Genomic DNA, 112,341 nt, shown 5'->3' with positions numbered 1-112,341 from the left:
GAATTCTGTGTCCTTCTGAAAAATATCTACTATCTACTAAAATATCACATGTTTTCGCATTGATGTACTTCATACAAGGACTACGTTTCCATTGTAAAGTTTTTGTTCTTGAAGCCTTCACAATCAAAATTTTGAGAATGGTATATCTTATTAGGTCATTTAAGAGATTACTTATTCATCAGAATGGCCCTAGCAGACATGAAGCATGATTATTGTTAGGCGAATAAGGTCGGCGAAGCAGCACTTTCCGTTTTGGAATTCTCATGTTGGTTTTATTACGCATTTATACTCTACTTATTAACATTCAGACATACCCTTCGATCAATTAAAGCATAAAACATAAAACTCAAACGAAAGGAAAAGTATGTTTGAGATTGCAGCTATTCCCTAGACGTACTTAACATATTATACAAGATATCTATCAAACGATCTAACATATTTTATTTTATCAGCAAAATTTTAGTGCAATTCATGGTATTGTTTAATCTCATCAGAAACTATGTTTAACAGGTCAATTGAAAAGTCCCCGGCCTCCCATAATAAAACAAATTTTTTTGGCAAAATTAGTTTTTTTTTATTCAACATAATTCCCTTGATAACACATTGATAATAACATTTTTGTAGTACGATTTGCCCTTTGCTTCAAAATACGCCTCAGTTTCGGCGATCACCTTTTCATTCATTCATTCGAACATTTCTTCCCAGCAAGCAATCTTGAACAGAAGAACAGGGAATAGTCCCTGGGGGACAGATGTGAAGAATACGGTGGATGACGAAGCAATTCTGATGAAAGCCCAATTCATGGATTTTTGCCACCGATTTCACTGACTTGTGAGACGGTGCATTGTCTTGGTGAAGCAGCACTCTTTTTCTTCAAATGCGGCTGTTTTTTGGCTGATTTCGTCCTTCAAACGGTCCAATAACGCTAAGTAATAGTCGCTGTTGATGATCTTTCCTTTTTAAGCTAGTCAATCAAAATTATTCCATGCGCATCCCAAAATAGGCGCCATAACCTTGCCAGCCGACTGATGCCTTTTCCCATGCTTTGGAGCGGGTTCATTGTGTGCAGTCCACTCGGACGACTGCCAATTGGACTTCGGAGTGAAATGATGGAGTCATGTTTCATCCATTTTCACATATCGACGCAAAACCTCGGATTTATTACGTTTGATCATCTTCAAACACTGCTGAATCATCAACTCGTCGTTGTTTTTGATCAAAAGTGAGCTCGCGCGGCACGTTTAGTTGATATCTTTAGAGTGTCTGCTATTTCATTCAATTTCAATTTACGGTCATTCAAAATCATTTTGTGTTTTGACATTTTGAATTTGTCATTTGACCAAGTGAGTATAATAATTATATTAAACTAAATAATAAACGAGCGAATTTATGCATGAAAACTGTATTTCTCATTGAGAAAATATATTTGCTTACACAGTTTAGAACTATTCATTAAATTAGTCAATTAAAGTCATTTAAATCGAAAGTTGTGCCAAACACTAAAGATATTGAACGGCAATAATTAATCTACGACATCATTCAAAAATTGGATGGAACCTTAGAATTCATACGATGAGCGTTTCGATCGATGGGGAGAGTTTCTCGCGTAATTTTATAATCATAACCAACCACATAGTTTAGTTACTCTGACAACTGTGATTTTCCGATGAAGGGCTAATAATCAACCAATTGCGAACCACAAAAAGTCACTAAAGTGTACTAAGACCACTGGAGTCGGTAGACCGGTGGAGATCGGTGGAGAAGCGTTGTTTCAACGGCTTCACGTACTGCAAATATCATCAAAGTACCAAGCTCTAATAAGTCTCTAATTATCAGGAAGGTGTTTATAAACATCATGCAAATGATACATCAAAGAACTTAAGGAAAAAAGCAGAGAAGAACATGTGGATTTTATACCTAGTTGAGGTTGAGTAGATAATATTTGCGAGCTATGCCATTTGATGAAGGACCGTGTTGGATTTGAAAAGCATGCGATTGTCGTTTTTATTCACTTTTACCCTGCTTTCAGCTGTATACACTGCACCACACTTTGCGTAGCTTTGTAAGCTGAAAAAATTCCCCTAAAAGTTATTAAACTTCTTCAGGTGTCTTATGATGGTGCCATTAACTATGTTCTAGTGCAAAATGATTTACCAAACCTACTTGAAGTTCGACGTAGTATTTGTCAAGGAGATTTCTTTTCTCCGCTGCTTTTCATCATAGTAGTGGATGAAATTATACAAATTTTCTTTAAAAAACAGACATGGAGCTCCTTAACAAATCTGATGTACACTAATGATAACTATATTCGCCGATATGGATATTGAGGCTTCTAGTATTCTTCGTGATATTGTTGAGATTATTGTAAATTTTGTAAATGTATTGTTATCAGTATATGTAGATGAATTTTTCTTGATGAATATGTAGATGTATCAGAACTGTATATTTAACTGACAATTTATTTATTTTAGATTTTTAGTGAATTTAATTTTAGTGAACTGATTTAACAAAGCATATTTTATATCTTTGTAGATAATGTCTTGTGCTTCAGTGATATTGAGATATACTCTTTTTCAAAACGTATAACGGTACGGTAAGTATAAGGGTATATTTCAAATACCTGAATCAATATTTTCAAAAATATTTTTGATATTATAGAGTTATATATTTTTTAAAATTTATAATTATTACTTCTATTATATTTATATTAATTACTAGATTACCAATAATATTAATACAATGATTAATAAACTGGCCTCATATTGTAGTAATTCATTTGTAATGATAAGTACATTTTTATTTGCGTTGAATGAGCAGAAAATTGTTATAGTTAACTCAAAAATAACATGTACTTATTTATAAATTTTAATGCAATTAAACTTTATATAATACTAATAACAAAAATTTGCTTATATTAATCCATAAAGTAAAATAATATGTCTTTGGCCAACTTAATTACTTATAGTTATACAAATCCCTCATGAAGAAATGAAGATAAACGACGGTCGAATAAAATTAAATCAGGAGCATAATACCCTATTCTTATTCTTTGTTCTAAAAAGTTATCAGTCACAAAAAACTACAGAATAACAATAATACAGGCTGATATAATATTGAGACTTTGTAAAACAGGTTCTAGTCGCTATGATCCATCATTACACATCTAAATCAAAATGGTCTTCAGTTAGTGGGCTTCAAGTGATTAGATCCATTAAAACTGTAGCGACCTTGTCGAATTTTACATAGTGGAATAACGGTCTACAAAATACCCAGAAATATAATTCCAGATGTTGAGCACGGGCGGGGTGCCAGCAGCGCCAACTAGAACCCGATAACGAATAGCTGGCAACCCCGAGACGTTTATCTGAGATGTTATTGAAGGGTACTGTCATTCATTCAGTGACCGACCAGTTCAGACGTGCCACCATTGACTGTCCAAGCCTCGTCACCAGGTAACACCGCTGCCATCCGTTTTATCTATTTTGTATTTTCCCCATTTTTATATTACTTCAATAAATAACGGTCACATTATGTAAACACCTATGTTTCATTTCGTTTTACCTCCGTTCACCGAGCCATATCAATTTACCCTAAAGGGGTTACCCCGACGTGATCTTTCGCAAAAATTGGGTTTGGACTCGTGAATGAAGGGTATGCGTAACATGGGTGTATTTTACGTGACCGTTATCTTTTTTTTATATACAAAATTTTCAATATTTTTAATTCGATTCTTTTTCCATATTACTTCTGTTCCTTCAACAGTACATTCATTCAAACATTTGTTCCTCATTAAATTTTATTTTAGTGAAAAGTTTACAATGAAGAATGAATGAATGAACCTTAAATTTCATTTTATTATTTCCATTTCATTTTTAAATTTTTTTTTTCCAAATTTTATTTCTTTCACAATCTTTTGAACTCTTAAAGATTTTGACATCACTATTTAATCATCGGCGTCTCGACTAAACATTTCTTTCGGCGCTATGTTGAAATTATAATGTCTTCCTTCGCTCGCCGTCTCCGTCATATTGGCAGACATTTTGATTTGAAAGGCTTTGGGCAACTTCGGTCAGATACCGTCGTTATTTGTTTTTTCTCAATTACCGTAACGTATGTGACTACGGATTAGTCACAGAGCAGCTCCAGAAGCTAGGTACCGGTTGCAGTCACCGTAGACTCGTCATGTGTTCGCGGAAGTACCAGAATTGCCAACGTCTCGTCGTCAAAGAAAATAAGCTACCACGTCGTGGAACAATCGATCCTCCCACAGCGTCGATTACGGGAGCCCTATTCGAAAAATAGCTTGTTTTCAACGTTGTTGATGGACCACATTCAAGTGCGAAAGCGACGATGAAGCAACGGTATCTGCAGAATCGAAAGATATCAACAGCCGTACCAGATCGCAACCATACCAACCACAACCGTTTTGATTTATCATAGGTTTCAAAGCCCTTTTCATGCAGCACGTTTTGTTTGGCATATCATCGTTTTTTTCATACATTTTTGTATTTTTATTTGTTTTAAATGATTGTATTTAAAATTCTGACAGGGAAGTATTGTAGCGACCTTGAAGCGTATCGAATTTTACATAATGGAATAACGGTCTACAAAATACCCAGAAATATAATCCCAGTTGTTGAACACGGGCCAGCAGCGCCAACTAGAACACGATAACGAATAGCTGGCAACTTCGAGACGTTTATCTGGGATGTTATTGAAGGGTATTTCCAATCAGTCAGTAATCGACCATCGTTCAGTTTAGACGTGCCACCATCGACTGCCCAACCTTCGTCACCAGGTAAGACCGCTGCCATCCGTTTTATCTATTTTGTATTTTCCACATTTTTATATTACTTCAATAAATAACGGTCATATAATGTAAACACCACTGTTTCATTTCGTTTTACCTCCATTCACCGAGCCATATCAATTTACCCTAAAAAACTAATTGTTCTACAAAAAAGTCTCACATAGTTGAGAACTAAAAAGAGCTGTAAAATGGAGGAGCATAAGTGTTCATAAAGCCCAGTTCCTAAAAAATGTTGTTCTTAGACTGGAGACGTATGGGGATGCAAAAGATATAAAATTTATAAGATATACATCTTTTTGCTTAGATTGATGTAGTTAGGCATATTAGAGATTTATTCACTCATTTTGAAGAGATGGAGACATTTTACAAATAAATTTATTTAGCCAAAAAAAAGGATTAATAATTCATACAAATAATTCTATAACATTTTTACATTTTAATATCAACACTTATTAAATTAATATGGAATGTGTAATACATCGAATGATGTTAATAACAAATATATGGAATTGATATTATTAAGTCATTTACTCACATGAGAATGACGCACAATGTACTTATCTATTATAACTTGAAACGTTGGAGTCTCTTGTTGACACTGCCAGTAACAAATCTATAACACTTGTACCTTAACTGATTTATTGAAGTTGAGTTTAGAGACCATTAAGACTAAGTTTAAACCAATCATAGTTCATAGGCGTGTGTATAGCATATAAATAAATAATCATACGAATAAGACAATTGTATTTAATTTCCGAGATGGCGTGACTAAATGCTTAAACCTTCGTAGTGTGAGCGAATCTTATAGTATGGCCTCTAGATCTTTGACTATTTAAAAGATTCAGGAACACCAAGTACACTTGAGAATAATTCTTAGTATTTGATAATAGAATTTTGAATTATTTACAAATTAGTTTATGGGGGACTAAATTTTGTTATAATTTATTGATATACTGTGTTATTGCATTTTTTTATATTTAACATATCTCAGTAACAGCAGTCTAGCGTATATAGTGTGAAAAAATCATACGTAATTGTTTTGTAATATAATTTTATCTTCGTGAAGTTTACATAATTTGGTATAGTATTAATTAATACAATTATCTAGAAGCAGAGCTGGCAAATTTAATTAAAATATTAATTTAGTATATAAATCCATGGGGTTTAGTTCTGGGATATGGTAAACATTTCGCGCCATTCTAATATTTTGTCTTTAGCATAATGAAAGAATATTTTTTAACACAGTTCATGCTAACATAAGTATGGATACATACTTAAAATAAGTTTAGAATCTTGTGAGTTAATAAGAAATCATTATAATCCTGTTAAAACATGGCAAACATGATAATGGAAAATATCTTAGCGAGTATGAATAATTCTTCATTAAAAATAATTTAAATGGGCTGGTGGTGATTTTAAAAACCCAAACTGTTTCAACACCAAGCATTATTACAAAAAGAATTTTAAATATCTTAAGTGATGTTTATGATTTTAAAATGGATGTAATTGTTGATGCTACGGGTGCTACATTAGTTAACTACAAAAAAATCTTATTATTGTAACTTGTAGACCAGCTGTAATAATGGAATGTTTTTAAGTAAGTTAAGGAAAATTATATTGAAAGGCAAAGTCATTTTGACAACTAGTATCCTTACTAAGTTATTTTTACCAAGTATCCAACCTTAGTATTTTTGTTAGTCATATGAATCCAACCAATTTCTTCAATATTTCCAGGACGTGTTTTCATATGAAATAATACTTTAGCCCTCTACTATCAACTGAAATACTATTGGTAGATTTTTTATCATTGTAAAAGCCTTAGACTTTGTTCACAAAAAAAAAACAATAACAATAATAAAATCATATCTTTTACGTCTGCATATTATTCATTGATAGGTATGATCCACAAGAGACAAACTTGTCCAGTCAGGAATATCGTTTTATAGAGATAATTTACTTTGTTTGTTTAATTTAGGAGCCTCTTCTAAATGCTATTTAATTATGTGTCCGTGTATGGTAATTTTATATGCAATAGGCAATTTGGTAATGTGATGGTAAATAGTCAGTTTTATTATAATTAAAAGTATTACTATAGGCACATGGTAATTTATCCATTTTAATTAATAATCTTGTATTTTTTTATAATTTAATCTTTTATGTTTTGTGTCGTCTCCTTTATGTAATTAATTCATTATAATACAGTTCGGTCCTTTTTGCAAAATGAAGTTGAGCATTATATTTTCAAGAACCAAACTTTGTGTTTGATTGTATAGTTAGTTTTATTTTTCTCGTATCTATAATAGCACATAACTGCTTTTATATTATTTTCATAAAGCTTCCAATTAAACAATTCAACACGTTAAAAATGTATGGAATGTAGAGTATTTCAATTAGTCTCAGCAGTTATTTTTTTATTCATACAAATTATATCATTTTTTTAATAGGTGTCGAAAGAAATAGATAATGACAAAAATATACAAAATCATCCCTAGTACCGATTGCAACACTCAATCAATATAAATGACATTCACCTAAAGGTACATGCATTGCATAATTGCTTTGTTGATCTAACTAAATCTTCTCATTTCATATTTTTTTGTAATATAACTTATTATTTATCTTTACTATATATATCGCAGCTGCATCTGTACATCATATATTATCGCCTCTTGATTTTAGATTTTATCCTAGCTCTATTTATGGAGTCATAACTTGAAGCTAAGGGTCCAGGTTGATTCATTATAGTGTAACATTTCATGTGTAGATCGTTTTATTCTCCAATACCTTCATCGATTGCAGTAAATTATTAGACTACTCCTTGAGTAGGATAATTTATCCCACTCTTTCTATTGCTTTAGGGCTCGTGCTCGTGTAAATATAGTGTCAGCAATATTGATATAAATATGTCATTCAAATAACCATTTAAGGCTTAATTTAATTTAGTATTTAACATCAATCATTAATTGAAATATAATATGTAATATACATTTTTATTATATTGACTGGACTACAGATTAAAAACACCTAGTGGGTAAATTTTTTACTAGAATTTGTTTCGAATGCAGTGGTCGTGACGCAAATTCTCTTGACAACTTATTACGTATGAATACCTGCTTATTATGCGAATAATACTAATACTTACGTATAATGTCACGTGGTATTTACCTGATACATTATCTTTCACTTATTGTATTACTAACCACTTCAGTACCGCATCACGTATACCTTAATTAAAATGACGGAAAAATTATGTGTTAATACCTATTAACTCAAAACTGTCTGAATAAATTTACTTAGAAATGACAAATATGCAACACAATAAAGAAGAGATATGTTTTGTCAATGCCACTTTACAATACGAATAATAATTGGACATTATAGAAAGACATACAAAGTTACAAAAACGTGTCATATAAGCTTATTTCTCTTCAACTTATGGGTTCCGTCATAGTAGTGGCTTTCTGGAAGACTTGCAAAACAGCGCACTATCTCTAAATTTAATAAAATTTATTTTTTGATTAACACAATAAAATATTAGAACTGAGGTGTGAATCAGAGGTGTGCAAATCTGATAGATAATCTGGATTATCTTATTATATTATTTAGTTTTTCCTGCTCCTGCCGGTTCTTTTTTCCTGTCCAGTTAATCCTAACATTTTCTAGTTTCTTTCTGTTAATCGCATATTGTTGGTGTTCCATAATTAGTGAATGCAGCACAATATGTGCAATTGATTTAACATTAATTGTATCCAAATTCACTTATAGTCTATCTATAAAATAACATTGAAGTCATGCCATCGAATATGTTGTCTATCTCGATTGCTAAATTTAGTTTTTTTATTAGACAATATTTTGCATATCGTTGTATTTTAGTTAAAAAGAGACACAATGCTGCCTAATGCGTGTTAACATGTATTTATGTAAATTTGCCTACTTCTCAAATACCTGCAAAATTCTTGAAAAATATTAGTCACATGAAACATATTACGATTATTAATAGATATACTGAGATTACTTTTAATAACTACCTTTATTTAATACACCAATCTAAACAGTTGACTATATAAACGAACTAATGAATTAATCTATACAACATAACTCGAAAGTCCCTAGAAACTAGTAACATTTTATTATTGTACTTAACAAAGATTCCTTCTTTTAACTAAAGAAGAAATATTTACTTTAACACTTTCCCTTGTTAAGTACAATAATCAAACAACGAAAAATAATGCAATCCTACAGCAGCCCTAATTCACCACAGAACACAAGCAAACGAGTCCTCTGAAGTGGTTTGGTCATGCTGTTTGCCACCTGCTTCTCTGTCGAGATATGTGGAATTCCGTTGTTATTTGTGTAGGCCTGACTGACTGTAGGCCTGATCTAGTCGAGTCCCAAGTATTAGATACATTAATGCTCCGACTGCATCTCTGTTTGGAAACCTCTGCTTTATATTATCTTCTTTTCCTGATTGTAAAGAATATAATCATTCAAAGACTGAGACTTTTTTAAAGTTAACCGATCTCTTCGCCTGGCATCTAGTCTCTCTTCTTGAAGCTCTGAAACAATTTTATTAAAGTCTTCCTTTGAACTGTTTCTCTGACAGTCTTGTGACTCATCAGTAACTGTTTCCACTTCTTCAAATGGTATTTTAATATGTTCATTACAACATCCAGGTTTCTCTTAAATTATACATCTCTAGACAAAATAACGATTTCATCCTTTTCAATCTAAATTCTAAACCTTTTTCTGACTAGGGCTATTCTATGGGGTTTAACATGTTGAACAAATGATAATTACATGTTAAATGCTTGTTGTTTCGCGACTTCTTTCCATTCCAAAATTCGTAAATACTAACATCATCTACAGATGATTTTCCCGTTCTGTTTCTGAATATATACTGCGGTGTTAACTAACTCAGCCCATAGTCGTGCTGCGTGCCATTTTTTTTATCTATATAAATGATTATCTATATAAAATTGTTATCTTCATTCAGCGAATCTATTTTTAGACACTTTCCGTCTAGGTTTCATTAGGATTTTTATTTCGAATCTGTACTAATGTGAACAGTATACTATACAAGAGTTGATAATGTTTGTAGCTGCAAGTTTATTGTCAGTTTAATGTTATTAAGTGATAAATCGGACAGATACTTCTTTACCAGATTTAGTGCTGCAATAAGTTGATATTGTTTTGTACTATAATGGTATTTTAGTAAAATTATATAGTAATAGGTAATTTCACTTAGGTGATTCAAGTCAACAAGCAATTTATTTCATATTTAGTGTCTGCAGCACGCTTTCTAAATACAATATATTATTAATACAGAGTATAATAGCGTACCTCATATGAATATATACAATATATATAGACAATATTATCCTTGTCATTTTATTTTATTTAAAAATAGATAGAATGCTCTTAGAGTAGTTCGAACATGTAACGGAATGAGCCTGCAAAAGTTGTCCGTTTGCCAAACTTCTGAAAATTCTTCAAAATATTATAATTACAGGTTATAAACCGGCAAACGTTGTTTTAACGCTTTGTTTTAATAAATTTGATATCGCCTCAATCGGTTTTTATTGAAAATATTTTTTGCACCTTGCAGCTGCTTTTTATATTAGTACGGACACAGTCACCAAAATATCTCAAAAAATAAAAAACAATATAACCTTAAATTCGCCAAAAAGAAATCGTGTTTATGCGAAACAGGTGACGAATCAACATCAGTCTTGATGTTTCAGATTCAATATTGTTAGTCTGAAAAGTATCCACAAAGATCCAAAATATATTTGAGAGATGTAGAACATCCGTTCATACATTGTTGAATAATCTAGGATTTAAGTGGTATAAAGATAACCCACAAAGGGGTTTAATGGAACTTCCGGAGATTGCTTTTAAAATAATACAATCAAGGAAGAATTATATCAATTGATATATTTAAAAGAGCAATGAATATTTCAGAATGGTACATTGGGTTGCTCATGGCAAGATGATAATAAATATAGTATAAAGACAACAAAGGTTCATGGGAAAAGGTAAACGTTGGAATAACTATCGATTATGTTTTATTAATCATAACATTTATTCATTGCAGACATATAGTTTTTCATGCTGGAAACAGGAATGGTTTTATTCCTGGTGCAGAATTAGTGTTTCTCTAAGTCCAAGGGTGACTACCATGAAGAAATAAACCAAAACTTGTCTTTGCAGTAGTTTGAAAATTAGCTCTTAAAGAACTTGGAGGAACTATCAGTTATTGTTATGTACAATGCACAATACAAATATAGTACACTGGTGGAGAAAATCGAAACAAGTTTATCAACAAAGGCTGCTATTAAGGAACGACTTAAAGTGCATAAAATAAATTTCGAAGGAATCATGGAGAATTAACTATTTCAAATTATTACTCGGTAAATATAAATGAAATATTTAATTGCATTTTATGTAATTTACTATTTTAGAATTAAGCCTGTGAAAAGATACATAGTAGATCAGATTACTGAATGTTATGGCCACAGAGTATTATGTCTCCCTTCCTATCACTGCATTTTTAATCCAAATGAGTTGATATGGGGCATTGCAAATAATTATTACAATAAATATTCAGGTCGACGAGGATATTCAAACCAGAACTGCCTGGATTTATGGGAAGAAGCTTTGTCGAAAATAACACCTTCGGTTTGTATGAGCTCGATCAGACACATTGAAGAAGAAATTGCCAAATGGTAGAATCTTGAGCAAGTTTTTAATACATTGGAGATAAACAGCTTGGTTATTAACTCGGCTAGTATTTCTGAAAGTGAATGTAATTGAATAAAACTTTATGAGTGTTGGTTTATGATTAAATGCTGACAATTACAAAGACAGGGTGATGAAAGAGAAAACCACTAAAAGTCAGTATACAATTAATATACTTTAATTTTAGGGAATTGTAATATAGAGTGTGAAAGCTTTATGAGCAAACGCATTAAGGAGAATGGAGTGATTAAATGTAGTTTTACCAAGAAAGATGTATACAGGTAGTAACAGGACAAATTAAAGAGAAATATAGTAATATCATAATGACTTTACAAGGATACATTGCATCGAAAGAAACAAGAACTAAGCGTAAAACATAAATCTTCTCTCTAATGAAAATAAAATACATTACTCAGATATACAAATGTTATTTAAGTGGATTAGGCCTTTGGGGGATACCACTACATACAAAAACGCGTTTAGAACCCTATCGATACTAGTGTGAAAAAAACTCAATATATATATATATATTATATATATATATATATATATATATATATATATATATATATATATATATATATATATATATATATATAATAAAACAACTCTAACCTATAAATTATTATGGCCGTAAAATTAATTGTAGTTTTAAGTTCTTTGATAATAAATGCATTTGATGTACTATAATGTCAAAATAAATTATATTTAATAGAATATTTGTTCAATTATTTTATTTATATTAAAATGTTGTTATATGTCAGAGCCTAAATGTACTAAAACTCAGAGTAGCTGCGGCAACATTTCGACGTTTCCCGTGTCACTGCTATTTTGAATTGACTATATGTTGCTTACTGCTGTTACTATAGCACTTAGCTGATAATCAGTCAATTTCATATTATTTTCGAAACTATTAATATTCTGGTGTTCATGAAACATAGGAGCTTATTGTTGAGATTTTACGGTTATTAATAGATATACTGAGATTACTTTTAATAACTACCTTTATTTAATACACCAATCTAAACAGTTGAAGACTATATAAACGAACTAATGAATTAATCTATACAATATAACTCGAACATCCCTAGAAACTAGTAACATTTTATTATTGTACTTAACAAATATTCCTTCTTTTAACTAAGGAAGAAATATTTACTTTAACACACTGCCTTGTTAAGTACAATAATCAAACAACGAAAAATAATGCAATCCTACAGCAACCCTAATTCACCACACAACACAAGCAAACGAGTCCTCTGAACTGGTTTGGTCATGATGTTTGCCACCTGCTGCTCTATCGAGACATGTGGAATTCCGTTGTTATTTGTGTAGGCCTGACTGACTGTAGGCCTGATCTAGTCGAGTCCCAAGTACTAGATACATTAATGCTCCGACTGCATCTTTGTTTGGAAACCTCTGCTTTATATTATCTTCTTTTCCTAATTGTCAAGAATATAATCATTCGAAGACTGAGAATTTTTTGAAGTTAACCGATCTCTTCGCCTGGCATCTAGTTTCTCTTCTTGAAGCTCTGAAACAACTTCATTAAAGTTTTCCTTTTTTAAACTGTTTCTCTGAAAGTCTTGTGACTGTTTCCTCTTCTGCTATCACTTCTTCAAATGGTAGTTTTATATGTTCATTACAACATCCAGGTTTCTCTTAAATTATACATCTCTAGACAAAATAACGCTTTGATCCTTTTCAATCCAAATTCTAAACCTTTTTCTAACTAGGGCTATTCTCTGGGGTTTAACATGTTGAACCAATGATATTTAGATGTTAAATGCCATTCGTTGTTACATTTATACATTTTTAAGCAAAAATTACAAGACCTCTATACAAGATCTGCTAAAAACTTGTGCTTGTGCAATTACTCTCAACGAACCAAAATGATTGTATTAATCGATAAAGTAGACTTTCCTCGAGTACGTACAATGCTTAGATGATGAAGAAGATAATATTAAAGGGAACAATTCCAGTTACGCTAGTAGGTCGACATATGTAAACATGATTGTCACTTAAATTTAAACCCCGTCTGTATAAGAAAACCATTTTAAAATATATCTATATATAAGATGAGTTTCAAGATTGTCATTTGTCACTAATTTTATATACTATTTGTATGGTATTATGCCGAAAACAACACAGTTTGCAGTTTTGTTTAGTAATACTAATTTCTCATATATTAATATTAAGTAATATTGGAGGTTCTCGCCCAATTCTATGAAGGAAAAATGATGATTTAACCACAGTGAAAATACTTTTATATATTTATTTGCGAGCATTAATAATACTATCAATTATTAATAAATAATAAAGCTATATAATTTTTTATATTATATATTTTTATTAAATTTTTGTTTAAAATTTATAAATGATTAAATAATACACTTATTAAAACAATATACTTCAGATAATGATGTTTAAATTCGAGAATAATTACATTGTTCATCTATCGTACCGTATGAAAATAAATATTTGATTAAAAATATATCGTTAATAAATTTAATACATGAATCCAATAGTTGTAGGTAACATTTCATATCGACTAGATTAATGTAATCTTCAGTATTTTATTTACTTGACTACTTGGCAAATTGGTGTTGTTCCCATCGAAGTTATTCTTGAGCTTCTTTGACGATTTACAGCGAATTTGCATGTTCTACGTTAAAATCCTCATTGCTAAATAGTTTTGTATTGTTATAGTTTGTTGCTATTCAGATGATCAAAATGAAATAAGTATAAAACTACTTATTTCAGCTTTGTCAGTTTGTGCTATCTTATCTTAATATTTCATAAAATGTTATCACAGGAATGCGGTAGTTTGATTGTGCTTGAATGGCTTCTCCTCTCTAGGGAATTTTATTCCGCTTATCTGAAAATAGGAAATAACATTATTACATCAAAGTTAATTAAATTAATTATATTAACTAATATTATTATATTAACGTATGGACGTTATTATTAATACAAACCTTTATTCAAAATAAATCTCAATACAAATTAAAGTAACAATTTGGGAGAGAGTAGAATTTAGCAAATAGCTAATATAGATTTTGAGATTTTGAAGTATCGCTGGTATAACCCATATTACGGAATAAATAGGTAACGAAAGTACTGATAACACCTATAGATCTTTTGAGAACAGAAAAGCACCCCAATAAGAAAAGTAAAGCTAAACAAACACTTAGTACAATTAAAACAAAAGGGTGGCATAGACGGTTAAGAAATTAATTTGTCAAACTGTTAAAGCTTCCCCTTTTTTATTTCTTATTGTTAGAAGGGAATATTTCCATTTTATTTTGGAATTTATTAAAGTAAATGCAGTTGAAAACGGACCAATACATAGATTGCAGTAGTAGATTTTTAATCATAATTTTATAATATAGATATTTTTTATGTTTTAATTATCAATATTAAACGATATCGAGCAAATGGAAGAGAGAAAAATTGTGACACATTTGAGGACGTTTTTGCAAAACAATAATCAATTGCTCCAGTAGTTTAACACCAATAGAACATAACACCAGTTTCCAATAGATTGCAAAACAGGTTTGTAGAAAAAGTAGTAAAATCTTTCAAACGTTTTTTGATTTAAGACCATTTCACAAAAAATTGTTATTATTATTGTATTCATATTATAGTATTGGTTTTATTGTCGAAATAACTTATTTCATCCAAACAAAAAGCTAATGTTTGAGAAAGACCACGTCTATTGGGTCTACTAGTACCAATATAAAACAGCTATCCTTTACAAATAACTATTTGGAATTTCCAAATATGCTCTTGTGGGTGCAAATTAAATTGTGAAAATTAGATGAAAGATGCCCACCAACTACTAATGGTAAAAATATCTGCAACGCATTTTTGCAATTTACTAATACTATACTGCTTGCAATATTGCCCATCAAAACTGAAATCCGCCTCTTTTAACCAATCCAATCATTCCCGTATGGCTTTGAGACTAGGACACTCACAGTCTTACAGAGATCGTATTAGAAATGAAGTAATTTGGTTAGGATGCGACAATCATTGCATAATTGAGGAACATATTCAGAGACTCAGATTACAATTGATTGGATATTTCTATCGAACGAAATCCTCACAGACTTCCGCACAAAATCGATTTTTTGACTAAACACTCTCTTTATTTTAAAGAGGCGTTGACCACGATTATAGAACGCCATCTAATAAATAAAATATTAACATTTTTGTCGCCAGAACAGTTGGGACTGACCGCCAACTATGACCAACAACGTATTGGTTTGACAGGGAGACACCCCCACCAAGCGCCAGCTGTGGATTGGGTTGATACAATATTACTAAGTTGTATTGTATTTTGTGTTTAGTAATAAATGCCATTCATTGAAGCTATATATGATTACCCTATAGTTAGGTAGTGATATTATTTGTACGATAATGGTAATTGATATGGCTATTGCCATAATATATCAAGTTGACAGGTTGGTGGCGCGGTGGTAAAGGCGATAGGACGGTCGTCCTACTGTTGCGATAGCCGCGTGTTCGAATACCGCTGGGCCATGGTCGTAAATTTATTTTTGTGATTGTTTAAAATAATATTGAGAGATTGAGTAAAAAGTCCGACAAGGAAAATTATCCCAGTCACGCCAGTAACCAGGCTGGGTAAGACCGTATGTCAGGTTCTCTAAAATCACTAATTAAATATTAAACAAAGTTGATGTTATAAGATATACTTTGGATGTGAAATACGACCTTGTTTTATTTTTGTGTAAATATATTTACCTTGTTCATCTGAATCGTCGTTCCATGATTGTACTTCTCCAGATCCAAAGATAACAAATACAACATCAGTTATCACATATATGATTGACGCAAGGAAAAATATTATTTTCCATTGATCCGGATCTTTCTACAAATTAAAATGTATTTAATAAACATCGAGATCTCGTATTATCTAACAGAGTTACCTCGTCTGTAACCAAGAATTGGACTATCAGTGGAGCAACTATTCCAAATATATTCGATAATCCGTTGGTGATGCCCATCAAAGTTCCGGCGTGATTTGGGGAGATGTCCACATGGTTAACATTGTATCCACAATAAACTCCCGAGTTAAAGCCCACAGCTATTACCAGCAAGCATACGGCCCTCTTGTATTCATCAGCACCAGTAAAACCGAGGAAAACCAACGCTATTGCTGGTATTATTAAGCCTGCAAATATAAAATCAAATATTACAGATTTCTAGGCATATACCGTTATTCAAAAAATTAATATTAAAAATAATTTTCAGTCCAAACTTTTATACTAGTTGTGCTATCAAATTAGTAAGTATAGTAAAATAATGTTATTCCTGGTATCAAAATGTATAGTTTGTAGCATTTTTCTGTGTTCTTGATAACACATGGGCTGAAAAATCCCGGGTCTAACACATAGGTGGATGTTTAATTGCATTACCGCTTTTTCCGTTAGTATAGTAAAAAAAAAGAAAAAGTTTCATGATATTCTGCTCATTTGTTTGCGAGTTATTGTGCTAAGATGACACTACTTTTGTTAATTTTTCAAATTGAATTCATTGAATTTCCAAAACAACGCATCGAAAATAATTTCGTGTTTTAATTTTACACTGCTTCTTGTTGGAAAAAAGTACCCTTTTAAGCGAAGCAATAGCTTGTATAGTGTTATAAAGACCCCGCTCCATTAGAAATAACAAGAAAACGTTGGTTTGCTCACTTCAAACGTGGTCGTAGAGACACCAATGATGAAGAACGCAGTGGAAGTCCAAATGAGATGGTGACACCAGATAACATGAAAATGTGATGTTGCGTGAGTTATCTAACGTAAGAAAGATATGTATATGTATGTCGGTTTTATATTGAATGAGAATTTGACTATGGGAAAACTTCGTTCAAAGCGGGTACTGCGTTTGCTTACTGTTGACCAAAAACAAGAACATGTTGATGATTTCGGGCAGTGTTTGGCCTTGTTTAAACGTAACAAACCGGAATTGTTTTTTTTTGGCCTGGAACCGGGCAGGGGAATCCTGTTACGGATACCTGGTCGGGAAGACCCGCAAGAATAAGCGAGTTGGACTGGTTATGTGGAGGCTGCCTCTGGGCTACCCACTAAACCCCACCCTATCAGCTGATCCAATGACCCTAACTGATACTCCGGAATTGTTGTGTCAATATGTGACAATGGATGAAACATGGATCCAAAACAATCATCATCTGAGTGGACAGCAACGGGTGACAGGCCTATTTTGAGGCAAAAGGTAAATCGTTCTACTATAGTAGTATTGAAATATTAGACCTGCGCGTTTTCGTTGTTACAGCCGGTACTTTTCAGTCTATGAGTTAAATAATACGTAACATAAAATTTTTTTCAACCTTAAATGAAATATTATTTATAGAATTAATAGTATATCAAATTATTTTAATTGAACTTCAATATTCCAACAATTCAGCAGCTTTACAGCATTCCATGAGGTAATTCATAATAAAGTTGTACAATAAAATAGTCTGAGAATGAAGAATTTTATTAGATTCGTTTTTGCTGACCATTTAAAGGAGAATAACTAGCAGAAATGCGACAGATTCATTTTTCCGTTTTAGTAATGTTTGTTCACATGTAGTTAGAATATATATCTACATGTAATAGCTTTATTAAGATTTTCCATATTGATCAGATACTACTGTCCTATTATATTTCATTTAGAATCCAGTGGGATATTTTCAAAAATCTTCAAATTTAATTCATTCATAAAATGAAAATAAATAATTGCATGTTCACCTAAAAAGAATCTAGCTCAAGGCAGTACATCTTAATCAACAAGTAATCCAATATGGAAATACAACCAAATATCTTAGCACTTGATGTCGAACTCAGGTGAAAGCTACAAGAAAAAATGCGAAGAACAAAAATGTACTGGTTATTGGGTAGATATTCGGCACTATCAGTATATAACAAGTTTTTACTACACCAACAAGTGTTCAAACACAACAAGTATTCACTAGCAATTTGTTGCTAGGAATGAATGTAATATAATTCATTCTAAGAAAATAAAAAGCGTTTTTTTAGTTTGTATTCATCTCAAATATTAATACGTACTTACCTATAGAATTAAATAATTTTCTTGCGTTACCCAAGGATAAAATTTGTTTGTTGATTAGAGCATCTGACGCAAAGCTCATGAAGAAACTAAGAATCCATAAAACGAAATATGGAAGAGCAGATAATGCGCTATTCTAAAAATAAAATGAACATGTATTTTCTCTCCTCGTCAGATGTATGTCAGGTCATAGCCTACCGATTTAATTTCAAAGTTCATAACTTTATCCATGTATGTTGGAATTTCGGTCATCAAAGTCCAGAAGCCCCAATTCTGCCCGCAGTGTGTGATAATAATTGCCCATAATGGTACAGAAGTCCAAATAGCCTTCCACGGTGTTTTGGGTTTCTGAAATGTTGAATGTTCATCTTATAATTAATGGTTATTACAAGAAGTATGAGTAGCACCTCTTGGCTTTCGCTGTGTCCTAAACTAGCTTCAATATAAAACTTTTCAGCATCGCTAATGCTTGGATGTACAGATGGTCGATTATAACTGAATATTGCGCTTAATATTGACCAAGCAATCGAAGCTGCGCCATACATGTAGAATACAGTTGGCCACCCAAAATCACTAGCCGAAATGACACCGGTCAAAAGCATTCCGACAACAGTACCGAAAGGTCCAGCTAAAAAAATAGACATAAAACTTTTTATTTAACATTAACGATCAATAATTCAGCTCCAAAATTACACTATTAACAAATAATATTTATATGTTTAGATGCAAAATATATAACAAAACTTATAAGAGATTATTCTCTATCAGAAATTTCATATCAAAACTCTTATTTTTTTCAAGTTAATAATTATAAGCAATTTAAAGCATTTAATACATTGAATATAAGAAAATATAAAGTAAATAATATAATATATATAAATAGTTGATTTAAAAGCTGCCATTATCCAGTTAAATATTTAGTTTGGTTTTAGTTAGTTTTTACAGTTTTCGATCTAAAATTAAGTATTAATTCAGTTGTAATGATCATTCCTTTTGACAATTCACGTCCAAAGTCATGTCTTATTATACGAAAATTTATACGAGTTTATTTAATTATTTTGTTTAGACACAAAATTAGAAATCAAGTTAAAAATCATATCAAGTTAATATAATAAAATTAGTGTTCAATCATACTCAGTTATAGTCGTTACTTGTTCTGAGTTCTTTTAGTTTAGTTTTTATGATAAATAATCTAGATACAAGGCACAACACTTATATTACGTTCGTACCTGCATATACTAATGTTCCTAATCGAGATCGTTCTTCAGGCGGTACCCATAAACTTAGAGCGCAATGAACAGATGGGAAAATAAAACCTTGGCTAAACCCTTGTACTGCTCTGCTAAACATTACACCCTTAGAACCCAATCCAGCTGCCATTGCAGGAAGAGCAATGCACATAGTACCACAGATAGACATGGAACCAACCAAAAACCATTTTGGCCCTGAAACCCAATTCATTTTAGTAAAGAAACTTATTATTTTGCGTAAAATACATACCATATTGACCAGCAATCCATCCGGCAAATATTTGCGGTAAAATGTAGCCCCAAAAGAAAGCGGACAGTACCACACTCTTATCGTTCCATTCAGGATAGGTCTGAAATTAATTTAGGAGTTAGTATATTAAGTGTGTGCAATTCTTCATGGAATATTACAGGAATATTCGGATTACTACTGGAGGCAGGTGATGTCATAGCAACGATAGCGACAGAAAGCGTTACTCTGATTCCGTATGCTAGGAAGACCAAAATAAACAAGATGAGAACTTGTCCATGGCGCTTGCCGAAGGATGGTGCTGTAAAAAACAATTTGTCAAAACTGGTTCAGAACTTAGAGATAATTCTATTAGGTCTTTTATAGACCTTTCTAAAAAAGTATTTTCCTATTTAGTTTAAGTAATAGTTGACCACAAAACGTCTTATATAATTTAAAAATATAAAATATCAGGACTAATTTCTAATGCCAAATATGTGAAGGATTTATATTATATGCTCAACTTATGGTATATTTTGCACGCTTATTATTTTTAAGTGTAAGTATAGGTAAACAAATACCAATACAATGTTTCAAGTGATAATTTTTATAGTCTTAATAAAGTACAACAATAATTAAAAAAGACCTCCTGCCCAACTGACAATGTTTAGTTAGAGAAATATTTTTTTGAAACTAGTGATGATGAAAATTGCTTTGTAAATAGCCGAAAAAATTAATGAAGGAAAGAAATTTGACTCGATTCTTCATTGAGATGATTACCGAATGAACACTTTCATTTCTACAATAAACTCTTTAACGATTAAATTTAAATATATCATTAAAATATATAGCAAATAATGAGTTTTTCATAATAAAACCTTAAATTTTAAAACTATAATAAATATGAACAATTTACAGTTAATGTGATTACAAAGCATGAGTCAAAATTACAATTTAATTTACTCAAAATTTATTAGAATTAATTCCGTAGGTTATTAATTTGGACTTCAATGAAAGTAGATATAACAAATACAAATATCATATCTACTTAAACAATTTCCTTGACATTTATCAATATATTTCCGAAATAAATCATTGATATCTTTTATATGCTGCAATTATTCTTGTCAAAGAATGCTAGTTATATATTTTTAAAGATTATATTTTCTTGTCGATATAAATTAAAACGCTAAAACACTGTAACTTACATTGTACTGTTTCAAGAGGCTGATACCGATAATGTTTACGCCATACCATGGTTACCTTATGTGGTTGAATCACAATAATAATGTTTCATTATTTTTATTTATGGTAGAAAGATATGACTATGTTAGAAACGCACAAAAATATATGCCAACGTAGCAGGCGCTTCATGATAGCTGTACGCGATTAGGCTGAGTACACACCGGTGACTACAACGAGCAGGTTCATTTTTCAGACTGAAGCCAGCGCAGAGTGAAAGTTAATGGGTTTGCGTTAGCTTTGAATGATAATGTAAAACTCTTGTTCTTTTTCGGGTGGTTTGTTATATAACACAAAATACACTAAAAGCCAATTTTATATAGATAAGAAAATAATTTTATGATGTTTATTAGGATCCTGAAAAATTAATCCGACTTTCTCGAATCATATTCTGTTTTTTAATTATATATTTATTTATTTTTAATTAGGTTAATATTGATCTTTTGGGAAGAAAAAGGAATTTTGAATTTCAAGTCTCTGGAGACGGGTAAAAGAATGGGTTAAAATAATTATTGTAATTTTTTGGATTAATTGAATGCAAACATTCGTGAATAAAGAGCAGCTTTCAAGTGATCGTTCACCCAACTTAAAATATAATGTTTAATTTATGTAGATGAATTAGTTATGTTCGACTTGAAGTAATAACTTGAAGCAATAATTGTTTTTATAGGAAAAGGCTTTCATTAAACTAAGGGGTAAGTGTTGCCGTAGAACTGTAACATCGATTATAATCATAAATACGATAATAATTGGAATAACAGTATTGATGTTGTGGGAAACTGTGTTGAAAAATCTGCTACATATAAAAAATATAGATTTTCTCATATATATATATATATATATATATATATATATATATATATATATATATATATATACTGTTTAATCCACCTGATGCTTATGATATATGACAAATGAAAATTATATCTGACTAAAATTAAGTAAATTCTAAAAAAAATTATATGGATACATGTGCATGATTTGTGTAAAATACATATTAAAAGTTATATTGCTTATAACCACACTGCTACTATTTTTTTAATTACCTACTATACTTTATATATATTATAAATAAATAGTTTTATTCTCATATTAAATATATTAGCAAAAAATGTTATCGCCTTATTTTGATGGAACTGGGAATGACCTATTTCCGTTATATCGTAAATACCGAGTATTTTCTTATCAGTTAATTAATACCATCTATCAATTCGAATGTGTAGAGGAGTAAAATGATAACAACAACCTGTTAGGTTTATCGAGTTAATAAGATTATTACGTTTATCGAATCTGTATTTTTACCTGGCACCTTCGCCAAATGTATAAGAACTTAAAAAAAATATAATTTTACCATAAATAGCTATACTATTTTGTTTAGTAGATAAAGCATAATAACTGCTTTATATAATTTCTAACAGATAATCTTTTTTTGTTTTTAAAAGTAATTTGTGATATTCTGTTCTTTATTTTTGTATATAAATGTATTTGGTGTTCCATTTGAAATTGGGTTACAACTTCTTTATATTTGATAGTAGATCTTAACGTTGTCACGCTCAGAAAAATAATATATGGATCAAATTGATCTCAAATATGGCATCGATATCGGCAATTTCAACATCCGAACATTCTCAATTACATACTGAGATTCATCAAATTTTCATAACTATGTATAAGGAATTAGCAAATAAATGAAGACATAACTATACCAAATAATAAGCGCAGTCGGATCTAGGTTATCAATATGTAGTATTCTACAATTTAATTATGAAAATTTTGACATTTGTCAAATTTAATTATGACGTGTTAAAGCTAGAACGTGATCGACAATGAAAGAATCCTCTAATACACAATGTGCGCTTTGGTTTTCAGTTTTTATTTTTCCTCCAAATAATTTTAATAAATAATTTATTAATATAAATATATTAATAACAAATAATTTTACTGGTATTGTTATGTTTCGAAGTTATATAAAAAATTGTTTACCTATTAAAATATAGCTACTTTGTGTTTCTGACGTGATTTATTGTTACATATTATATAATTTTTTTCTGTCATAGAATTTGAACAGGAACGTTGTATCGAGTTTATGTCTCAATGTAATAGGAAATTATAACAAGGTCGGTGATTTGATCTAGGGTTTAGCACTTTTGTTATTGTTTGCGTAAAGCATACCTCCTCATATTATTATCAGATATTTTCGGATATTATTTATGACTTGACTAAATACAAAAGCTTAGAAACTGTTTGGTTTTTATGGTTTGGAATTTATTCACTTTGTGGAAATAAAATATTTTGATCCTTTAAGTTGCTAGATGAGTTTATCGCTAAATAATGGAATTGATTAGATTTTAATTTATATTTTTCTATTATATCTCACTCATATTATATTAAACTTATAAAAATTAATAATTAATAACTAACTTGATTATAGTTAAAATTATGATCCTTTATAATTTATATAGTAATTAAAAATATATATTTTCAATATTTATTTTCTGTACTCATTGCTCAATCTATATACTACTATCAGCATAATCAGTTTTAATTTAGTAATTATTTTAAACACTATATTGGATCATAGAATAGTAAACATTTTTAGTAACTAACAATATAATACTGACAGTAGTCTAATGAACTAGTTAAATGAGAAAGGAGGAAACTACAAAACCGATTTTTTATAAATTAGCCATTAAAATTTGGTTTATCTAACTCTAACGGTGATATCACTTGCACTAATACATTTTTAAACTAAAGTAATTAAAAAATTAATTAGTCTGGTATATATTATTAATAATAACATATCTCACCCTTTGTAGCAACAGGGGAATTCTCTATATCACAACCACTAGCTCTTCTATATAAGCCGATATAACTTCCACCCAAGCTTCTATAAACTACTTCCGTGCGATTGTTAGGACTTTTATAACCGTTTCTTGGCATGTTGAGCATATAACTAAAATAGCTTGACTGAAACCTAACTGATTCATTCGAGATTGACTTACTGAAGTTGTTTACTTGGACCAACTTGATACCAATAACTCGAAGCCGTAAACAAACACATTAAAAATATTTGCCGTTGCTATAAATGTTATCTTTTTATCAGAGAATTAGTTTAATCCCTAAGAGTAATTAATACTGGAATTATGTGATGCCGCAACCATATGAGATTTTTTTCCAGATATGGACTGACTTGATAATGATGACTAGCAATATAACTAATCGTCGTTCAATAAGTTAACGGATCATCAACCATTTGTCAATAGTGGAACTAAGAAACCAAAGTTCTTTTAACATCTTACTCTCCATTGATTAATAATTTAACTTGACGTGTTACTGCAATTTTAATAATATTTCGGTAAAGAGGTTTTAAAGTGGTAAATGTGTTAGTTGAATATTCTACTGCCAAAGCAAATGTTTATAAGCAGGCTGGATCATTCAAAAGTGATTGTATCCCGATTATTTTGGTCAATCTAGGTCATTCATAAATGTATGTATATGGTCAGACGATGATATCGATGATATAAGGGCGAAAATAAAAACTAATCGGCTATAACTAATCGCAAATGGATCTTGTGATCAAATAATGGGTTCATCAAAAAATGAACTATGAGTATTTGACTAGTTCTGTGATGAATATTTTGGAAATATTTACTTCTTTAAGTTAGGGTTATTTATATGAAGTAAATATTACTCTAAGAATATTGATTTATGTTTGCTTAAAGAGTTTTTTTTTTGAAAACTGAGGATTTCGGATTTTGGTTCTGGTTCTAAGTGAAAGGAGATTTTTCTTAACAGGAGATATTTCTATTTCTATATTCTTAACACAAGAACAATTGTTAATTCTTGGTAGTAGTTCTTTTGTGCTATATTTCCTTTTTCAAAACTGCTTTGTCAATTACAATGAAAGGCACAAATGTTATATTTTAACCACTATTATTATACTATCGATTCTTTAATTTATTACTAAATAAATTTGTAGATAATAAAAAGTGTTGGACATAATAATAATTGTTGAATACACTAGTTACCGAGATAATTAAATGTACTCGACGGTCCAGACTATTCAAGAATCACCAAAAACTGCAGCCATAAAGGTACCGCATAAGTTATATGCTTTTGGTAGAGTTTCGATTGACCGATATATTCTGGTTACTCTACAAAACATATTGAGCAGTATTTTAAATAAAGTTTTGGGTCTCATAAAATTATATGAAAATTTACTTGCAATACTACAAAAACACATTTAAATGCAGTTTTAGGAAATAATTGAGATATTTTATAAAACATATAGTGCATTCAATAAAATAATGAACTCATGTCATATAAATTTCAGGCATCAGAACGTCGCAATCTTGTCGCATCAACTTTGTGTTTTAGTTTATTTTGGATTTAATATATAATAAATTTCTAATCTAGATAAAATAATGAAACAAAAATTAGGTTATAAAATAGAATTTATTTTAACACTATATATATATATATATATATATATATATATATATATATATATATATATATATATATATATATATATATATTATGGTAATATATATGTTATTTCATTCGTACTCGAAGTAACTGTTTCTATAACTGAGATGCAATCTGTTTCTGACTCTGACATTTTCATTCATTCATTCAAATTCATTTTTTTCTATGACTTTTTTAACACCATTCTATTTTTTTTAACTAAAATAAAATGAGAAGAAAAATTTTGTCTGATTTTAGAACAAATTAAAATTATTCGTTATCGAAACAACGTGAGTTCAGTGTTATTTTGAAAAGATTATACACTTTGAATTTGGAAAGTAGTTGTAATTGTTACTTAAATCCGTGTTAATCAAACGAGATTCTAGATTTGAATTTGGCTTTTTGACTCTTCATAAAGGTGATATAAACACTATTGATACAATAATTTATTGCAAAATTCTTACCAGTTATTTGTTCAAAACAGAGTAGAATACATCTGCATGTACAGTCTGTGATGTGCTATAAAATCTATAAATATCTCGATATTGTTAGTTGTTACTACTTTTTAATAGTTTTATTAAAAGTTCTATGGATTGCAACCAATGAAAATACACAAGTATATTTCTCATTTCCTGAAAAAGGCGGATAGAATTTCAAGAATACTAGAGATTGATTCAAATATTGTAATTTTTACATTTCACTTTGAACGAAACAGCCTTCAACACTCTTCTTGTGAAACAGTCTTGTAGTCATTTCAATTGAACTAACATAAAAGGATGCTGTCTTAAATAAAAACGCATTGGCAATATATTCACAACACTTGATAGCCATCCATGCATAATTGTATCAGTTGTTCAGTTATTAGTTTCTGTCGTAGCGTTCGTGTTGTTTTATCGGGTGCACTAACGTGGTATTGCTAAATAATCGTCTGTCCATGGTATGGTAGATTTAGATTGATTTTGTGTGATTCAAATGAAATAGTAACAATTCTAGGATGACTAAGTTAACTATAATAATAACAATTTATTAACATCGGTCCATGAAACAAACTAATAGAAACAACAACTTATGATTAATAATTGATCTGAAATTGGCCCACAAAATATAATATTACGATACCGACGATATTAATTGTGTAATCCTTATTTATAAATGAATTAATATGAATAAATGTTTATTGATGTAAAAAATTACCTGAAGCCTTCGCTTCACTTATATTCTTTAGTTTTTCGCCAACGATGTTGTATTGACCCTTTCCATCACTCATCATTAAAGAGCAAATGTATATCTAGTCACTTATTACTAAATTTTACTTAAACTACAACATCGTTGCCGAACATTTGTTGTTATAAATACTTTTTTACATAGGATATTGTACGTCATGGTATTAAAGCGTCATAAATTTCATTGAAACATCAGGTGTATGTTGCTTGAATATGAATAATCTTCTATAAATTTACTTTTGGATTTTAAGTAAGATTTTTTGCAAGCTTTAAAAAAAATGAACAATTTTTACGTGATGTAGCCTATGTAAACGTAGTCAATAAAGCGTTTGATTGTGGTGAACCAAAAATAGTTGTCTAGAAAAGTCTAGAAGTCTTTCTTAATATTTACACCCAGTCTTGTTTACTTCCATCAATATTCTTCCAAAGACTTGATCGAATTATTAATTTATTCTCGCATAATTCCTCGTTGGATATATAATATAATCAGCGACAGTTTTTCTTTAAGTAAATATTTTAATGGTTTTTCAATAAGGACTAGTCAATTTTGCCTGCATATGGTGGCCATGTTGTTTTGGTGACGAACATATTTAGTTGCAGATGGCAGTGAATCCTTAAAAGTTATAGTTTGCTGCAGATTTTGGACTAGAGGTTTAATTTTTCACTAACATTGATAATATATTTCTTGTGGCTCAAATTAAACTGCTGGACAATATGCACAGTACAATGCTTCTATTGTAATGGAAAAGTTGCAAATCTATGTTAAATATTCCATAATGGTATATATATGTTATGTAATAAGGACCAAACTATTTGTTTTTTTTCACTACCTGAATGGTGAACGAGTGAAACGGGTTGGTCTGTTTTTACCCTCAGTGTCACTTTCTATCGCCGTTCAACAAGTCGCATCTTCTTTCCGTTAAATAAAATAATATTTTTAAGTAAAGTAATAGTTTTTGGTATCTATATCCTTTCACATATTATAACTGGCGTAGTCTCGCTCTCTTATGAATTAATTCAGTTAAACGGAATCGAATTAAACATCAAGAAAAGAAGACAGTATGATGTGGAATTGGCAATCGTTCCGATGTTACTCGAAACGTTTCTTGCTGTAGTTAGGTGGACTTCGGGTAAAAGAATCGGAGCTAAAGCGGTAAGGCCACAGAAGTTGAATTGAAGATGCTCAACGGCCACCAACAAAAAACTGTTCCAAGTAAAAAACATTCAAGGTTTGAAAACACCCCTAGTCCGTGGATACCGGGTACATGCATCCTAGTTCAAATTGCAAGGCCACCATAGGTGGATTGAAATTACTCTGAATTAATATAGTTACTGAATTTGGAAGAGAACTTTTCAGTTCAGTGTGAACGGCCACCAAATCAGGATTGCAGTATCTCAGTTTCTTAGCGTTAGATTATTGGAATCTGGAGTCACCAATCTTAATGGTGAACAAGTAACATGGGGTGGTTTATTTTTATCCTCAGTGTCGCTTGGTATTGCCGTTTAACAAGTCGCCTCTTCTTTGTGTTAAATAAAATACTATTTTAAAATAATTAATAGTTTTAATAGTTTTTGTTTTCTAAGCCCTTTCACATAATATAACTTATACAGGGATATTTAAAAAATAAAAAGTTTCATTAATATCTTACACACAGGTTGTTCCATTTCATTTTAACTGACTAAAACTACTGAGGATATACAATATTTTTCTGTTGAATAAATATAAGTTTAATGGGGACTATAAAATGAATGATACATCATTATATATTCGAAAACAAAATAATCTCGTCTTCATTAATTAAATTAAGATTTAGATAAATATTAATATATTACTACTGTGTAGCTTCTCTAATTGTATATAAAATTTACCATGTGCCTTTATATATATATATATATATATATATATATATATATATATATATATATATATATATATATATATATATATATGTTATGTTGCGCGATTAGTACCGCCTTAGTTATTCGGTGTATACAAAGTTGACCCAAGCCTGGTTTTAACCTGGCCTAGTTGTACTTTCCTACATGGACCCTAGCCATAAATTATTATAATAAGGAAACAACAAGCAAAAGTTGCCATACACTAATATAGTCTATTGGGAATTGAACAGGAGCTTGTCGTTCAGGATGTACGGCCACCAAAAGCGAATTGTGGTAACTCAGTAAAGTAACTACGGGAGGCACCAAAGTTTAGGAGACCATTCCATACACTCTATACCATGGAAATGTGTGTAAAAACAGAGTTATACAGAGGGTTATCAAAGATAAACTGGCGGGCAAATAAATAACTTTAAACTAACATCATTTTTAAATATTTCCTTTATCGATTTTTTTAGGAGTTAGGTGTTATATCAATCGACTAATATTTCTGGTTGTTCAAAAAAAAAATTAAAACAAGTGTTTATGATACAATGAAAAGTGTGATGAAAGAGGTGTCTGGATATTTTGGTATTAAGAACCATTGATTATCGTAACAGTACTCGGTTGGTTTGATTGCTGGATTGGCGAATTTAATGTGGTTAAGAATATATTATTTTACTGATTATTGTTCCGTTCCTTTTATAACAGTTTCAATATTGTTGTCATGTGAGGGGGCACCAAGGAGGAATATGTTGCTCATACAAAGACCGTTCCGCCACCAGTAATTCGGACATTATAAAAATTCAGCCTCCCATGGTATTTAATAATGCCTTAGTAATACTTTAGTATATTATGTAACGAATTACAAAAATATTATAATTGGCAAATTTTCTGGGACACCACTATCTTTTTTAAATTTTTTACAATAAAAAAATTTGATCGGCTTATTTAACTTTATCGTTTAGTTAAGCATAATGTGATTTAAAGAACAATAGTTAATATGTGAATGAGGCATGCAATGAAAGTGTGTACATTTGATGCGCACGTGGATAACTGTATAACACATAACGAATTTTTGTTTAAAATGGATTATTAAATAACTTAATTATAAACAAATACCGCGTGAGACGTAATGGGAATACTTGACAAACTTCGGATGTGATTTTCATTTATTAGCATTTAAATAAATATTGAATAATAATCGTCTGGCGTTCTATTATCTTTGAGGAAGTTTGTTTGCTATCTTAAGCTTGCGACAATGTTTTGACCATCTTTGTTTCTTTAACTGTACTTAGGAAATAGCTTCGATAAGATTCAATCATTATTTTTCCGTAATTCTTATTTAACTGCTATTTGTATTAGTATTGTGTGCAATGGAATTTTTCAAAGACATGGTAAATATATGTTTTCAATGTGACATATATGCAGCAACATTAACTAAATTAATTTTCATTATATAAAGACAAATATATTAAATATTTATATTAATTACTAGTTTAGTTTTTTCCTAGTATATTTTGTTTCTTATATTCCTATATTTATTTCGGATTTGGCTTCACCAATGCTCAACTTTAAATTGTAAGCTGCTATTGAAAATAAAATCCACCATTAAAAAAAAACGAAAATTTAGGTAAAGTGTTTTTATTTTTAAGCACCTTTTACATTATTAAACTTATTTTGCTAATCCATATGATTTGGGCATTAATGAATAAAGAAATTATTGACAACTAACGGATCTTCTGCTATTGTAAGTCTCAACAGTATCTAGTAAGGTCAAGTACTGAGGATCAGTAATACAGTAGAAGAAAGCAACATATTACCGCTAAGTAATAAGTCAAATAGGTAAATCTGAAGGAAATATTATTACTTTTATTAGATGTTGTATGTGGAAATGAGGAAATGTTACAACCAAGATTAAAAACGTTCTCTTTAGAAAGTTTATCTTGTTAATCCTCTGTCTTCCTCTGTAAGCTTGAGATAAATGGTAATCTGTAAAGTTCCGAAATCGTCTTAGAAATAATGTTACTGGTTTAATTATATATTACAGTGGTTTGGCCGTGTCTGTCGAATAAAGGTAAAACAAATCCTCGTAGACTTTTTGTTGCGAAATCGTTTTGTATGGAAGACGTAGGGAACAGCTCCGAAAAAGACATGGATCAAGATCATATAAAGAGATCTGAAAAATAGAAGAGTCAGATTATCCGAGGCCAGAATAACTCTGGCCCAGGCCTAGCCTGCAGGCTGCCGGAAGGTCTGCGACATCAACAGCAGCGCTACCTATGGATTGATAATGATGGTGATTGTTGCTCTGCTATTGAACCTTGTATTTCTAAAATATTCATCCGAACACTAATTTTATAATAAACATCACCAAACAAGTGACATGTAAACTCACAAGAGCCTTGATGAATTGCTCTTTTACCATACAGAGTATTTTAGAGTATTTGTTAATACAAAATAAACTTGCTATTTTACGTGGCGGTAAAGTTAGGCGCCTCATTGAGTGTTAAGCCTTTTATTGTAAGAATTATCATTAAGAATATATCTTCTATATGGTGACTTAATTTGACATGACGGATTTAGGTTAATTAACGATAATGCTCGTGCAGATAATGCAAAAATATTGATCGAGTATTTATAGAAAGTCAAGATTGCGTCGATGAACTGTTGAGCTTTCTCTGTACAAACCTTACAGTATAAAACCCAACAGTGACAGAATGTCCAACCCGTAACCTAATATTAACGTTATAAAATGGCACTCAAGTATTTTGTAATGAGTGCAAATTATAATGAAATCGTAATAAAAATACACTTAATACTAATATATCTTCCTTTTATGCCAAAAATAGTATTAAATTATTAGTTCTGCTTTTTTTCTCATTAAGCGTTACAATATAAATTCACTACGTTCGGATCCACCAACCATATGCATATTTAGTTTTATTTAATGGAAATAAATACTACTGTACACTTTTATAAATTCAGAATAAAAGAAAGTATTGACAATTTTAAAATAAAAACAAATATAAATAATGTGCAGTATCTTGTCCTGCACTCTTTCATAACATTACATAATTATTAATTGATATTAAATTTATTTCGTACATATTTGGGTTTAAACAAACCTGTTTTAATTACCAACTAATTAGCATAACTATTTAAAATGGAACATTCTGTTATTAATTGTTCGATACGAGTATAAATGTAAATTGATTGCCTGTCAATAGCGCTAACTGTACATGTCATATTATTTAGTAATATTTAAAAGTGAATATTTTATACCTTTCTATACTTTAATATATTTCAATATATGGATTTTACCCAACCTGTTTCGAAACATTTTGTTTTATTTTCCATCATCAAAAGGACATTTGTGTGATAGGAAACACAACAAATGAAACATCGGATAAATTTAATTATAAAGTCAATTACACTATTCAACCATTAGAAACGTAACGCTTCTGACTAAGCCATTATCCCTAAATAGACATTTAATTTATTCTTTTTAAAACCATAGCAAGTTAATTTCAAGAATATTAATAATTTCTAGAATGACATTAATCAATAACAGAAACCATTTTTGTGTATAAATTTATACATCGGAAAAATATTTTATATTGTGTTCAAAATAACTTAACATTCGATTCTTCAATTCACAAATAATCTGATTTCGAAAGACATGGGTTAAGACAAGTGACCTGGTGCTAAATTTGGCTTGTAAGGCGTATGTAAGAATAATATTCTGAAGTTGAATTCCATAATTTTGCTCACTGAATCTAGTAGAAGACGATGTTTTTCTTTTTGGTGAATTTTTTCTCATTTAAAGATTTATTTTAAAATGTAACAAAGACGTAAGATATACAAAAGGAAGGAAAATTAATGAATCTACTATGTTTCTGAAAATGATATTTTGAAACGTTATAACATCGCGTTTTAATTGTTGTCGGTAAAAATCAAGAGTCTTCGGTAACTTATTGTGACTGACGATAGAAAGGGGATGTACTGCGATAATATCAAGCGTAAAAAGTCACGAGTTAGCCCAGGAGAGACATCCACGTTGACAGTAAAACAGAATATTCTTGGTTATAATGTTTTGCTGAGCATATGAAACAGTGCAAGCGAAACTGATTTAAACCATCACAGCAGATGTCTACCGACGTAATTTGAAAAAATCACAGACCTGCAAGAGCGAATAATAGAGTGACAAGCTAACAGGTTTGACCAGATGTGGTAAGTGTTTCTAAGGATATACTATTGCCGTTCAAATGAGTAGTTACTACTATACCCAGCGTATTCAGCATAAGATTCATACAACACGGCTTGCCTGGCACACAACTGAAAAAGTGCAGAAAATGATATGAAGCCACATCAACATGAATGATGGGAAAATTATTGACAACATAGGATCAGATGTGTAATGAATTTCATCGAATCATACAAACAATTTTTTTTTCTGAATAACTAATTTTGATGCTACGATATTCATTTCATTGAATTCTCAAAATACTTATTGATCCCGTACTAGCAGCACAAGTGCCTATAATGAGTTTACGTATATAATAACATTAATTAGCTTTGTTATAATGTTATCAGTTAGTGTAGTTATAGATGATAACGTACATTCTCAAGAAATGGAAGCTTTCAGTGTCCTTAACTTTATTTGAAAAGATTGGTGGGGTAATTATACTACAAATATTTGAATACGCACCCTAAGTTTGTTTTTGAAAGGGGACAGTAATTACATAATAACAGTAAGAACTGGTGATATATATTAGATAGTAAACGTTAGACAGATACGGCAGTTGTTTCTTGTTATTTAGCATCATAACTTTTAGTTAAATAAAATTTAATTACAGATAATTAGTAAGGAGAATATTACTATTAAAATATTTGTACCCATATTAATTGTAAACATCGTTAATTCATGATTAACTATTACTTATTAAAGATATTTCACAGTTTTTATTAAATTGTTTTAATTAATTTTACAATCTTTAATAATATTATATAATAATATGTTGTTATTATTTTTGTTATAAAAAATTGTATTCAAATATACGCAGAAGATAAATAAAATAGAGAATGCGTTGTTTTTAAATGTAAATTCAGGTTCGCATTTGTGTAACTGGTCCTTCTTAAGAAACGTGTGTATTTTTAAAATCATAACATTTAATGTATCACTATGCTTCACCAATATAAAGTCCATATAAATATATAATTATTATGTAAACATAAAATTACTACATCCAGATAAAACAAAATATGTTCTGAGACCAAAGTCTTGAAATATTATGAATATTTTTTGACCTGATTTTGTTTCTATATACAGAGAAATCGTTATAAAACTGTTGATATAATTGTCAACCGATACAATATTTACATTATCAATTATATTATCAGTTCTTTGCACATCTTCACTACTTATTATAATAATATTTTGGATATTTATTATGTATGTTACATTATGTCTATCATAGTACAATAAGAGAAAGAATAGTTACAATTTTGTTCAGATATTAATTAAATTGTATAATATTTTATGCAGTTTTTTGAAATATTAATTATTTACTAATTGATTTTTAAAGGTAATTATTTTATTTCATAATATATTTTATGAGTATAGTTTATTTGTTTTTCTTGGCTTTTGATTCCTGTTACAATATTTTTATTAACGTAGTATTGAATTTCAACAGTATAGTAACAAAACTTAAGAAGTCAAATTTTTACATTATAGCAGCGTGTTTACGTTTTTGTCACTTTATTGAGTAAACATGTTAAAGTATTAGCAAATAGAAGAAGTTTTAATGCATATAATATATATGCAACCAATTTAATAAAACAACTATTGAATTGTTTTGAACAATACATTTTGGATTTCAATTATTATTTTTGGAAGTAAAAAGAAAATGCTTAATATTAATGAAAAGATTTATGACTACTACAGATTATTGTATTATAGGAGACGTTACCGATTATTCTTGAAAAGATTCTTAGAAAAGTCTAAATTGAAAATTATATCCAATACATTATTTACCGTTCATCAGATATTGATCTTTCCATTGATTTTGTATAAAAATAGCGATAATTTATACAACGTCTTAGTATAAAATTTAAAGGTATTAGGCATAATCAAGCCTTCTTTTTACATTTCTTATTTATTATTAGTTTAAGTTGACATATATTTAATTACCTTATATTTTAATAACCACCTTTAATAGAAGGATTTAAAAAACATTTTTTAAGACTCAGCACTTACCTTTTTGTATATTTTTTTCAGTATCATTGAATCCACTCTTCTTTTCTGCTTCAGCAATGTCAAACGATTCCTTTGTCATTGTTATTACTGTTTAACAGAATACACCAAACCGTAAAACCGAAAAAAAAATGAAGAGCGAAATTTTTCTCGATGATTTAAACTTCCCGTTCGGTAGCGATATTTTTTCAATCTAATCGACAAGCGCGATGGGACAGTTTGAATGCCGCGAACGTTGTCGTTCAAATGGTTGGTACTAAAACCGAACCAGAAAAATGATTATACTTTTCTCAATGACATTCGAAGAAATTTTAACACTGGACAGACCTCGTTCCAATCTTATATACTGTTTGCCGGGTTCAAATCGAAAATGTTGTTGTTTACGTTTGAAAATTATCGGTCATTAGTTAAGAGTATGAATTAAGAGTTGATAAAGTTTATGATGGTCCAAGAGGTTGGAACCTCTCTGATACTGAAGGTCCGGTTTTTTTTCTTTACATGGCTTTTTTTTTATATAAATATGTCTATTGATAAAAATGTTTATGAAAGCGTTTCGTTTATATTTTAGGAACTGTTTGATAATTGTCCGTTTCGAAGAAGGAATTTATATTTCATAGGAAATATAATATTGGGTACAAACAAGTGAAAATATTATTGCAAAACAAACACTATTTACAGTCAGATAAAATTAGATAAAATATATTGAGTGAAATGTCTTTTTATTAACTTGAATAATTTCAGCCTTTATTATTCATTCATATATCTATAATTTCATGTTGGTTAACATTGCTTGATGAAAGAAAATTTTTGAGACTGATTTGACTGTCAAATGGAAGAAAGCTGTCTAGTAAACAGGTTTTCCTAGTTGATTTTTGAATATTTCATATAATAAATTAATTTAAATGTTTATATAATAAAAGCGACTATCGAAAAAATATATAAAACGCTAACCTATTAACATGTTTAGCTTAGTGGCTGGAGCTTTGTAAAATTTTTGAGAAATTGTAGACCTTATTATGATAGCTAACTACACTAAATGAACCTAAACAGGCAGTGTCTATCACAAGGAAGTGTTTTAGGACCAATTATTTACCTACTCTAAACATGTGATGTATCACAAATTGAAAATAGCACATCGGCTACATTAGCTGATCATATTTCGATTCTTGCTGTAGGAGGCAATAACGAAGAAGCCACACAAAAATTACAACAGGTAAGTGACAATATAAATAATTGGGCCCAAACCTGTAAAATAAAAATTAACGAAAGTATATCTATGCATTTACAGTTCACGCATAATCAGACCGCAGAAGCATCAATAATAATAAATAATACTTGCTAATAATTATTCTTTCATATAGCAACAACGCGGAATTAATCTTGATAAACATTTCACTGGGAACAACATTTAAAAAAGGAAAGGAAAGAATTGAGTTAAAATATAGGAAAATGTATTGGTGAATTGGAAGAAAAGCACAATTATCAGTAAATAATAAATTGTTATTATGCAAGCAAGTATTGATACCTTTATGAACATACGGAATTCAATTATGGGGATGTTCCGCGAAAATAAAGTCCTGAGGTGCACCCAGATACTATAGGACTGATTACTGACTGTCACCCAGGAAATCAAGAAAATCGCAAAAGAAAAAACATGAGAAGATACTCAGTTCTCATGTCAAAAGCCGGTCGTTATATAAAATGATAATTACCCTGAGCAGCGAACTGTCACTTAACTTTTGGAAAAATGAGCAACTCATGAATACTTTTAAAATATTTATTTTTGCGGTATACAATTCAGGAGCCACGACTGATATTGGAAAAGTTGGTCGAAGAATGATATTAGAGTTTGATCAAATTTTACAAGCAATGGAGAATAATTTTAATAGTTTGGTATTTAAGTATTGTGTAAACTATAAGATCTAATATATAAGAAGTAAATCATACTACCACGTATTAAATAAGACCAATAACAAAAACAATAAGTTATTTATAAATATAGTATAAATGTTATAGGTTAATACATCTCATTAAACATTTTTTAACAAAATTAAATCAATAGAATAAAAAAGATCAATTAATGAGTTTGATAAAATTTTACAAGCAATGGAGAATAATTTTAATAGTTTGGTATTTAAGTATTGTGTAAACTATAAGATCTAATATATAAGAAGTAAATCATACTACCACGTATTAAATAAGACCATTAACAAAAACAATAAATTATTTATAAATATAGTATAAATGTTATAGGTTAATACATCTCATTAAACATTTTTTAACAAAATTAAATCAATAGAATAAAAAAGGTCAATTAATGAGTTTGATAAAACTTTATAAGCAATGGAGAATAATTTTAATAGTTTGGTATTTAAGTATTGTGTAAACTATAAGATCTAATCTATAAGAAGTAAATCATACTACCACGTATTAAATTATTGCATCAAATCAGATAAAACTAGTTTAAAATAATATATTCCAAATAATGTTTATAGCATCTTTATATTTTAAAATTTTAAAATCTTCATTAGAAGGAATTGATTGGAATGTAGTCTGCAAAAACATTTTCATGACAATAATACATTCCAACTAATATTATATAATATTTCTTAACTAATTCACAGAATTTGTAGAATTTGTAGAATTATACAGTTTTTTCATACCCATTTAATAGAGACCTGTATATTCGTTCTTTTCTATCCATCTTTTGAATTAATGTATTACTCATACAGAATAGTAGATGCCAAATGTTAATATTAAAAATACACAATGATTTTGGGACAAGTAGACATAACTAATTAAAATTGTTTTATTTCACTCTATGGTTAGGAAGCACCAAAATTAATCACTAATTGATTATGTAGTTGGTCTCGGCTGGCTCTATTTACTGATTGTCTAATTTGCCTTAAAGCTGATTGTATATTGAGTAAGGATCATGCAGATAGATTTTTTATTATATCTAAAATTTGGTTAGTTGCTTTTGAAAGTAATTGGTATGGTTATGGTACGGGCTCCGAATTTTTTTTTTTAATTTTTCTATTGCACTACTTTCCAACAAAGCAACATTATCATCACTGTTATAAAATTAAAAGTAAAATCCAAGGTAATTTTTTATAGAAAAAAATCGTTATTAGCAGCTTTTGTGTATTACAATTTCGATATAGTATTTAGTTCATGCCGAATTTAACTTCCTGATTCCCAAGGACGTTGATTGAAATATATGTAACAATTTTATATATTGCTTTGTTGGTGATTCCTGACTAACATACGCAATAGAATATAAACGCAACATTGAATGTTTTAACATCGATAGTAAAATGTATAATTATATTCAATTGTAGTATTCGAATGCTCGATGGACTTAGAAACATTCAGCATTTTAAATTGATTTATTTTTACAATGTTACTAAAATAATAATGCACCGGTAAAGTTGCATCCCTTTTTATGGATGAAAAACTCTATCCACTATCCTAAAATACAGGTACAGTGGGTCTAATTGTGACCGTCGATACTAGGTAGATCAGGGTAAGAAATGAAATTCATTTGTAAGAGCTAAAAAGAGAACATAAGTCGATAGAAAAAATCGTTGTGTCCATTACCTATGTTTAAGATGGATATATAAAGCGGAATTAAACAAATATTTTGACAAATAATACATAAACACGCAAAAGTATAACAAGCATTATTTTAATTCTTGTAGTTTCATTTAAGAAATGGACCACAATAAACTTCATCTTGGAAAAAAAAATTGTCGGCGTCGAAGTTATAATGTTGCTTTGTCCAGTAAATGGCCATTTCTGTTAAAAGTTTCTGTTCAATTTGTTCAACATTTAGCTTACACTATTTTACAGCCACCATGCAGGATAGTATTTTTGCGTAAATCTATTGTTTTACCATCACTTTTTTCCTTAATCTGATATTACATAATCGTAACTCGATTTTCGTAAAATATAAACTTTTCGATATCTAACACAACTATCCACTCAATATTTTATTGTTGTCGTCCCATAATAAAAAGGCACGTGGTGTTCATAGATTAAACAATGTTGGGTTGAGCTTTAAATATCGCATTTTGAAAATTGTGAGGTTGCCAGGACTCAACGTGTCACTAAGATGGTAGTCGATCTATAAGTGAAGTAATTGTAAATTTAGAAGTAGTCGTAGTTATTAATAATTAATAATACATCTACAATTTTGTTTTAGCAATTTTACTTTAATTTGAATAGAGTTATATATCAAATCATTGCAAGTAAATTTCTTTCTAACAGGTCAAAGTAAAAGTCCGGTCTGACACATAGATGGGGCTATTAGAATTAAATCCATATGTTTTTTAGTTAACCCCAACCCTTAAAAGATGCGTGTATAAATTTGACATCAGTCGGATAATTAGTTTGTGAATTATAGCATTTTGAGTAAAATTGTTATTGTGAAAAAAAAAATGGATAAAAAGCAATTTCGCGTGTTGATAAAATACTGCTTTTTGAAGGGAAAATCAAGGATTGTTATGCTAACTTTAGACGTGGTGAAATGAGCACCGAAGACGATGAACGCTGTGGACGCCCAAAAGAGGTTTTTACCGACGAATATTTTTAAAAAATCCACAAAATGATTTTGAATAGCCGTAAATTGAAATTGAATGAAATAGCAGACACTCTAAAGATATCTACTGAACGTGTACATCATGTCATTCATGAATATTTGGGTATCAGAAAGCTCTGTGCAAAGTGGATGCTGCTCGAGTACACTTTTGACCAAAAACAATGACAAGTTGATGATTCGATGCAGTGTTTGAAGATAATCAAGCGTAATAAACCCGAGTTTTTGCGTCGACATGTGACAATGGATGAAACATGGCTTCATCATTTCACTCCGAAGGCCAATCGACAGTCATCCGAGGGGACTGCACACGATGAACCCGCTCCAAAGCGTGGGAAAACGCAATAGTCAGTTGGCAAGGTTATGGCATCTGTATTTTGGGATACGCATGGAATAATTCTCATTGACTACCTTTAACAAGAAGGGACCATCAACAGCGACTACTACATAGCATTATTGGACCGTTTGAAGGACGAAATCGCCGAAAAATGGCCGCATTTGATGAAAAGTGCTGCTTCACCAAGACAATGCACCGTGTCACAAGTCAGTGAAAACCGTATTCTCCAGATCCGGCCGCCAGGGACTATTTTCTGTTATCAGATCTCAAAAGGTCTGATGGCTGATGGATCCTATGATGATGGGCCTATTTTGAAGTAAAGGAAAAATCGTATTACAAAAATGTCACCGAAAAGTTGGAGGGTCGCTATAATCAGTGTATCACCATTGAAGGGAATTATGTTGAATACAAAAACAAATTTTGCCAAAAATTGTGTTTTACTATGGTAGGCCGAGGACTTTTCAATTGACCTCTTAAGTAACAAAACTAACTGAATATAGGAGATCGGTTACATTATGAATTCTATTATACAACAAGTTATTGGAAATAAAGGTCCTGTTTTTCAAACCTTAACATTAAATAAACTAAGAGATCGAAATTGGATTTAATATACATTTATTGGTTTTAACATTAACGCCCACATACATCAAAAATAATATAGGGCCAAAGAACCTCTGATGCTATTCTTGAAGGAAAACTGTTAGTTTTATGGTGCCTTAATTAACCATTTAGCCGATCAAAAGTCATGGCCATTAGTCTCGGCCATTATGCTTATTTTATTGTGTATTACTTATTATCATTTATGGAGATCCTGAAAGTGTTTGATATTCAAATCAGAAAACAGAATTATTAAATGCTAATACAATTTTGACGAGTGCATTATGCATATTATGCATACGTAGCGTACATAAATAATATAAAAATTTACTATATAAAACAAAAACTATTAATTTCTTTAAAAAACTATTTTATTTAATGGAAAGAAGAGGCAACTTGATCGACGACACAAAGCGACACTGATAGTAAAAATCATCTCGATGTCTAATTTTAAATATCTCACTCATAATACCATTCAACAAAACAGATGAGATCACAGTCTGGTCCGTAGTCAGTAAAGTACTGGTCCAATAATGTAATATGTATACACCCATTTTTTTTTTTGATAAATTTTAAAGTCTCCTTTTTATCAACGAGTGTTTATGTGGACTAGACCCACTATTTAAGGTTGACATTGTAGCAACTTAGATGCTATCCCAGAAGACATCCGGTCTTACCCTGCCTGGTTACTGTCTTGAATGGGATGGTTATTCCATGTCGGATTTTCTACTGTTGCCGATAAAGATATTTACAATTACAATCACCAACGTAAATTACGTCCATGCCCCAGAAGGATTCGATCCCGCAACTGTCGCAGTACAGTACAATAACAGTAGGAGAACCGTCCTATCGCCTCAACCACTGCACCAGCAACCCGGCATATCTAGTAACTAAATAATTCTAAATGGAAAATGGAAAAGTATTACATGAGGTAAACGTGTGAAAAGTGCCAGAGCTATCAAAAATTTAACAATTGTTTATACTGATACTTTACGAATAATTAAAATGCATGCATAGGTGTTATTTTTATTATTTATTGCATATTAATATAAAATTAATGCTTATTGTCACTATTTAATTTATACAGAATTGTGAGAAAATATTATGGTTTATATAAAATATGACCAACATATTTTAATATGATTAAGATTAGCTTTGGGAACTATCGACTGTTTAGTAATTGACTACTTTTTGCTATAGACTGTTTCAGTGGCTATTTTCGTTCCGACTGATTTTATTACTTTTTACTAGTGACTGTTTCAGTCGACTGCTTTCAGATGCTAGTTTTCGGTCCGACTGATTTTATTACAATTTACTATCGACTGTTTCCGTCGTACTTTTAGTTACTATTTTTGGTTCTACTAGTTTCATTCGACTGGTTTTTAACATTCTGGCTGTAAAAAAATTTGCAAGCTTACATAGATTTCTATGTAATAAATATGAGTTTATGTTCTTTTTGTAGTTCTCTTGTAAATAACAATATATTGTACATTAATATAGCAGCATTTTAAAACGCTATTCTTAAAGATTATTTATGTTTTAGGGTAAGTGATGTGGCTCGGTGAATGGAGGTAAAACGAAATGAAACAGTGGTGTTTACATTATGTGACCGTTATTTATTGGCTATATAAAAAAAATGTAAAAAAATACAAATGATAAAACGGATGGCAGCGGAGTTACCTGTAGACGAGGCTTGGGCAGTCGATGGTGGTACGTCTAAACCAAACGATGGTTGAGCACTGAATGAATCGCAATACCCTTCAATAACATCCCAGATAAACGTCTCGGGGTTGCCGCCAGCTAATCGTTATCGGGTTCTAGTTGGCACTGCTGGCACCCCGCCGGTGTTCAACATCTAGGATTATATTTCTGGGTATTTTGTAGACCGTTATTCCACGATGTAAAATTCGACATGCCTCAAGGTCGCTACAATGTAATAGGGCAAAAAGATTAAAATTGTGAATAATGAATAATAAAATACTTTTTGCTGTTTTTTGGCATTAATAGGTAATTTAATTTTTATCGACTTTTTCGTTTATATCTAACTCTCTCGATTTTTGTACAAGTCTTCTAATTGTGAAAACTTCCTTCCTAAAATCTTGAAAACTAAATTTATATTCGAAATATTTCAGAATGCCATTTCTTTGATTCGAAACAATTTGAAGAAGTTTTTAGCAGGTGTTAAATTTCGTAAAAAAGTATTAACGATAAACGGGGGATAAACTATATTCAATATTTATACTAAATATTTCTAACAAATACATTTCCTTATAGGAAAATTCTTTAGCATTCAACAATTTATTTTCTTGGCTATTAAAAAATACATGAAAATAACGATGGTCGCAACACTTTTTGGTTAAGATTTATTTCATCAGCAGGTAAGACAGATCATTTCTTTATAATCTATTTTTATTATTTTATAACTTTTCATTAGAATGATGCATTAAGCGAAACATTCTACGGTTCGAGAATATTTTGAAAGAAAATTCTCAACCTGCTCTCTGTAATTCAATAAAACCTAATCAATATTTTTAAATCCTCGATTTAAAAAGCAAGATTTGGTATTACAAATAATGCTGAGGCGATAAGACAAATTATTACACTTCAAAACACAATTACTAACGAAGAATGTAGTACATCTGAAGATATTTTGATAAAAAATTAGCTAGAATGTAGGAAATAATTAAACCACGTACTACAACAACTGAAAGTCTGGACAATTATTAACGATCGAAGAAATCGCCTCATGGGAGAAAAGCTGAACATGATTATATTTTAATTTATATTGAATTTGAATTGAATCTTTTATTTTATTTAAAGAGACTGTTAGTTTTTGTGCGATCATTTTTAGGTTTTGATTGGTATTTGTGTTTATTATATATCTTTAGAATTCAGGTTTTAAGTTTTATAGTATTATCTATATTTGTTATAGTACGTTATTTAATAATAGCAATTAACATATTATTAAAATACGATAAAATATATTGGTGTCGTTATTCCATTCCTTTTTTTCAAGTCAACAGAACATTCAAATATAAAAATAATTATATTTCATTTAAAATTAAATTATTCATTGCAACGTAGTAGTATTCAGCAATTGACACGACAGCAACGACAAAATGTGTACATCTCCGTCTCATTTACAGTACGGTTGGAAAAAATAAGCACATTTAAAATAAACTAATCTAAGCAATTATCTTTGTCCTTTCCTCTCACAACTTATACAGGAAGGAATTCCTACATCTTCGACTTCGACTACTTTCAGTCGATAGTTCCCAATGCTAATTAAGATGTATGCTGTCTCCAATTAAAATCAGTTCCACGCCATTTGAATAAACGCAAACTGCGTTTAAAGAATAGCAATTATATAAATTATATCCATACAATCTTATTTGACATTATACATTATGAATACAGCTCCGCTTCTTGTCAAGTTCTTTAACTCGCATTATTCCATAACTATCATATTCATATCAAAAATTCGTTCCATCTGGCTATTGTTATAGAATTTAAATGATTTGTATTCAAATATAATTACTAACAAACTGGCGAAATAAATTTGAAAACAAATAAACCACTTGGCTATTATTTGCAATCTTACTTTTTTGCGGTTCTATTATCTATCCAGGTGAATATAACTATGTTTGCTATTAAATATCAGTAAATTATGGTGAGTCATTTTCAACATTTTGCTTAAATGATATATTTCCCAACCAAGATTGTTATTTATATTATCTTAATAAATTAATTAATAAATTAGTTAATTCAAAGTAGTATGATAGAACAATTTTAAACCTATTATTTCTTTTTCAAATTACACACTACATTATTTTCAGGAATTTTATTTAATAATTAATATATTTTTAATAATAAAACTAATAACAAAATAATAACTTTTATCAAATGTATGTTTTGCTTCTCGATTCGTATGCCCGTCAAAGAAATATATTTGATCAATTACTATATGGTGATGAATTTAAGAATCAGTTTGATCTGGTTTATCTCCTTTCTATTGCGACATTGACATGATATTGTGGTTGTTCACCTTTTCCATTCAAGTATAAAATTGACGATTACTTTCTAAATATATTCACCTGCTTTTTCGTGTTATATATTCGATCTATTCAAAACATCAATTGAACATTTGACCTTGTATGTGGGGCTGTTTTATACATCTCGGTTAACCTTTTGCTATTAGGCGCGTTCTTGGTCTCATATTAAAACTAGTTTTGATATAACAGGTTAATTGAAAAGTTCGCCGCCTGACGCATATATGGCGCTACTAGAATTAAATCCATATGCTTTTTAGCCCTAAGCCTCAAAATATGCCTGTATAAATTTGACAGCTGTCGAATCATTAGTTTGTGAATTATAGCATTTTGAGTGAAGCAACTTATTATTGTGAAAAAAATGGATAAAAAGGAATTCCGCGTGTTGATAAAATATTGCTTTTTGAAGGAACAAAAACTTGCTTCAGGAAAATCAACCATCAAGGATTGGTATGCTAAGTTTAGACCTGTTGAAATGAGCAGCGAAGACAGTGAACGCAGTGGACGCCCAAAAGAGGTTGTTATCGACGAAAACATTTAAAAAATCCACAACATGATTTTAAACGACCGTAAATTGAAATTGAATGAAATAGAAGACACTCTAATGATATCAACTGAATGTGTACATCATATCATTCATTAATATTTGGGTATGAGAAAGCTCTGTGCAAAGTGCGAGCTCACTTTTGACCAAAAACAATGACGAGTTGATGATTCGCAGCAGTGTTTGAAGATGATCAAGCAAAATAAACCCGAGTTTTTACGTCGATATGTGACAATGGATGAAACATGGCTCCATCATTTCACTACGAAGTCCAATCGACAGTCATCCTAGTGGACTGCACACGATGAACCCGCTTTAAAGCGTGGGAAAACGCAACAGTCGGCTGGCAAGGTTATGGCGTCTGTATTTTGGGATGCGCATGGACTAATTTTCATTGACTACCTTGAAAAAGGAAGGACCATCAACAGCGAATATTACATAGCGCTATTGGACCGTTTGAAGCACGAAATCGTGGAAAAACAGCCGCATTTGAAGAAATGCTGCTTCCTGCACTCCTGCAAGACAATGCACCATGTCACAAGTCACTGAAAACGATGGCAAAAATCTATGAATTGGCCTTCGAATTGCTTCCTCAATGGGGTTTTGAGGAGGTCATAAGTACAATTTGGTAGATTTCGGGTAAAATATGTGTCACAAAAACTTTAGGTAGAAGTATGCAGTTGAGAGTGTAGGCCACTGACCGATCCAACGCGGATTGCAGTAACTCTTGGAATTGGGAATCCTCAAAGTTTAGAAAACCATTCTAACCAGGAAAATTTGGGTAAAAACTCTGCAATTCATAACAGCACCAAATAAACTGACAGCTGTCGGACAAAGGTACGCCAGTACTCATAAATAATTTTACTACAGCCGAAAGTGCCCTAGCCCAACCACATACATCCATTTAATCGCTTGTTCAGGACGGTATGTCGAAAAAAAACGGTGTATTTATTTCAGCCGTGAGATATGATGAGTGACGTATATTAATCGGCTTTATTTTCTGTATAGTGGCTTCCTTCACGCTAAAATGAAATATGAAAATTATTATATATATTTGAAGTAAATTAATAATGTTTGGTTTAAACCTTTGGAGTAATCTATAAAACAAAATGCAGTTAACGTCTTTTTGTACGTATTGAATCATATTGCATTAATGCTTTGGAATAATTGTTATACTATGTTATACCGTGATGAATTGAAATAGATATAGCTTGTTAACTGTACATTTAAAAAAACCTGCTATATGTTTTTGTGCATACATATAAGTTTCTATTATATATTACAGCGATAAAAGATTATTTTGTGGTAATTTTATTTATGTAATAGTACAAAATGCAATTCAACTATATGCACTAAAGTGTGATTACGCATCAGTAATGCCATTTGTTAGAACTAATTTATGGTAAAATTCCGTATATAACAACATAATTGTATATAAACATAATAAAGTGATGATTATATGTCAATAATATAAAAAGTTAATAAAATAAAATGGGAAATAATAAATAGAATTTCGGAGTTGGAGCAAACATTATTGATACTAGTTTTAATATTATATCAAAAACTCAGTGAAAGTCACTAATATAGTACATTTTGATTTGTTACGGTTGTATAATACTGTGATCAAGACATATACAGTCCAGAGATTTTTTATGAATTTCTACAACAGGCAATGTTCTCAACAAGGAATATTATGAGTAATTTTCTGGATACCTTACTTGACTTGGATTCTGTTATTTGTTTCATGTCTGTACGCTTGAAGTCTTTTAAATGCGGAAAATTTTGCATGTTTCTCTCCGCGACCAAATTAGAAATGAACTCGTTGAAGAAATGCTGCTTCCTGCACTCCTGCAAGACAATGCACCGTGTCACAAGTCACTGAAAACGATGGCAAAAATCTATTTAATATGCGACTATCAGTGCAAAGTTGAGGAACACATTCAGAGATGCAGGTACAACTACTCAAATACTTCTATGGCTAAATCGATGGCTCCGAAAAAAACATATATTTAAATTGTAAAAAGCGATTTAAAAATTAGGAAAGTAATATAGTACGAAGATGGAACACTAGTGGCCTATTTAGACTGGTAATAATATGATGATGATAATTTTTTGAAGATTCTTTTATAAAAAGTAGAACAACTTAATTTGCCTAAATAGCTGAAGATATAGATAAAACCTAAAAAGCTGATAATGTGTGGTGTTATGCCTGAGTTATATTCAAGGAAGATTCATTTAAAGGGGTAAAATATTTCATAAATAAAGGGTATAAATAAATTTGAAAACAGTGTTTTTCAAAAATATTACTGTTTTATAACACTATTTTACACATCTATAATATATTTATCCTCTACCTAAATTTAATTTAATTATTAAATAAATTAAAATTAATTTTTGATATTAAGTTAGAACAAATATGGATAAATTTTTGCGACATATAAGTGTCATATATAGTTTGTAGTCTTCTAATTATTATTACCATTTCTATTTACCAGTGGTATAAAATGGTAACGTATGGTCTAGAGCGTCATCTTATACGGCATGTCATAATTTCAGTTGGCAATTAACTCCGAATGGATAAGTCAATAATCTAAGAGTAACCTTTAAATCCAATTGGTAGTAAAAATTCATGAAAAGAGACTTAGTATTCACAATAAAATATCATGATCTATCGAGGTAAGGTACCCTCTCATACAGTAAAAAAAGTAAAAAGCAGTGAACTAAAGCAAAGCAATTGCTTCAACAAATTATTTCATCAAAAAGGATGAAAATAAAATATCTCTTGACAATCTTCTTTCCAATATTTCAATATCTCCAGGAATTGGACTTTCATTAAGATTGTGCAAAAGAAAAAGTTGAGTGAAACTGACCAAAACAAAACAATCATCTTGTAATTATTTATTATTTTATTAGGAAGGCACTAGCTTATTATTTATTAAAATGTTATAAATGATGGAAAAAAGAAGATATTGATTATAATGATTATAATATGTGTAAGTCTAATTAATAAACATTTGTATTGTAAAATGTTAACCACACCGTCATATTACTAATTCTCAAATTTATAAATTAATAATTCATTATGTTTTTCTTCACTTTATAATGGCAATTTTATTTTCAATAATTAATAAATATTTTGATACCCATTTGGTGTTGTCAACATGGTATAATTTTGTACTTAATTCTTAACAAGCGACCGAACCACTAAATAAATAAAATCATAAAAAAGTTATGTAATTATTTTAAGTTCAGATTATTGGTAAATTTGCCGGAACAATTCTATGAGAATATTAAACTTAAAAAATAATTCATTGACCGTTTTGAAGAGTACACGTTTTAAATTACTTTATATATTTTTTTACCATGTGGTCAGACTAATAATTTGTAAATTTATTGCGTTCAAATTAGAATATGATGACTTTTAAAATTTCAAACAAACTGCGAATTGAATTACATGAATTACTCGAAAAATTAATGAATATTTTTTTAAAAATATTAATAATATGTAATATATTTAGTTTATTATTATTTTTTTATATATATATTTTAAAGTCTCCTTTTACCAACTATGAGTTTATCTGGACTAGGCCTAAAGTTTAACGTGGGCTCCGAACCACGGTCCTCATCATTAAGCCTACCGACTGGCGAGTGACCAACTTTAGAAATCATCCCAGAAGACATCCGGTCTTACCCAGCCTGGTTACTGGCGTAAAACTGGGATCATTTTCCTTGTTGGATTTTACACTCTTGCCTAGAACATTCACAAATTTTTTAAACAATCACAAACATAAATTTACGACCATGCCTCAGCAGGATTCGAACCCGCAGCTATCACAACAGTAAGAGGACCGTCCCATCGCCTTTACTATTGCGCCACCAAGCCGGCTATTATTTTATTATTATTTCAAGCACCCATCAAGATATGGACATATTGAAACACATTCCTTAAATTACAGCTATTTATTAACAACCAAATACTGTATCTAAAAATTTCTTCTGTCCTAGAATTAACTATTGGTGCTAAAACCTCAGATACTGGGTATTCCCCTTAAAAGTTAGAATGCTGACTTTTTTCTTTTTGAAGGTTGAACGATGCTTTGACCAAACATTACTGGCAAAATAGATTATGCAATATCATCATACCAGATTTCTACGTTCAATTATTTATAGTCATTTTTAACATTACGATTTTGTTTACCTGGTTTCAATCGTGGTGGGTACAACAATTCTATGTACATTTTACTATATTCAATGCATGTAACATTATATTAGCCATTAGAGCATAGCTAATTTAAACACTTTATTTAAATGTAATACCTATATGGGAATCCTTTAGAGCAAATATTCGAATCAAATTTGAAATTGTTTGTTTAATTATAGATACTAGTGATAGTCTTAGCATCGAAATTAGACCACAATTTATTAGTTAATCATGTTTCTCTCAAATATAAGTATATATAATTTACTTTTATGTTATAAACATAAATACGGAATATTAAAGGAAGTTATACATATTTGTATATTTATTAAAACAAACAAATTAACAAACAAAATTAGACACTTTATTTTTTACAATATTGATATTATATTAAAGTAATGTATTTATAATCATTAAATTAACTATTGATTTCTCAAAACTTATGTCTATTAACAAAATTACTAAAAAAGTGATAGACGATTCGAAGGAAAAATTGACATATATCTACCATGTTTTATTGAATTAATTATTAAAAAGTGCTTATTAGCGGTTTAAAATATTTACCAAATTACTGTTAGTACTCCATGCTTATATTTGTCCCATGTGTCCTATCTAAGCAAATTATGTACTAAATTTCATTTTATGTACATATTTTCATTACTGTATTAATATAATTTTTCTTGTTTATACATATTTGTCACCTAAAATATATACTAAACAAAAACAAATTGAATTAAAAACCAGGCTAATTTGATGAAAGGATTATTTCTTTACCTATATTTTTAATGAATATTGCATCGTTCTTTATTGTTTTATTCCACTATTCAATCTTTAAAACAGAAGCTGTCATATTTTTTCCTGTCACTAAATTGATTTATTTCAGGTTATAATTTTATGTACTTTTTTTATTTTATTAACTTTCATTTGTCTTCTATGGCGTTGGTTGTTGTATTGTTGTATTGTTGTACTTTGCCTTGTGTCACATATGGCTACTAAAAACTCACCAATAAATGAGGAAATAGAATTATACAATATATTTTATAATTAATAGTATAAATGTACAGAATAATGTATTTATTATTTACAATATTTGGTTACTACTTTGATACAAAATGCATTTACTAATGAAACTTAGAATAAAATTTGCAGAAAAAATTTAATAAATTTTACAATTACCTTTAATAGAATGATATACTATGCCGCTGGAACCTTATCAGTTACTATAAGTTTTTAAGCAAGTTTAATTTTTAGCTGTTCTGAAATTGACTCTGTGATAAAATTTTTGCTAAGCCAATTAATATGTAAAATATTTAGGTTTTTCCCTTTAATACTAATCTGGTTGATTTACTGATTTTTACTGATTTCCGTTGTGTTTTTTACTGTATACATTGGCGCTCACTTTGAGCAGTTTTGGAAGCTGAACATGTTCTCTTAAAAGTGATTAAACTGCTTCAGGCATCATATAATGGTTTCATCAGTAGCATGACGGTGCGAAATGATGTCAAATTGTCAAAATGTCAAATTAATTTTAGATCTGAGCCAATGTTTGTCAAGAAAATTTCATATGATAATTCTGAGCTACACGGCTTAAGTTTTAATGAACAAAAGACCAGCCAAAAAATATATATGACAACTGGTTTAAGTATTTGGGATCAGTAATACGGGAGAAGAAAGTGTCATCAAGCTGCAAGTGCTTTTGCTTCTCGAAGATAGAGCGTGTGGAGGAGGGTAAATAGTACAATCAGCATTAAAATCTGGCTCTTTCGAATATTTTCATTGTCAAAGACATGACATGACATGATTCTGCATGACTCCGAGACCTGAACACTATTATAGTCTAATATCTGTAAACTTTTATGTTCTACATTTTTATTTTCTAAAGTGTTTTGGAAATAAATTCAATCAGATTGTCTTAGAATATATTATATTGCCAATATAGTTGGCTTATAATTAAAAACTTAAGCCTAAGTATATTTTTGACAAATATCATATTCTATTTCTCAAAAAATCTATTTTAAATTTCTCAAAATTAAAAGTCGCATTTGATATAATGTTGATTGTACTGTTTTATTTATAAAGAAAACATTGTATTTTAGAAATATTTTTTCAGGAAACGATGCCTTAATTATAAAACAAAACTATTTGTGCTGCATTTGAAGGTTTTGGGAATATCAAACTAATTTTGAATACGGGGAAACATATTCCTGGAAATTTTAAGAAGTTTATTTCTAACTTTTTTTTATTTCAACATAATTAATTACCAAAGGATTTCTTATGACTAATGGCTGTTATTATTTATTTATTTTTTTTTTTTGATAGAGATATTAATGTTTTAGTTTGGGTTTTTTGGTTCCAGTTTCCATTTGGCTTTTTTAGTATCTATCGAGTTTGCAGACAGTCCATTAGCTATAGCAGTGAAATTCGGTTACAACATATATAACATAATTAACATTTGTAGTTTTTCTGCCTTAAATATTTCATTTTTCATAACTAATAACAATTTCGCAATCGCAAAGCATTTCCTAGGATTTCGATTCTGACGTAAATTAATTTTTTCTTTCACCAAATGTTTTATGTTATACCGACACATTACCGATAAGATATATAATATTTTTGTTTCCTGTTATCTATATTCTAATTTTAGACAAAATCTGTCTAAATATAATTATTAATGTTGGTGCAATTATCATCATTATTTTCACATCGGAAATATTTAGTGATTTATCGAAATGGGACACATATTTTCTTTTGAAAATCACTTAGTAGATAATAGGTAAATGGAAATATAAATAGGTAGATATACACATAACACTATAGGCGACGTATGAATGAAAGTAATGTTTAATAATTTGACAGATTGATATTAGCTTCTTTCTTTTATTTATTATATTCTTCCTATGATTGTCAATTGTCAATTACTTTACACTTTGTTAACTTCAACATTATGTGAATAATTTTTCACAATATGACCGTGTTTGCTTTGTTTTTTGTGTCACTAATATTGAGTTTATGGGTTTGAGTTTCATATAAAATTAATGTGGTGAATATGTACTGAATGATGCTCTGGTTTTGACTTTTAAAAAATGATATTATCGGATAAAAACACAAGTCTTTCAATGCGTTACAATATGGAAATTGAGGCATTACTGAAAAGTGAAGTGAAGATCATTTGGAGTTGCTCAAGTAACGATTAAAATTTATGGCAAGCAAAGCTTTATTAACGGATACAAAAATATGTCAAAAGATGATGTTCTTTTTTGCAACCAGTAAAGTCGAAAAAAAATTAATCAACGATTTTTCACATCGGACTCTGGCTGGACATGAAAAATTAATATTCTAAAATTCAAAAAATATATATTATGACTAGTCAAAAGAGAGGTAGTGGATTAAAATAGTGTTGAATGGAATAGTCATAGGCTACGATTGAATGATACTTGTGAGCCGTGTATTATAATATAAACAGATAGAATTCGAGAAACAAAGTGCAAACATTTTTTCCTACATGGCAACGTTCATATTCTTAAAGCAAAAGTCGAAGTAAACTATAGGATCTGCTCAAGTGGGTATTCCACCACTTCCGTCATATTTGCTGGACTCTGCATCTTTTGATTACTCCTTGATATACCGACCGAATTTCATTGATTTTCTTCAGAAAACAATAAATTTTTGATCACAAAAGACACTTTTTTATGTAAAAATTATTAAGTTTTACATAAAAAAGGTGCAATAAATATTTAAAAATCCTTGAAATTTTGTATTACATCCTTGAAATATTACCAAACGTTATTAATTGACTAACGTTTTTTATATAGGAAAATTTTTGACCTTAGTTGTGATTTTTGTGCTAGCGAAACTAATAAACCGTTGATATGTTTTCAAATAATACAAGGAAGGTGAAGTAATTTTAAGAAAATTTTGTGGCAACTGACTTCATAAATATGGGAAATTGCAATTAAAAATTTGAGTACCTTGCTATATTTAGTACGAAAGTAGAATCTTCGGAGTTAAATTTGTTTGTTTGTTGGGGTATCCACATATAACTGGAGATGGGCGAGGCTGCTAGGTCAAAAATCCTGTGGTAATTACTGAATAATTGATATAACTTATGAACAATGAAGACAATAAAATTAGTTATATTTTCAACGAACTTTGGGAAGGAAATTGAAAATATATTGCCAATATAGTTGGCTTATAACTAAAAAATTAAGCCTAAGTATATTTTTGACAAATATCATTTTCAACATAAAACAAAATTAAAAGTCCCATTTGATATAATGTTGATTGTACTGTTTTATTTATAAAGAAAACATTGTATTTTAGAAATATTTTTTCAGGAAACGATGCCTTAATTATAAAACAAAACTATTTTTTGTGTGCTGTATTTGGAGGTGTTGGGAATATCAAACTAATTTTGAATATGGGGAAACATATTCTTGGAAATTTTAAGAAGTTTATTTCTAACTTTTCTTTTATTTCAACAGAATTAATTACTAAAGGATTTCTTATGACTGATGGCTGTTATTATTAGTTTTTTTTTTGGTAGAGATATTAATGAGTTAGTTTGGGTTTTTTGGTTCCAGTTTCCATTTGGGTTTTTTAGTTCTTGTGCAAAGAATTAAGTTTATTGCTTTGTTGTCTGTTGCTCATATATTAAATTCAACACAATCAAAAACATACAATCTTTATCAAAAAATTAATTAAAAAGTTCATTTTACTGTGTTACCTATACAACATTTTTCACTTACTCTATGGCAATTTAATTAAAAGCTCTGAAACGGTTTATACCATGTTAGAATTATAATGATTAAAAATAAAATATATTATAAAAGTGTCATAAAGCTCTGTCTTTAAATGCAATGCACAATTTTAGTGGCTTCACTTTATCATAATGTCACAAAAACTCGCCTTAGTTCAGTCAGACAAACGAACTAAAATTATATCAAAAACTTTTTAATTTTATTTATATATATTTTTATTTTATTTATTATTTGAAGAAATTTATTTCATTTTCTTACTGTTAATAGCTACATGTAAGTTTTATTTAAATAATTTTTTTTGTTTGTGTCGTGATATATAGGCATATAAGCATATGCGTTTAAGAAGAATATATAAGAAATATACAAATACTATTTGTTACAGCCGGCTTTGTTGGCGCCGTGGTAAAGGCAATAGGACGGTTCTCCTAATGTTGCGTTAGTCGCGGGTTCGAATCCTACTAGGACATGGTCCCAAAATCTGATAATGAGAATGATCTCAATCACGCCAGTAACCAGGTTGGGTAAGACCGGATATCTTCTGGGATTCATCTTTAAGTTGGTCACTCACCTCAGTCTGTCAGTAAGCTTAATGCTGAGGGCCGTAGTTGGGCCCCAAACTACGTTAAGGAGTAGGTCCTCTTTGGGTAAACCCTAGTTGGTAAAAGGGAAACTCTCAGATATAACAAAAACATATTGTTTATTACTAAAAGAAGAATAACTGAAAGCTAAATTTCTTGAACTACATGTGAATATAATCAATTAATTTGGTAAAATTTAATAGGTAAGACCTAAACATGTAATTAGTTGTAGTGGACAATATTTTGTCTGAATCTGCAGTGCTGGTTAACAATGGATTAAAATTTCTGCTTAGAAAATGATGACGGTTTGGTACATTGCCTCATTGATAATCCAAATATCATCTAGAATGTTCGGAATTATCTTAAAACTGTGAAAATGATAAATTCACATTATTTGAATATATTACAAATGTTTGAGCTAGTTATATACAAAAGGCCTATTTATAAAAAAAATAAACCAATAACTATCAAATATTGTTGTTACAAAGTTGGTTATACTTGGAAACCGAAACATCACTCTGTAGATGATTATATTGGAGCTCTAGTATTGAACGCCTTGAAGTTCCGCCTTCACTTCAGAAAAAGTCAGATATTGAATAAGATTATTTAACCCCGATTAGTTGAATATATGTAATTTCTATTTTTTTCTACAAAATTATTTACTTTTTACTTTTTACAAAATAATTTACTAACGCATACAGTTGTGGCGCGGTAGGGTCTGGTGAAGTATATAAATATGGAATACTATTTCAATATTTTTTTTTATTGGCAATACTGTTTTTGTAGGCGGATGCCAGCAAAACCAAGACAGCGAAATAACGTCAATAGATATAGTTTTTTTAGAGATGGTATTTTTGTGATTAGTGGCAAATTGCGTTTCTACTAAGTTTTTTTCAGTCAAAGTGTAAAAAAATAGTTGAACGCACATCTTCGCGGCAGTTAGATGTGACAATGTGAAAATAGTTTAAGATATTTTTACTGTTGGGCGGTGTAAAATTTCAGATTTAGATTTATCTTATTTCTACTGCTGAAACTGATTATCATCGAATGAAAAAGAACTATATCAGAAGGAGAAATGCAGTAGAAGCGCGTATCGATTGTCTTCTGAATTCTCCATTCTGGGATACTATCCTGCTGTTGTACTGAAGTTTCGGATAATTGTTATCAATAATTATCAAAAACTAAATATGAAAATTTATTTTAAATAATAATTATCGATTAATTATTGTGTTTATTATTGATCGCAAAAGGATAAAGGACAATGCACATCAATACATATTGAAATTACAAATAATATATTAATATTTCTTGTTAGCAAATGTTTTGCCTGTTGTCTATCAGCCATATCCATAGGAGAAAATACATATTAATATGTATTAATACAAACAACTGTAAAATAGTCTAACCAAATTATTGAATTAGATGGTTTTGATATATCTCTATATAAAATAATAGTTTTCTATTAAGTGTTATTATTATTTTGTGCATACAAACGCTAAATATGGAAAGGTCAAAATTACATTTTCGACATTTATCATTTTTCTTTGGCTTTCTCTCGTTTGATTTGAGGAAATGTATTACAAAAGCTTATAAAACACTTTTAAAAACTTATGGTGAGACTGACCAGTCACATTACGATTGTCACTTTTGGTTCCGACGATTGAAAGGCGGTAATTTTGATGTTAATAACAGAAAACGACCCCGAAAATCAAAAGAGTTACTTCAAAATCAGTTCAGTTACTAAACGCAAAATCATCCTCTCTTATAACAATACTCGGCTATATATTGGGAAAGTTACGAATGATTCACTGTTAAAGTTCTGTGCCCAGCGTATCTATTATCAAATAGATGTAAAATGGATTGCCTGGCACAAGACTGAGGAAGTGAAAAAATGGATCTGAAGCCAAAGCAACATGAATGATGGGAAATATTGTTGACAATATTTATATAATATTATTGACAAATTGATGTGTAATAGAGTTCATCGAAGCATGAACAGAAATTCCTTGCTCCAATAAAAATTAGATAGAGTCGCTTTAAGTCAGAACAATAGGAATGGTTGTAGAAAATAAAGGGAAATATTTCAATTTAATTAATTAGTATATATTGAACCAATTTTTCTCAAACAAGTATTTTGCAGTGGAAAACTTAATCGGATTACATAGAAGCACGCAGTAAACTTAATAATTGACTCCCAATTCTTTGATATCTTAAAAATTTATTAAACAGTAGGTAAACTACTAAATAAATAAATAAATTTCGTGTTTTGTACACTTTGCATTAAGCAATTTCATTTAAGTTTACTGAGAAGAATATCAATTTTCATGTTCATTGTTACGAATATAACCTTAACATTATAATGATTATTCTAGTCGTCTATTGGCGGTTTCTTATATAGATCGTTGTTAATAACCTTAAAGAAAGCGACACGACCTCCCCGAAGTAATCGTGTTCAAGTACAAGAATGCGTTTATGTCAATTCGTTTAAACTAATACTGCGAATAAATGTTTTAATGTTTACCCAACGTAATTTATATTGGAAGTAACCATTGAATAGTCCTGATAAGAATACTAAGTAGCATTAATATCTTTACATATGGCTATAATGTGAATTTGGCTTATTTGACGCTTATTAACTAAATATGTTTGTGTACATTAGGTGTACAAATAATTCTTTAAGTTCAACAAACTAGCGCCATCACTTACCGAATATTCCCTATACTGAAATATCATGTCGTAAGAACAGCCATTTATTAACAATATAACCATTAAGTATTAATGATTTTATGTCAGCATTATTTATGAAAATCTATATGGCAAACTAAATGCCAAACATAAAAACTAGGTTGTGTCAGACTACCAATTTGTTTGTGATAAAGCTTCCAATTTGTGAAAAGCTCACAAAAGGCATTTTTACAATGCATGCGAGCTACGAAACGTGAAGGGTTTAACACCGGTTTACTTGAAAACTATATTATTTCTACGGAAAGAAAAGGCGAATGTACAAACAACACTGCCGATTCTACTATAATACAACTGAAACCCTAAATTCTAAAGACTTCAATAATTAACTGGTAAACACGCCACTTGTAAACAACCAGCACCTTATCATTGAGTGAGATATATAACGCCATTCTACTAAAGGAAATATGAACAGCACGTGATCACCCCGTCTGGACAGGTTTAAAGTTGTCCGTTTTTTTCTCCATAGTAGTTCGCCAGTTTGGCTTTTATGATCTTGTCAATTGCTCAAATTTTCGCATCTTTAATCGCAATCAATAGTCAACGATTGAGCAACTGATCTAATACTGTCCACCTTTGGTAGCTTTATTGGAATTAATACTGGACTGCAAGATTCTGTCCAAAACTCGAGAAGACTAGGGTAGCTCACAATAACTTCAGATCGGCTTTAGTGGGCTAATGTCCTCAACTGCCATGATTATTAAACGATGTGTATGAAATGAAAAGCAATTCTTCGAATATTTCTATCTAAAGGGGATATACGACATATGACATATGACAAGGCTTTAGGCCAACAAGGTGGTAGGAAAAGTGACGGCCTACCTTTTTAATAATGCTTGTTTTAAACATATGGGGTTTTAAGTTGTCTAATTAAGTACTCAAGCGTCAAAGCTTTTTAAATCAGGTTTTCTAATTCTCTTAGCACTAATTAAAATATGGTAAATTCAACATAAGCAAATAAACAATGAACATAACATATAAATGATTACTCGTTGCTGCCATAAAAGAATGGTAAGACTTAGGTAGAATTGTAGGAACCATCGTGGTGTTGTCGATTATGAATTATTTTTGTCAGAATAAAATATTATCAATGAATATTATTTATGTAGTGAATGGTTTTGACATTTCTCTACATAAAACAGTTTTCCATTTAGCATTATTGAGTTTTTTAGTGTATACAAATGGCAATCGTGGAAAGCTCAAAGTGTTGTTCATTATGAATTATTTTTGTCAGAATAAAATATTATCAATGAATATTATTTATGTAGTGAATGGTTTTGACATTTCTCTACATAAAAACAGTTTTCCATTTAGCATTATTGAGGTTTTTAGTGTATACAAATGGCAATCGTGGAAAGCTCAAAATTGCGTTTTTAATATTCATTAAACTTTAAATAAGTATTTATATATATATTAAATATATATATATATATATATATATATATATATATATATATATATATATATATATTTATATATATATTTATATATATATATATATATATATATATATATATATACATATATATATATATATATATATATATATATATATATATATATAATTATTCATTTATAATATATTTACAATAATTATTCACTTTTAAAACGATTAATTTCGGGATCCTTTAGACCAACAGCCAACTCAACAACTTTCAAATAGCTTAACAGTTCATGAATCAACTGTTCCTAGACCTTTAAATGATATAGAAAAGATCCAAAAGGAGGTGAAAAGGCTACCACAAGATTTTACTAAAAATGTCGAACCTTTTCAATATCAACATTTTGTTACTTGGCAAGTAAAAAAGAAATACATTCTGTGGCGTATTGTGACAGAAATATGTGATGTTTTAGCAGCTTCTCAAACTGAATGAAACTATTACTGTACATGTTTACTGATGTCAATTGAACAATGTGACAAGTATGTGTATTTATTCTGAATATACCTGTCAACAAATAATATTATTTCGGTATTATATAAATGTATCGTTTCAAACGCTGGGAATCCATAGAGTAATAGAGATGCAACTCAATAGGGACTCTGGCGTAAAGTTTTGCTTTGCGCAACATCCAGAGGGCGCCATAATGGGCCATTCAAGTAAGTCGATTGGTCAATTTAAATCTCCATTATGCACCTGTAAGAAAAGTATTTTATTGTGAAGATATTTGATTGACACCCTTGACGCCATGTTTAATTGACCAATGAAATTTAAATAAATAACTTTTTTTTCTTAAATAAATTTGTTAAATAAAATTCAAATATAAATATAATATTTAAAAATAAATAAATATAAATATAATCTGTAAAAATAAATAAACAGAAATATGATCTATAACAATAAATATAAATATATAATGTAAATTTATCTACAAAATATAATTATTATATAAAAATAAATATATCTACAAAATATAAATATTATATACATATATACAAAACCGTAAGCAAAAAAATTAGTGCATTGAAAATCAAAATTATCCCTTCCGTCTTTTTCCTTTTTCATATTTGTTTAGTGCCATCAATTTAATAGGATCTATCAGATTTCTGTCTTTTTATTTTCTTATACTGAGAGCAAACGTTGAGTCTTTCCCTCTTAATATTCTGTTCACCCGTTTTACTCAAAAGTATATAGCACACCTTATTAGTACTTTTAATATTTTATCCCAAAGATCATTATGGAATGTACAATTGAAGGGTTTTAAATTTACTTTTTCTTTTAAACATTTGTCGAAAATTTTCTTATATTATCGACGTGGCAAAATCGCTGAATAAAATTAAGACATAGGTCAAAGACCTACTGACAGTATAATAAAACAATTTTGTTGGAGTCTGGGGCACGAAATATTGTTTTGCCTCTATAGAATCAGTCTCAACTTGTGGGTCTACTGATTCATTCATAATTGTATGTCACACTTATTTTTTTTTTCAAAAGTTCTACTAAATAACCTGTGATGTAAACTACGGCACAACGTAAAACTTTGTTTGCTCTTATAGGAACATCTGGACTGAAGTTATAGAGTCAAGTAATTAACGGTAAGATTAAGCAGAAAGGGAGATACTGAATGTATGAATACAAACTTTACCATTACCTTATGGTGTTTGTTCAAATATCGATGATACTTGCTTCGAACACCCTGGTTGTTGGCCTAGAACGATGGAAATAGGCACTACAAATAAAGTTAGACAGTTTAGAATTAAATGGTAACAATTACGAAAAGAAATGTGAGTGACCTCTTCAATTTACCTTCTATATCATTTTCATTTTGATCAACTTCCAATTTGTACATATTCTGAGCTCGTGGTATTATTTTCGCCATCACTAAGTTGGTCATTCGTACTTAAGGGAAAGTTTAAATGTATCACAAAAATGTTTGACATGGTAACGATCATAAATCTGTTTCATGTTTAACCCAACCAGTTTAGGATTTTTAATGTTTTCTACTCATTTCTTAAAGATCCCCGGGTACTTTTTTAATGGAAAACGATGATGCGTTTCCTCACTATCTGTACATCCGGACACACAGCAAATCCTAGAAGGAGAATGTATTTCAACTGCCCACTTGTATATACTAATAAAATAAAATAAAAATTATTTTATATAATAATTATTTAATAATATATACGTTATACAAATATAACCACACTGTTCTCTATATAGGGCATATTGAAAATGGCGTATAAAATAAACAAATCGTAGAATGAAATGAACCAATCAGATCCCGTCGCGGATCTTAGCATAGCTATTAAAACAAGTAATATATTAAAGGTAGCGACCTCTACATTTTGGACGTCGCGAAACATTTCGCCAAAATTTCCTATGAAGTTAAATCTCTATTTCTCTATGTGGGAATCACAGGTTGATAAATCTTTTCTTTTCATTATACGCCTTCTCAAACCGCACAGGTTTTATGCGACTATTTTAGTTATGGCTTGAAAATGTTGTTTCAAGTTGACTGAAAAACTTCTAACAAACCATTTCAGAAATCGAACTCGAAAGTTGTTTTGACACCAGGAAAGTATTGACAAAAACATTTGCACTTAAGACGGATTGGTGTAAAGGTAACGAAGTAAAAATAACAATAAATAAACTCGTTTACTTTAAATGTAATCATTAAATACTAAATAAAGCTGTAGTTCCGAATCCTTATTATCTGTACAACATTTTCTCAGATTCTTATTGTTCCGAAACAATAAACAACATCTGAGCTATTTGTAGCGATATTCTTCATCGGTAGACCATAAAACAACTTAATTGATTTAATTACCGAGAGAACACTGTGTATCCAATTAGCGCCCGTCAATTTTATTAGAATAAAATATGGTTCGTTGATGTGAATACTCCTAATTAATTGCCCTCCACGATAAAGTATTATCCATTCATATCATTCGCACATATTCTTATGTAATACATATTTATTTTTGTCAAATTTATTTGTAATTGTCTACATCATTATATAATTTACGATATAAAAGTAATTAACACTGACACTCTGCTGTTTTGTTGATAAATATTCTAATCAAATTCCCGACATTATTATGAACATTTAATTATTCAAAATAAATAAAAGTTCTCTGTATCGTTTGAAATTATATAACATCTACATTCGTATAAATACTGGTTCTAAAATACATACAATCTAAAAACACAAATGAATATATCGGAATTCGTGAAAGAATCATGAATAATAAATTATCTGATTTAAAGCTGCTGTAGAAACGAGGAGTACTATAGTAGTATAGCATTAGTTTAACTTATATTTTAAATATTTTGACACAATTAAAATGAAATATAAAATATAAACACTAAGTAGTGTGAAATATTGGGTTTGATTTATTAAAAATTACAATAGAATACGAGAACTATTCTAATTTTGAATTAAGCAAACCCAATATTTAAAACTACTTAGTCTATTTCAAATACATGACTTCATTTCGTATAGAATGATACCAGCAAAGAAATAGAAGTAGGGTAACTAATTTGTAATCTTTTTGATTCCAACTATTAAATTACTGTGGTAAATTTAATATTACTAGATAATGCTAGTTCAATATTATTAATTTATTAAATTGTTCTTGGATATTTACCTTGGACTTAAAGTTAAATAAAAATAACTATACATGAAATAAGTATATTAGAATGATTATTACTATATTTAGAACTAATATACTGATTTTACTACTTTTTATCAGTGACTGTTTCAGTCGCTATTTTCGGTCCGACTGATTTTGTTACTATTTACTATTCACTGTTTCAGTCGTACTTTTAGTTACTATTTTTGGTTTTACTAGTTTCATTCGACTGATTTTTAACGTTCTGGCTCGATCGTCCTAGCCGCGACCTTGACAAAAATGTACCCAATTTATGCTTACATAGATTTATATGTAATATATATAGTTTTATGATTTTTTTGGTAGTTTGCTTATAAATAACAATATGTTGTTTATTATTATAGCATTTTGGTATGATATTTTTCAAGATTATTAATGTAATGGGATAAAAAGATTAAAATTGGAAATGATAAGTAGTAAAATATTTTGATAGTAGTTAAATAAAAATAACTATACATGAAATAGGTATATTAGAATGATTATTACTACATTTACAACTAACATATATACAGTGAAATAACCGAAATATTTCTTCTGCCTTTTAGGATCGGATAACTAAATGAGAATCGTTTCTAAACTTCTTGGTGGCTGTTATATCATGCTCGTTGGTAGTTATACAGAAAGCACAATAAGCAATTATGTGGTGACTTTACCCAAAAATGTACACTTAGTTGTACAGTAACACGTGATTATGTAATGATCATCAGTCTACCAGAGAGCCCCAAAGATACCGTAGGCATTATAGAAACAGTATTCAAGAAAATCTATATATTAGTCGATTTTTTAGCCCTAATCCCCGTTAAACGAAACAAGCTCAAATCAAGCAACCTGGAACAGTCGTCAGATCGATAAATAACTTAATAAAAATATAATTATGAATTATTAGCCCTACATTTGTAGAAATTAAATTAGTAATAATTAAATTAGCATTAAAAGTAAGATAAATATTAAGGTGTCTAACTATTAATACAATAAGATATGTGTATATGGCATGTCATTCGTTGAACCTTGTATCAATGAAATGATTATTTACTTTATTGATATAAGTTTTTAAAATTAATATTTTTTTATTAAGTGTAAATACATTTCTTTAATACATATTTCAATATAGTATTAAGAAATAAATTACCCAATTTTGTTCGTTATTGTTTTAATATACATGCTAAAACATTATAAATTTCAATATTGTTTTATTCCTATATTTTATGTTTTAATATACAAATATGTATTACTTTATATATTATTCCGTATTTATATTTATAACATAAAAGTATAGAAAGATCATATGTACTTGTATTTAACGCTCTGAATTTGTTACAGTTCCGAACATAATCTTGCTCATAATATTTTTGCTGTAATGTGTAGTAATTTAAATTTATCAATACTTTGTTGGTTATTGAAACTTATAGTTGATTCTCAAACGTCAAAAGTAATGACAGTAAATGTAATTTTGAGCGTTAAATAATTAGTATCTTAGACCAACTTATTAGACCAAATTAGTGTATAGATTAAACAACTTAATAGTAACAAATGAAAAGCAAACGCGTTTTCCTCAGTTAATATAGTTGTTCCAATTCATCTAATATGTGCACTTTAGTAGTGCTATTTTCAATGTTAGTTATTAGCTGTGCATTGTATACTGTCGAACGTTTGAGACTATTGACTGTTTAGTAATTGACTACTTTCTACTGTCGACTGCTTCAGTCGCTATTTTTGGTCCGACCTATTTTATTACTATTTCTGTATCTATATCTACGTTGCTGTTTCAATCATATACTTCTAGTTACTATTTTCGGTTTTACTAGTTTCATTCGACTAATTTTTAACATTCTGGCTCTGTCGCCGTAGCCGCGAACTTGACAAAAATGTGCCGAATTAAGGGTTAGATATAGATTTATGTGTATTATATATAGTTTTACGATCTTTTTGGTAGTTTGCTTGTAAATAACAGTATATGGTATATTAATACACCAGCATTTTGGAAGGCTATTTTTCAAGATTATTAATACGAGGGCGGTTCAAATATGATGGAGATTTATTTCCTTTTCTTTTTTAAAGTTAGTATCTGAAGAATTATATACATCTACGTCTTGCGTACACTGCCATTTGAGAAAATAAATGAATCGCTAGTTTTTTGACTATTAACTGTTTCGACTGTTTTGCGACTAGCGACTGTTTCGACTATTTTCAGTCGATAATTTCCAACGCTAGGCTACACCAAGGTTTTAAAGCTTGGAAAGTGGAGAATCTAAGTAATTGGAATCCAAGTAAGTAGGTATGAATATAAGAACATCCGATTTTCCCTTTGTTTCATGGAAAAACACTTTGTATATATAAGTATGACAGTTTATGAAAAGTAGAATTTAGTTGGAAGAGGTACACAAGCTTTGGTTGATACCTGGTAACTTATTATATCAGAATCAGTAGAACAGGATATCACATTGATGGCAGGACAAGTAAGAAATATTTTATTATGGAAGCTGGTCGGACGCTGACGTGCGAAATGTCGTTGAAGCTTGCACAGCTTTTCTTTCCGTCTGCATTCGTATGTTATGTGAGAGATGAAGTCAAAAATACGTTAAAATTTTATAAATCTACTAGTAATTAACAGATATGTTTCTATATGAATAGAGTTCATATAGTAAAATCTAAATCAACTACTATAGTTTTTTTTACGAAATTAAGATGTTTGATAATTGTATTTTATTGCTAAACAATATCATTAATTGAATGCATGTTCGGTATTTTTTATACATTGTTTTCGTTATTTTGATCTCATTTAGGAAAAATGTTATTGCCGAATATTTTTCAAAAATTGGGAACACTTGAAAATAATTACCAGAAATTGTCAGTTAAATTAAGTCAAGTACATATTTCTGATAATGTTAGTGTCGTTTAAATATTCGCATTTATTATAGTCATGAATTGGTGTTAGGTATTAGGAAAGAGTCATGAATGGTATGATGGTTCAGAGTTTGTGTTATTTCGAAATCGAGTATATTATCACGATTGGCACTGTTATGTAACTGTCAAACCTCCTCCATAAAAAATTAATCATTTTATATCCGTGCAATGCTGGAAACTAATTGGTAATATATTATTGAAATATTTCAAATTTTTCGAAGAATACCATAATCACCATAAAAATAGTAACAGTGTAACTGTAGACAGAATAAGCTACAAATACACGTCAACTAATTTATTGTGGATACTAATTATTATTTTATTACATATAATTAAGAGTAAAATAAACCAGCAAAGAATAATTTTATTACTTTCAATCAGCCATTTAATGTTGGTGTTTTTATTCTTTTTGTAATATATTATTTTAGATGAGAAATATGGATAACAGATAAAGAATATGAATACATAAATGAAGTAATGAAAATATGCAGGATTTAAAATGAAACTCATTACATAATTTGCATAGATTTGTTATAGAGGACAAATTGAAGAAATATATATTAACAAATAAAATAAATTATTAACAGCACATTTTTAAACATCTTAAAGCTTTGATAAATATTAAGGTGTTTAACGATTAATGTAATAATATATATGACTAAATGGTATTGTATTCTTTGAACCTTGTATCAACAGTTTTGATTATTCACTTCATAGACATAAGTTTTGGAAAATCAATAGGTAATTTTGTACTTGTAAAAACGTGCCTTATCAATTTCAAAATTCTTTTATTCGTATATTCTCTGTTTTAATATACAAACATTTATTACTTCATTTATTATTCCATACTTATTATATAAAAGTTACTTTATAACATAAAAGTAAAGAAAGGTCACTTATAGTCTATTCAAAGTTTTTTTAGTAATGCGTCGTGGATATTTCTGACGTCGAAACATTACAATATTGCCGCGTCAATTCTGACTTTGAATTCAGTTTGGCTTTGACATACAAAAAATTCTAATATAAATAAAATAATTGAAGAAAAGTGTTACCAAATATATTTTTTAAATATATTTGGTAACAATATATATAACTTTAAAATTATACTACATATAAAAACTACAGTTAATTATACAGCCACAATAATTTATAGGTAAGAGTTAAAACCTTTTATCACTATTGTTTTCAAGAATTTTGCATACGTCTGACAGCTCGTCGCCGCCCGGTTATGTACGGTAAATTATTCAAAATATTAGTTATAATTATTACAGGAACCGGCAAACATTATTTTAGCCCTTTATTTTGATAAATTTTAAGTCGTTCCGTAATATATTATATTATTTCGTTTAAAAATACCGGAAGCAATAGATATTCAGGGTCACAAATTGATTGCGGCTTTAATAGGTTATTTCGCAAAGGAACGAGATAATGGAGGCCCCCTTTTAACTGTAAATTCCGTTCCAGAGGTAATTATTGATGATATTAAATAATATAAGTTCCTCCAATTTTATTGAAAATGTTTTTTAGCGGGTTGCTGCCGTGCTAAATATTACTGTGGGTACTGTGAGTAACATCGCTAACAAAATGAAGAATAATACGTTAGATTCACCAAAAAAAAACCGTCTACATACAAAGTGGGTGACGAATCTTGATATTGGCTCTATTCGTAACAGACGAATTCTAACAGTAAGTACACTAACTATTTTATCGATATAAACATAATTAATTATTTTAGAGAAAATTGTGTCTCTGGAAAGTATACATAAGAGAATAAGGGAAATGCAGCTTTTTGAGGGACGTAAGACATCCTTTCATAGACAGGGTATAGGGTTTATATGGTGTAAAGATAACTCTTGGAGAGGTTTAATGGAACTTCCAGACATTACCTTAAAAAGAATTCAATTAAAGGCATAAAATAATATAAGAAACTTGAATATTTCATAATGGTTCATTGTGGCATTATTGGCAAGACAGTAACAAAAAAATTGTAAAGACAATAAAAATTGATGGAAAAAGGTAAAAATTACAATAGGATTAAATTGGGTGTCGTTGGTCATTATATTTATTAATAGGTAGTTGCAGATATATTGCGGGTTGAGAAGGATATTCCATCAAAAACCCTTTGGATATATGGGAGGAAGCATTGTCAACCATAACACCTTCGGTTTGTATGAACTCGATAAGACATACAAAGGAAGTAATTGATAAATGGTGGAATCGTGAACATGTTCTAGACAGTTTAGAAATTAACAGTTTAGTGATTGAATTGGACAGTGAGTCGTAAACTGAAATTGACTGAAGGAAACTTTCAGGATATCAGACCTGTTTTGTAGATATGGTAAATGCATTAGACATAATTCAGTGATTAATTTTATCAAGAAAGATGCAGGTAGTAGCAGAGGAGATAAAAATACAGTGGTACCAAGAGGACTTGCCATGTAAACATACCATCGAAGGAAACAAGAACTAAACGTAAAAAGGTAAATATGCTCTCGAATGAAAGTAAAATACGTTTCTCATATATACAATTGTGATTGATTAGGTGGTTTAGGCCTCCAGGGCGATAACACTACATACAAAACGCGCCTAGAAACTCTACCTCTTGGATGGTGTGGAAGAGTTGACTGTAAAAAAAATAAATCTAACCTATAAACTATTATACCCGTGTTCTTAATTGTAGTTTTAGGTCCTTCCATAATATATGTATTAGATAATGTAATAGATAGACTATAATGTTAAAATAAACTTTATTTGATAACATTTTATTTCAATTACTTTGTTTACATTAGAATTTTCTTGTATGTCAAAGCCAAACTGAACTAAAACTCAGAGTTGATGCGGCAACATTGTAATGTTCCGACGTCACAAATATCCACGACGCATTACTAAAAAAACTTTGAATAGATTATATATTTGATGATCTGAAGTTGATACAGTTCTGAAAATAATCTTACTCATGATATTTTGTTATAATATTCAGCGGTGTAATAATTTACATTTAGTAATACTTAGATGATTATTGAAAGTTAACACTAATTACATTTAATTGAATGCTATATAAAAGTGTTGTATAAAGTGAGTGTTAGTTCATTAGATAGTTTGCCTAAATTTTAATATGTTTAATTAATGTTATATATCAAATACATTTCTGATTATATATTGAAAATAGTATGAAAACAAGTTTTGGTAACATATCATTTTTAGTATGAGCCCTTTGAATCTGTTATGAGAGAAACATGCTTAATTTAATACATTGTGGTCTAGACCACAGGGCGTTCAGTAGTATATTAAAATATTTTAATTTTAGCTAGGTTTTTCGATGAATTTTGTAGTAGTAGTAATATAAGTTTCCTAACAGGTGTTAGGGTTAATATGTATTTGTAAACTCAATTGGTCATCTTATCTACGATATAGTTAGCATTCCCATCATTTCCAATAATAAAGTAGTGTTTATTAAAGTTGATATCGTTCAACTCAGAACTTAAATTCTAATTTATGCTGTCCACAAATCGTATAAAGCAAATGCTATTAAATCTTTATCTATTCTCAGTTGCCATACCCGTAAAGTCATAAAAACGATAAGAGCGCAATAAAATCAACAAAAAATTCGGAACCGTCTCGTTCTTGCACCAAAACCGCTGATGTTTTGATATGTTGTAATAACTTTGTTTAAACTAGAATCGCTTTGTATAGTTTACAGCTTCTCATGGTGATAAGAACACCACCTCGTAACCTAACTAATCAATATTGTAAAAGAAAATTGTATAATAATTTTGGTAAATTTCCATAGCATGACCTTTAGTTGCATCATTTTGAGATGATTCCAGTTTAAATATCGACTTAAATCGATGTATAATTGCAACTAATTTTAAATGTATTTTTTTGTTGGACATGTTTTGAACTAATTTTAAAATGTCAGTGATAATTAAATATATTGATAAGTTATTATAACAGGTCAATTGAAAAATCCCCGGCCTACCATAGCAAAACACATTTTTTGGCAAAACTAGTTTTTTTTGTTCAACATAATTCCCTTCAAGGGTGATACACTGATTATAGCGGCCCTCCAACTTTTCGATACCATTTTTGTAGTACGGTTTGTCCTTTACCTCAAAGCAGACCTCAGTTTCCTCGATCACCTCTTCATTCGACGAAAATTTCTTCCCAGCGAGCATTCTTTTGAGATCTGAGAACAGGAAATAGTTGCTGGGGGCCAGATCAGGAGAATACGGTGGATGAGGAAGCAATTCGAAGCCCAATTCATGGATTTTTGCCATCGTTTTCACTGAATTGTGACGCGGTGCATTGTCAATGAAAATTATTCCATTCGCATCCCAAAATATAGGTGCCATAAACTTGCCAGCCGACTGTTGCGTTTTTCTACGCTTTGCAGCGGGTTCATCGTGTGCAGTCCACTCGGATGACTGTCGATTGGACTTCGGAGTGAAATGGTAGAGCCATGTTTCATCCATTGTCACAGATCGACGCAAAAACTCGGATTTATTACGCTTGATCAACTTCAAAACTACTCCGAATCATCAACTCGTTGTTTTTGGCTAAAAATGAGCTCGCATGGCACCCACTTTGCACAGAGCTTTCTCATACCCAAGTATTCGGGTATGATTTGATGTACACGTTCAGTTGATATATTTAGAGTGTCTCCTATTTCATTCAATTTCAGTTTACGGTCATTCAAAATAATTTTGTGGATTTTTTAAATGTTTTCGTCGGTAATAATATCTTTTGGGCGTCCACTGCACTCACCGTCTTCGGTGCTCATTTCATTACGTCTAAACTTAGCATACCAATCCTCAATGGTTTATTTTCCTCGGCCAGTGTCCGAAAACTCGCATTAAGCCAAGTTTTTACTTCAACTGTATTTTTTCCCTTCTTGCAAAAAGCAACATTTTATCAACGAACAATATTAAATTCCTTTTTATCCATTTGTTTTCACAATAACAAAAGTTGCTTCACTCAAAATGCTATAATTCACAAATTAATTATCCGACAGCTGTCAAATTTATACACGTCTGTTTTGAGGGTTAGGCCTAACTAAAAAACATATGGATTTAATTCCAGTAGCGCCATCTATGTGTCAGGCCGGGGACTTTTCAGTTGCCCTATTAAGAGCTGAAAATATTGACTTTAAACGAATATTTTCAAATTATAAATCTAAAACTTCTAAATCTAAAAAAACTTGGAACTAGTTGGCAGATTTACAGCAACTTAAATGTGCATGTTATTCGAAACGCTGAATTTAACAAATTCCCTTAGTCTTTGCATCTATGGATGGCATATATCGCGTAAATCACTGGTTCAAAAGAGTTGATGGTTAAGGGAGCTTAAAGTTGATGAAGAGATTCCTCCGAGAATCATTGGCACCTCCTCATAAAATTTTTGGGATTGGTGAAGCAATTCGAAATATCACTTCCCAAACACATAGTTTAAACATTTTTCAGGCCTCTCAGAAGCAAAGTTTAAGTAATGCATTTTCGTCGGTTCAGACATTGGACTGAACGGAATATGAATGAAGAGCAAGAAACCAAGGAAAATGGAGCATCCTAATGAGATACTCTTCAGATATCACAGATATCGATATTCTTTCAACAGGAAAACATGTTAAAAGAAGAGCCTCACTTGGAAAATAAATAGTCTTGAGGTATCATGAGAAGTCTCCAAGTAATATAGAATTCAGTTAAAAATCATTCGGCCTTATCTAGTCTAGTTAATAGCATAGCTCAAATTATTGTTCCTTAAGATACTTTACAATATAACACACATATATAAACGCAAATATCGGTATTCAGATGCGAATGGTTCTACTAGTACAAAAAAATGAGCTGATAATTATATAAAAGCCTAAAATGGGGTTAAACTTTAAAGTCTCAAGGTGATAGTAGAGAAAGTTATACCCTTTGTAAAATTATTAAATTATTAAATGAAAATGCAGATACATTTTTTTTGTATAGTGACTTAATTGAGTTAATTGACAAGAACATTATTTACAGTTGCTTATATGTTTAATATGGGATAATCTATAATTTGGACCTTGTTTATTACATCAATGTTTCCTGAAATATTTTCTTAAAATGGTTAGGTGCCAGTATGTATTCACATATATATTTTTACTTTAAAAATACATTTAATAAGAAAAATCTTAAAGTTTATCTTTTGTGTTAAATATCCAAGTTTGATTATTTTTAACATTTTAGTGAGTTCCTTATTTATTTTTTTTAATCAGATCAATTATTTTGTTACAAATATTTTATTACTAAAAGATTTTGCTTATTAAAATATATGAGGACATGTAATATAAATAATATGTTATACATTTTACGTATACTCGAAAAAAGATAAATCTTGGGAAAACAATGTTTCTTAAATATTTTAAACAACGGCACCTTCTTAATAATATTTTCATTTATAGAAATCGAAAGTTTCTTTTAAGTATAGATGTCGTATTTAATAAGCGCATTATAAATTCATGGAGCGATATTTCAAATACATAGTCGTACACAAATTGTCTAATTGTTTAATTTTAAAACCTTGATTACAATGCTATCGACATCCATCCTTATATAGCATACAAAGGACGATTTAATTGATGTTTGTCCATCGATAATCGTTTGTTTTTATACAGAAAAAACAAACGATATACACATTTTCCGCAGATATAATACTTAAAACTGGCTTAAGCTGTTACTACGCTTTAGTTTTATTATTCCCGTTTGGCCAGTCACATCTTTAATTTTTTGATTTTACTTGCTCAGTATAATAAAATTACCTTAATTGCAGTTTGTTTACATTCATTTTATTCATTAGTAGGCTTATACCAACAAGAAGTGCAACATGTACTTCTTTTTCCTCAGATGCAATTGTTCAGTACTGACTTTTTAAAAACAAACATGCAATAAATTCATATTGCAGAATAAGACTTGATGAAGATCAAAAACATATACACTTCTTATTATTGTTCCACATTTTCTGTTGAATCAATTGCCCTGTTTTAGTGGAATGATTTTCATCATAATATTTTGTTGCAAAACATTGCTGATAGCAGCAGTGAAGTTACAGGACAGTAGGACATAGTATAACAATCATTACGAGGAATTAGGTCATCTTTAGCATGTTTATCACAGCTCATGATCAAATTTTTAGAGGATATATGCAGGATGTCATTTCGAAAATTATATTTTTAAACTTTAGATTGCATGGCAACTGTGAAAGACATAATTAAAAAATATCTCTTTATTATGCATGCACATTTTAATTCGTACACTGTGGTCCTTCGAATGAAGATAGTTTGCGAAATAAGCATTGCGCTCAATGAACCAACGCCAGAACCGACGACTACAATTTCCACCGACTGCATGATTTAGTTATTAGAGATTCATAGTATTCTCTATATCAACCTTTATCCATTTTAGGTATTCCTAAATCGATGATTCGTTAACTCAACGAGAAAAACTTTTGCCGAATCAGAATTGGAAAAATTGGAAATAATCAAAACTTCGTAGTAATCAAACAGTAAGTAGTAACTGTCCCAAAAGTCATATGTTAACAAAACTTATTAGACAAAACGATAAGCAAGGAAAGTCTTGTACAAACTGTAAGACAGAAAATCAACAACATTTCTTTACAACTATGTAAGAAGGTAAAGAAGAGATTGCAGGAATAGGTGGAAAACGTTTGAATGGTACTTTTATACTTTTGCAATGGAAAATTTGTAAGATAGTCATAGGTGATGCAAAGTCAACCAGGCCTTCTAATTTTTGTATAATATTTGAAAGGGTTTCCTTATTTGTAGGTCAATTACTGTTACATTCGCCTTTATATCTTGTAAGGCCGTGTCATATATTATTTTCGGTGAAGTACGGCACATAAAATTCTTTACGGTATATGCTACTCAGACTAGATCTTTGTTGAGCCGATACCTTTCAAATAACTAGTATTTCAGACCCACGCAGCTAGTTAAAGGACAATCCTGTATATAATCGCTCTCTTGACAATGCTTGACAGGCTTTGTTTCTAATACACATAAGCAGTTAGACCGACCACCAGATATTGCCAAGACCCAAATATGAATTTTACTGAAGCATAGATGTTTACAATATTATTAGCTTAATAATGCTACAAGCTTCTCATTTATTTTTTCGCTCATGTTTTGTTGCAGGTATTTTGAGAACTCTATATAGAAATTTTAATTGCCTTTTTGAGGAGATCTAACAATCGATCTATTTGTTGTCCTTGGTGGCAACAAATGCTAAACGGAAGAAGTTTACGCTTTTGATAAATGCGGCTTTTATTTACTAATTCCTATGTAGATTTTTCAAGCTATGGCTGAATGTTCTTAATTCAAGGTTTGATCCCAACGTATCGATTTCAATTTCTATCGACATTCTCGCATTGCAATTAAAGTTGATATGATATTTTAATTCTGCGTCTTTATAAACATTCAGGCTTCCAGTGCGTTCTTTGTTTTTGACCGAGAATGGATTCTCAAAGCTTTCGTAAACGTTTTCAACAAAATTATTCCACCAATGACGGTGGAAACAAACGATATGTTTGAACTTCAGAGGCAATAAAACTAAAAATGTAAAATAAAAATATGCCGCTATTGTCATTTTCTAAATTGAATTGATGGAAATAAAGAAAAAGTATTCGATCGAATACTTATTATTTATTGTTACTATATCCACGCCCTGCCAAAGTTTTGCAGACCAAATGTAAACTCTCGCTGCATAATATATAATGATGCTAACAATAACAATTTCAAGGACATTGCATATTCCTTGTCTCTATTTTCTGACTTTTCTTTTTCTTCAATTATTTTTCCTACAGCTAGAAAAAGAAGTATTTTTTCTATAACACACCTTATGTACCTTTTCTAAGGATTAAAAGCAATTTCCAATTAATATAATAAATATAAATTTGTAACAGATGATTTCGCAAATTTTCAGTTAATTTTTGTGAAATTAGATGTTTTCCGCACTATCCTTTAAATGCATCATTTGAATGATTATTCATGATTATACAACTAACATACATCATATCTGGTTAAATAACTTTAGAGTATTTTTAGAAGAAATCGAAGCATTAAAACTTGATTAGAAAAAACATTCGAATACCACTTTGGTTATATAATTTGGACACGGCGTAAAAAAAATTAAAAACTATTAAAACCCAGATTGAAATTCTGGTAAAAATATTGTGGGAATACGCACCTTTCTTAAGAAGTTCCATTATTTATAATTCCAACAATAATTATACTTGGAAAATCGTTATTCCGGTTTTTATATCGGTAAAATTGTTTTTATTTAACATCTCAGTAACACAATACAAATTTTAACTAAACGGTCATTGTTTTTAACAGGATGTACTATACAGTTTTATTATCATTGAGTTCATAAATAATTCAAACTAAATTCCATTTGCAATGTTATTTCACTTGAAAACGTTTAGTTGATTATTTGGAATTCTAAAGGATTTTTATGTATACTTGATTTAATTTTACAAAAATACATTATTTTTGCATAATCTTAATTCCATTTAAATACAATATTTATTTACATGTTTTTTTTATATAAAATAATTCCCATAATTTTAGAAATAATAAATGAAAATATACAACGTAAATGTAGGACTTATATATATTAGATGCTAGTGACATCTATGTAAGTATCTCTAAAGGATACGCTTATGTTTGAAATAGATCTCTTTTCTAATTTGATCTAGATGCGGTGGTGGTTCTCTGTACAAAGTGGTCTATACTGGGTTTGTTGTATTTTATTATATTGAATTAACTCATTTTCTCGTTTATTTTTTGAAGTTAAAAATATTGAATTTTTTTCATAAAAATAAAATCTATGGAAATATACATAATAGATGGTGATATTAGTAACTGTAAACATACAGAAATCTGTTAGAAAATTACAGCAAACTGTAGAGATGAATTTGGTTTATTCAATACGTGAATTTCTAATGATCCAGATAGGAGAATGGCTTATAGATGGCAGTAGTTGCTCGTAATAGCTATCTATGAACAATTTTACATTAAGAAGCTCTGGAGGTGTTTTTTCCTGCTTTCAGCAGATAAACCCGAGCAAAACTTAGGCTATTCTGTTCCACCGCAAGAAGGAGTTTTGCATCTATCGCCTTCAAATTGATAAAGTCCGTATCCACTGGCTCCAGAAAGTTTCATACTTCGATCTTCAGTTCGACCGCAGATTCATTCCATGGTCAGTTCAAATATAGCACGCTATTTGTAAAGGCAATGGTATGTATAGCCTATTATTTCCACTTCTCTGCAGAAAAAGTAAACTTGCAATCCCCCAGAAAGCGACTCTGTTCAAAATGCTAGTCCGTCCAGTCTGCCTAAGAGACAACTTGAACTACTCCGAGTGTTGCAATCCAAAATAGTCCGCGCGTTACTTATGCTCCATGTTTGTTTCACGAACATACTCAGTGTAAACACAAACCTCGGTAGTATACCAACTACGTCAATCCCAGTCGTGACCCAGGGTCTCTGTAGCCCACAAAACACCACTACCTAGCACCTAACCCGAACCAAAAGCTACATCAGCAAAATACCATTTGGTTCTAGCTGGTCATCATGGAATTATAAAAAAAATGTTACCTGTTAACTTGTTGTTGACTTGTCAGGGATAACTTAAATTAGTCCAAGTGTCCCAGTCTAAAAAAGCCCGCGCGTTTCATAATTCTCCATGGTTTATGAGGGGCGTAAATACACATTTAGAATCAGGCATCCCGTTTGTGAAAAGCTTCACGAGCATGCTCATTGTGAGGTTATCCATTGACGCCTTAGAACAGGAACAAACCCCTGTAGTTAAGTCAAATATAACAAACCCAGTCGTAATCCAGGGTCTCTATCGCCCGCAAAACATTTCTATCCTGAATTCGCAGCGACATCAGCAAAAGACCATTTGGTTCTAGCTAGTCATCCTGCGAAAAGAAAAAAAAAGTTACCTATTACATGTTGCGCTGCGGAGTAAAATAGCGATATTCTCTGAATATTTTAAAAAGTCGTGATTTTTTTACGAAACTTTTAAGTTTAAATACCAAAATGTACTAAATTTTTAAGATTAAATACCAAATTTAAAGGTTTACTAAAATAATTAAGTTATTTTAAAATTTTTAAGAAATATCTTTATTTTATATCTTATATTTTATTTTTTAAATTAGTTACGTCAAATTTTTTATTTACAATGCAAGTTTCACTTAACGCTTAACGGCGAAAAATAATAAAGACACTGTTTTACATGTCCCGTTTAAGATCTTCTATATTCTTTATATTTTGTGCATAGAACAAATACACTTGCACAGCGCACACAGAATGCGATCTCTGAAGTTTTGTTCGTCTAAACCATATGCGCTAAGCGGATTTATTTATTACAAGGGGAATTAAAAAAAATATTTCATTTAAATACTATTTAAAATTAGTATAAAACATTTTTAAAATACATCAAAAAACGATATCTGATCAAAAATCCCTTGTACAAAATATACTTAAAAATACAAGATGTGAATTTTCTGAATGTAGTAAATACATGTTGCAATTTTTATTATGAAATCTTTTCGTTTTATATATTTTTTGGGTACGTAATTGGACACTATCCATATTATATGCAACCCCGTAAAATTTTCAATTTTTGCCCTATAAAATCCTATTTATTTTTTTCATCTACCAGAATAAGAAACACATAATTTAATTTTTCTTATTACATTAAAATTACACAAAAATATTTTACTTAGTTTATATAGTTATGTTGTCGTAATTGCAAACATACTTATATGGCTCAAAAACAACAGCTCGCAGCTTCTCTGACACGCAGCTTAATTAGTATTATTAGGTTTAATAGGTTATTAGATTTTATAAAAAATACAATACAGATTTCATTTTAAGTTATGTTAAGTTGTTTATAAATAAATTAGAAAGAGTAGAGTTTAGATATTCTGCTGTGCAATATTATAAGATGTAAAATAATAATAAATAACAGCAAGGACGAAAATTAATCAATATAAAACTAAAAAGTAATAAAATAAACCAATTTCATATCTAAAAGTTTAATTATGTTATTTGTACATCATAATACATCATAAATATGTATTTATTTATTTTATCAGTTTAGGTGCGTAAGTAATAAAATAATAAAAATATGCTCAAAATTAGTACTCAATATTTTTACGGGAGGATATATAATTATTGTTTTAAACGCTTTAAATATATTCTGAGATCTAATATAAATACACATTATTAACTGTTAATCAAATTACACCTATAAATAGGAAATTATCTTAAGGAAATCATTGTAGCACAAATATTTTAATCGAATTCACTGTATAGATGGTGCAAGACAACGGATAAGACAAATTAGATCGCAGCCACAAGGATAATAAGGATAATGACTGTTGACGGTTTGGCCTGGGAAACCGTGGTGTGGCAATGTCGTTTTGATGTAAATCGCTTCGGTAAATCTTCGATTATTATTGGTAAGCTAATATTTGATTATCAAGTTTGTGGCATTCTTTTAACACTAATTAATTGGAGGCAATTATTAGCGCATAATATTTACTAACTGAATTAAATTAATTGTATAAAGTATAAAATGTTATATTTGGTGTATAATAATTTTGGTAATTTCTGAAAAGAGAAATGAAAAAACTTATTGGCAATTGAAACTAGTTTTCAGTATAACTTGCCTCGACTCGAACATATTTCATCCAATGATTTTATAATTTATGAATACCATTACACGTTTGCCCATAAATATTCCAAAAGCATCCTATGTGAAATCTATGAACAAAATTTTATTTGTATATTAAAAAGTTGGCTCAACATTTCTGTATAAGAGCTCTTTCGAAGAGGAAAAGGGAGATTCAAACCACTAAAATGATGTACAAAAACCATATAACTGTAATAATTTTTACGAAAAAGTAAATTAAGTAAAGATACTATTAATTCGATGATAGACAAGGCATCGTTTGAAAACTTTTAAAACTCTAAACTGCTAAGTTCCTAATTTTTGCTATTTTACTAAAGTAGTAACTCATACAATATATCAAAGTTTCTTTTCGAAATGTCCTAGCATCATCTCTATCGACATGTAAGTCCACTCAATAAAGGAATAAAACTCACGTCATCTAAATTGATGTCGTCGCAATCTACCGCATCAACTTTGACTTTTATTTCATTTTGGTTTTGACATAACAAAATCCTAACCTAAATAAAACAATGAAACAAAAATGTTATCAAATATATTTTTATTTTGATATTATAGCATCTAATGCCTATATTATCGAAGGACTTAAAGTATTTTAGGGTATATGTTATATTGCTCGGTGAATGGAGGTAAAATGAAATGAAACAGGGGTGTTACATTATGTGACCATTATTTATTGACGATATAAAATATTATGTGAAAAATAGTAGTGATAAAAAGGATCGGCGCTGTGTTTACCTGGTGACAAGGCTGGGCAGTCGATGTTGGCACGTCTGAACTCAACGCTGGTCAGATACTGAATGATCCAAAGTACCCTTCAATAACATCCCAGATAAACGTCTCGGGGTTGCCAGATAATCATTATCATTTCATAGTTGGCGCTTTAGCACCCCACCCGTGTTTAATATCTGGGATTATATTTCTGGGTATTTTGTAGACAGTTATTCGACATGACTCAAAGTCGTTAAACTACAATTAATTATACGGGCATAATAATTTGTAGGTTTTATTTAATTATATTTACGTTTAACTCTTTTCCGCGTCACCTATGAGGTAGAGTTCCAGGCGCGTTTTTTATGTAGTACTATTGGATGCCTAATCCACCTAACAATTATATAACCAAATAATGTATTTTACTTGCATTATAAAGCATATATATCTTTTACGTTTAGTTCTTGTGTTCTTGTGTCCTTCGGTGCAGTGTTTCCTTGTATTATCATTTTGATATCACTGTATTTCTCTTCTGTTTAATTTGTTATTACCTGTATATATCTTTCTTGATAAAACTAGATTTATTCACAGTAATTTCCCTAATGCACTTTACGTATCTGCACAGTTAGTATTCTTTCTCTCCTTATATATTTTAATCAAATGCTCAAGTATATTCTGAACAATTGCACACGTATCCATGCACATAAATCGCTTACACTCCACAATACGATTTTCTACAGTCATTCTATATTAATGATATATTCACCTTTAGTTATTTCCATTCTTCTTTCCTTTGTATAATTTATAATCGTATACATATTTTTTGTTTCTTAGTTTGTATGATTGTATGTCTTTGTTTGCATAATTTATAAATGTTTGTATTTATAATCTCAGTGTCTTTGTAATTTTCAGCATTGAGTGATAAACTTGTATCCACAAAGTTTCATTCAATCATTGCCACTTTCGGAATCGCTATTCAAGTTAAGAACTAAGATGTTAATTTCCAATCTATATAACACTTGTTAACGATTAAATCATTTGTCAATTTCTTCTTCAATGTGCCTGATCGAGTTCATCCAAACCGGGGATGTTATTGTAGACAATACTTTTATCCACCTATCCAGGCAGTTACTTCTTGTCTATTGTATTTCTTGTCCTTCTCGATCTAAATGTCTATTGTAATAATTTTTTAAAATTCATTTTTAAAGTAAATTACATAAAACGCAATTAGATATTTATTTATGTTTACCGACTAACAATTTTAAATTTTTCACTCTTTAGCAAGGTTTCTTAAAAAGTTATTTCGTGTACTGCAAGTCATTCCTTAATTGCAGCTCTTGTCAATGCATTTTTTGGGATCTTTCCACCAGGTACTTGGTATGGAGCATTCTCCATAACAAGAACTGACGGTTCCTCCAAGTTCTTTAAGAGATGATTTTGAAAGCACAGCAAATTCATCATAGTCACTCTTGGATTTTTTTTAAAGCAATATCTGGAAGTTATATTAGACCTCCTCTTGGATTATTTTTACAACATTTAAATTATATATTACCCAACAGTGTATGAATGGATGTTCTACAACACTGAAAAAGAGTGAAGAGCTGCATATTGCTAAGTACACTTTGGAAACCTTCCAGACAAATAATTAGCTCTGATCTAATTGAAAACACTACTCATGGTTTTTATATATTTCATATATATGATCTCTGATAGAGCTAACATAAATATGATCCAAGCAGTGGATCCAGGAATTTTATTATAATTTTTTGAGATATTTTAGTGACAGTGTCCATACTAATATTCAGTGCAGCTGCAACATGACAGACTACACACAGACTATTTTCAATAAAAATTGCAGCAACTTATTTTACTGGCAAGAGGATAATTGGAGGCCCCATTATCGTGTTCCTGTTCGAAATAACTGATTGGAGTCGCAGTCTATCTCTGACTCTGTCTATTTAATTGATTCGGAGTTAAAAAAGCGGTTGCCGTTTTATAACCTGTTGCTATTATAACTAATATTTTGAAGAATTTGCAAACGTTTAACATTTGGGCGACTTTTGTAGACCGATCCGTTTACATGTTTGAACGTATCAGATAGCATTGTGTCACTTTTTAACTAGAATAAAATGAGAAGGGAAATATTGTGTGATTGTAAAATAAATTTAAAAATGCAGGCAATATATTAAATATCTTGATGACATGAGTTCACTATTAAGTTTTAGTAGAATATAGATTACATAATATAGAATAACATTTGTATAATAAACTGTTAAGGACCGGTGTTCGCACAAGGAGATGTCTTTTCGTTATTTTTAACATTAAATGGATACAATTTTCCGGAAATATTTTATCAAACATGGCGTTCAATAAAATACTATAGACTCCTGAACCGATCTAATGTTTGCAGATGATAGCGCTATATTCGCTGATACAAATGTTGAGGCTTCTAGCAATCTTTATGATATAGTCGTAGCGTAGGGCCTTATGTTTTTTGTTATGAAATTCAATGAAGGAAGGACGAAAATATTCATGACTGACGGACGCTTGCTATTGTAAATCTCATCCAGCTAGAGCAAGTGAAGGAGCTGAAGTACTTGGTATCAGTAGTACTTCAGTATCAGGGTAAATAGATATGGCTCGGTGAATGGAGGTAAAACGAAACGAAACAGTGGTGTTTACATTACGTGACCGTTATTTATTGAAGTAATATAAAAATTTGGAAAGTACTAAATAGATAAAACGGATGGCAGCGGTGTTACCTGGTGACGAGGCTTGGGCAGTCCATGGTGGCACGTCTAAACCGAACGGTGGTCAGATACTGAATGATCGAAATACCCTTCAATAATATCCCAGATAAACGTCTCGGGGTTGCCAGGTATTCGTTATTGTGTTGTAGTTATCGCTGCTGGCACCCCGCCCGTGTTCAACATGTTTCTGTATGTAAATCCTTCTGTACGGCTTCGAGATTTGGGTACCGTTATAATCTGGAATCTGTAAGCCTGAGAGGTCTTTCAAATGCGATGCTTGAAATATTCTAGTTTCCTCGGAGATCGTATTAGAAATACCATTCGATTAGAATGCGACAATTATCAGTTAACAATGGTTGCATTGAACCGCTCACAGAATTTTGTGGCGAAATCAATATTCTGAGTGGAAGACTGAACAGATGATATGGGTCAAAATCATAGAAAGCAATTTGGAATGAAAACTCCAAAGCTAATGTTTTCCTAGGCCAGAAATTTGGTGATTAATATTCCAATTCCTGGTGCATCAACAGTATTGTCATGCAGCGCCAGCTATGGATGGATGATGAAGACTTCTTGGTTCGCTCCGTTTATATATTACTTCAGATTTAGTTTAAGTTTTTAAATCATATACAATTGTTTGCAAATAAATATAGTCACCAAATATGGTTTAAAAGGGATTATGTTTTAAAATTTTAAATTTGAATTATTGGTTTCAAGTTACAATAAAAGGAGATATAACATGTTTGTTCGTGCGAATTGAAGAAAATTCTTAATAAAAATGCTATTCGGTTCTAATCAAATTGGTTAATTCTCAGTTAATGTAATATATTAAATATATTTATTAAGAATAAAAGTGTTACAATTGTTTTCTAATTTTCTAAAGCTTTTCATTGCAAGGAAAAGACGAAAACTAATCAAATAAATAATTAAAACGAGTTACGCTAATGGCTAAAAGACTTCGTTGATTGACGACAAGAGCAAAAGAAATATGTCTTGCACGTCTCTGTCTAGTTGAGAAATAATTAACTTTTCAAGTACCGAATGGCTTGTTTGAGAAGCACTCCACTACTAGAAATGGGGTGAAATGGAATGTGTTTGTAATTCTTTGCAGAGTGAATTAATGCAATCTACAGAAAGGAAAAACAGTTACGTTTTGATAAGGAATAGGGTTAAACAATTAATGCAATTAAAACATATAACCGTTTTGTATTTTTTTGTCAAATGTAATGAAATTAGTTTTATAATATATAGGGTATAGTCAAATTAATATAAATATCTGAGTGATACAAAATACTCATTTGTTAATAAGGTTTTTAACGTAGTTGCAATTCTTCGCGGAATAGATTCGTAAAGTGACTAAATAGTTTCTTGTTTGTACCAAAATATCTGCCAACTGCTTCAATAAATATTGGAGATAAAACTCCCCGTAACGGTTCAATTTTATTGAGATCTACCATTAAAGATACTCTCTTCTGTCAGGAAACCATCGACGCAGGAATTCTACAAGGTTGCCCCTTGTGGATGCCACACAGTACACCTGCTTTGTTTAATCTTTTCCTTTCAAATATTTCTAGTTGCTACCACAAGTTGAGGCAGATTTTTACGCGGACGACACTGATTACTTTGCTTCTTGAGGAGTAGCACCGCATATCCAAATCAATATTCAGAAACCATTCGATGACACGGTCCAGTAGTTACATTTCTGGAAACTGCAAGTCAACCCATAGAATGCCCAGGCCATCTTCTTCCACAAGAACGGTTTTTTTTATCGAGCATTTCACGTCCTAAAATCGAGAACGCCAAAATTCCATGGACAAAAGAAGCCAACTGTCTCGATCTTTTCTTGGACTGGAAGTATAGATGGAATTCCAGGGTTCAAAGGTACGTACAGAACGGTCAAGGTATTGTTAATCTGCTGTTGCTGACCATTAATCGGTCCAGAAGGCTTCCTCTTCCAGTACAATATTTCCTGAACGCTGTCTATATCAAATACGTCTCACTCTAGTCAGGTAGAACGTCTATACATTTTTCAGAATAAAAATCTTAGTGAAATATTCAATGCCCCCTGGTTTGTCAGGAATGATTAAATTACTCTATTTCGAGCTTTACTCGATATATTCCTCCACTCTTCGTTTCTCGGATAATAGTATTACGGCTCTTTGCGACCTTATTCCATCGCAGCAGACACTGCTCCGTCATGCGCTTACTCCCAATTGTGACGACTTTTCCTTTCGAGCGATTAAGTCAGGTACCGCGAGATGCATGATGTGATAACGACACCATGCCCTCGCCTGGTCCTCGTGTCTCTTAATCAGTAAGGGTATGGCATCGCCTGATAGGGTGGGATTTAGTGGGTAGTCCAAAGGCAGCCTCCATATAGCCAGTACAATTCGCTGATTCCTGTGGGTCTCTGCGACTAGGTATCTTTAACAGGATTCTCTTTTTCAAACCAAGACTAAACCTTTTTGGTTGCGTATTGCAATGTGTTAATCATAGTAAAGAACTTCATCATTGGGGATGTGGATATTCCTATATATTCATTCGTACTAATCTGGTTAGTTGTATGAATTAGGTAATAAGATGAATAACCAGGACTTTGCCATCCAAACTATAACTTGCATGGATTTGCATGGATTTAGAAAAACATGCGATTGGAAGTGTCCAGGTTATAGTAATGTAATATCACTAAAGTAGTCAGAAGCTGTTGTACTGTTGAGTAACTATTCTTTTTTAAAAACTTTTCAGTATCGCAATGTGCCTATTAAATTGAACTTTAAGTTTTAAGTACTAAAATAACTCTAATGCTGTTAAAATAGCAGTATTATTTCGTAAGATATAATTCTAAAATTAATATTAAAAATAATGATGGAAAAATATACTATCTAAGCGGTATGTATTGCGTTTACAAAAATAAAACAGAAACATATCCTATATTTTCCAATAATTATATTTCGTTACATTAAATATTTTGCCGTTATAATCTAAATATGGATTAATCATTACGAAAAAGCTATAAATATTGATTGCATTTTGCATATAAATGTAATCCGAGTGATTTCATTTTTCGATTAAATTAAATTTAAACATTTTAGTCATATAACGTGATTTATATTTTAAAAACATGTATATTTAATCCACTTTAAATAGTGCAAAAGGATTCGTTTTAATTATTCTTTTGTTTTATACATTGGTATAATTTTTATAGTACCACCTACTACTAATAATCTCGGCAAACGAATAAATTCTGTAAAAGAGTTTGTATTATTTGTTATATAAAGAATGAAATACATACTATTTTTGAATTAATTATTAGTACTATTGTATTGTTTTTGTTATATTTTAATAATTAACATTTGGTCGATTCTTGTTTTGCTTGTAAACAATATTTTTGCTTCGGTCCGGGTTTTTCCCTTTATTTCTTTAACTGATACTTTCATTCCACGTTCGCTCAGGTCGTTGTCTGATTCTTGTCCTAGCCGTTCCGGCTTACCAACTTAATGGTCTCTTTTCTATGTATTCTCCTACAGAATCTAAGTTGAAGCATCGTCTTATTTTAGTGTTTACTAAATTTTCCATTTTTGTCACCCCTCTCACCCTTCGAAAATATGTAATTACCTCTGCAAAAAATTAAATTTTTGTTTTGATTTGATTTTTGGTAATTAATTGATTCTATCTAATAATTATAATCTATCTAATAATTCTAATCTGATATCTGTAAGCTCTTCATGAATTTTCATTGGAGTGTATAGAGTAATCCCTCTATAGTTATTGCAGTCCTTTTGCTACCATTTTGTGTACTGAAACATTGAGTGCCATCTTCCAATTTTACAAAGTTCGTTCTTCTTGCCATATTCCATTGTAAATGCCAATTAAAAATATTCCTATGGTACTATTTTGTCTTGGCTCGAATTTTTTTTTGTTTTTCAGATTTCTTGGTATATTCTGTAATTTCTCAATTTTTATATCTTCTCTGCCCTCACTTATTATCTTATTATCTTATTGGCCAGTAAGCTCTTTTGCATATTATATCCTGCGTACAAAGCAATTCATCCCAAAAAACTCACGTAATGTCGTAACATAGGGCACATGCCAAAAATATAACCTTTAAATTATATCGATTTTGTTTCATCGTGATATGTTTATTTTAATTGTTATTTAGTTACGTTTTTAACTTCCTTAACTGGAAGCGGTCTGCGCATGAAACACATTGATTGTTTTAGATTTAAATATTAATACCAAATTAAGTGAAACTTGATGGTTTCAAAAGCTCAAGAACGATGAACGTTGTTTTGATTTTAAAAGCGTATTAGAAGACCGAAAGGGTATGAAAACTCGATGTTAAAACTTTTAAAAAAGCGTATTGAATCATTTTGGGAAATATAGTTTTTGGTAATAGGAGTGAAAAGGTGATTATGTGATTCCGCCAAACGAACATTCTATCTCGCAATATCCGCGAAAATCTATATTATTTCAGTCGATAAGTTACGGCTAGACCGAGTGTGTTAACATATGAGCACAAATTATTAAAAAAAACGCGTTTTCTTTGTTACGCCCGGGCCTTCTCAACCCATGTATTACTTCCTATAAAGATCAACTGGGTCTCAGAAATCTAGGTGAATTAATCGGAAATGTATTTACGTAATATTTAATTACAACATACCACAAATTTCCTTGTGTCCTTGTCGCTTATATTTGGTTATGTATTTTTTCCTATCTAATATTGAGTTGTTATACAGTAAGTAATGCTTTGCTTCAAATATCATGTAGATTTTTTCAAAATACATTTAGAAACACATAAACTATAATATTATAAACTATAAATTACATAATGTTATATATTATTTAACTATATTATTACATATTTAATATATTTTAATATTAAGCATATTTTTGCAACTTATAAATTGCAAAGTTAAAATAATTGTATAATAAATTGAACATTAGCCATATTTTATTTAATTTAGTTATATATCAAAATTTTATTTTTTTTCAATCCAGTGGTGAGGTGCCAAAGAACAAAGAACTAGTATTTCATTAACAAAAGGTATTTAGTACCAGGATTTAGGTATAGATCCACTGCAAAATTTATTCAAATGGAAAATATATTATTACAATTGCGTATATTATATATTAATAAAACGCAACCGGTTTTATTTTCCTATTAAAATTTTCAAGCCCTATTCGAAATGGATTTATACGAAAACAAAAAGTTAAAATTAATTACGGCCTCATTTATATTAATTATAAATAGCTGTGGCTTTTGTTTTCATTTCGAAAGTTTTTTACGCGTCAATAATTTTCGATGTAACGGGTACCGCAGATATAATTCGAAAATTAGCTAAACATAAGTCTGTAAGAATGATTTTAATTTCTAATCTAATCTAATCTAAAGATAACTTATAAGCGTGAAATAATCCATAGGAGTAATATAATTAGTCAAAGTTGAGATCTATGTAATTTATAATATATGAAAAGGTTTTAAATACAAAACCAGCTATTTTACTTTAAAAACTATTTTATTCACTCGTAGCTGATAGAAGAGGTGTATTGACTGTCGATACAAAACGACACTTGCGACTTAAATCCATTCAAATGTACATAAGCAAAATTGGGTATGTCTAAATGTTTTACTTATCACATTTCAGTCACATAAGCACACCGCCTTTTTTTCTAATATAATTTGTGGTTAGGTCCGTTAAAAGTCACGTGATATAACACCTTCATGCTAAAGAATTGGCCACAGTAATGGGCGTAGTCCTTGTCCCATCTAGAAATAATTGAGTTAAACTGTTATTTGTAATTATTTTCTAAGAATCGTTTGTACATTCAGTGTGCCTTTGAAAATCTTCTAAATGCTACTATTTCTACCCAAATTTCCATGGAATCTCTATGTGGAATGGTTTCTCAAGTTTTGGGTGACACCAAATTCCACTAGTCTACGTCTGAGAAACTGAGCTACTACAATCTACCTATCTTTGGTAGCCGTTTACTCTGAACTTCATGCTTCTCTCTAAACTTCAGTATACTATGTTAGTTTACAGTTTTACAGTCAGTCCCCTTTTGGTAGATTTACAACGTGAACTGTGATTATTGTGCTGGGAATCCACGGCTTAAGGTTGTTTTTCAAAGATTCATTATTTCGTAATTAGAACAGTTTATAGCTAGGAAGTAACTTTCACCTTTTGTAACCTTACAGCTTCAGCTTCGATATTTTTGCCCGAAACTCCGCTTATATTTATTTAGGAATGCTTCGAGTAACTGCGGAACAATTACCAATCCTACATCAACCCTTGTCTTCTTTTCTTGATACTCAATTTTATTGCGATTAATTGTATGAATTCAAAAAAGAGCGGCCTTATGATCTTTCCGGCATCCTACCGACTGCGGCACTTAAATGAAAGGATTTTTAAAAGTTACTAATTTACTACCATAAATGTGGATATTCCAAATAAAAAACGCCAAGTTTATGTTAGACTGGAAGACGTGATGAATGAAGTATATAGATCGGGCAGTATACCTTATGATTTTGGCCCAGTAAGTCCCAACTACACTCAGTAAAATAAAATATTTTGTTTTTAAACCCTACATATTTTATAAATTGTAATTTGCAAATATATGAATTTTAGTACTTAGGCTTATTACTTACTGTGGGATTCAAACCACGGTCATCGACATTAAGTCAACCTATCGCCAACATATACACCGTTATTCAGCCAGCCATGTCAATGACTGATGTGGCTTTCATCTTTAGATTTTAATCTTTTGCGCATGGGCTTTCATAACCATAAATAATAAATTAGCAATCATGCTTAGACAGACATATGCAAGAATGAATATTTTATATAATAATGTATAAATGATTTGTACTAATATGGGATTTTTCGAGCAAATTTATAAAATTATGAAATCAAAATCATGGAAATTGTCTCTATTTTTTATTACTAGAGCATAAAGTACTGCTAAAGTACTATAGTTTTTTAATTAATAATTTATAATTATAAGTTCTTATTATTTTAGACGTTTAAAGACTTTTACAATTTAAGTTGCAAGCCATTATTTTAATTTATTAATGTTCATTTAATTCGTTTTAATAAGCGAATATAATTTTACGGTTTCAAATATATCTTATTTTGTAATATTATCTCTTTAAATTTGAATATGTGGATTTCATCTCGAGAATGTGGAATATGGATGATATTTACTCTCACACCTTCTTTGTTTCATGAAATAGTTTAGAAAGAGCAAAGTCTAATAAAAGGGTTTATAAAAAATTGTACTCTAATTCTGATTTATTTTTGAGAACATATCTTTATATGTATGAGAATGTGCGTTGAATGTACGTATGAAGTGTTCAATATTTTTATTATATATAAGTTAACTAATATAGTTATAATATATAAAAGAAAAAAGATTAAGTATACTAAAGTAGACAATATATAAATATATTAGAAATAAAGAAATATATTGACATATGTATCTCAGAAAATAGAACTATAAAAATGAGGCAAAAAAGCGAAACGTGTAAGGTACAACTAATATATAAATTTAGATTACCAGTTGGCGGTGCTATTGTTATGACTAAAAGTTCACCAGTTGGTTCCAGTTCTTTAACTGAAGGCACTGTTACATTATCATTTACAAGTTCAATAGTCGCTCCTGCGAGCTGTACACTCGAAATTCAATTAATATATGCTTAACGGTCCGCACTCTTTGATTACTACCACTACATATTAGATTTTCGTAGTAGACGTAGATTTTCTTGTGAAAGTAGAAAGTTGTGTTTCAATCTGCAGTGGCCAATCCAAAGCCGTGGAAAGATGCATAGTTTGCGTCTGCTAATATTGGCAATCTTAAGGCTCTGGTCGAATTCTTTCTTCACCTCCCGCCTATTATTCTTCATCAGGTCCCATTCGAACTAGTCTAGTTGCCTAAAGAGCAGAGCAGAGGTATAACTAATTAAATAAATGTATTTAGTTGTTTTTTTTTGTTGCATTGTTAGAGAAGAATTGGGTACACAACTTTCTGGAAGTCTAAAATTCAGTAAAAATGTTCTTCATATCATCATTGAGTCGATCTGAGTTTTATTAATAATAATTTAATAACAATAATATTAGGTAGTTGTCTGTATTTTGATCATTGATCTATATACAATAATGAAAATTATTAATGTACACAACTGTTAAATAAACAACATAATTTTTAAATTCAATTGATTTAGCATATCTCCATATAAAAAAATAGTTTTCATTTAGAATAACTTCAGTGTATACAGACGGTAAATATGAAACACTCAAAATTGCATTTCCTCCCTTGGGTTGCTTGATCTTAACAAACCTGTCGCCGAATTCCACTAAACATTTTTATAAACTTATTGTAACCCTGTTTGTGATTATGGTGGTGAAAAAATGAACAAAATACATAGAATTTAATATTTTGTCTAGAACAACCTATTGTTTGTAACTTTGGTTTTAGATATAGAATTTATAAAAATTATTAAAAATATGTTACAACTGAACTGACACTATATGTGAATGTGAAAAATAGCAATATTTGATGATTAGAGTATGTAATTAATTGCCATATATCGACCAATTTGCAACTGCCTACAGTATCAATATATAAAATATAATAATACTCGCCCTCTATGACATAACGAGAAATATTCATTTGACACGGCCATAATAAAAGCAACTTAACCGTTAACAATTTCGAAAATCAACACAAAAGGATATTTTATTTATAATTAATATAAGCGAGAACGGAGTCTCTCTCGCAAAATTAAAATTAATTTTGACATTTCAATTATAAATCACGAATAGTTTGCAAATAGCAATTAAACGTTTTAATGGAAAAATATCTGTTGCTTTCCATTTTGTGCAGTGGAAATAAAATATATCCTGTTGTTTATAATAGTTGACAGGTAATGGGTTATTTAATATATTATATTATACGTATTATTTCCTAGCTTTTTGCTAAATATCATTTCCTTTAAATTAAATAAAAATTCTAAATAAAAAGCATCACTTTCTATAGCCATAATAAAAGGTCAGAACTAAAAATATACCAATATTATCTATCTATTAATTACCACTAGCTGGCATGATAGCGAACTGTTGCTCAATCTCCTAAAACATGGAGAAATAAATATCCATGATCATCAAGCTAGTTAAACCAGAGGCGGCTTTAGAATAGTTTTTTAGCAGCCAGAAATACCTTAGTTGGTAAAAATGAGACCTAAATATATAACTTTTGGTAATGCTTGATACAGTTGTAATTATATTAGTTTAACAATATCTGCTGTTATGAATGAATTATATGAATTTCGTGATGATTCCGACATTACTATTATTACATTTATTACATTACATTTATACTCAATATAATTTACTGGTTGTTTGTCCGAAGACTCACTACTATTTTGTGGAAGAAATTTGTTCGAGAACTGCAAACATTGGTTGAAGAAATGCTTGTTTATTTCGACTTAATCTGATACATGTGGTCGATGGGAAAATGGACAGGATATTAGGTTAGGTAGAGGCAGTATGGCAGCGCTGTGGAAGTGGTACTTCTACAAGGGGGTAGAGGTGGTCTTTTATAGCCAGGAACTGTATGGCACCAATCCACCAGCATTGCCAACCTTTGAACTTTGTGTAGGTAAATATGTAGTGGCCTAAAGGGTTATAGCGGTCGCTACATCACTCCCCTCCTAGCGGAGCTGCCGTCGAACGTACCTTTATGTGGTGCAGGTTCCAGAGTGTACCCGCAATCACGCAATAAATCGCCCAGAGACTGCTTATCAGATGGGGATCCCAACCTGAATAAGGAGTTTTACGGGATCAGCTGTAATCGAAGTTGTAGCAGGACGTCGTTCATCTTGTGGTGTTCCGATTTGTTTGAGGGTACCTATAAGTGTGGTGCCTTACGTATTTCCTTTCGTGATGCAGGGGTGTTCATGCATGATGGGCTTCTGTGGTCTTCGTCCAGCGCGTTAGTCTCGTGGGATAACGTAGACCATGTGATGGGTTCTGTTCTTCGTGCTGTCCTTCGATGCACGTGTTGAGCACCTGTCGAGTGACTTATTTTAAGCTGGCTTATCAGTTAGGCACTTCGATCACGTCGGGGTCACCGATTGTAGGGACATTAGTCTGGTCGGTCCGAATGTGTGGTTGTAGATGCGAATGTTTGTCCGTACACTCACCACTATTTAATAATTAATCCATTAATAGCACAAATCTGGCATTTTCAATTGTGGAATATAAATAAAGAAAGCTAAGCAATCTAAATAAAATTGAAGCGCCCCAAAAAGTTGTTGCGTACGTTGGGATGCTGAAATGCTGCTAGGAAACGTTAAATGGCGTCAATGTTTAGTAACAGTGTCGGAATTCATAAGGCGAGCTTTTAAATCTTCTGCTATATATTATTTTTAAAAATAAATGTTTTTACACTCATCGTGCCTATTGTTAGACATATATCTGTCAATGCCAAACGCAATAATTTTGCCAATAAAAAAGCCTTCACGAGCTTTAGAATTAAACCAAAAGGCGATAAGACAAATAAACCACCCTCTATATAAAGGCATTGTAATAATTAATCTTTCCTGCAGAGATTATACCGGCGAAAATCATTTCTGAATTAACGCTTTTTAAATTTTTAATCGAGTCTAAAATTCGCCGATCAAGAATCCGACGAGTATCGAAAATTGGATCGAATTAAATAACTTAGAGAGTCGCTGTTGAACTTTGTAAACCCTGAATGATGCCCGCTACCCCCCGCACGAAACAATTAACTAAGTTAATTATGCCAAACGCAAATTTAAAAGAAAAATCGATTCTATTAGCTCTACAAGCGGGATAAAAGTTTATCGGCTGATCCTTCGGGTACAGTGGCGGAGATTGTCTGTTCTTTTATTGACTTTACTAAGATTGCAGGGCATAAAAGAAGCAAAGCTAAACATATTATTCCAAACGTATGAACTTATTTATTACCATTAATGTTTAACATTACTATAGAGGGACAATGGTACTCTATAGTAATGTATTATTATAAACCGATTAATATCAGTTATAGACAAAACGTTGACAGAATCGCAGAGTGGATTTCGAAATGAAGAGGACAAGGGATCAATGAGCCAAAATGTATATCTACAGATAAACAGATAAGACTCCGCGGCAAAGCTTCATGAGTGGTTATAAGCAACAGATAGAGAAGCTATATCGAAGTGCTTCTAATTTTTCATTAGTGGTAAAAGAAAGAAGTAGTCGTACCTTTTACTTAAATAAAAATTACTATTCATCAGGTATTTTTAACGAACCCTGCTATAATTTTGGCGCATTCTTCGAGATGTACGATGTTATGCGAAATCTATAAGTAAACAATAGTTGTCTCTTGTTTATAATATTCACCTAATTAATACTAATTATATATATATATATATATATATATATATATATAATATATATATATATATATATATGTATGTATGTAGCAATATCTAGCAGTCCTTGATTTAGAAATGGCTTTTCGGTAAAATGAGATGAGAAATATTATAGACTAGTGGCAAGGGGAGGGGAAGTAAGTGAAAGAATGATAAGAGTAATCGAAGACAATTCAAAATAATACAGCGGCTATTCAAGCGGGACTATACACGGGTGAGTCATACGCGCAACATTGTTTGTAACACTTAAAAATTAAATAATAAAGAAATGTTAGATCAAAAGAACATTATTGCACATAGGGAAACACTTGGTCACCGGGAGAATATCCTGGTACACTGTACTAAAAGAATGTGGATGATACTGAACATCTGACAAAATAATGTTAATGTTCCAGAATAAAACAAATCGAACGATTAAGATCAGAACAAGCAAATTTATAAAAAAAGAACTGCGGAGAGGAATTGAATGTAATGGAATCTAATGCCAGAATTGGAAAAGCTAAGAGTGTATTCTTCACAATAAATGACAAATTCATTAAAAAAAGGAATATTAAATAAAAGAAAAGCAAATGCTAATGTTCGACTGCGAGACATAAGTAATATGCAAAAAGAGAAAAACCAAATTCAAGCAGCCGAAATGAAATATGTCAAAAGAGGCAGATGATTCAAACCGATGGATAATGTTAGAAAAACTAAAATAAGAACCTTTGTAATATATAGAATAGAGATAGCTCAGTTGCTGGGGCCACTTGAAGGGCAAGAAAACAAGACATGTTAAGGCAGTTTGGGAAGCAAGGGCGGACATGAGAAGGATTAGAGGACGACGTAAGTGAACTTAGTGTCGACCGAATTGTGCAATTGACACCAAATATTTCAGTCTTCTTCTTGTCCAGAACAGTCTTATCCTAACAGAACCTACTGTTTAACCAGATTGCCAAATTTAAACCTGCTTTTATTTTCAACACATTTAAAAATTTTCCGAGATTGAAAACTATATATTTATAAAATAATATAATTTAATATATATTTAATAAAAATAATGGTTTTTAGGAATTTAGCAGTTCTCGTTAGCAATTTTTCAAAATAATTTTTAACCTGAAGAATAAATTTATAGGAGTATATTTAAATTAAATTCTCAGGAATCAAGCAATATTTCCTCTACCTAATCCACTGGGTGTTTCAGGAAGGAGAGTATTGACATACGGTTATTAACTAGTAAACCATTCCACTGCAACATTACTATAGTTATATTTAAAAATGTCTCTCTGTGTGACATCAGTTCACATGTTGGATTGTTCTACAAGAATTATTAATTAAATAAAAATTTAACTTAGTTTGGTTTCTTTCTTTCAATTTGTATAAGTTTATTTATATATTTAACCTCGCAGATATGGCAAATTGTACCTACAAAAATTGTATCGAAAAGTTGGAGGGTCGCTAATAATCAGTGTATCATCCTTGAAATGTGTTTTACTATGGTAGGCCGGGTACTTTTCAATTGACCTGTTATTATCACAAAATATATATAGACATGTACAAATATGTACACACAGTAAAAAAAGGAACTAAAGGGAAACACAGTGATATCAAGATGATTTGACGAGGACATAATGTAAAGTAGGAAACAAGAACTATATGTATAAGGTAAATATGCTCCTTAATGAAATTAAAATGCATTACTTCAAACCACTACATTAAAACTCGCTCCTATAGTTCATAGATGGTTTGGAAAAAAGTTTATTATAAATATAATAAAACACAACCCGAACCTACAAACTACTGTGACTGTATAATTAACTGTATTTTGAGTCCGTCGATAATATATGCATTAGCTGTACTATAATGTCAAACTAAGTTATATTTAACAGTATTTTAGTTTCATTATTTTATTTAGATTAAAATCTTATTATAAGTCAAAGCCAACATGAAATAAAACTCAAACTTGATGCGGCAACACTTGAAAATGCTATATTTGTATGATTTTCATATTTTTATTTCGGTATTACTTATGAACATATATTTAAATTTTCGGCTTAATATTATCCTAAGCTCTTTCAGATTTTTCCCGCTTCTTGCTACTTGATATGAATAAATTAAAACTTTGTTAATAATATGTAGAAGCGAATAGATTTAGGATAGACAAAATTAAGCATATAGTACTGAAAACATTAAGGCGAGCGCCTCAACCCTAATAAACATTCGGCACAGATTGGATTATACAAGGGTATTATAATAATAAAGTAATATTTTGATGGGACTTACTCTGGAACAAACTGTTTGGACCTAATCTATTAAAAGGGAGTGAAGATTATAGTTTTGCTTTAACATTTCAGACACTTTCTGAGCGATTAATGGACACTTGCATGTATTAAGTTAGTTGATGAAAACTCATATTTGACAAACAAAAATCTTCAACGAATACATTTCATAACATATTTATCAATATTACTGATCGCATATTGTAGATAATCAAATATAACTATATATGTTTTTATTTACGTTTATTTTATAATCATGAGCATGTAATATTAAATGAAGTAATACATATTTGTATAATAATTAAAACAATAACGAGCACAATTAAGCCCTTTATTTTTTACAATAGAAAAATTATACTAAAATAATCTATTTATAATCATGAAATGAACTACTAACTTCTCTAAACTTAGGTCTATAAGGTAAATAACTAAAATAAATTTATTTAAGTGAATTTTGTTGCATTAGTCGTTAATTAATTGCATTAAACCTTAATATTAATCATGGGCTTTTAATTTTTACGAAACTACTGTTCATAATTTATAATTCCTTTTGTTTGTCCAATGTGTTCCATTTAGTCAAATTATTTAGTTAATTTTATGTTATAACATATTTTTACCTAAAATATATATTGAAAAACTATTAAGTAATATAAATTAAAAATAATTAATTAATTTTTATTATTAATATTGATCCTGATTACCTGATCTGATTACTGGACATATGTAAACATTAGAATAAGCTTTATAATAAGACTAATTAATTAAGATGATATTTTATACAGAAGATTGCTTAATGAAGCCTATATATAATATATTATGTCTATATATAATATAGATATAAGAAATACTTATTGCCAATAGGGCAGATTGTGGACTGACGACGAGTAAAAAAATATTATTAATATGATAAATAAAAGTTAATTAATTAATAAAAAACCCGGCTTATTTGAAAAATAAATAATTTATTTACCTGTATTTTTATATAAAATTGCTTCTTATTTATTCCACCATTCAATCTTTAAAAGAGTAGCTGTTATATCATTTTACGTAATGTCCTAGAATCTCTATAATACAGATAGTTCATCTTTGATTTGTCTATAATTTTCTGTTATCTACTGATTATTACTTTGCCTTGTTTCCTACATGAGGGAAATTCACTAACAAATTAGAAATTAACCCTTCAAACTCTTGATGTACAAATTAATGCATTTGTTACCTGCAGTATTTGGTGAGGGTTATGTTACAGAATGTATTTGCTAATGAAACCTAAAATGGAGTAGAGGTTATTGGCAATAAAATGTACAGAGGAATCTTAATACACTTTACAACTACCTCGAACACAATGAAATGCTTTGTTTTCATAACTAAATCAACTATATTATTATCATTCGTTAAGCAAGCACAATTTTTCATAACTATTCTCTGTTCACATCAGATTAAATCAAAATCATTCGGAAGTTTAAATATATTGTAAACAAAAAGGACAGACGATTCTCGTTATTTTAGAATTTTGTTAGTTTATGTTAGTATGGAGTTTTCGCATATATTGGGATTTTCTTGTACAGCTCTATATACTTTCTGATAAAGTAGACGCATCAATTTGTTCTCTCTGCAAAAAATGTAAAATGTATCTTTACATAATCATACTGTTCCGAATCGTGCTTTACCTAAACTTGTAATATCTCGTTTATAGTTTCAACAATACGGGTATAATCGAAAGTTATACAAAATCTTAAAAAATACTGCTTAATATGAAATATCGTGAAAAAATTGAAAATGCGCATGAGCAAAATCGAATTCGGTGAACATTCCATCCGAACAGGTCAAAATAGGTTCATAGTCTTAGTGCGCTTGAACTTTGCTTAGCTCCAGTGATCGCATGATTTTTACAGCTTGGAGACGAACAGCGAAAGTGGGAATAATTGACAGGATTATGAAGGACAAATCTTGTAATGAAATCTGAAATGATATTTAACTTAATATTTCTATTTTGCAAATGGCAATTAAAGAAATCGTGTCATAAAAATATTAGTTGTTTTTTTTATTGAAGGGAATTACATTTATTGATACTCTCCATAGTACAAGACTGGTCAAATAACTTAACTAAAATATATCACAACTGGTGAGAGAAAATATGTTTAATAATAATCACATATACAATAGTTATTAATAACATAAAAATATTAAGTGTGTCAAGGATTGTTGGAACATTATTTCTTGATATATTATTGTTAGGAAAATATATTAAACATTTGTCGATATAACCTTTAACAGTAACCGTCACCGCCTTGCTGAAAAAGTAAAGGAAAATTTTCGCTAAGTTTATTAAATATATATTAGATACTTGCAGGCGCAATAATTTACAATCGACATTCACACCTTTTTTGGACGTGAGAAATAATTGTTTTTTTAAAAGCTATATATATTTCTTCATATCCAATGATCTTTTATCGATATGTTTTAAATATTGGCATATCTTGGGTAATTTGTAGACGGTACTAATAATACAGTCATTTTTACAATTAAGCTGCTAAGTATTTAAAATTAAATGTACAATTTACATTAAGGATGAGTCTGTACTTTATATTCATGGTAAGTCCAAAAACCCTGAAAATAGTATTACAACCTTACAGGGTTGATACCTCTTGTTCTTGATAGTTGGTTTTAAGAACAATATTACTACAGACTCTGTTGCCACATGATGAATTCAGTATGTTTTAAGGCATTGTAAGGATGAGATTTCCTAAATACTTTGTGAAACTTAATGTTTAATTACCATTAATCGCTATCTTCTAGATCTTTACAATTAAATTTACGATCTACACTAAGGACAGATGATAATGATTTTAGATTACCAGTTATCCAATTAAAATGAGAAGAATATCGACTTAATAAACAAATATTTTAGGACTAGCTGGAGTAAAGGGGCCTAAAAAGCAATTTGCATGTCAAGCAAGGAAATAAAACGATAACCGTTTGTTAAAGGGCAAAGTAAAGATCATACCTACCGGGTTAAAGATACCAAACCTTAACGATATATAGGCGATTGTGTCAGCACTGCTAAAAACGGCTGAATAGGTCCCCGCGATAATGGACAATTTAATTTTTATCAGATGAAAACCATCAGGGTACGCATTGTGTACATTGCCCCACTTAGTAAATTTTAACCTAATTTATGAACACAGCCGAGAAACGCAAGATAATTTTCATACGAAAGGAGAATTATTTCATTCTTTGTCGGAAGAATTGTATCATGATAGCCCTTTACTACTTCATTCATTCCTGTCACCGTTCTGCTGTGTAATTAGTTTAATTTTCTCCATTTATGCTATAGAGAAAATTAGATTAAAATGGCAGTGGTTATTGAATCAGTTAGTAATTTTTATGTAAAATTATGTTTGTCCCAGTTGAATAACGGACTGTAGATAGTACCCGGCAACTGACTCGAATATAAGATTTTTCAATAAAGATAAGATGATATTGAAATATTACAAACGTCAACTATTTGTTATAAAAATCATCGTTCTCTAGCATCCGCTGTTAATAGGATGAAAATAACATAAGACCATGAATAATAAGACCGCAGGCCCTAAATCCACACAAAAAAACCCAGTCAACCTCGTATAGCTGGCATTACTCCATTACTCCACTTAGTAACACAGATATTTGTTCAAAAATTCATCTCGTTGCTAAATATTTTCGCCTAAAATTATTTATGGTCCGCACAAAGTAGATATGTCAAGTTACCTCAATTCGCATAGAGCTAACAATATTGGTACGAATATTCGTAAATTATTTCAATATAACACCGTTATACTGAAATAATTTTACTGACATTCGCAGAAAATTCATTTTTGCATACCATGAATTATTTTTTTTGTAGATTGCATCTAATGGGACTTATCACATTAAATTTATAACTTTGTCCCTAGTTTGGGTTAAGTAAACTAGACTATTTTTTAGGCAAATTTTTTATAGTTTATCCAAAGAAGATTTGTACATACCTCACCAAGATGTTTACTGTATTGTCTACCGCAATTTGTAAATTCGTTTTAGAATAAGAAAATTGTTTCCTTCTCATTTTATTCTAATTAAAAAAGGACTTAAATATAGATTGCTGTCTGATAAGTTCGAACGTGTAACCGAACTAGCTTGCCAAAGTCGTCCGGTTGTCAAACGTATGTAAAATTCTTCAAAACAATAATGACAAGAGGTTATAAATCGGCAAAGGTTATTTTAATGTGTTGCTTATTTTAGTAAATTTCAAATGGCTGCTTATTATTACTCTAATTGAAAACTCCGAAGCAAGATACATCAGATTGCATCTCTAATCAGTTACTTTGAACAGGAACGAGATCATGGAGGTCCCGTCTTGCCAGTAAAATGCGTTTTTGAGAGGTAAGAATTTTTACTGTTAAATGTTAATTTGCTGCGATTTTCAGCTACATTGAATATTAGTATGGACACGGCCACTGAATAACTCAAAAAATTAGAAATATAATCTTGAATTCACCGAAAAAAAACATCCTCATATGAAGCTGGTCAAGATCAGCTTGCTGTTCAGAGATTTAATATATGTAATGTATAAATACAGTAAATAGTTTTGTACTACAAACATAATTTAATAAAATGATTTCACAGGAAACTGTTCTGTCTCTGTTTCAGTTTGAAAAGTATCGAAGAGGTTCAATAGAAATTCCGGATATTGTTTTTAAAATATTGTTTAAAATATTTTTTTATTATTATTTAAATGAGACATTGATATTTCAGAATGGGATTAATATACCCAATGCTCACTCATAGCAAGATGAAAATAAAAATAGTGTTATGACAACAAAAGTAGATGGAAAAAGGTAAACATTGGAATAACAATAGATTAGGCTTTATTGGTCATAACATTTATTAATAGTTGATTGCAGGTATATTATACTTTGTGCTGGAAACAGGAATGGTTAATAACACCTTCGGTCTGGATGAACTCGATAAGACACATAGAAGAAGAAACTGACAAATGATGGAATTGTGAACAAATTTTAGATAGTTTGGAAATTAACAGCTTACTTATTCACTTGAATGCAACTTTATGAATATGATGATATGATGATATGTAAGTAAAGATGCGTATATGTAAAAAATTTATAAAATTAAAAAAAAAAATTAAAAAAAGATTTATAGATTAAACATTTATAAAAAAAGATTTATGTGTACATACATGCATGTAATTTTTTAAAATATACATGAGCATTTGGATATAACGTGTTATTAGAGAATAAGTAGTTACTGTTTTGCAGATATAGCAAATGCATTAAGAATAATACAGTAATTAAATCTAATTTTATCAAGAAAGATGTATACAGGTATTAACAGAAGAAACTAAGGGGACATACAGTGGTATGAAAATATATTTACAAGGAAACACTATACCGAAGACACAAAAACTAAGCCTAAAAGGTAAATATGCTCTCTAATGAAAGTAAAATATATTAATTGGAGCAATTGATAACTAGGTTCATTAGTCTCCCTGGGGATACAAAAACATAAAAACTCGCCTAGAACTCTAATTCATTGGTGGTATGGAAATAATTCAATGCAAATATAAGTAAACACAACCCTAACCTACAAACCTACTATAACTGTGTACTTAATTGTAGATTTAAGTCGATAATATATGCATTACTCAACTGTAACTGGAACTGGTTCACTGGCTGAACGGCTAAACAAAACTACAGTCAGCGTTCTTGTTTATTAGAACACAGGCCAAGCCGCTTCACTCATTCACTATTCAAATAGTTATAAACCAGATGGACGGAAAATCAGAGCCGTATTACATAACATGTCTACATAGACGTATTACCGAATAATTTGGGGTTATGGTGAATTAGTCACAAAGATTGGAAGACTCGACCTCACTTGCTTTTGAAGCCGCTGCAAATATCATACAATTGTCGTCATTATATTCAACATTTATCAATGTGTTTTGATAATTCAAACCTTTGGTGTTCACCTCAAATGGTCATTTTAGATGAGCACAAGAGACTGACAAAGTCGAAAGAATCAGCCTTATCTACGACACTAAAACACTGAAAATTAGAACACCCGATTTGTTTCCACCATAAGGCATTAGAACTCTCAACTCCGGCGGACATTTAAATAGACCTTGTTCTAGTCCATTTTAGCACCAACCTGCGTTTTTGAAGAGCTCTATATATTGAATCAATTTTTCCGAAGAAATTATTATATGTATGTATAATTAAATTATAAATTATAAATGATAATAAAAGATAATACGAATAATTGATTCAAAATAATTTTATTTAATTAGCCCCTAATATACATTAAACAATAATTAATTCGATAAGATATAGACTTATAAAAGCTTCAGCTTTCAATGACTGCTATATACAGCTTTCCATCACGCTTATATTTTTTTTAAATTTATTGATTGACAGTACGAAACTGATAGATAAACATATTTGTTGCATATTGTTCTTTATGACATTTATGAATTTTGAAATTCGTTTATGCATAGCAAAATTTGCAACTTGGCAAATATATATTGCTGATGGATTTTAATTGTATCTATGTAAAAATAAATGTTTATGTACCACGATTAAGGTAAATTTTGTTAAATTATACGGCATCCAACATGAACAATGTTTTTTTTTCACAGCTAAACATTCATGCTATATTTTATTGATTGTCATGATTGATTCAATTTCAAGGTAAGTCACATGATGGTCATACAATATTATTGGTGAACATCATCAATGATTTTTGGCATATCAACGACTTTCTGGCCTTCACTACTTTTGTTCCTGAGAGAACTGCGGTCACGTTTAAATTCGTGACACCAATGCTTGATAGTGGCCAAGCACAGGACTGTTTTCACAGCTGCAATTTCAAATTACTGTAAAAAATATGAGTAGTTCTCATATAAATAAACGTTTTGAAGAAGATTATGGTTAACAAGGTCAAACTTCCAATTGGAAATTTCAGCTGTAGCTTGCTAACTCACTATTACCAAGTCTTAAAATCTACTTAGCTTCTTTTAACATCCGGCCGTATAGCAATCATTCTTATTGTATTGGCTGGTCTACCTCAAAGTTAAAAAAATTCATCGACATTTTCCAGGTTTACCTTTTAATGTCGAAATTCCTGGGGAGAAACAAGCAAACCAATTCTGACGTTGGTATTCACTTCCATAATATAAACACCAAACAATTTTCTATTAATCGTTTGGTATCTCAATTTTCAAAGCGCAATTATTTTTGACCGATATAATAAATAGCATTAATTGTATACCCATGATCTATACAACATTACAGTGGTCACATTATTGGAAATATTTTTAGGGGGTTACAACTCTATCCAATATTGTGACTAAAACTATCACTAAACTCTCTCAAAAAAATTAAAAATAATATAATGTTTGATTTACCGAAAAAAACGCCCACATACGAAGCCGGTGACGAATCAAGATTATCTTGATATAAGCTTTATTTGAGATGAATTTTATAAAAAAAATGAGTAGTTTTTTCGATACAAACATACTTAAATACAATTATGTCAGAGAAAACTCTTAGACTGGGAAGTATCCATAGAAAACTTAGGCATATGCAGTTCTTTGACGGATGAAAATTATCTGGTCATACAATATTAGAAAAAGTGGGATATAAATAGTGTAAAGATAACCCACGAAGATGCCTAATGAAATTTACAGACGGTGCTTTAAATAATAACACAATTTTTGAAAGCGTATAATAAAATTAAGGAAGATTTGTTATTTCAATATGGGTAAACTCTTTGCAAAATTATTTTAAAAGGAATATAGATAATAAAAATTGAAGGAAAAAGGTAAAAGTTTGTAAACATTGTTAAAAGGTTTGGTTAGTCATAATATTTTTTAATATATTGTAGATATATTGTTTTTCATGCTGAAAATAGGAATGGTTTTATTCCCAGAGCGAAGATAATATTTTTCTGCAAGTCCAAAGGAATCTATCATAGGGAACCATAACATATTTTTTCTTTCCTTGGATGAGACATCAGTTATTGTTATGAATAATGTACCAAAACTGACGGAAAAAATCCCAAGGGGGTCGACAAATGCTGTAATTAAGAAATAGCTGGCAAAATATAAATTCAATTTTGAAGATTACTAGATTTACTAGAGAGAGAAATATTTCAAATTTCATTTGGAAAATATTAGTATAATGTTAATTTGTGTTTACTGAATAAAGAAACACTATAGATCAGATAGCTGAACAATATGGACATGCTTATTCAATTCAATTGAATTGATATGAAGTGGGCCTATAAATTCTAGAACTATAATTAAATGCAGGTCGTATATTCTACTGCAGTGGACATGAAGTTTGAGAATGGTATTTAAGCAAGGACTATTTGGATATGCGAAAAGGAACATTGTTTACAATAACACCAAGGCTTAATGAATCGGACTTACAAAGGAAAGATTGACAAATAGTCGAATCGTGAACAAGTGTTAGATTGGAAATTAACAGTTTATCAGTTTATTATTAATAGTTAAATGTTTACTTATTAGTAGTAACTGAGAAAGTGACTGAATGAAATTTTAGGGATGTGGAATTATGATCTAATGCTGACAATTACCGAGGCAAATTGATGATAGTGGAAACAACTAAAAGGGAATATATATTTAATAGAGGATGACTGCTGTATATAATCTTATTGTAGAGTAAACATTAAAAGTAAACGTAAAAAGGTAAACATTGCCTCTAATGGAAGTAAAATATATTACTTAGATAGACGGTTGTAAACTAGATGAATTAAACCTTAAGAGGATATCACTACATTGAAAAACATTCTTAGAATTTGGCTTCGTAGATGGTGTGGAAAATTCAGTGTAAATATAACAAAACAGTTCTAACCTACAAACCATTGTGGCTGTATAAATAGCTTAATTAACTGTAGCTTAAGTTATTTGATAATATATGCATTAGATATACTATAATCTTATATATGTTAATAAATGATATTATATAACACTATTTTTGTTTAATTATATTATTTATATTAGAATTTTATTAGATATCAAAGAAAATAATTTGAAAGTCAAAATTGATGTCATAAATTTTGATGACTTAAGTTCAAAGTTGGGTAGAATAGACTATATCCTTTCCAACGCATTCTAACTTCGGTGAATAAGCGACACAACAAGAGTTTTTTTCTACAACCTAATATTTTAAAAATAACATCGATCATAATATTGACGAGTTTGCACTCAATGTTATCTGCAAAGGTAGCAATTAATTGAAGCGCGTTACTGAAATACCGAACAATGAACGTTTTAATAAAGGTAATATCACGTAAAAACGAGAAAATGCTTTGGCGTTCTTCGGTTCGAGGAATCAGAATCTTTCCCGAAGAATACGCGCCACGTAAAACGTTTCCATCATCAACGGTTTGCTTTCTTATCTGTCCGTCGTCGGAACAGAAAATGGGATGCAAATACTCAAGACAAATCGGAATATTTCAAAGGCGTTATTGTTTCTTTAAGACGGTTTTCGGGACGACAGCTGTCAGACTGTAGCGTTTGTGTACCGGAGCTTTTCGAGACTCGCGAAATTGCTCGGAGGTGTCGAGGAGGTTAAAAGCGTACTTAGAGAGGAAACGACAAAAATTCCGATGAATGACAGGCAGACGCGAATACGCAACGGCCCGAATTAACTAAATTGTTGTCTGCGAATCGATGATGATGGAAAAAAGTGAAGCGTTTCAATCCGTGACGTGGAATTGGGAATAAACATGTTTTGCGTTTCAACAAAATAAAAAGGGGAATCATAAGGGATGGGAATAAAACGACAGAAAAGAGCCGTAATATTTTTAAAATGTATACTGAATGAGCATTAAATCCACAAACAATGATTAAATATTGATTTAGTTAGGTTAGATCGTCTAATTAATATTTGGTTGGGGAAAAGTAATTTCTAGTTTACATTGATGTTTTTCGGAAGGAATTTACTCACATGAATTTCGAAAATAGTGTAAATAAATAGCGCTCGGCACTCTTGACTGAAATTGACTACCGACTGTTTAGTAACTCACTACTTTTTACTATCAACTGTTTCAGTCGCTAACACTTTTATCCACTGCTTCAGTCGTGTACATTTAGTTACTATTTTCGGATCTACTAGTTTCATTCGACTGATTCTCAACATTCAGCTCTGTCGTCCTAGTCGCGACCTTGACAAAATATGCCGAATTTAGGATTTATATAGATTTATATATGCTATATATAGTTTTATGATATTTTTGGTAGTTTACTTGTAAATAAAAATATATTGTTTATAAATATTACAGCATTTTGGTAACAATATATTGGATATTGATATAGCAGCATTTTGGAACTCTAGATTGTTAAGAGATTGTTAATGTAATAGAGTAAAAAGGTTAAAATTGTGAATGATAAATATCAAAATATTTTGACTTTTTTTATGGCAATAATAGGTAATATTTTATTGATTAACTTATTGGTTTCCACCTAACTCTCTCGATTTTTGTTCAAGTTTTTTGATTGTGAAAACTTCTTTCCTAAAATCTTGAAAACAAAATTTATTCAAACGGTTACAGAAATTTAATCGATTCGAAACGACTTGAAGGCGCTTGTATAGTAGCAGTTAAATTGCATAAGAAATATTAACCATAAAGAGGTGATAAACTGTATTCAGTATTTATACAAAATGTTTCTAATAAGTACATTTTCTGCTAGACAAACTCTTTTTAATATTCATCAATTGAATCCTCAATTTTTTATTTTGCAATCCTGTATTTAAAGAATCAGTATTTGGTATTACTAATAATACTGATGGGATACAAGAAATTATCACAAAAGAGAGATATTACATTTTAACTTCAAGAAATACAAATACAGACTACAACTCGAAATTCAAGACACAAATATTGACGATGAATGTATGTCATCTGAAGACATTTGGATAAAAAACTAGCTAAAATGAACGAAATAATTACACCAGGTACAACAACTTGATAAATTAAGCAGTATTTGAAAATGTCATTTATTGGTCGTTTAGAAAACTCATTAGATTTTTGGCATGCTCATAAAATGACATTACTTGATTTACATCTATCCCCTCGGAATAGATTATTTAAAAATTTGGGCAAATTATTAATATTCGAAGATATCTCATCACAGGAGAAAAGCTGAACATGTATACTAAATTTTTGAATATTGATTAAGAAATATTTCCGTTCATTAATAAATAAAGCAAATATATTATTTAAAAAGGCTCTAGCAGTTATTGTGCGATCATTTTCATTTATGTCATGGATTAGTTTTTCTCTATGATTAGGTATATGTTTAATTTTTATTTGGTATTTATGGTTATTGTACATCTTTAGTCTTTAGGTTTTGCTTAAGTTGTATTGTCTATATTTATTATAGTATTTTATTTAAAAATTGCAATTAACATATTAAAATACGATAAAGCATCTGTGGGATTATTATTCCATTCATTTTTGCAGTCCCACCAAACATTCAAATATAAAGGTAATTCTACTTCCTTTAAAATTAAATAATTTATTGCATATTATTAGTATTCAGTAATTATTTTTTTCCTTTCCTTTTTTAAAGTTAGTACGTGAAGGAATATATACCTCCCCGTCTCGCTTATACTACTGTTAATAAAAGCACATTTAAAATCAAATGCTCCAATGTATTATTTCCGTTCTTTTCTCTCTCACAATTTATACAGGAAAGGATTCGCACATCTTCATCTGACATCACGAATGGAAAAAATCAGTCGAACCCCGCATTAGTAATTACTATTTTTAGTCGCTAGTTTTTTGATTATCGATTGTTTCGCTTGGTTTCAGTCTATAGTTTCCACGAGTGTATAAAAATATAAGAATTTTTCGGTTTGAACAAGCAAAAACTGTTTATAAGTTAAATTGGTTGGCTAATCCAAATCAACATTCCGTTTTCCCAGTTTTCGAAAATCTTCTCCAAATATTATATATCCAAATCCAAATCCAAATATATATATATAATAAATATATATATATACACATATATATATATATATATATATATATATTTATATATATATATATATATATTCATTATTTTGTGGGAAAAAATCAAAATGTTAATGCAGAAAATGTATTTTGAGAGAAATTCGATTTCCAATATTGGTGCAACAATGCACAACTTGCTCGGATAACCGAATTTTAATGACACATATGCCGTTTTAATATATGATTTTTGTGTTTTTCTAGTAAAATCATAACTCCGTCGCTATAAAAGTCTGAGATATCTGGGCGAACAAATTGAACAACCTGATTGGATCACCATGACCGTCGAAACGATAATAGCCATTGTTGTTCAATCACCTGACGCGGTCGAATGGTTTGCAAGTCTTTCCGGTCAAAAATGTGTTGTATAACCGCGTTTGATATACGACAGTTTATGATTTTTCAACTCAAAATTAAATCCACTTTCAAACGCTCTGAAGGGAATCAGCGAATATTTGATAATTTGATCAATATTTATTATTGTAGGCTCAATCAAATTCTATACTGATGTAAGCCAAACCCTTATATCTGGACAACTCATTACATCTTATAGTCTAATATAAATACAGCGACTTGTTTTTTAAACAACCTGGGCTGTACTAGTTGCGCGATATGACACATTTCCAAATTTATAATAATAAGCGACAGATTAAGCAGACGTCACCAAAACAACAGGATATATTGCTTAACAAATATCTTCAGATTTGACTTCCTTTCCTAATGGCGGTATATTCTTTTCGAGTCGATCGGTATAGTCGATCAAGTCAAAACAACAAAAAAATTTACAATATTTAGATTTCGTGTTACATTAATAATTCTATAATAACAATAATTAAATTGTTGTGTTATTCTAGGTGGTTTAACAAATATTGGTTTTAAAATATAGAAGAACAAGGGTAAGTGGAGAATGTAAGGTTAAATTTTAATAAGTTATAAAATCCAAAGAGCATCAATTTTATTTATAGTGGGAATGTTAGCTGCCAAATTTATAAGACATAATTTTCAACGACATCGAATAGGTATCAACATATGCCAAAATTTAATGATAATAAGAACATAGAAGAAAATGAATCTTGTTGTCTTGGAAGTAGTAAAGTTATTAATGAAGTTTGTCTATCAAGAATAGTAGCAAACATTGTAGTAACTAGTAATAATTAGACATTTATTTTAAACATAATATATATTACTAGTGATTTAAATTTCATTTTATAGGTATGATGTAGCTAGAATATGTTGAGAGTGAAAGTTGAAGAATGTGAAATTCAGAGAATCAGAGAAGAAGAAATTACACAGCATTTTGCTAAGATGCAAGAACAGTGTACAGTGATACTACGAAATAATTAAATTTGCTAACAAAAGTAGATCTAAATTAAATAATCAAAATATAAAACTATAAACGACAACCTAATGATCTAATGACAAAGAAAATACAGTGCATTGTTATATAAGTGCATAGGTAAATAAATTATTGTTTTGTAAAAATAATAATATATTGACTGCGATTTATTTCAGCTTAAAAGTACTATCATACCTTCTTTGTAGGCTAGTAAATGTACAATATGTTAATCGCTAAGTAATCGAATCGATTACCTATATTGGCTGGGTTTGCTACAAACTTCTTGTAGTTCAAGTTATTTGTTCAAACATATAAATTAATTTAAATATGGCGTTTTACAAAAATAGCAAGGCATATAGAAATTATTTTTATTATTTCATTTTATTCAAAAGTTTTTGAAATAAAATGTGTTAGTTCAAAATATTTTCAATGTTTATTTCACTCTTTATATATATTTCAACATTAAATCATTTATTTATCAAATTTGTGTATATTTATTTATAAAAAATTATATATGTAAAAAAGGAGTAAGTAAATGAAGCTGTATATAAGCATGCACCAAGCTTTAATTTTTCTCTGTGTCCAAAATAAATGGAGCCCAGTAAGCGCTTGCTCCAAATCGGGAGATATTTGTTGAGTAATGTATCCTCGAAAACAACACGCTCAATCACATAATAACATGACTTTAATTCAATTATTTTACGTTTTATTATAGCGTGTTTTCACGTCCTACTAATTCTATATATAACCATTTTTCTTCATTTTGACAGGTGTCGTCATTTCGGGACTATATAATATGTTTCGGTTATGATGTATAGGAGACAGACAAAAAGTGTATATATAAAATAATAAATTAATAAATAGATAAAATTAATAACACAACAGAAAAGAAAATGAATGGTCCTTGAAAGAGAGATAAGGAATCCGGTGGAGGAGTACCAGGAAGAAAGACGGTTTAATGCTCCTTGAAGGAGCCCTTCTCCTAAGTTTGGAGACTTGGCCGAGCAATAAATAAGTATGTCGTCCGCAAAAAATCGGTAGGTAAGCCTTGAGTCGAGGAATTTAGTTATTGAATCAACGGCTATTACCAACAAGGTAGGACTTAGAACTGAGACCTGAGGGACCAAATCCCATTAAATGATTTACTGTGGACCGACCAGAGCGACACCTACACTCAAAATCAGATACGCGGTCGAATACCTTACACAAATAGTCGGTGAGGGAAATGGGACGGTAGCTTGAGGGAGATGTCCGGGGTCTATCCTTCTTCTATAATTGGACTAGGATAGAGTGGGACCAGGAGGGTTGACAGGAAACAAGTGACCAAATCTGATTATCAATGTTCAGAAGGTGGAAGAGGGCTTGGCGAGGGAGATTCTTTATCAGGGGGAAAGGAATGTTGTCAGATCCAGGAGTAGAAAGAGGATGGCGAAGGAGGGCAGAGGATAATTCTGCGTAAGAGAATGAGAGATTTATGGACTACACATTAGAAAGGGTTGTAGGGTTGGATGTGAATCCAATAAAACTAGAGAAGTGTGGAAGGAACTATGGTTGTCGTTTCTTCAGACTGAGGCAAAATGTTCAGCTAAGATAGTTGTAATAATCTTTAAGTTCTCTTCTCTTAAGTTCTGTTCCAAAATTCTGTTGGAGAAGGACTATAGTTGAGGTTTTTGGTGAAGCTTGATCAGGAAGACGATTTGGCGTTAGTAATGGTCCTTTTATCTAAAGCACGTGTGTGCTTGAAGGCAATGAAATGTTCTAATGTTGGAGAGGATCTTAAGCGTGCTGCAGCTATAAGTCTGGTTATGTTTAAGAAAAGATCACCTGCAGCCATGATAGACGGGGTGAACGAATATTGATATAAGGATCAATCGGCTTTGGCAATATTGTACGATTGTCTGGAGGGAGGAGAGGAAAAGTGTTTGTGAGACTAGGGTGAGATCAATGCAAGAAAGGCTACCCGAAGCAAGGCAGAGGTGGGTATGAGCCCCATATTAAGAAGGTGGAAGTCCATATATTCTAACAGTTCAGAGGTTACTAATTCTTTCCTATTTGATGAAGGAATTTTGTATTATATTCAACAGATTGTCCATCCTTATTTTTGCTGAAAGTATCCTAAAAAATCATGATTTGGTGTCTAGGGTTTGAACTTTATATATTCGAGTATAATATAAAATGTTAGTGAACTGCTAGGTACAGGTTGTGCTTGATTAATTCAATGTGAAACCAGTAGAAGTCGGAAACAATAGCCTTTATCCATTGTTATAATGTAAAATTACTTCGTCACAGTACTATATGTATTATTATAACCATTATATTGTTCTTCATCTATATTATTTACTGAAATGCATCTGTGTATATTTACTATTTGGTTTGGGCTTTATATTTTGCGGCTTCGTATAGTTTTAATTTTCACTATATTAAAAGAATAAAGCTCCACAAGTTATGTTTTTATTTATATTAATAACTTTATAGCATTATTTTTTCCAAATCCTAAGATAATTCATATTCATATTATACATATTCATATTATTAATAATTATATATATTAACGCAAAAATAATATTTATCAATACTTATCAATATGTCTTTTCGGAGTTAGAAACCTGTATATTGTTGCATCCTAATCAACAGCCATCAAAGCAAATGCGATACAAATAGCCGTAAAAGTACTCAACTTAAAATCGAAACGCTCCGTCAAAGGACACATTGTTGTGATTGTTTTCGACTGAGATATGCGCTAGCTCGTTTGCTCGATAAGTGGAAACAATGGCAACGACTGTTTTCGAACAATAGACATTCCCGTGACTGCAGTTTTGTTAAGGTACCTTGTTGCAGAGTTTAAGTTTCCGTATATTAATATCTTATGTTTTTTTAATAGTACTCAAATAATTGAAATAATCAACGATTATATTTATCAAGAAACACAGAAAAAGATAATAGTTCCATTGGTATGTCACAATTACGGTCGAGAGTTACTGAAAAGTTAGTGGATAGGCTTAGAATTTAACGAGTTCATCAAACACAACAAATCAATTACATTTTAAGAAATAACAATTGTTTCTCAATATTCTATCGCATTAAAATACAGCGCTGAATGTACTGTATTATGTTGTGACAACTAGCCCCACCACTATATATATTACGCTCATTAGTTTCTAGGATGCGAAATGATTCTAACTACTTCACATTCAAAAATATAATGGTTATTTTTAAATGACCTCATTTGGTGTAACGCACATTGTTAAGAACAATGTCATGTCTACTTGGAAGAAATTATATTTTAACATGTTTTGGTCGCGCGTTTTGGTGAAATTTGTATCAGAAATTAGTTAACAATATCTTAAATAATAGCAGATTCAAGGATAAATTTATCCCTTACTAGGAGCGCTTTTACCACTTTCAAATACAGATCATCAATTCTCTCAAATGCATTTTAGATTTT

General features: G+C 30.2%; 1 protein-coding gene across 4 annotated transcripts; it reads right to left on the bottom strand.

Annotated features, from left to right (window-relative positions):
* Positions 1-13,875: 13,875 nt before the first annotated feature.
* LOC143197565 (putative inorganic phosphate cotransporter) lies at positions 13,876-74,919 on the bottom strand. Of its 4 annotated transcripts, XM_076406107.1 has the most exons (11): positions 24,364-24,437; positions 24,169-24,314; positions 20,302-20,441; positions 20,144-20,243; positions 19,873-20,088; positions 19,051-19,271; positions 18,842-18,991; positions 18,647-18,779; positions 16,501-16,745; positions 16,316-16,442; positions 13,876-14,426 (listed from the first exon to the last, which is right to left on the bottom strand). In XM_076406107.1, exons 1-11 carry the CDS (start codon positions 24,420-24,422, stop codon positions 14,404-14,406), a joined length of 1,560 nt encoding a protein of 519 aa, XP_076262222.1. In that variant the 5' UTR covers positions 24,423-24,437; the 3' UTR covers positions 13,876-14,403. The 4 variants fall into 4 exon arrangements, with proteins under 4 accessions (XP_076262222.1, XP_076262240.1, XP_076262227.1 ...); XM_076406125.1 differs by lacking the exons at positions 24,169-24,314; positions 24,364-24,437 and adding an exon at positions 74,820-74,919; XM_076406112.1 differs by lacking the exons at positions 24,169-24,314; positions 24,364-24,437 and adding an exon at positions 35,186-35,500.
* Between the last annotated feature and the right edge of the window lie 37,422 nt (positions 74,920-112,341).

Source organism: Rhynchophorus ferrugineus, unplaced genomic scaffold (genome assembly GCF_030347505.1).
Source record: "Rhynchophorus ferrugineus isolate W39M unplaced genomic scaffold, kcgeb_rfMv2 rfM1, whole genome shotgun sequence".
Taxonomy (NCBI): domain Eukaryota; kingdom Metazoa; phylum Arthropoda; class Insecta; order Coleoptera; family Curculionidae; genus Rhynchophorus; species Rhynchophorus ferrugineus.
The sequence above is the reverse complement of the archived record's forward strand: the minus strand, read 5'-3'. Positions and strand labels throughout refer to the sequence as shown.

Bases quoted from the DNA above. Each gene is read 5' to 3' on its own strand.
- LOC143197565 (XM_076406107.1), bottom strand. From the start codon at position 24,422: ATGTGTTTGTTTACGGCTTCGAGTTATTGGTATCAAGTTGGTCCAAGT. The intron at 20,442-24,168 runs GTGAGATATGTT...TGTTTTTTACAG, and splicing joins TTCCCCTGTTGCTACAAAGG to CACCATCCTTCGGCAAGCGC. The intron at 20,244-20,301 runs GTAATATTCCAT...AATTAATTTCAG, and splicing joins GTAGTAATCCGAATATTCCT to ACCTATCCTGAATGGAACGA.